We start from the raw sequence: 144,179 nt of genomic DNA, 5'->3' as shown, positions 1-144,179 counted from the left end.
GCCAACTACACCACCCAGCCCATACAGGCAAGGAAGTAATTGCAGCACGAATTAGGGAAGACTGGTTTTGCCCCGAGTTAAATTCTCATGTGTCAAATTTTATAAGTAACTGTCTCACATGTCAACAGTTTACGGCCGGTCACACTCTGAAGATGATAAAAGGTACTATACCCCGGCCAGAGTGACCCTTCCGACATCTCCATATTGACTATGTTGATGTGATCAACGTATGTCAAGGAAATAGGTATATGATTGTAGTAGTATGCCCATTTTCGAGGTGGATTGAAGCAGGGCCATGTTCACACCCAGATGCATTCAGAGCAGCTAAATTCCTAGTGAGGGAGGTCTTCCCCAGGTGGGGGGTGTGCGAGGTACTGCGGTCAGATAATGGCCCACATTTCGCAAACGAAATGTTCCAGCACATCACGTCCTTATTGAGCATCAAGCATAAATTTGCATGTGCATACCACCCACAGGCCAACGGTGTATGCGAACGCCTGAACGGCCTACTAAAAGAGGCAATTGCAAAAATACAGCAAACAACAAAAAAGAGTTGGTTGTATTGCCTTCTGCTAGCCCTATTTGAGCTAAGGAATAGACCAGGTTCCGACCACCACCTCACCCCTCACGAGGTGGTTACCGGACGTCAAATGCACCTTCCTCTGACACCAACATCAAGAGCATTCACAGACCACGATAGTACTGCCACTGTTTTTGGTGATGAAATGTACCAATATGTGTCTTCTTTGATTACTAGTGTAGTGTTTGTGTCTCAATAGCTCGAGCGCACACGGGGCGGGTCTAACAGTGATCAACAAGAAGACGCCGATAAAGAATTGGAAAAGGAAAGACTGTGTAAAATTGCTAAAGGTGACCACGTGCTACTCCGCAATTTCAACAGTAAGTGGAACAGCACACGCTTCACTGGCCCCCATCTGGTAGAGGAGATATCAACGAGAGCAGTAAAGCTACAGGACAAACGTGCCTGGAATCACGTACATGACGTAAAGATCTACAAACTCCAGACCCGCCCCAGCGCCACCGACAGGGCCATCGGAAGAACAACAACAGCGTCACCAACGGAGGAAGAGACTTCTGCCATTGCTGACGGCTTAAGTGTCCCCATACCCTGTCAACCCCCACCCCCAGATCCCACAGAGAGAACTATTGGACCCACCCACCCCGTGGTCACACGATCAAAGAGTAAACAGACTTCCGCCAGCTAAGCCCCAAACCCTCTGCCCATTGACCCCCTACCCACTGCAGTAACGACCGAACTGAAGGACATTATTTTGCACATATACACACGTAAACACTTGAATGTTCTCTTTTTCTTTTCTCTCGCACATGCAGGTACTGCGTATTATTGTACTGTTAAGAAAGTAGCTAACTAACAATTTCACTGCCTAGGAGTAGATGGTTCCCTCAGATGATAACTACCCAGAAGAATTGTCACACCAATTTGTATATGAAGTAAGAAGGCCAACGTACCTGAACAAAAGGAGGGTACGTGTCTACTACACAGCATTCCTCTTGGCCATAGAATATTCAATGCCCCACCTCCACCCATACTTGCCTGCCCAAAGAGATGGATCACTTAGAGTGGCGTGGGAACAGCTCTTCGCCTGGGCACTGAATGACTATCTGATAGGGAGGGCTTAAAAAACAACCACTAACCTTAATAACAAGCATATTGAGAATTTTCAGGCGGGCAACTTTAACATCGCAAGAATAAGCTGCCGGACTGCAGCAAGGTAAGAGCAAAATGCCGGTGAAATTAGCCTTTGTAATAAAATTTATAGGGATTTTGATGATCACCGGGTTCTTGGCTGCCTCTGTATGGCAGTACAGCTATGCTATGAATATTGTTGCTGTACCCAAACCTAATATACCCCCACCCCCAGCTGCAACAGGTGTTACGTCAGGTGGTATTAGTATAATCCCACACAAAGAAAATAGAGTTAAACGCAGCACATACTCAGATAATAAAGGTATTGACAACTACATACAAGATTCAGCACACATCTCAAACAACATGTGGTATCAACACATGACCCACATAGGTAAGCAGACAACAGAAGACAGCCGCTACGTTTGCTCATTAATTCCATATGCCATGAGCGCTTCTCGAACATTCGTTGCTACAGAAATAGATGAAAAGACAGCACGATGCATAATATACCTGGCACTGTTCCAAACGAAAGGAAGATTTCAAGGGACAGTGGTGCAATTGGTATGGAAAACACGAGACACATATCCATATGAAAACAACTTCCTCAAGACTTATTTAAGTTACCACAAGAAAAGTTTACATACTGAAGCCTTCAGATACATGACAAGTGGTCCTGAAAAAGGAGAAACAAAGAAGGTAACACTACAGTACCTACCATGTGATTGGTATGCCACTGAAGTTCCTGGTAAAACAGGATGTTGGGAGAGGCCACTGGTGACGATAACAGGGAAGGTGTACTTGGACAACAAATGGGAGATAGGAGTGGTTGGCAGCAACATGATAACAAAAGAAACTATTTCAACTATCGATGGACACAACCACAGATGTTGGACGACTTGGATCAAGTACGTACCCATGCTCACGTGGATAGAGAAGGATGAAGACCCAATAATAATACTGCCGCTAACTGCGCCTAAGGTATGCTACCAACATAAAGGAGAGGTGGACGTAGGATATAACACCAACTGTGCAAGCGTGATGGAGCTACCTGAGGGGAGAGCAGGAACAGCAGTAATAATGGACCATTACTGGGCCTGCGGAGAAAAGGCATACCACACGCTGCCCCCCCTGTGGAATGGTATATGCACAATAGTGCACGTTAATGTACCATCACTAGTGGTACCTCAGAAACACGTGAATATGGCCAACTTCCCCAAAATGGATGAATGGAACGAGAGGAAGAAGAGATCTGTACAACCTCAGAAGGGGCCAGAGAACAAAACCAACAGCAATAATACTGTCCTGAATAGAAAGAAAAGACAAGGAGAACCTCGGACAGGAAATTACCTATGGGGTAGATCAGAAACAGCACTCACCTCAATTCCGCCAGAACACAGACTATTTAGCAGAGCAGCAATGTTCTTCTCCTCAATAATACATCCGGGATTACAGGCTTACGCAAATGCAAAATGGCTCCAGATAACTAGATGGGAACTAATGATGACCATCAATTCTACAGTGAATGGATTCAACGCAATAAAAGAGGAACTGCGCGCAGTGAGGATGGTGGCACTTCAGAACAGATATGTACTGGACCTCCTCACAGCAATGGAAGGAGGAGTTTGCGCAAATATAGGACAATCATGCTGTACATTCATCCCTGCCAATGATGCTGACAACTGTACACTGACAGAAGCAGTTTCACAATTGGCCCAGATGCACTCTAAAATGATGGATGAAAGTAAAGGTGTAACAAAGGATGGAAGCTGGTTTTCAATATTATGGTCATGGATGCCATCATGGCTGTCAGATGGACTGAAGGTTGTAGTTGGATGTACTATTTTGGCTGGAGCTACACTGATCATAATAAGATTTTGGAAAGCCCGGAAGGCACGCACCACAGACGAAATGATTGAAATGGCTGGTATGCACCCCTTGATGCCAGCAGATGACGGCCAACACACAGGCATGATAATACAAGAGAGAGAGAAGTTGCGCAATCAGATCACCACCAACCACCTGGACCCACCATCTGTGAAGCTCGAAAACCCAAGAAACCCAAGGAGCTACATAGGGAAATGGGTATACTGCACTCCTGGAGGAACCTGTGAATACATGTATTGGTCATTTGAGGACCATGTTAACCACTATGGACATTTGGGAGGAATAACTAAAATATGGAGAGTGAGAGGAGATAAAGAAAAGGATATGTTTGTGGTCGACAAGTCGACCAGAGGGGGGACTGAAGTGGGAGAATGGAACAACAGGCTACCACCAATCCCCTCTCGCGCTTGGCCTAGAGGATCACGGCCTAGGCACCCGCCACGAGATGAGTTTGCCCATCTACCAGATGACCAAATACCTTGGTACAGGAAACTACGGATGTGCCCACCTACCTGCCCTACCTGCCCAGCAGCTCGCCCTACCCAGGCCGACACCTGCAACATGGATCAACTCGACTAAACCAACACATCGTTAGAGATGCCATGACGACCTAGCCAACGGTCACACCTGTACGACCATGCACACTGGACACTCCTACACCAACCTACACGAAGAATATACTCAACGCTATGACGTAGGTGACGAACACATCCACGGACGTGCATCTTTATTATTTTTCACATAGGCTTTTAAGATACAGAAACGCAAGACGCATGATGAACTTATCTAAATGGCTTGCTTACGCTTCACATAAACCCTATAACCTAAAGTGCCTGTGCACTCAACGGCTCCATTTATGCACCTGATTCAAGTAGGCCGCAAGCAAGAGCTTCCATGAACATTAAAAGGAACCAGAGTCCGGTTGCTGATCCTGCAGAATGAGCTCGGCGAAAAGCAGACGGCCAAGCCACAATGTTGCAATCTCGCACGCCGCACACCAACGTCAAGGTCGCACCTGCAAATTAAACAAGGCACACAGTGGGAAAAACAATATTAATTGTGCAGAATTCGGCCTCAAACACGGTCCCGCCTCACGTGACCAAGCCAAACCTGAAAGGATGCCAAGGCTAGGAGAACGGAGGCGCCTGGATCCCTCGTTACAAGACACAGGCAGATACAAATAAAAGACTCAATGGACATCTGCGACAGTGGGAGTAGTCGGCCTTCCAGCCTATGAATAAATCCTCGCATTGTCTACACGTACCCATAGTGAAACATTGGGAACGGCGATGGTCCCAGGCTGGGAGGCTCGCGAGCGTACCAATCAGAACATGGGGCTCTTATCACTGACGCCATTAACATTGACCAATCCTCAGGGGTCTTCATGTAACAATTCTCATGTATCTAATTGCAGGGACAACCCAGGTATACCACCTGACTGACCCTCAGCCACTAATACCCTTCTCTATATGTATGCTATACTAACCCTACCACTCAAGTAACCAATCCAGAGTGGAGATAGGTTTTTTGCTAACTTTTCGAGGTGACGCAAGTAGCGCGTCATACCAAGGTAAAAAGGGCCTGCGAGCCCCACGATTGTGTGTGTGTCAGGACGGACGCGTACGATCCTTGACCCATCCCTGCCGTTTGTATAATAAACAGCAGAACCACCTTGCTTCTTGCGTGTGCCTCATACTCATTTTTGTGATACGCGGGAGGAGTTGGGGCCTCCCTGCCCGGAGGTCCGCGGACGGCCCAGCCGACCCCAGCAGAATTTCCCCCCCGACACTCTGCTGCCTTCCAGCCTCCGCACTTGCCCTGCCGGGCTCTCCACATTGCAGCCGATCACGCTCTGCTGCCTTCCAGCCTCCGCCCTTGCCCTGCCGGGCTCTCCACATTGCAGCCGATCACGCTCTGCTGCCTTCCAGCCTCCGCTCTTGCCCTGCCGGGCTCTCTACATTGCAGCTGATCACGCTCTGCTGCTTTCCAGCCTTGGCCCTTGTCCTCTGGGCTCCCTGCTCTTCAGCCTGCCTCACTCAGGCTGCCTTCAGCCCTTGTCCTCTGGGCTCCCTGCTCTGCAGCCTGCCTCACTCAGGCTGCCTTCAGCCCTTGTCCTCTGGGCTCCCTGCTCTGCAGCCTGCCTTTCTCCGGCTGCCTACAGCCCTTGTCCTCTGGGCTTCCTACTTTGCAGCTTATCACGCTCCGCTGCCTACTACCTACCTTTTTCCGCTGGGTTCTCGGCCTAGCAGCCCTCTACAGTCCTCTGCAACCTTCTACTGTCAGCGGCCCTGCCCCTCAGGGCCCACTCTTTGCTGCCCGGTCCTTCTGGGTTCCTGGCCGTGCAGCCTGATTTACTCTGCTGCACTAAGCCCTTTTCCTCTGGGCTCTCTACCTTACAGCCCTGCTCCTGTGGGCTTGCTCATTGATTTCCTGCTCCTCTGAGCTCTCAACCTTGTTCCTTAGTGTCCTCTGCTATCCTATCCTGTTACATGACTTTCCCTTAATTTCCTTCTGCTAGTTTGCTATCAACCTCCTTTCCTGGTTTTGTCTGTAAGTATCTTCTCTTGTCCTGTTTGTAGACCCTTTTGTACAGAGCTTGTCTGTTGGTTCCCATCAGTCAACCTCTGCCTCTTCCCTTGTCTCGTTTCTACATTACAGACACCCATAGCTGCTGTTCCAAGTCATGAGCAAACAGCGTGGGCCTCTGTTATAGCAAACTGTGCAGAAGGCTTGAGTATTTCCTAAGGTTCGTGGAATACTCTTTTCCTATATCTGCATACACCCCAAGAGGGAATTCATTCTGTACCTTTTCCTTGCTACTCTTGCCTACTCTTCGTTCTCTTTCCTTTCAGCTGTTTGTGTGCTTCTCTGTCCACTTTATTTAGGCACAACCACCCAAACCCTTTTTGGGTGTCCTGTGCCACTCTTAATAGAGTGCCATCCCTGACAGATTTCTTGATGTTTACTTTCAGTTTGCATTTGGAGCCTTTTGAACTCTAACTCAAGTCTCATTTTTTCAAGAGAGGCACAATCTGGACTCATTACTGGGCCTGGTAGGGCCCCTGTGGCTATAGGTTGAGGGCCTAGAGCAGGTAGAGGTGCAGTGGGGCTCACACCCTGAGACTCCTCGGACTCTTCTAGCTCCTCAATAACATTAGAGTTGGACTCTGTATCATTATCATCCTCATCAACACTATCCACATTTGCTGAGGGGGTAGGGGTTATAGCTCTACCTCTCAGACTTTGATGATTCAACAATGTTTCAATCAATTCATTTTTTTTGCCTTTAACAGAGAGAGACCTGACCGTACACATATCTTTCAGTTGATCTACTGTTAGACTGATCAGGGCTTCCTGACAGAAGTTATCCATATCTGGCATTATAATACAATTGCTTTTCAAGTGGTGCTTAGCCTTGTGAAGGTTATTTGAACAAATGTACGAGCAGCACTCTCAATGTAACAACTATACTTTATCCCACCGCTGCCACCAGTGTTAGGCAGAATTGCATGCAGTACCCTCTGGGACCACCACACACAATTAGGACTACAGGTGTAAGCAAAACCAACCTTTGGTATAAGTCTGGACTACACAGTTTTGTGGTAGCGAGCTGAGCAGCCAGGCTTATCTCAAGAGGGAATTTGAACAGTACAAGGATGTTACACAGAGGTCTTACAATCACGGTGGTTCAAGTAGACACTTACACTCAAGGTTTCTTGGTAAAACTCTTATTAATTTATTACACAGTCATTTAGAAAACATTCACTAGAAGGAGGCAACTTAATATTATACACAAATAAACTTCAACACCAAACCAATACATCTCTGAGTAAATTAGGCTCCCCTGAAATAGGAGCTAAATAGCATTTCAGTCACTTTAAATAAGAGGGAAAATGCACAAGTTAACAGAATAGATCACATATACTTTCTTAGGCAGTGCAAATAGTTTTGGTTTACTAGAGGACTCAAATCAGTTCAATAGACCTAGGCCAAAGTCAATAGACTAGTGTCTTGGATAGGAAAGAGCAGTTCTTGAAGTAAACGGTAAAGTCTTTGCCAAAGTTCTTAGAAGTAGTTTGTACGAGAAAGAATCATATGTTGGGTCACAAGCTGATTAGGCCTGCAAGTTGGGAAAGTTCTGTGAACTTTCACCACGAGAGAGGCGTTCTCTCAATCGGGTTGGCACAGTACCTTAACATGAAGCAATAAGATGCAGCTGAAGGCATTGGTTCCTGGCAGTTCCTGCAGATCTCACTGTTCCTGCGCCTCAGTCGTGGGGAAAGAGGGAGGATGTCGGCTGACCCCTGCACTGCACGGGATCATCGGAAAACACTGACAAAATGGAGTCACTTCAGTTTTGAGTAGCTGTCTTCAAGTACACAAGCTGGTGTCCTTTCCCCTGATTAATCCTAACTAGCTCAGAGAATGGTATCCAGGTGGCTTACGAGTTGATTGGTCCCACCAACTCAAAGGAAGAAGTCGACCTTGAATGGGCTTCTCTGTCAAAAGGAGCTTTCGCGATTCGGACCTGCAGCAGGGCTTCACCGGGCAAACCAACGGTCCAGGAGTTTGCAGCAGCCGTCCTCTTCCAGCTCATCTTTCGTTCCAGTGGTCAACTCTGCTTTCAAGTCCCAGAGACTCACCTTTCAAACATTTTTCTCCCATTCATACCAGCCTAGCTGCCACTCACTGAGCAGGGTGGCTGTCCTTCCTGGACAGTCAGCCAGCCAATCATGCCAGAGTGCATTTGGGTCTCCTAAGAGACTAAGCACAGGGAGTTTCAGGCACCTCCCACACTTCCTGCCCACCACAGAGACTCAGATGCCAGAGGCGGTCTTCAATCCTGAAGCCCACCAAAGGCATGGAAACAAAGGGACCAAACCTAGTTTGGCGTGCAGAGACAAACTCTAAAAGGACCTTTCCAAAAAGAAATAGGGAAAAAAGAAGACTGGGACTGGTTTAAACAAAGGGGTTTAAGGTGCCATCTTGAAAACATGGCTCCTGCGATTTTTAGCTACCGGTGTTCGCGGTCGGGAAAGATCATGGTAGTTTGTTGTAAAACCACTGCCACCAGCCATTTTGTTAGAAAAAGGTAGCTTTTGACTGCTACATGAGTTTCTCGACACAGGGAGTGCTAGGTAACACCTCCAGCACTCTACAGGAAGATAGTGTGTACTGGGTCTAGGAATTTTAAAAGACTAGTAAAGTCAATTTAACCTTACATTCTCTGAGAAATTGTAATTTTTCCCATAGAAGGTATTTAAACCTTTGGGAAGTCTGAAAAGACATCCCTGTGTTACTGCACGCAGGGAGCTGTGTAACACACATGAAAAGATGTCTATGGAGTTATCTTAAAAACTCCATAATCAAAGAACACAAGAGTAAAACACAAATCAAAATATATCAAAGAGTGGGGGAAAGAAATCTCACACTCTTTCCAGGTAAAAAATAAATCAAGTCCTCAAAATCCAGCAAAGTTGCTGGGGGTCTCTAAGGTGAAGGGAATTAGCACATGTATGAGAATTCTCCCTAACAGACCTTTATTAAAGCGTCCCGAACAACCTAAAAATTGCCTGGGTCCTCCCACTCTTAAAAAAAACTGACCCTTGACCCAAATATCCCTACAAACTATAGACCCATTACTACGGTGCCATTTCTATTGAAAATCTTGGATAGAGCAGCCTCCCTGCCGCTTCAAGAACACTTACAAGCAAATAACCTCCTGGAACTCAGGCATTGCGGGTTCCGACCCAAACACGGCACTGAAACTTCCCTGATTGACCTCAAGACACAATTGGAAAATCTAAAGGACAAAGGCAAACTTGCCCTCCTCCTGCTATTAGACTTGTCAGCTGCATTATGAGTAAATCATGAAGTCCTTTGTAACCATCTCTCCTCAGCAGCTTACTTCTCAGACAGGGCTAACGCATGGATCCAATCCTTCCTTAACAACAGATCAATGAATTTGCACCTTCCCCCAGCGCTGAACCAGCGCCAATCTCATGTACCGTCGCACAAGGATCCTGCGTCACCCGTACCTTATACAATGTGTTCACAAAACCATTGTTTGACGATCTTGACTATTTGGGCGTCACCTATACTAATTATGCTGATGACACCCAAATACTCATCCCACTGACTGGAGACTATACTATTGACACTAATGCATTGAATTACATATATACTATTATCCAGGCCTGGATGGCTAAGCACGGTCTTTGCCTAAACGACGATAAGATGGAACTACTCCTCGTAGGCTCCCAATCCAAACTCAACAATCTTGATGAACAATTTAACTACTTTAACATTGATGGTAACAACATCAAGGTCTCTAAAGAAGTGAAATCTTTAGGCATTTATATTGACTCGACATTGAACCTAGCTAGACAAACCAATGCATTAGCTTCATACACAGCCTACACCTGCAAATTAATCACAGCTTGCAGGCCATTCCTCACGACACCCAACTGTATAACCTTAGCCAGAGCTTTAGTGTTATCTAAACTTGATTACTGCAATGCTCTTTATCTGGGAACCAACCGACATAATTTTAAAAAGATGCAAGTAATACAAAACAATGCCATTAGATCGGCACTAAACATCCCCAGAACACAACACATATCCCAACATAGACGCAACCAGAACTGGCAATCGGTCAATCAAATAATTGATTTCAAAACTATATCCCTCACCCACAAGTGCCGGCGAACCAAGCCCCGAGTTACCTGACGAATAACTTCACTCGTAACTTATCAGACCGCCCCTCCAGATCTACTCAATCACACTGTCTTAAGATACCAAGATTTAAACTCCAGAAGGCCGGAGGCAGCAGCTTCCCCATTCTAGCAGCCATGAAATTGAACTCCCTTCCCTTAACATTAAGATCTGAACCACCCTTTCATATCTTCAGAAAAAAGGCTAAAGCATGGCTCTGCGCTCAAAAGAATTAGCTATGCACCCCCTTTAACGATTGACTGTAAATTCACACTGTTATATCTTTTTAACTGTATATAACCATGTCTTGTATCACACTCTTATGTACATATGTAATTTATTGTAACCATATACTCTAAACATTTTATTGTATCCTCCTGCAAGAAAAGCGCCCATATGCCTCAGGGCTTGACGCGCTCTACAAATAAATAAAATGTAAATACAAATACAAATGTAAAGGGCTCCCAATATTGGCAGGTGCCCATGGAGGTCAAGTGTTTTCTCCAAGATTGCACATTAGTACCCAAGCGAGGGGGGAGTGGTGGCCTCCCAGCCAATGAGGAGGCTCGGAAAGGGGTCTTTACCACACCGGGAAAGGCCTCGCTCCAAACCTCCTAAGAGCAGAAGGACGCCATCTTCCCTTCTCCAAAGCCTGCTTGGATGCCATGGAAATGGAGAAGGGACTACAGATAGTCCTTTCTCCTAGATCCGTGGCAGCCATCTTTTTTTTAATAAAGTTGTGAAGCACAACTTACAAATTATTAGTATCCTTGTACAACATTCTGGAATACTAATAGCAATAAGCCCTTTGCTGGGAGGGCATTACTGTTTCAGGTAATACCCTGTGTCGTGTGGTAACTATGAGCCCGGGGGCATTACATGAAGTGCTAATGCCCCACCAGCTTGGGGCTTATTGCTTTAATGTGGCCAGATAGAGGAATCAGCAGTAGAAGAAATATTCCCCAGAACCATAGTGAACAACTACATAACTAAACTCCAAGAATGAGCGTTTTACTGGTCTGTATGGAAAAAGTGCAATCCTCAAAAAGCAATTTCCCCTGAAAGTCCAGGGGTGGTGCAAGTCAGATGCCAGTACTGCTTGAGGGGCTGTCAGTAAGGCAAGGCATCAAACGAAATGCATTCCCCTGTTCTATTACCAGTATGGTAACCCTTCCCTGCCTGTTCCGATGGTCCAGCTGCCTTTGCGATGAGATGTTCGGGGGAAGTGTGCATTACTCGCGGCCTGTCGTCAGAATGCCCAATATATGATGGGAGTACCTGGAGATTAATTAAATACCGGACATGTGAGGTGAGAACTTGGTGTTGATTGACAATACCTGTCATCTATACAAATACCCAGAATGTGTTAAGAGCACCTTGTCATCTGATAGTACTGACTGCAAACCTTTGGCTTATGCTCAGAGAAGGTGGCGTTTGCTGGCAGACGAAGTCTGACATGTTATGGTGCAGCTGGTATTTGAGATGAACACCAGCATTGCACTTAGACCAGTGCAAAGTTGCTCTAATTCTTCCCCTGGTGTGCACGTGTTTCTTCCTCGCTCTTGCCTGAGATGCTGTGACGCAGGTTGCATCATAGTGTTATCATCACACTGAAACAGTCCTGGGAATGATCCTATTCACAGTGAAGTATCATCATGTGCAGTGATCATGAGGAACGTTTCTCCTATCCCACATTCGATGCCTGCCCGCCTCAGTGTCCTTTGATAAGGTATGCACTAATATACACGCTCACGTTAACATGCACTACGAGCCCAATGGCGTTCCTCCACAAACACTTCCCCTGCCACAACAGTTGCTGGATATTTAAGTTGGGCACCTTATACTCTTAGAGACCATCCATATTGGTATTTATTATCATATTTACCAGTATCCCCTTAGTCAGCACATTGTATATGCTGAGCCATACTCTGTGCATTTCACTGATGCCTTCTGCAACCAGAAAACAACAGCATTTGCTGGCACTGTGCTGTATGTTTGAGAACGCTGCATGTTTTATAGCTGCACGTCAATTCATCTTCAGCTCGGTGCACTATTTAATTCGCTTTGCCATTTATAGTTCTTTTTTTTGTACATCTGGCTGACTTTATGAGGATCTTTAATTTGATTTTAAAAAAACGATGACTTGCATTCGGCTCCAGTAAATAACAAAGTACTCAAGGAAAATTGACTCTAGATGAAATCAAATGCATTTTCCTGATCGATAGTTAGAGAAGTAAGGTTTTGAGAGCAGGGAAAGTAAAAATAAGCCCTAAATGGAGATAGGGTTTCAACTCCTGCGTGCATACTGTTGCTGCATGCACTGCTCAACTGAATGATTGCAAAAACTATGTTTCTGTTTTTCAGTAACTTGAGAATCGGCAATCTGCTGGCAGAGATCCCCTGCCACGCTCTACCTTCATGAAAATGTACAACAGAACATGAACTCATTTCCCCTTTCTCTTCTAAGCTGGTGTCCACGTTGTTGTGCAATAATGCAAAGTTATATCTCTAGGGCATCCTATTAACCAGACAACCATTTATTTGCCATAGTCATCAACACAGCCCATGAAACAGCCACAAGAATGTATTGTCAACGGTTTTTATTAGCATTGTGCCAGGTGCCTGCACTTTTGTACACTTTATGAAGATTACTGAAAAATGTCGCAAATTTCAAGCAGATGCAACGTTTTTTGGAGGTGAATTAAATGCCCGCATTTCGTTTTTTACCCTCTGCAGATAACTAACCAAAAAACAGATTCCATTGAAATATATGTCACCGAATATAGGAAGTAAGTTAGATATATATATATAATGCAAAACAATGTTTTCTGAAATTATTTCTCACATGCTAATAACTTAGAGGTCAAGAGGTTGACAGAGACGAGCATGACATGCACTGCAGGCATTGTGTAGTATGGCAAGAATCCAACTTCCATGTCCTCTGTTCTCTCGAGGCTGCCCTATGACTGAGGTGGACTAAATTCAAGTGGCTGGAAGACTATGGATCCAACTTTTGGTCTGTTGTGTGTTCATCAGACTTTTTTCTAACTGAAACTAATTACAAGTATTTGAACTAATAATTAATTATATTACATAAGTATCTTAGATACGATCAGAATGTACGACTTGCTAATTGAAACCCTAACAGTCTCTAGAGTTCGTCCCATTCCTTACTTTTAATCCTCTATGTGTATTCAAAATTGGTAGCAATTGAGTTCAATGTTTTAAAAATATGTGATTAGTATTGTATTAGCGTAATTGTTTATGAATTTATCATGGATTGCCAATTTTATCATTTCTTGTGATTTGTTTGTATTATTGTTGTATATCCACAGCCTGCTGGCTATGGGTATATTAATAAAACATTAAACATAATTCATTATGTTTGATCTTGATTTTAGTACTGTTGTGTTTTTCATGAATTACTTCTATTTATTAGTAAACCAATGTTACCTTTTCTTACTATTTTAAGTTTAATCAATTACTATTATTTTATTAACCTTGATTATTATTTTTGATCATCTGTAATGTTCTGTGATTACTATTTTTTTCATGGAATACTACTGTTTTATTAGAATTCTGGTGAATGTTGCATTTACTGTGTATTCCTATTGCATTTGTCATTAATTAATACATAATATAATAATAGTTAATATTAATATGTGTGATAAATATTATTTTGTATTACTATTGCCGGTTTCACAAATTCGTATAATTTGTTTGATTAATCTTGATATTTACAATCAATATTAATTTGATTTGTTACTAGTAAAATGTGTTTATGCCACTTTTTTCAATTAATTGATACATGTGTTGGCCGAAGCAGGCATAGTGAAAGAAGTATCAATAGAGGATTGCGTAGGCAGATGACAAACCGTATGCAATGTTTGTTCAATCTAAATTGAGAAAGAAGAAAACAATCCTGAGACTGCCAGTTTTATAAACTTTGAATTAGTGCCTACTTTCACAAAACCGGTACAATCATTAATTTGTCAATTTCGTCGTTCACGCATCTTTTGCTCCAGTCAGGTCCTGCAGGTCAGCAGCTCGGTCAGTCAGATTCAGCAGCACAAGTTCTATATATACAAACACATTCACAGTGGGAATCATTTCCTGATCATTTGTATTAATCCTAGCAAACCATAGTGCACACATAGTTATTTTTCTGTTCCATCGGGGTGGACCAATCAATCATGATTGAATTTACTGAGAGACCAAACCAAGGAATGGTTCTGAATAAGCCAGCTGACACAAGGAGTAAAGTGCCCACCTCCCCAAAAAATGGCATTGCAGCTCCATCAGGGATTATACCATCTCACTTTTTCAGAAGATATCTATCACAGCAGTCACTGTCTGGTGTACATCCTGCAGCCACCAATGCCAGACCCGGTAGTGAGCATATGATGTTCATCATGGAGGGAAAGATGACGGGCGATCTAATGCAGAAGACGCTGTTTAATTGTGACATATGGTGACAGGAGGAAAGGCAAGCATTTGAAAAAAGCAAGGCCATTTTGACGTGGTTGCATTCAAGGACATTTAATCAGGAGAATGTTAGTGAAAGGGAGGAAATAGTCAATAATGCCATTGAGCCTGTATGGACCCTTGCAAACCCTTGGTTAAAGAAACATGAAATTATCAATCAAGCACTCTAGTAAGATGATGATGGTGATTGTGATGCTGGTAGCCCTGGCTGGAAATGTGAGTATAAGCAAAACTGAGGAGCAACAGAAATATAGGAAAATCAAACAGAGTCTGTGGTACCTAATAGGGCCATTTTGTACCCAAGGAAAATAATTTAAGCCAGAGTAGCGCAAGTAGTCTCAGTATGACTGGAAGCACTATGACAGCACCATACAGCAGTCTAATATCCCTGGAGGACTAGAGCTTCTTCTATGTCTAGTGTTGAGCCTGCTAGCACCACCTGTAAAAAAGGAACCTGAGTCACCCAGTTTGACAATGTGAAAAAGGCCACATCTTTGGCACAGGAGTTTATTGCCTTGATAAGAACAAAGCACAATTCAAATTGCACTCTCTCTATAAAATATGTCCATTGAGAGGAGCTTGGAACACATTACATATAAGAAGTATAATTATGTCATTCAGTGCCAGTGTAGTCACTTGTAAATGCATTATTGAGATAAATGTCATGCTCATCCCGAAATGAGTATAAGTAGGAGGGCTGCTAGTAATTCTTCTGAAGGGACAATGCTTATGTTATGGGAATGGACTATCCTCTAAACTGGCGAAATGTGGTCACAAACATTCTTATTGATGTCGATATTACAATTGATACCTTAGTCACCAACCCTACTCGAACCCTACTCGTGCTAAAAGAAAACTCTACCAAAGAGATTGGATTTACACTAGAGAACTGTGTTTAAGCTATAACGATTGGAACCCTGCCCAATATGGATATAAAAAGTATAGAATTCCTGAATCCTATTTAATTAAATATCCCTCACACAAATTTAGAGGTGATTATATGAGGTTCCTTCTCAATCTTTGGCCGACTAAGGATATTCAATGTAGACGAAAGATCTTGGCACCTAATGAGAATGTTTGTAGATTCTGTAAATGTACCACCTACCCAGAAACCCTGAAACATATCGTTGCATACTGCCCTGAATTACATGTTAAACGCTGTAAATATTTTCTGTGACATTTTGCACAATTGGGATCGATCGACAATGAAACAGTTTGGCTGTTAGTATTTGGTACTAAACAAATGTCTATCAAATTAGCTACTATTGGCTACTTGAAGGAATTGGATTTGTAGATTTTAAATTCCAAATATTAACTGGGTGCGGAAAGGTCTAAATTTAATGAGAAACCTGACTGTATTAATTATGAACTATGTTTTATTTTTTGTATAATTGATTCTGTTTTTATACAGTCACTTATAAATGTATTGATGGAACTATTTTTATAAATTGAAAGATTGAAAGGTTGTTTATTCAGCCAAAACAATAATAAAATAAAAAAAATGGGAATAGAAGATTATGCAATATTTCAAAGCCTCTTAAAAGAAACATGAATCAACATTTTCCCAAAAGTCTCAAAGGTGCCACATAAACCATTTCTTGTTGATTTTTTACATCATTAATTTTGTCAAAATGTTTCCAGTCCAACCCTTGTCATATTCTTTGGTTGAACTAAGGGATTCAGGGAATGTGCTAAAGCGACTTGTCCAAAATATCAGGTACCCAGCTGCACACATTTTTTTCATAATTGCATTGCTGGAGCTCTACAACATACTTTTAGCGACAATCAGGGACACAATGATGGAGTCTCCCATGCACACCTTTCTTGTGACAGTGGTCATGAGCACCAGTGATAGGCAACATTTGAATGTGCAAGCAGACTGGTTAATCTAAATCATCAAAATTGGTGACTCCCTTTGTAGCGATTGCTACTGCATTTTTTATTCAATCAGAACATGTGCTTTTTAATACAAAATATCTCCTTAAAAACAGAAGATATATTGTCAAATGTATTGCTTTGTTAATTGTCTTTTATTGGTATTCCATCTGCCTTCTTTGAAAAATTCACGGAGGCAGAACCCAAAAGCTGATGCATTTCGGACTCGAACAGTCCATCCTCAAGGCTATGTCTGCTAATGAATACACTTTACATCACCACGAACGCTGTGCTGGTAACTGGAGTACTTGATAAAATACTGTGCCCAGAGACAATCAGAAAAGCAATGATGATCACATTGTTCATGTGACAATGGCCATGTTCACCAGTAGATAAGCAACAGCTAAATGTGCATCATTGCACATCGGCCTCTTTTAAATAAGTGCAAACCCGCTTCTCAGTTGCCATACCACAAAAACTTTGCCAGCAAGCAACTCTTTCAACCTTTGCCATGGAAAAAGAGAATAGGATCAATGGAAGATAGCAAATACTTCTATGTGCCCTGTTGTGGTACTGCTCGATCCTAATAGTAGAATACTTCCTGAAAAAAAGACATGGACAGTGGAAATGAAATGGCCGTATGTCACAAAAATGCATGGCCATTTCAGCCATTTGGCCAAACTTCAGAAGATGCTGAGCGCATTGCAAATCACAGATGTCCTTCTCTAACTTGGAATCCTACAGGAGGTTTCCACCCAATGAAATTTGACCCTATCCATGCTTCAAGACCCCATCAAACAGCACACTGCTATTAATGAGCATGTTATCTAAAACAAAGATGAAGCAGGGTCATCTATGTCTTTGAGTCCTTGCAATGTGGTCCTGTGAAACATATATTCTAGATTTCTAGCATTTATTGAGGCAGGTCCTAGAAATATAGGATATGATATGATAGGTTATTTATAACACGCTTAATACCCAGAGGTTTCTAAGCGTGGACCCGGGGATCAATCCTGTGTTGCTCCGTGTCATCTTTCTTCCAAGGTGAGCATGTTGCTGCTGAGCTATCCTCCCAAGAGGACATGCTCCCTCTCATTCATGTGCTCAAGGACCAGATTGCAACCATCGGATATAACATTTGGGAAGAACAGGAATTTGAAGCTCTGTGTCTGGCCAGAGGCATTCGGCAGTGCTTAGACTGGATCCACACAGTAATAGGTGGCTCCAAGGAGTTGCTTTTCCACAAATTAATATTGGTGCTTCAAGGAAGAGAGCTACCGATCGTCTATTTGATGAGATAGTCCATGAGCGGAAAATAGCACTGAGGATAGATCTTAGAAGATTAAGACAACACACAGATCCTGCTGATTACTGGGTTAATGCTAAAAAACGAATGCAAACATTTAAGAATTGGGTGAAATCCCAGAAAGGATAAGGACACCACAGTACTTTGAAGAGTAATGAATGACAATCCGGGCAGACAGGAATTAATTCAAGCAAATGGTATAGCAGAGGAGACGTGGGTAGAATGTATCGCGTGAACTTATGCCTGGGAAGAAGGGGATGTTTGTGTCGATATGCAGTTTGAGTCGTGTGACTGGATTCTCGAATTAGATAAGGCATATTGATAAGTAGTACTTGATAACTGCTTCTAAAACTTCACAGGTGGCGAGACCGGACAGAAACTCTAACTTCATAATGAAGTCCGATCCGACCTTATGGGCAGAGATTTTAAACAAAAGGATTCCTGACTCTTGGAGGATCTAGAGTTTAGTGACCATTTTCAAGCAGGGCAACAGGTCGTTCTGGGAAATTATAGGCCTATCGCCCTCCTTGATTCCTCTATTAAGATTGTTTTGTCCTTGGTGCTTTAGGCACGGTGGGGGTGGGCAAGAAGTGCCAGATGTATTGACCACAATCGGTCAGGTTTCAGGACTGATGTTGGGACACAGGTGAATGGGTTTATATTATCCATGCTGGTGAGTGTAAAGAAATCGGAGATGAAGCGTGTTACCTGGTTTTCGTGGCTCTGTGCTATGCTTTTGATGGGGTGGTTAGGAGACCCTATAGCAGAAATTAAGAGCTTTGAGTATTCCTCTGTATCTGTTGGAGATTGTTGCTTCCCTGCATAAAAATACAACTGTCCGGGTCCATTAAGATAGTGAAGGAAGATTGTTGAGGCCGGTGGCGACACACCAGGGTGTTCAACAGGGTTGTGTGTTGGCCCGGCCTTGTTCAATTTGTATCTTGTGGACCCGGGCTCCTGGTTGGATGGGGTTAAGGCCCCTCCCCCCGCTGAGTATTGGTCCTGTGAAATTTCATTATATGCTTCATGCAGATGGCATTGTCATCATGGACCAAACCCCAATTGGCCTCCAACGATCAAGACATGCATTAGCTTGCTTTAAGGATGCACATGGTCTTGTGGTCAATTGTCAGAAAATGAAGGTACTGGTCTGTGGGAATAGGAAGAGGAAAATGCAGTCTGCTTGGAAATTTAAGAACCTGTATATTGGGTGCATAGAACGTTGCCTCTACCTGATATTTACCATACATGGCTGTCCTAATAAAAATATTAGATTGGAGGTCATGAGGAAAAAGATGTAATAAGTTTAGTGCGCACTTGAAAATAATTATCTGGAAAGTGGTGACATTTTCTTTAAAGCCTGTAATAACATACTACAGGTCCAAGATGTTACCTTCTTTAATGTATTGTCGATATGTTTGGAGGAGGGAGCTGAATTGGTCTCTGTTGGAAGGAGCATGTATTATATTACCTAGCGTAGGAACAATAGTGTGATTGGTGTTAATGGATGCTTCATGTCTACTGTGGCACAATATTCAAAACTGGTGTAATATGTGCAAGCATTTTCCTTGAAGGTTAATGGTACACTGTATGATGAGCCACTTGTCTGATGTGTCAAAGTTATTTGTCTATAGCGCATAACGTTTTTATTTTGGATCAAGACTTTTCTGGCCAAAACATTTTCCAAAGTTCAAAACATAGCCATGCTCAAAACCCTGATACAAAACTTGCCAGAGCTGTGTTTGACAAATTGTGCCACCAGATACAAGTACTTCATACAAAATGTGAACCCACGCACGTGACAACCCATGATGGACAATTTTTCTAGGTATGGTTGTTTCCGATATGAACATCTAAAAAATTAATGAAAATGCCTGCGAGAGAGCCTATGAGAAGTTATTATTGCAAACAGGACTGGCCTTAGCACTGCCAGAGCCCGGGACGAGTCAACAAAATCTGATGTGCCATCCCCCACTCCCCTCCCCCTGCACCTCTCAGGGTGGGGTTGCCAAATTAAAAAGAGTGCTGCTGCAAAACTAGAAGCAGTGCTGTTTTTAATTAAGTGATTAACTCCCTGCTTGATCGCTTCAATAGAGCTGCGGCTATCAAGCCAGCACGGGGCTGCCTTTCAAAGGCTGCCCCATGCTGGTTTGACAGCCGCACCCTATTGTGAAAAAAAGGGCGTCCCGGCCTTAGGGCAGGGTCTCCCGGGCGGCCGTGCCCTAAGGCCGGCCCTGACTGCAAACATGGAGCGCATGCACAGTTGGAAGATTGCAATAGTTTCACCAGGCACAACACATACTGTTGAGGCAACACCAGGCTCTGTCAACCGTTGCCGCAAAGCAGGTTCTTTAATGGATAATCACAAAATCCCTTTGCCATAAAAATGTTTTAAAAAAAAGAATACGCTTAGCACTACCACTGCATCACAAGCAGTTCATAATTTAGTGAATCAGTATTACATGGGCCTTTTCGGTTTAAAAAAGGGTAGTGTCTCACCGATCCATCGTGTTCCCTACAGTACCAAAAGCGATAGTGGCTCCATTCTCTTAAAATTTTGATTTTGGGTGGATCTTTTTTTCTTGTATTCTATGCTGTTAGCAAGTAAAGAAGCATAGAACTGAGTAATATGCTAAATCTACATTTTAATCAAATCTAGGAAGGACCTAGAGCTTCAAGACCCTCCTCTTCAAGGAATGGATACACACACCCTGAACTCTCCACCATACGTGGGACTGGGTGATCTGTGGCCCTCACTGTTCCCTCCCATGGTTCTTTGCAGATCCCTTGCTGCCAAATTGCCTGCCCCCCACCCCCCGTCCCTGTTAACTTCCCGCTCCCTGTTTCTCTGCTTCATTTACAGTGCCTCTGTGTTCTTCTGCTTATGATTGTAAAGCACTCCATTGCTTCTCTAATCTAGGCTCACGCTCAATAAAGACAATAATAATATTATTAATAAAATAATAATAATAATAATAATAACAATAAGAACTAAATATTCCATGAGCACAGTTTGGAAGATCGGCTTTAGCAACAGATACTATGTGCATCTTCGTGTCTATATGCCATCATTACCTGTGAAACCTGGAGGCCAGTTTCTGAAAATAGAAACTCTAGAGCAGGGAAGCTGTCAGTCAACAGAGAACATATAGCACAGATGGCTTCCCCACAACTTGCGTTAATTAAACACAGTTATGCATTTCTCTTTCTTGCATTAAACACTGTGTGCATAAATACGAGGTAAAAAGGCGTAAAACAAATTAGAATATTTGAATATAATCAACTAATTGGAAAAAGGATAACCCAAACGCCTTAATCTATTTCGAGTTATGTGTTTTCCTTCATAGCAGGGTTGATGAGATACCGTGCCCTCACTAATGTGGGTGGAATCCTTGTGGACATATTACGCATAGCATTAGAAGCAGCGTAACGTGTGTCAGTTGTAACTTCATATGTTTCGGTGTCCCTGATATGAAAATGTGACCTCAACTGAGGCTTTAACCCCGTAGCATCTGTTTTCCTGCACCTAGAAGAAAAGTTGGCCATTGTGCATATTGACAACCGTGCCGATGGCATGACCACAATAAACACCGCAATAAATGCTTTGATGGCACTTCTTGTGTTATTGAAGTTAGATCTCGCATTAAGACATGGATTGGAATTTGAAATCAAAGATAATGTTGTGACTTTTCGCATGGTCTCACACGGTCACATGACGCAATCACCTTGGAAGGAATTTAATCTAAAAAATGATGTTGTATCGTTATCTAACACTCCTATGCCAGAACCTTCCCACGTGTTAACACTGTACTAGTAGGTGTTTGTATTACCCAGAGTTGTGGTTAGAGGTATGTGATTGGTCACATGATGTGGTGTCCATGAACGTAGGTCTGTACTAGGACCTATGATTTCGGTACTCGCACATACACATCTGTACCTTGGCACCTCATGGTTACACCTGGGCATGTCATGGCCATACTTTGGGACATAAGGCTGGGCATAGGAAACAGTACTTTGGGAACAGAGTATGCGCTTAACCGTAGGAGGGCCTAGCTACTCTCATATAGTGATGTCTCTTGGCATATGATGGCTGAACCTGCTCATATGAGATTGTGTTTGGGGATGTCGTGGTTGCACCGGTGCACATGTACCTCTGCCGTTGCTAGGGTATATGAGGCAGTGCCTAATTATGATAGTCTGTGGCACATGAGTCTACACCCGGCATATTAAGCTGGGCACAGGCACATGACTGGTTTTCCTTCGCATGGGGATGTTGCTATTTCAGTCATTGTGCCTTTGTCTTTCATGGTTGTGCCTGTCCATACTATGGTTGTAGCTGAACATATGAAGCAGAATCAGTACATGTGATGGATCTTATGTTGCATGTGAGCCTGGGTCCTGGGTATGTAAAGCTGTTGTTGGCATGCGGTGGCTGGGTCCTTGGGAAATCTGCTTTAGTCACATTTGTTATTTTATAAATCTACCGGCTGCTGCAGTTCTTTACATGACCTTTGTTCTCGCAACAAGTTCATCAGGGCCCTACTTCATGTGACATCAGTTCATATGATGTGATCAGGAGGGGAGCCGGTTTACAGGTGATGTCGCACCCACAGGATCTGGGGCTTTGATGGATTGTATTTTATGTCTGTCGGGTCTAACCTCTCAAGTACCAATTGGCAAGGCTGAACATTTTTTACTGGTAATGGATTGGCCCGCCCCTTTAAATTTACGCCAACGCACATTGAAGCTAGAAAAGAAACTCGTTGCCTAGGTTAACTCACATGCTGTGCCCCAGATAGCAACCATTAAAGTCAAAATAATTCGCTTAAAAAAAGTGAATCAGGTAGATTTATAGAGAATGGGCCTCATTATAAGTTTGGTGGTAGAATTGCCAGTAACACCGGCAGACTGCTGCCAAACTTCCGAAAATGTCCAGCGCCCGCAAATGGGCAATTACCAGGGCATTTCGGACCCGCCGGACCCGGTATTTGCCCATTCGCAGGCTCCAGAAAAAAGATACTGCCCATTCCCATTCGGCCCCATAGGGCTCAATGGGAATGGGGAGGTCGGATGTACCGGCACCATTTATAATGGTGCCGGTGCATCCGACATGCTCTGGTCACGGGTGGCTTTCTGCCCGCCAGGTCCGACCTTGCGGGCAGAAAGGCACCCGCGAGCACAACTCTTAGTTTGCCGTTCCTGGACCGGCAAACTTATAATGAGGCCCAATGTGTGTTAAACATGTAAAAATAATGTGCCTTTTCTAACGCTTTAGGATTGCAGTGTTGAATGCAAACTTGCTCATCTTGGAACAAAGTGAGTTTTCATGAATAAAACAAGACCGCTCAAAAGGCAATGTTTGCGCTTTCACTCAATGAAGCAATTGAGTTGGTGCGTGAGAGGATAGAGTGAGGAATGTTCTCGGCAAGCAGCTGCAAACCATCACCTGATTGATTGTAATCAAGCCAGAAAGTCAGGCAGACCTCCCATGACACACAACACGTCATATAGTAAATCTGCACTCCGAGGAAAGGAGGACAATATTCGTGCCCACGTGAAAAGGTCCTTGATCTCAAGCAAGAGTAACCCTCTGGCAATAAACTAATGTCAATGTGAATATCCCACAGGCAGGCCACCACAAAATGAATGGCCTAAAACACGGATCTGCAACCTTTGAATCTCCAGATGTTTTGGACTACAAATCCCATCATCCCAACCAGCATAGTCAATAGCCAGATATCATTGCAATTGTAGTCCAAAATATCTGAAGAGACAAAGGGTGCAGACCCCTGCCCTAATGAATCATTGGACAGACTTTAAAAAGTACACAAACCCCACCCCTTGGCAGGAGCATTTGATGGCAAATCACACTTGCCAAATGCTGCATGTTGGCCCCATAAGAGGTGTTCCATAGTGAGGATGTTGAACGCTGCAGAAAGGTTGAGAAGCATCAGTACCATGTTTGTATTGGAATCTGCGTTGGTCTTTAGGTCATACCAAATAGAGGGAAGAGCCTTCTCTGTCCCTCTCATGGGTTGGAGGTCGACTTGTGCATGTTCTGGTAGTTGGTGGTTTTCTATGTGTTCCAGTGTTTGTAGATATAAGGCTCTATTAGTTTTGCCAGATAGGGAATGTTTGATATCGGTCTGCAGTTAGAGAGGTCTTCAACATCACCTGTTGAATCCTTAAGGGGTGATTTTATGTATGTAGAATTTAACCCCTGTGGTACTCTCCCCATTGAGAGTGATTGGTGGAAGAGGTTTCTGTGGCATTCTAGTGGTGTGCCCTGTGCAAGAATTGATTTATAAATGTTAGGCGGGCAAGGGTCAATTGGGGAGCCTGCTTTGTTGCTTTGTTTCACCAGCTTGAGGAATTTCTATCCTAATATTTGGGTGAAGCTATGCAGCTTGTTCTCTAGTGTCAGGGTAGGTAGGGTATTGATTGGTCTGCTTTGTATGATACGATGTATGTCAGTGATTTTGATTTTAAAGTGATCTGCGAGATCGCTGCATAGTTTATGTGAAGGTACCAGTGCGTTATTGTATCCAGGTGGATTTCTCATGTCATTTACAATGTTGAATAGTTTTTTCTGGGTGTTGGTGGCTTTTGTGATTCAGTTGTCGTAATATTTCTTTTTAGCTTTGAGTGTCTCCTTTTTCTATGCTCAAATTTGTTTTTGATAGTTTATTCTTTTTGACTGGTCATACTTTTTCCTCCATTCTAGTTAGTTTCTTTGATTGTACTGAGGCGGGGTTTAAACCATCTTGCCACTGCTTTCTTTTGCGAGGGGATGAGGAGCTTTTCAGTGAGATGCTGTCTATTGTTTAGGCAATCCATTTCTGGATTAGGTCTGCTTTTCCGTCTAGGTAAGTTCCGTCCACGGTTGTGGTTGATGGTTTTGAGGATTCCAGTTGTTCTTTTAAGTTCCTGCTTTTGATGGTATTCCAGTTTCTTCTCCATATTGGGGGGGAGCTTTGGGGGCTGTTTGGGTGCTTTAGCTGCTAGTTGGATAACAAACGCTATGATGAGGGGTCACTCCATAGTATTTGTAGTGGTGGAGCAGTTGAGATCAGTTTTTTAGATTAGTTTAGTTTATTTATTTGTATAACGCACCAAGCCCTGGGGCAACTGGGTGCTTAACTTACATAGTTACACACTATGCACACAGTTTAGATACACAAGTACAGATAGTGCAGTTAAAAACATAGGCAGTGAAGTGACAATGCCAAAGTGTCATCAATACACTTAATAAAAGTTATATACAGAATATTCACAAGCAGATCTAGAAAATACAAAGATTACACTGGCTATACAGGCATGTTTACAGTAACAAGGAGAGGTTGACGTACAAAGTAGTTAGGGCCATGTTGCATGGTGGTCAATGTGCTAGTAGTTGGAGATGCTATGCAAGGAGCCAGTCGGCGAAGATTACGTCAAGAGTGTATCCTGCTGTGTGCATCGCTCCTTTAACCATCTTCCATAGTTTAATTGTCTCAAGCTGCTTGATTAGTGGTTTTTGTGAATTTGCATTCTCTTCTTCATTCCATATATTGAAGTCCCTGAGGATTATCAGGTGATCGTGCTTGAGGGCCAGGATCGTGATTGCTTCAATGACAGTGTCAACGAAGGTTGCATCGTAGGTCGGTGGTCTATAGATGAGTATGAACGTTGGTTTGTTTTTGAGTTCACTTTCAGGTGAAGGACAAGGAATTCACAGTATCTGATGTTCAGCGGGTCATCTGTTTTTATTTTCAGGTCTTCCTTGTAGGCTATTATAAGTCCCCCTTTTTTTCTTTTCTGGTTACCTGTGTCCATTTGAGGTTGTCGGGTAGACAGCTGTGTAGTGTGACTTTGTAGTTGTCTTCTAACTAGGATTCTGTGATGAATAGGCTATCTATTCCACCATAGTAAAGTAGATCATAGATCTCTGTAGCATGTATGGACATTGATCTTGAGCTGATCATATTGCAGTGTATTTTTTTTTAACAGTGCTTTGTTTTGTTCTTGCTTTTGTCTTATGGTGGTATTGTTGGCGAGTTTCCCTGTTACTCTCAGGATGTGAGGTGTGTTCATTAGGGTATGTTTTGTCATTGTGTATGTCAGCTAGGTTTCGTTTTGGGTTCCAGGATTCTTCTGGTTCCTCTTCTCTATCTCGCTGCCGTTGCTGCCCTAGACTTAGGTGATATGTGGAGCAAGGGTGCCATTTTCCATCTTGTTCCTTACTGTTGTTTCTGCTCTTTTCCTGTGCGGTCCTGGTATCTTTCTGGTGTGTCTCTCATCGTTGGTGGTCATAAGTTGTTCTGGTGGGTGGACTGTCATGAGGTATGGTGTGTGGTATAAAGATTTGTGCCTTCTTTCAGAGTGTGTTATATTTTATGCCATGCTTATGGGTGTGTGTTCCATTGCCGTGTCTGTGTTTGTTAGAGTGGTGTCATGGTACGATTGGATTTATTATTTCTCCTAGTTTTTTCTCGCATCGTCTCTTTCTGAGTCGTTGGCATAATATAGTCCTTTGAAGTCTTCTAATTTAATGAGTTTACACTATTGTGTTTGGGTGCCCGGGACTTTTCCTGAATTTTGTTGGCATTGTATTTGTCCTTCCGCTTCTTTATGATTCTAGCGGTTTGTGGTTATGGAAGTGGTGGCAGAGTTGGGGGGGTCTTATGGTTTTATTGTCTAATAGCTAGCGGAATGGGTTGGGTGGGGATTTAAAGGCAGGGGTGTGTGGTGCTTCCTGGGTGTGTGACTTACGTGGCCTTATCTATTGGGCTGTCTATGTGAAGTCTGCATTCCTTGGATTATTAAACCGCTGGCAATTTATGACTGCCTTTCTCCTTCATGCTAGCTATCCCTAGCTACCCCTAGAATCTTAGTATTTTCGAGGTGGTGTAGCATCTAAGGGTGCAGTCCCTTACCATGTGGAGACTTAGTTCTGCAGTTGTTTCACTCAGCGAACAGCTGTAATGCTAGAGAGAGGCTCAAGCTGGACCCTGCCCAGGCGGTGAAGCAGCAAGCGGTGACTTGCAGAGTGTTGCAGCTAGAGTATAAAACTCTACCATGGAGGTATCTAGGGAAAGAAATCTGGATGTAGAGAGGTCCCAGGCTCCAGACGCCCTAGTGGATGATGCAAAGGATCTTGAACTTGATCCTTGCAATCACCGGGAGCCAGTAAAGAGATTTTAGGGCTGGACAGATGTGGTCCCTAGGTTTGAGCCCAAGGATAAGTCTTGTAACCCTATTCTGGATTAGTTGAAGAGGGTGAAGAGAATAAAGAGGCAGTTGGAGGAAGAGCTGTTGCGGTAGTCCAGCCTAGAGAAAACCAGAGCTTGGGAGACATTGAACTTCTGGGGGAAGGTAAGGAAAGGGAGAATGCCTCTGAGGGGGTTAAGCTGTAAGTTGGACTTCCTGGCAGGGTCCATGATGAGCAGGGAAAAGGAGAGAAAGGAGTCAAAGATGACCCCAAGGTTTTTTGATTCACAGGAAGGTGAGGGGATAGGACCCAAGGAGGGTGGCCGAGGGTGGAGAGGAAACAGGGAGCAGGAGTTCCAATGGGAAGGATCTCTATCTTACTGGAATTAAGGCAGAGATCATTGGCAGAGCACCATGCCTGAATAGCAGTCAGGCAGTCAGGTATGAGAAAGGAGGGAGAGGAGGCAGATGGGAGCTTAAAGAAAAGCTGTGTGTCATCAGCATAGCATTGGACGTAAGGAGAGAAGATGGCAATCAAGTGGGCCAGAGCAGCAAGGTAGATGTTGAAGAGCCATGGCGATAGAATAGAGCCCTGTGGGAAGCCACGGGTGGATATGGTGGTGGAGGATAGGGATATGGCTAACTAACACATTTGGCTTAAATGCCATATATGGCTAACTAACATGACTGGACTAAATGGCAGACATGGCTAACATACAACCATGGGCAATCTGCATCAGACTACAAGCTATTAGGTATTCAGAGTGTTGGGACAGTTTAATGGGGAGCAGCAATGCTGTACCCCCTGCCCGAACCTTGCTTACCTTCTTAGCTGTTGCTGGTTGATGGCTGATGGCTGAGCTGCTGTCTCTGCTTGCGAACACTGGCAAACATGATCTGGAGCGGTTTCTGCAGGAGCTACCCTCTGCCTTGGGGCCCTTCACCACACGGGCTGCACGGGCAGAGGGACTGTCCTGGGTGGAGTACTGAAATGGGTTGATAGGCCCAATCAGGTCACCCTGGAGGCGGGCTCAGAGGTGTGGGATGGAGAAACACCAGGAACAGGAGAATGTGGGCAGTGCTCAGCTAGTACGCATTAGTCGGACGTGATAACATTGTGTTGTCAGTAGTGTGCTGTAGATGAAGTGAAGTTTATGATAAGTTATGATAAAGTAGTTTAGGCATTGTAAGATATGCAATCAGAGTGAAACATGTCGAGGTTAGCAAGTCACATTTGAAAGCTTATACAGAATCTATGTTTTTTGTTTTAGGAACATGGTCATCGGATACTATGATTGTATGGCGTGAACATTTGATTTCAGAAATTGAAAAGGAATCTCCAGATCATTTATTCGAGAGGGTACTGTCTTGCACTCATATCTCATTAAGCTGTTTGACTGCAGCATTAGAAAGTCACAAAAATACGGTGTAATTCGACTGGCTGCCAAATTGTGGTTCAAAATCATGAATTGCAAACAATTGTGATTTATCAAAATTAATTGACAGAAGTATGTGAAAAAGTGAAACAACTAAAAAAAACAATACAGGCAATGAGGGTCAACAGCTGTTACAGGTGCAAACCAGATGGAAAGTGTTAATGGAGGAGTTGTCAAACTTAAAAATTAGTTCTCAGCAATGTGGTACAGTACAAATTGAATTGGAGATAAAAAAAAAAGAAATGCAGGAATATTCAGAACGTATAGTCCAGTTGAAAGGGGAAATAGGTCAGATTCAAGTTGATAGGGATGAGGCCATGATAGAAATGCAATCATTATGTCAAAAGAATAAACAGTCACATGGTGTTTGATGCTTAGAAGACAACATTACTAAATTGATGGCAGAGAGCGAAACAAGTCTAAAATTAGCCTCCAATTATAAGGAGCGAGTCACATAAATGAATACATTAATCATAAGATTGAAACGAGAGCAAAGTAGAATGGATACAATTAAGGACGTAACAGAAACATTTAAATTACACATAAGGGAATTAAAGTTGGAGAACAGAGAATTAAAAGGACAAATGTTATGTCCAAGTAACAATGAGCTGCAAAATATGGCAATAAGTGAGTCTGTGTTATACCAAGACATGGCAGCTGAGCCAACAGTACACCAGTCAGTAAATGGCTGGAAGCCAGGATTTTCAGGGAATGAATGTACAGCAATGCAGACTCGCAGAGACTCTCCAGCTCAGAAGGAGGGCATGATTTACCCTGCAGGGGAGTTGCACGTTGGAAGGGATATTATCTAATTGTGGAGTGCTTAGAAAAAGGAGGCTGTGGAAAAAAAGCCGGGTAGCATCGCAAGAACCCCACTGCTATAGACAAAGAAGTACATTGCATGTTGTTCCAGTAAAAGTTATAAAACCACTGAAAGAGATTATAAAGCCATTTACAAAGAATTATGATGGTCCATTAATTAACATTTTGACCAGGTCATACAGATTTATTAAACCCTGTATGTTCCATTGGACAGTCGACACAAAACATGCTGTTTTTATGCATAGTCTAACTCAACAATTTCTCAACTGGGAGAAATACCAAGAGGAAGTTAGAAAGTATTTCTTGCCATACATGTCAATACAAGAAGCAAAGCTGTCAGCTCTTTGTTATCAGCAGGCCCAGATGAGTCCTGCAGGCAATTTCAACAGACACTAGGATGGGCATTTTTAAGATCTGACACAGAGTATAATATTAACTCGAATGACTTAAAGACAAACATTTTTACAGCTTACATTTGTCTATTGTAGCACAGTTAGCACCCACATTTTCAAATGAGAAAACTATTCATTGGGTGCTGGACCAAACCATGCAGATATGGGAAGTGTGATGAAGTGTGATGAATCACCGAAATTCGCTCCTTCTCCCAAAGGGGGAGACCTACCTATGAGGTTAGGGAAGTTATCTCACTCTGCAATACCCACACTATGGGTAGAGGTGACCTCACCGGGAGAGACTCCCCCTTTGGGGACAAGGACTCCCATTCCCAGGAGGAACTCGTTAGTGCGCCTTCCAGAATAACATCTTTTAACCTTTCCTTTTTGCCAAGACGAAATAGAAAACCTCCTTCTAAGCTCCCATTCCACTGGTGGAGTGGAAGAGAACCTACAAGAAACAGAGGAAAAGGACCAAAGATGGTTGCTTGGGAAGCCCCATGGATACTTCAGTCCAAGAAGGGGAAGAGCCTAGGGAAGTAAAGGAAGAGCCCTCGTGTTTCAAACAGACATAGACACTGACTTCAGGGAGAAGCAGAGGCAAGACATGCAGTGCCCCCTGCAGTCGTGAGGGACTGAGAGCTGATGGCATGCTACAGTCGGTATCAAGGAAGCCGGGGAAGTGAAAGTGGAAGCATTGCATCCCGAAGTCGAGATAGAGAAAGAACCCGAGACTGGTGGCATAACCATGAACGGTTTGTGGTGGGCCAAGGGTCCTTGAAACAATGCTGAAACCATTCTGCCATGGCAGACTCGGGATAACCTGGTACACAAGCTACCCGATAGCCATGCAAAATGAACCAAGCAAGGTGAAGCTTGCGAAAAGACATGAGACACTAGGTTAGAATGTAAGGAGGCCGATCCTCAACTAACAAAAACCCTCCAAAAAAACAAAAACCCTAAAAAAGAATGGTAATATGGATAATGGGAGACCTGGGGGAGTGAATGAGAACCACTATTGGAACACTGATACTTGTCACTGTTACAAGAAAGATAATATCACAAGACCAGAAAGAGGAGTGAATAATAAGTATTATTGGAACACTCATCCTTGTCACAGTTATGAGAACGATAATATCACAAGACCAGAAAGAGGAGTGAACGAGAAGTATTATTGGAACAATCATGCTCATCAATGTCACTAGAAAGACAATATTGCAAGACCAGAAAGAGGAGTGAATGATAAGTATTATTGTAACTCTCATACTCATATCAGACATGAAAAAGAGAGTATAATGAGAGGGAATGAGAATCATTATTGGAATATTCATACTCGTCGCAGTCAAGAGAAAGAAACAAGAGTGAATGAGAATAATTATGGGAATGCTCATACTCATCACAGTCAAGAAAAAGAACAAGAGTGAATGAGAATCATTATTGGAATGCTCATTCTCGTCAATGTCAAGAGAAAGAATCAAGAGTCAATGAGTATCAGTATTGGAATGTTCATACTCGTCAAAGTCAAGAAAATATAACAAGAGTAAATGAGAATCATTATTGGAATGATGATACTCATCACAGCCAAGAGTGAGAGAGCATAAAGAGAGTGAATGATAATCATTATTGTAATGCCCATACTCATCTCAGTCAAGGGAAAGATAATATAACAATATGAGAAAGTAGAGTGAATTAGAATCATTATTTGAATGCTCATATTGGTCTCAGTCAAGAGGGACATTTTGTGAAGTCAGTACAAAGAGAGGTGAATGAGAAATATTTTGGGAGTGAGCCAATTTGTAGCAACTCATACCAAGAAGGACCAAGTCAAATAGAAGGTCAAATTATAAAAGAGAAATCTGAGAACAAGCCAGACATTGTAGATATTTATTCAGACACAAAGCAAAGAGAAATTAAAGAATATGAACTATTCATGAAACTAAGAAATAGTACAGAAGGAAAAGATACTTGTTAGATAAGTTTGCCCTGGGAGGAGAAAATGTCCATTACTTATAGAAGAAAGAAAGGGAAAGAAAGGGAAGAATCAAACGTGCAAGACAATAATGAATGAACTGTACGCACTGATAAAACGGTTCATTAGACTAAAGATCATCTATTGAAAAGTGGTTGAAAGATAAGCCAACAATCCTCAGGAGAAGAGAAACATTCTCTTGGCTTAGAGTTGTTAAGATAATGGTACGGTCAGATACATTAGAGTCGAACAGTGGATGGTTTAATTTATTGACAGTCACTGACAACTGACGAGCACCTTAGCTAGTTTCGTTAGGTAGGGATGCCTTGTAGTGTATGGAAAGATAGGCTTCATTCATATACTTTAATTACAATACCAGTGAAATGTCTGACCAGAGTTTGTGTCCTTCTTCTCACCTACCACAAAGGTCACAGAGACTAAAAGTAAGGAACAGAAACATAAAGAGGCATTCAATGGCTCTAAAGTCACAGAAATGAAGTCAAGAAAGAGTATGGAATTAGACACAGGAAATTCAAAATAAATGGCATGTCTCAGAATCAGAAGGAATTTCCAATGCAAGGAAGGGCACAGGCGATGGGTGCAGCACCTTTGCTGCGAGTGTTTCAGTCTACCAACCCAAGAGATAACTCAACGTACGTAAGTCCAACATTCTTAGGGAAAAATCTCTGAATAGGCTTCCAGCACAGTCTAACAGAACCAAATAGCACCATGGGTCAATCACCTCATGGACTGTACCATGCACAGGGAAATCAAAGTAGGTTTAATCCTATGACAGATGGGCACAGTAATGAAATGGAACCAAGATATGGAAACAGATTAATTGAAATGGGGACTGAACAAAGAGAACTGCATCAGCCTAATGAAAGACCTAATTTGCTATTGAGCCCACACTCCAATGCCCAAGTCACAGTTAAAAGGGTTTAAGGACAAGGAACAAGACTCCACTCTCCCTCTCCCTTATCACAGGGGTTTAGGGGTAATACTAGACAAATCAAGTTGTCAGAAGGCAACTACGTTAACCAGGACAGGCTTGGGCAATTTGAATCAAATCAATATAGGCCTAAAGAACAGAGAAATGAATTTAGGGATCAAGAAAGATTTCAGAGTCTGGAGACAAAAGTGAGGATTCTTGCTGAACATACATGGATGTAACTTAGATTTTAAGAATATGGTGCATAACGATATCAGAAATAGGAACACACACACAAGAAAGGAGTGTCTAAATCAAGCTCTCAATGCTATTCAGGAGTGTAAGGACAGTGAAAGACAAAAGAAAAATACACATGATTACACTAGCATGAGTGTTGAGCCCAAAGAACAGCAGGAAATAAAACAAATTAAAGGGTAATATCCTGCATTTGGAAATAATGAGGATACAGATAAACAAATACACTACAGTGGTAAAGATGCTGTATGGGATACTCACAGCACAGGTGGTGAAGGAGAGAGTGTTCAAATAGATGATGAGGCCAAGGGCTATAGAGTGCATAGTGCCTTGGGTGATCCAGCTCAAAAGATAAAATTAGAAGACAGATCACATCAGAAATACATGAAACAGAAATAAATTAAATGACCAGCGAGGAGAGAGTGAATGGAAAGAAAATTGTTGGGGCTCTATTACCCAAGGAATCTAATGTTAATATATCCATAGATGTAGAAACCCATCAATGTGCTCATACAGGTGAGTTACTGGAGGGATATTTTGTGCCAAAGGTGTTCAATGAGATGCAGTTAATGGGTAAAGTATGAGTGCAAACACAAAATGATCCTGCTTCACAGAATAGAGAAGGAATGTCTGAATGTATAGGGAAATCATGTAAAATAGGGAAGATAAATGACGATACTGAAAACAATGATAGGAAAACAACTCACATTTTGTATGTATACTAGAAGAATGTAAGAATCAATGTTATGCCCCTATCACAGCAGAAGAACAATGCAATGTGTTTGCAATGGTGGACACAGGGGCACAGGCTTCTGTGATGGCATGGAACTGCTAGATAGCATACATTATGGAAACCACCAACACAGCACTTTAAAGCTAAAACAGATAGAGAGCCCTGTGCATAATTTCAATGGTGAGGCTATACCTGTGGAAGGGGCTGCCGAGGTTAACATTAAGGTAGGGAAACATAAGTTAAGACAATAAGTAGTGGTAACCATGATTGAGAAGATGCCATTCCTGTTAGGTACACATTGTCTGACGCATCTTTAGACACTAATTGATGCAGTGTTCTATAAGCCACTGAAGCCTCAAAATGTGGCAAGCCAGCCTAGTAATGCAAAACAATGCCAGACTATTGACAAATCAGAAAGATCAATTGAGGTATATCTACAGAATGGGTGTGTCCCTAGTGCTACTGTCATTCTCATGTTCGAGGATGAAATGCAGGATAAAAAGATAAAATAATCACTGGAGATTTATTTAGAATCAAGGAAAAACTGGCAAACACAAGTGGATGAAAACACATTAAGACTATTTAAATGGGGAAGATACAAAACCCTGAGACGCATCTTTATCAGATCAGGAAAAATATGTCCCAGCCATTGCTGAGATCCACATGAATGAAGGTCATGCATATAGCGTGGATGGGTATCTTGAGAAGCTTGAGGCAATACTGGCCCTAGAACAACAAAGGAGTTTTATCAATGAGAAAGTGTTTAAACAAATGCTTGACAGAAAAGAAATATCAAATGTTACTATGAAAAATCAACACATATTCGGATTAGAAAACCCTGAACTGGGACACAGAATTGTAGGAAGATGCATAATGAAAATAGTGATAGCATCCAAAAGCATCAATCACAATGTGTGGATAGTAAGTGGAACTAAAGGCCAAATTCTATCTGGGAAATTATATCATGCACAGGATAAGCTTGGTTCTGGATTTATTGAACCAAAAAAATTGGTCCTGACTGGGTGGAGCACCACAGCAATTTGTGGATAAAAGGCAAGCAGATTGTTTTTTGTTAACTCTTTATTGTATTTTGATAACATTCCACAACAAACAACAAATAACATAACATACAGAATAGCAATTCTTGTGGGGAGTCTCTCACGTTAAGGTCATTCTGGCCCGTTCCCCTATCCATATGCACAGTTCTTTGGTTACCTCTTCACGGCTACGTGTCTTTTCTCCCATCTCAATGAACTGGTGTCCAAATAATACCCATGGCTGATTAGATGCTTTCGTAAGGGCATTCTTCTTGGTCTGTTACATTTCTGTCCACACTTTCCGTCTCGCTAGGGTCGTCTATATCTTTTCATCCCTGGATCCCAACATATCCTGTAACAGTGCCTTCCAGACAATTATCTTGTCACTGCTCTCCCTTGTCCCTCTTTGTACCGCACTGGTCCATACTATTGTCTCTGTTAGTGCCCATCGGTTCAGGTCGGCCCACCGTGCCTCTATGCTGGGCCTTGCATCAGTCTTCCATGCCATTGAAATCCGGCACTTTGCCAGGATGCACATTAAGGTCTTCATTTTAGCTATATGTGTCCTTCTCTTGCCTCCCCTTGGGAACAATCCTAGCAGGTAGGATTCCGGCATCCACTCCTGCATTTGCATTCTGCCCGCCGGCGCTCTTGTCTTAATGCCTTCCCAAAACATCATTATTACTGGGCATGCCCAGAACATGTGGAGCATGTCTGCATTTTCCACTGCACATCTGGGGCAGCTTCAGGTGTCTTTATTCCCCATTCTGGATATTCTTTTTGGGGTGAGATACGCCATGCACATGACATAGAGCCTGAAACTTACATTTGTGAGACCTTTTTTGTATATCTTAGGACCTTTATCCATTCCTGGTCAGTGAAGGACCTCTGGAGTTCCGCCTCCCATTTTTCTCATACTTGCATTTCCTTGGTGTTATTGCTTTTCATGAGCTGTTCGTAAAGCCTGTATGTTGTGTGTCCACCTTCAGAGACATCGTACCATGTGTCTAGATCTTCCTTTATTTTGCCTTCCTCAGTGAGGTCCGGCTATCTATTTCCTATTGTTTGGACCATGCTGTTGTACAGCATGTACTGGCCTTTGTGTATTTCATATTCCTCTCCCATGGTGTTAAATTCCACCCATTTCCCTCCTTCCACAGGTCTCCACCCTGTGACACTCCTTTGGCTTCCCAGTGTTTCCGATATATAGCCAGGGCTTCCGGCGAGGAGCATGTCCGTAGGCCAGGGGAATTTGCAAGGAGCAAAGATCTTGCATTCCCTCGAAAGTTCCATGCCTTCTTCCATAGCGTCAACCCCAACCTGACCAGGGTGGGAAGACTCTCGGCCATGGGCTTCTCCATCCAGATGAGTTCTCGTAAATAGCAGTGCTGTAGTGCTTGCTGAAATAGTAATGAGTCTATGGATGTTTCATCCCCCAACCATCGGACTACATATTGCAGCTGCACAGCTAGATATTTTCTCTCATAATCTGGCACTTTGATTCCCCCCGACTGGTAGTCCCTTTGTACGGTGTGTACGGTTAACCTGTTCCTCCCTCCTCCCCACAGGAATTCTCGCACTAACGTGTTCAATTTCTTAAAGAATGTCCCGGGTATGTTGTGAGGTATATTCGTGAAGTAGTATAACAGACGAGGCAGGACTGTCATTTTCAACAGGGCTGCCCTACCTATCATCCCAAGTGGTAATGTCCTCCAGAACTCCTTGGTCTTCACCGTTTTCTCCAGGGCAACTTGTGTGTTGGCGTTGTGCGTGTCTATGGAGTCATGGTATATGCATGTACCCAAATAGCGGAAGGTGCGTGGTGCCCATGTGAGGCTCAAGTTCGGAAATTGTTCTATGGGAACCTGTCTATGTTCTGCTAGGGGATACAAGATGGATTATTCTTTATTTACGGAAATGCCCGATAGTTTGGCATATGCATCTATTGCTTCCAGCAGATCAGGGAGGTTCTCTCGAGGGTTAGTGACAAATAAAAGCATATCGTCAGCATATAGTGAAACTAGGTGTATGGTGTTATCTATTTGTATCCCTATGTCTTTATATGCTGCTCACAGGAAGGCCGCTAATGGCTCCAAGGCCAATAAATAAAGCACTGGGGACAGCGGACGTCCTTGTTTCGTGCCCCTATATATCCTCCAGGCTTCCAAAATATGCCTCTGTGTCTTAACTCTTGCTCTTGGGTCTTTATACAGTAGCTTCATCCATCTGAGGAAGCCCTCTCCTATACCAAAGTAGGCTAGTGCGCTCAGTAACCAATTCCAGTTTACGGAATCAAAGGACTTGACCGCGTCTAAGGATGCTATTGCACATTCTCCCTGTCTACTATTGGTTTAATCCACCAAATGGTGCAGCCTCTGCAAGTTCCACATAGTGTTGTGCCCCGGAATGTAGCCCATTTTATCCGGTTGCACCAACGTGGGTATAACCCTTTTAAGCCTCTTAGCGAGGGCCGCTGTAAGGATTTAGCAGTCCTGATTAATCAAGGAAATCGGCCTGTAAGAGCCACAGTCCAGGGGCGACTTCCCTGGTTTAAGAATGGGTATTATTAAAGTTTCTAGCATGCTGTCTGGTAATTGCCCCCTTTCAAATGCCTCCTCATACACATTTAACAGTTTGGCTGCTAAGGTGGTTTTGTATTTTTTGTAGAACTCTGCGGGTAACCCGTCGGGTCCCGGGGTCTCGGCTGTCGGGAGGCTTTCTATTACCATTTCCAATTCCTCTGCCGTTAAGGGGGCCTCAAGTATCTGAGCCTGCTCTTCATCTAATTTTGGAAGTGCAATCTGGTCTATGGCATCGTCAATGTCCGAGCTATCTGCCTCTTGAGTGCTTGAGTATAAGGTCTCATAAAATTGTGAAAATACTTGGTTAATTCCCTCCTGGGTCCTCACCTCCTCCAGGCAAGCATATTGTTATGCACAAATAATGCCATTTGCAATGGAGTTCCAAATAAGAGGGATTTTACCATTCCTGCATTCACAAGACAGTTTACAGTAGCATTGAGACCCAGGAAGAGGCAAAAGATTGTGGAGTTTGATGCATTCGAGTGCATCAATGAAATCATGAGACAAAAAGGAATACTATGTGAATACAAACCACTGGTAGAATTTGGGGATAGTCTCATACAGATTCTAGTAGATAACAAAGGATGTCAGGAGATTCACTTGGAAGAAGCTACTCCTTTAGGGGTGGCAATTCAGAAATCATACCACACTGCAGATTTGAACAATACAATCATTGGAAATATACCAGAAAGTTGTGTCGCTTCAGGAGCTGAACTGCCTATGTGTTTTGACTCCAAACCCAAAGGGGTCGTTAGAATACAGTCCGTATATCCTTATGAACCAAAAGATTTGATTTGTCATCCCGGGGATGATTGCATTCTATTTGCGTTGGATGACAACGAGCCATAAGAAAAACAGAGAATTGAAATGGAGGCTGAGAGGTGCGTCTGTCGAAAAAGATACAGCCACACAAATAGAGGAAAGCATAGACATTTCTCTTTTGGAGGATTTGACAGAATTTTCTACAATGATAGAGGAGCAAATTCAGGCTGTAAATGCATGTACAAATGACTTGGAGAGAGACAAATTAAGGAAAATATTTTTTAGAATTCAAGCATGTATTTGCCAGAGATGCATATGATTGTTGGCATACCGAGCTGCATTGCGCTACATTCCCAGAAGGTAATGGTAGAAAACCTATTTAGGCTGTGAAGTCCATAGTGTGAGTCTGGTCTAACATTCAGCTCCTGAATGGGGAATTCTATCCCCTTCACATTTGTAAACAGCCATTTCCTCCTGTTCCAGGCCAAATCTTCAGATCCAGGTCCATTGTGGTACTTGTACATTTTTGGATGGTGTTCCTTCTGAGACCCATTACCTACCCCAGAGGTCTGAAGAGTCTGGGGTCTGGTGAAAGAGACCTGGCCAGGAAAGATGCTGATAGGCATGTGGCAGGAAAAAGGGTGCTAATATGCATACATGGGTCTGTGCTGATTCGGCAGCCACTAATGGGTGTATTTCAGCTGTGCAGCACCATCTCTGGGGTCCTTGGCTCTCCTTGTCAGGATCAAACCCAAGACCGTGCAACACATTACTTTGTGTATTAACGTCCTACTCTTCAATTCCATCTTAGAAACACAGCTATCATGAAATTAAAGACGTACCATTCTTTCTCCAGTTTAGAAGTATCGTCAAACTGACAGGACTGACATGCACCCATGCTATCACAAACCATCAATCCCAAACTGCATACATGCCTCCTTTTTTCACAGCATATTTTCCCTCTCTCCCATTCTCTTAACATCCCCTTGCGTATTTATCTTCTGCTGACTACATTTTGGATACCCCAAGTAGGGGAAACAACATACCAACCTACGGGCTAGCATAGGCACTGTTAAACTACTCATGTTTTGATATGGCACAATATAAAAGCATATTAACATAACTTAATGCAACATTCCTAGAGTCTGAATAAGATGGAGATGATCAGATTACTTCATTTTTTATGTATATTGGTGAATACGGAATAATATTTGGCTTGAAGGGTAAATATAGATACAACTTTGTTTGTAATCTTTCTGAGGTCTTCTAAAATTATGCACGTTTTTGATTTTTGATTTAGTTTCAAATGTATTAATCTCTTTGCTTGTTGCATATTTGTCATTTGCAAGAAATGACATCCACTTTAGCAACTTCTTTCTTTAAATTATTGCTTTCTTTGATGATGAGTTTTCATGAGCTCTGTCAGCCTGGCATAGTAGATTGGCAATTATATCCTTAGATCAATGTGTTAGTGTGTTTTGCAAGCTGTTAAAATGTCAGTATCTTTTACAAGCGCAGAAGATAATACACCAATTTGGAGCCCATTCAATGTTCAATTATGCTCTAAGTATTTTGGTCAAAGAAATGCTTTTCCACTATTTTGCAAGTCCACATTTTGGAAGGCTTCCAGTCTAACAAATTTGTCCCTGAGCTTTTCTTTGTGGTGGATTTTTCCTGTGTTAGTTGAAATCCCTTTATCGAAAATGTCTTTGGCACTTACCAATCATGAATTCATTTCACCCAACTTGTATAATTAGAAATTGTTAAATCTGTGCATCAAGAAGTGTATATTTGGAAGAGAATGCCTTCAACAATGTTTGCAATGCATGATAACAATTGATGCACTGTGTTCATTGAGAGATCATGTTGAGGGAATAATTCTGTATGTTGAATATTAGACGCTGAACATGTTAAAATTCAGCTTTAACAATGAAAGTATATGCAACTTCTGTCAAAATCAAACTAAACACAGAAAGTGTTCATCAAGCATAATCCAATAGGTTCCAAATGAAAAATCCTTTTTTCTTGTATCAGTGATGTTTGTATTACCCCCCACACCAACATTACAGTAGAAAGCAATCATCAGGGCTGACAAAAAAAGAAGTGAAAATATGATTTTAAAAGAACAAGTGCATGAAATATATTTCAACATAATCATTATCATTTGCTGAATAGCAAAATAAAAAATGAGACATTAGCTGACACTTATAAAAGTACAGATGCATGCTGGGTAACAAAAGAAACATGTAAAATAATATACCTGTTAAGATATAAGTGAAACAGAATGTGTGATTATAAAAAGTAGGTCTGTGTCAAAATGTTTGATGCAAAAAAAGATTAACAAAAAAATAGTGTGGTGCTAAAAGTACCCACTGAATTATTAAACCTAGCAACAAAAAAAAAATCAAGCAACATTTAAACGTTCTTACCTAAATGTGTGGAGCGTGGGCTCAGGTTTGTGAGCATGATTGTGAAAAACAGGACATTTCCTGCAAGTCGCATTGCTGTGTGCAAGGTGTTGCTGCCATTTTGAAAAAGCAGCGTTTTTAAATGTTGAGTAGAAGGTCATAGCTCTTTGGTGAATGGCTGGAGATTTTCGATATGTGGAGACAAGCCATATTGAGAAGAAAATGTGCAGTTCTTAAGAAGACGGTCATAGGAAACAAATATATCACAAAAAGTGTATACAGCTATAAATGTCAGATCAGATGAAAACTGGTGTTTGCATAATTCATTCCTGAATATCAAAATAAGTTGGCCAGTAAACATGACTATACTAATGTACTACTTTGTGACTGATAAACCTATGTCACTCTAGAGCTCCAAGTCAGATATAGATGACATGTGGTGGTGAGAAGTAAACTTTCACTGACAGAAGAAGGACGACAAGCCATGTTGAAATTAAAATGGTGGTTCTTTGATACCGATTGCGAGTTCACAAAAGGGTGGAGTCAATTAGTGATACAACTGGAGTTCAAACATGGAACAACTTTAAATAAAGCCAGGAGGGAGATATAATCTAGATGTGAAGGGTGAAACATGGCAATCTGTGTAGTCAAAAAGGGGTGATAAGGGCATGTCATACTGTTTGGAAAAAGAAATGTGTAGGTTGGTACTGAACTTGTATCCTTGGAAGATAACCTTTAATACCAATGATACCTTTGTGGGAACGTATGAAGTAGAAAATAGAAAACAAACGACAAAGAGCATGAAGAATAAAAAAGAAAAGATACCAAAATGGAAAAGGGATGCCGAGGGTTATTGTGATCAGAATGAGGAACAACTGATTCAATGTTACAGAACAATAAATGAATATACAAAATTAATTATCCTCATATCATTCAGTCTCCGTGTATTGGAGCATCTAAATGAGTCAATCTTCCCGTTGTCACATTGTGAGTGTGTGTGTGTCACCTCTCTGGCTTTGTTATATAGCCTACATCCATAAATGCCTGCGTTCTGTGTTACAGCCTGTGTTGGCATTGTTTCAATGTTGTGGCAATCTCCAATCACTCTCCAATTTGTATAGCCTGCACAAGGTCCTGTATTCACGTTTTTAAAGTAATCCAATACTTGCACATTCAATGATATAAACGGTTGGTGATGAAGTATTTGATTTTTGATGGTTTAAGTTTAAGTTTCCCATAGCAGAAGACTTTAATGTTATTGTTTGTGTATTTGCACGGACTACAGTGGGCACATTGGAAAAATCCAATAACATCTGTGGCGAGTCATGTCCTTTCTATTTATGAATCTTTTAAGATGCTTGGGCACAAAAGAATATGAAGATTGTGAGCTTTTCTAAAGCTAACTTGCGTTTTGTCTCAATTGAGATTGCAACATCCTTATCCATTGGGCCTCATTACGACCCAGGCGGAGGACCATGGTGCTATTAGCACCATGGTCCATGCCGGTGTCTGCCATGGAGGAATGGGGAATTACCACCCCATTCCAAGGTTGGCGGGGCGGTAATTCCCCATGCTGCCATGGCCCTTCCCCATTCCCATTTTTGCCCCATAGGGCTCAATGGGAATGGGGAAGGCGCTAAGTACAGTGCCGCAAAAATCCGGCACCGTACTTAGCACCAAGGTCCCTTTGCGGGTCCCTACTTTAACGGCTGGTAAAACCAGCCGTTAAGGTCGGGTCCCGCAAAGGGACCTCGTAATTAGGCGCTAATAGGTTAACGGCGCCGCAGCCTTTTACTGCGCCGTTAACCCATTAGCGCCTGGGTCGTAATGAGGCCTATTGTCTACATGTGCCAATATTTCTATAATATGTGATAAATATAATGGCTGCATTCATCAAATAATTTGAAAAATATTGTGGATTTAGAGCCACCAGTACCTTTTTTTTCTTCTTTTTTTATAGTAAATGTCTCTTTGAAAGAATCCATGTCAGTATTAAGAATATTTTCTTTGTAAACTCTTCTTTTGAATATGATAAGAGTTTCAGTGCCCTGCCCCATGACCACTCTTTCTTCTTAACTAAATGTTCTTCTGTTTTGCACGTGTTTGCTGAGTGGGATGTTAAGTTTGAGCCATTTGGGATCTGGACAGCAAGCATATGTTACCAAGTTACTGGCTGTGGATTTTCTGGGAAGTCAAAAAAAGGTTGATTCTTTCCTTTGGCAATCTTTATCAATAATATATAGCAAATAAACATACACCAGATGATTATTGGGTTAATGGCACTGTTCAAACTGTGTTATTGCATGGCACACTTGTCAAAAGGTGTCATGAATAAATGCTGGTAAAGTGGCACAATGTTTGCTCCCATCACACTCCCTTGATATTGTCTGTACGGGGTGCAATCAAAGATGAAAACATTGTTTCACAAAGCAAAATTGTGCTAATGTAAGAGCATTGGATTGTGAGACGGATAGCTAACTGATCATGTCTGTAGGTACTCTTGAGCGATTTAAATCATGTGGCATGTTGCATACTCGTGTATAAGGAAACTACATCAAAGTGTATTAGCTTTTGACCTATAGACGTCTTCATCAGATCGTGCAGAGTGAAATGATTGGAAAAGGATCACCCACCGGTCACTTCATTCTTACAGCAAAACAAAAACAAGATCCTTTTCAGTTTAAACTCTTTGGGATAAGGAATAGTATGCCTGGAACATCTGCTTTATCTAAAAGACCATACAACTCTGGAATGAGGGAACACACCACAGGTTTCCCGGAAAGCAGTCCACATTTTTAGCAGATAATTGGAGTTTAAGAAGAAAAAAACATGTCCACAGGTAAATGCTGAATATAATGGACCTCTTCATGAGTAAGCTGGTGCGGTAGGAAAGTGGTGGTAATTCGATTACGGCCACTTTTCAAGGCAACATCGGAATTACTACTACTTTTATCGCACTGCCAAACGTAGAGTTTGGAGCTAAAGTGAAGGTTTCACATCCAGAAAAATGCTAGAGGTAAATCCTGCCACCATTTCCCTTCAATAATTGTCAAATTTACTGCATGGAATCAATCACAAGGCTTTATTAGACATAGTCATTAGCCACATACATATATAGTGCATTATTACATGTAATGATAAGTCATAAATAACCATACAGATATAATCTGTACATATAAAATATCATAGTGGGCTGACCATTTTAAAAGATACAATTAAAAAGCACCTATCAGCAAAAACATATTAAAAGCAGTGCATCCGTATCACAGTGGTCATGTATCTCCGTTTGGTGCTGTCAAAGAAGACATGTTCAACGACCCTTTGAATCAACCAACCACAAGTACTATTTTGATCGTAGCTTCTGTGCAAATAATTATAAGAGTGCAAACTCATTATAAAGTGCAAGCGTGCCTCAGATATCTTATGTTCTTAGAACATAGTGGTACCCCTAAAAATTGATTTTTTTTTACATGGTCAATAGCTGGATAGTTGAAACCTTCACCGTGGGCCACAGTCAAGCGCTAGGCACAGCCACTATTCAGGGCACTTAATCGTATGCGCCATGCCTGAAACAATTAGGAATGCCAGAAAATATACCATGTTGATGTTTTGAAAGTGGCGGAATAGTAGCAAGGCATCCCTTGTACGTCAAATACCATAGTTGTTACAAAGTGATTTCAGGTGCCTATTGCTTGCGCCAGCGTATCTCTCACAGAAAAACAGAAAGTGGCTCATGGTCTCCCTTGCCTGGCCGCAAATCTGGCAGGTATAATTTCTTACTGTGTCCCATCCGGAAGTGCGCATTTCCAGAATTAACTGGCCCATCCTGAATCTCGTGTATAGGTGCCTGGCATAGGGGGGGTGTGACCACATCCAAGTAAGTTGCAAACCCCTGAATCATGTTGCATTCCAGGTAGAAGCCCCCCATGGCCAAGCTTCCACATGCATTCAGCATGTCTGCTACCGCTGTCTCCCGCACCATACTCTTTAATCTGCCACTGGAGCCTCTCGGTATACTTGATGGATTAGACCAGTAAGCTTCTAGGTGGTAACTGGTTAGATACCCTTTTACATGGGCAAACCAAGGCAGGGAGCGAGCACCCACTTGGTCCATCAGGTGCAATAAGGCAGGAACACACTGAGCTCAGGTGTAGTCCAAACCCTAATCCAATAGAGTATGGGCCTGGCAGTGATATTGATACCTATGGGATTACACAGGAGCTCTTGGTAAATTGGTATTCCCGGGCACGTGGATGACAAGCCAAGTAAGTGCTTGAGAAAGCTTCTTTCTGCCACACCCAGTTGATTGTTGAAAGCATGACCCCAGATCTCAGCACCCTAGAGCGCCGCTGACTTTGCTTGGGCAGAATATATGGTGATGGCTGGGGAATCACCACTCAACATAAATTGGCCACAAATCCCCATGGAGTCCTATGGACTCTGGAAATTGGGATTCCCACTGCCAAATAGTGGTTATAGTAAACTATTTTTCCAGTAAATCAGCAGATGTACCGCAAATTTACTTCCAAACGCACACTGAGGCCCAATATTTTCTTACAGTGGACCCTAGAAATGTTCTGAAATTACTGATGTCCTTTAAAAAACATACTGAAGTGAATGGTTTAAAAGCTACAACTAGAAAGCAGGACATGTCTTGCATTTTCCACACATAATGGGCCTCATCACGAGTCTGGTGGTAACTCTTAAATGCGGCGGTAGCGCTATTACCGCCACATTTAAGGGTCTGCCAGATCATGGCTTTGACTGATTTTCCCCCTGTTCTGAGCTGGGGGGAAATCTGCGCCAAAATTGCAGATTTTCAGCGCGATTACCGCCGGCAGGAAATCCGCCGGCAGCAATAGCGCAAATTTTCCCCATTAAGCCAAGTGGGGAATGAGGAATTCCAAATGGGCCCAATGGGGAATGGGCAAAAACCCTTCCGCCAAACCCGTGATCCGGTGCTAATATCGCCGGGGGATTGGCGGTAGGGCTATTAGCGCCGGCGTTACCGCCCAACTCGTAATGATGCCCATAGAGTATAAAACTGTGTTTTACAGCCAATATGTAGTTTCAGAACCATTTACAATTTTAATATAGATGCTAGAGTTTATTGTCTGGGATACCTTGTGACACTGCAAAATATTTCGTCCATGTTACACTGGTGCAGTCTTACAGTATGCCCCAAGCTTCACAATGGCTTCCTGGCTTGCATACATGGTTTCCTAGCTTGCATAAATGATGGCAAATATTTTACCCATTTTTGAATGGCGTGAGTTCTGCTGTTATCCTAGTGTGTCTCATGATCGATAAAGGCTGCCAACCATTTGAGGTTGATGATCTGGGTCCTCACCAAATAGAGTTTCTGAATAGTAAAGTCCATCAGCTATTGGTTGGCGGTGGTAATGGAGGGCTGTCTTCTGGCTTTGCTGATGTGATTCCTGTACTGGTCCTGGACTCAAAGTTGGTAATACTGTTTCATCAAACCTATAACTATGTTAGGACCTCTGTCTTTTAGGTTAATCACTTTAAAGTAGTGGAGCTCCCACCTTCTGCTGTGTTTGGTATTTGAGAGGTTACTGTTTAAAGCCATCACTGATAGATCCTGCAATGTGTGCCCATCTGGTGGGTAGTGGAGACCCACTGGAGCTTCTTTTTTGCGGTTTGAGATGGTGTAACTATGTAGGTTCATCCTTTTATGCAGCTCCTGGCAGGTTTCACCTGACTACCTTTCTTGCAGACATGTGCTGCATTGGTTGAGGCACAAATGTTGGACAATCCCCAGTTGCATGTCCTTGTAGTTGTATGGTTCAGTTCTGTGGCGTTGTTATGCCAGATCAGGTTTAGATGTTTTGGCACATTTTGTATCTCCTGACATTTAATGGGTGTATTCTAGGTTTCTTTGATCTTGGTCTAGTAGAAATGTTCTCTTGGTCAGAGACCGTGCTAAATTTTCTCAGTTACTTGTTAAGTGAGCTCCTTTCAAAATATTTCTCAGCTCTTCACTCCTGCTAAATATTGATTGTAGGTCCTTTGCAATTGTATTCAATTACAATAGTGCTGAATTATTTCACCTTTCATTCACTTTCCCCCCATCTAATCATCTTATCTCTGCCCATGCTCGCAATCTAGGCATTCACTTTGACTCTTCCCTCTCCTTTTCCCGCCATATTTCTCTTACCTCTGGCACCTGTCGCTACCACCTCTTCAATATTCGCAAAGTCTGTTCCTCCCTTATCCTCCATGCAACAAAACTCTTAATCTCCTCCCTTATCTTCTATCGCCTCTTCTATTGCTCCTCCCTATTCTTTGGACAACTTGCTTCTCATCTTGCGTCTCTCAAATCTATCTACCACTCAGCCGTCCGTACCCTCTGTCTCCTTGCCCCGCATGACTCCATTTCATCTTTGCTGTCCTCCCTTGGCTGGCTTCCCTTGCACTCCCAACTTAAATTTCATTTCCTCTGTCTATTCTTTAAGTCTCTCCATGACCTGGCTCCCCCTTATCTCTCCTCTCTCCTCTCTTACTATAATCCATCCCGCTCCCTCCGTTAAGCTGACCACTTCCTTCTCACTGTCCCCCCTTCCCCATGTGCTTCCTCCCGTTTCTGCTCCTTTCAGCTCCTAGCCCCCCTGCACTGGAACGCCTTACCTCTCTCAATCTGCTCCATACCTACCTTTTCCTCCTTTCACTCTTCCCTGAAATCTCTCCTTCTCCATTCCCCGCCATGAAACCTTCCCCACCTCTCATTCTCTCCCCTTTTCCTTGAATCTTCCCTATGATCCTCTCGTCCTTCCCCCTTCCCCTTATCCTCCCTCATTTTCACCCTATCCCCCTCCTGTTTTTCCCTCCCCCTTCCTTCCTCACCCCTTCCCCCTTCCCCTACAGAGTAATTGCTGTACTTACTGTTTTGATTGGTTTGATTCATCATTGTAAATTGCTTCTACTGTTATATTGTTCTATGTATTCTGTTGTTTTAATGTAAAGCGCTTTGGATGAAAGCGCTATATAAACAAAATAAATACAAATAAAAATTATATGTGCCAACCATGGGTATTCATTCTGTATTTCCTCTGTTTCTCTATTGAAACATGCTGTCTCTTGGTGTTATCAATGCACACTTAATTTCCCTTTCAATTGTTCCGGCTCAGGGACCATTTTTGAAGTAGCATGTATGGATATACCAGTATAGGATAAATATAGTTAGAAGTTTTTACTGTCAGTGTTTTAATGCCAGAAATGTTGGACTTTCTGAACATGGGGTGAGTGAAGCCCTGCTGTAGCCAGACTTCCCTGAAGTTCCTGCTCTATTTGGAAGCACTCACACAATAGTTGCAGCCTCTTCCACCTTTAAACTTCCTGCACCTCAGCTTCATCTTTCAGCTTGTGGGAAAGTTGTTCTGCCACCCCTCCCCCCATTCTCCCACTTGATAGAGTAATTTAGTTAATCGGTCTGCAATGCTTCCTCCAAAGATTTTCCCATAAGATCAAGCACTCCTGTAGGCACCTAAGATTGTGTCACTAAAGAAAAAATCCAGCATGTTAAAGTCAGCTGTATAGTATTGGCACTGTCACTGTATCCCAAGTAAGAGAAGAGTGGTCATACAAATGGGTTTGGATTGGGGTCCCCTTGTAGTCAAATGGAGATGATCATTTATTTAGAAGTAAATGAGGGTTTGCTTGAAAGTTGATTCAACTGAAAAGACAAGGGACCTTTGAAGGGCAGCAATGAGTCAAAAGCATTTACATAAAATATGGGATGCCTTATGAAATATTGTCCTTATTGGATAAGCAAAAAACAAACTGGGCACATAAAACATCAAATATGTCATTTTGAATGGCACCAGAAAATGTCAAGAGGCTCAGGTGCAAATGTGACACCCTCTCATGTGGTAGGAATACTGTTGAGTTGTCCGGGAGTTGACAATTAAGACATGTTTGTTTGAGTGGAAGAGGGAAAAGGGGGTTTGTTGCTGGAAGTTCGAGGGTGGGTTTGTGGGGGTGAAAGAAGGAGGGGGGTTGTTGGGGTGGAATATGGAGGGTGGCTTTTTTGCGGCAAACAGATTTTTTGGGGCAGAGGGAAGGGGGCATCTTGGGGTGAAGAGACAGGTTGTGTTAGGAGGTTCATACTTGGGTGATGTTATCTTGTTGATAACCCTTTGAACCGTTGTCAACGAGTGGGTCTTTATTCCAATCCAATGTTTGGGAACCTTGTGGTCTGACATAATTCTGAGACTGCCAATGCCGAAGAATACATATCTATACATGTTAGTGACATTACAGCTTTACTGCACTACTATCACATGTGTGAAATATCATACACTTCATTCTTCATAGAAGGTGTGCATGGCCCAACACTTCCTGTCAGAAGAATGCGGCCACTAGAAGCTGCCTCATAATCAGTCCTTCTCGTTCATCCCTTCCTGGCCATGTGACTGGTTGTCCATCTCCTTCATCATTGTCACCACTGTTAGGTTCTATGACAACATTATGCACAGGTTTTGAAGTATGCAAGAGATATTGATGACATGACCAACCTTCTGAGGGGTATACACAAGAGCCCCTCTAGCCCTCTATAGGTATCGGAACCTAGCTTTCAAAATTCTAAAGGCTCACTCAATAACAACCTGTTTGTGTAGGTTGGCAGTATAAATTTCTCTCTCCCCAGGAATCTGGTGGTTATGTTATGGATTCATCAGCAATGACAGGGGTAGCTAGCCTGAACACAGTTATGCATGGGTTGACATGTCAAGCTAAAATGCAGTTTCTAAATGGTATGGTTTGCAGCTCTTGTTATTTCAGTGTATATGATATATAAGTTAAATCCCACATCAGCCCTAGTCAGACTGGCTGGTTATGCCTCTGTTAAACACTACCCCATTGATCACACCTTGCATCCAGTACTCAATTGTGCTTGTTTACGTAACAGCCCTGTCACGTGTCCCCTGTGCATGGCCATGTAAGATTGTATGGTACTGTCACACAGTACCATAAAGTCAGGTATCAGTTCTGAGAAGCATGCAGAAAAGTGTGTGATGCTCATGTCTACATCCCAGGTCATTTCTGCGTTCAGTGCTGCTGATTCCTGTTACGGTTCAATTGCTCAGTGGCATTGGGTGGCACCAATGGCGCTTGCATGCAGTCCAATGCACTAATGATATTGGCGAAATTGGGCAACGTTGCAAACACATCCTTTGATGACATTGATTGTTAAGGGCTTTATTTGGCAGGCACATGTGTGCTGTGGTATGGCATACTAGGGCTATCAGAAACTGTTTGTGGACTTTAAAAGATGTGGGTTGTGCCATTCTGGTATGTGTCAAACCAACTGTGTTTTGAAAACTGCTGGTGGCTGCTGGTGGCTAGAAACTGAAGCACTGCTGCCAGCCTGGGATATGGGATGGGTGTGCATATGTTGATGTTGCTCTGAATATCATCTGAATGTGTTACAGGGTGTACATAATGTCAGTCCTTCCCAGACAATAGGTTTGCATGTTCTGAGAATGTACACCGACCCCTTGGGACAGACTGGACAGAGTATTAAGAACATGTGGGTTCTTCCCCCAGCCTGTAGTGCACTCTGTACCATGATGCCTGATGTCCTATATATCTCAATCTGTATATGCAGCTCATCCAGGTACAGCTCCAGCGCACCCAGGTACAGTGGTAGTGCCCATCCTGTCTGTATAGTGTTGCATGTATTGGGACTGGTTGTGGAAAGGGCCCTGTATCCTTGGCAATGTGGCTGGCACCTGAGAGTGAATTTTAGTCATGGGTGTTCATTTAGCCTTATGTTTGCAGACAGTAATTACCAGGCCTTTCATGTATGTTATGTTATGCTGTATCCGTAGTCACAATCATATGGTGTTATTCGCATCCTTTAATAGTATATTTCTACATCCAGTATTGAATGCAAGTAGAAATGGTCTGCTACTGCATGCATTAACTCGCGACTCTGTCCATCCACTAGGTCTGCATGCAGTATTTGGCTCATAATGCCAAAGGGCGGTAAGACATGTTTTACTGTTACTACCAACCTATATATCAGGCCCACAATGTGCACTTTTGTACAATGCAATGCACTGTATCTTGTCAAGTCACCTTACACATATTTATTTTTACCCCATCAACAATATCATCATAATTTAAAACAAATCATGTTTTCCCCCACTCCTGGGGAAGTGGGTGAATACCATGAAGTATTTGTGCAGGTAATGAGAGTATGGTCATCTTTTGGGGAAGGGTGTTCTGACATGAGTTTACTGTATTGTCATATATATTGAGACATTCTTGTACTCATGTTTAGCAAAACAAATGGGGTGATGGCTGGAAAGCTTGCAATTAATCTTATCCTCTTGTACTGCTATGGGCAACACTCCAACCATCGTACTTCAGCCTGCTCCTAGACAAAAGGGGCAGTATAGTCAGACGTCTTCTTTCTGCAGGAGACCCCAAGTAACCCCAGACCTGTTTTGGCCTCATTGGGAGTCATTGGTGAGGTGTAGCTTCGGTCTCTGTGCCAGAAGGCTTGGGACTTGTGTCTGGGAATATCTGTCCCACTGGAGGAGGTGTGGGGGCTATAGCAAAATAAAATAGGTGATGGCTGGAAGGTTTGAAATTAATCTTAACCTCTTGTACTGCTATGGGCAACACTCCAACCATCGTACTTCAGCCTGCTCCTAGACAAAAGGGGCAGTATAGTCAGACGTCTTCTTTCTGCAGGAGACCACAAGTAACCCCAGACCTGTTTTGGCCTCATTGGGAGTCATTGGTGAGGTGTAGCTTCGGTCTCTGTGCCAGAAGGCTTGGGACCTGTGTCTGGGAATATCTGTCCCACTGGAGGGCGCGTGGGGGTTATAGCAAAATAAAATAGGTGATGGCTGGAAGGTTTGAAATTAATCTTCACCTGTGGCACTGCTAAGGGCAACCCTTAGATCATTGTTCCTCAGTCTGCAAAGCCATTAAAAAAAGTATAAAGAATAATATGCAAATCAGGTTTGTCATGCCCCAAAGAGGCAGTGCAGCCGAAACTTCTTGGTCACATCCCTTCGACACAACACCACAAGCAACCCCCAACATGTTTCGGCCTTATTGCACGTCACCAGCGAGGTGCAGCTTAGGTCTCTAGGCCCAGCAGGCTTGGGGCCCATATATCCCACTCGGGTTAGTGATAGCATAACAAAAGAGGTGTAATAATAAACATCCATTTGCCCATAAACTGTCATTCTGAAAACTAGCACCCTGTTTCTGCCTCTGTGATCATAGAGTACTTAGACAGTTGGGGTATAGTGTTTTCCTATAAATTGTTTTAGCAGTGCAACAGTGGTGGAGGGTCCTCAATGCCACTTCCGTCAGGCACAGAGGATACTGCAGCCGTGCACTGTTTGACTATATACAGTAAAAATGATACAGGGGCTGGATTCTGGTCAAGCCTGCCCTACAGTATGGCATGCTCAGTGATTTTGAAGATCCTGGTTACAGAGAGAGGAAACACAATTTTATCTGTTATGTTTACATTTATTCACTTTACATACATTTTGCAATACACAAACTAATCGATTGAAATACATTGGAATGTTTGGCCAATAGTTTTCAATCGATGATGTGTTCATTTGGGGGAATGACGTTTGTACTGTACAGTGATATCAGCAAGAGGCGTAGAAGGGTCTAGAAATGTGTGTCAGCAACAAGTAGATGAGTCAGAGCTTTGCTGGGCTAAGGGATCGGGTGAGTGCTGAGAATGTGGACTGTTACAGGGTGGACCAAAGAGTGTTTCTTTTTATCCTGAAGAAGTCATTCATCTTATTCTTTCAGTTCTGGGTTTGAGCCCCTACAAAGCTTGTGTCGACCCCAGACAAAATTAGTGCCCTCAGATTAAGAGTCGGGGGTACCTGGCCTGACTCAATAAAGTTAAGATGTGTGCAAAGTCAAAGTGGCTCTCCAGTATCAAAAACAACAGCCCAATTGCCACTGCACAATCCACCCATTACATTCCCGAGAGGTCATGAGCGATGCTTTTCAAGTATCGTAAATGCATCAGGCAAACAGTGTTTGATGAGTGTGTCGGAGAAGATTGTAGAGACGTGTTGGCTTCTCCTTATTTCCGCCACATGCAAAGGGTGATGATACAATGGGATACCCTAGCAGATAAGTGCATCAGAGTACCGTTCACTAAGAATATGCTCTGAAGATCCCAGTTTCTGCCAAAAATGGGAGTTCATTTTCTTCTGTTGTTTTCTAGTAAACTAGCAACCTTATTGTTGAATATCAAAGTAGCAGGTAGAGATGACTCATGGAGGTAGCTTCACTGTAGGGCTGTTTATTCATGCAGGTGCAGGTAGCACAGACACAGCATAACTAGTAATAGTGAATGGAAGATAGCACAGGGGCTAAGTGCTGGTCTTGGAAGCAAGAGCAGCAGAGGTTCAAATCCTGGAACCATGCTTAGAAACCGAATTCAGGTATGGTATTAGGTGTGTCATAAAAAACAATTAAATAAATAAGTAGTTGTACAGACGACACCAGTAATGTATCTGGTTACATCTCATTTTCAGGTCTAACCCATCTAACTGTTGCTCATAGAATTTGGCCAAAGGTGACATAGCACGGATTCCATAGCAGCCCTGCTTACCTGAGCCTGGCTGGAAGATGCAGGATACAGCACATCCTCCCCACTCACACTACCAACCCACAAACATGTTGGTATTAAGAGATCAGGTGCAAGCAAGGGGGCTGTGGTCACTGGAATAGGCTACACAGGCAGGCCCATTGATCTATACTCACTGGGAATATCATGTTGAAAGGCTCTGAAAATTGGAATTCACTTTAGGATTATTTCAGCTTGTGAGTTACTCAAACAGATCAAAGATGAAGTGTTGAAGTCGAGCATTAATATAATGTTGATAAATATGCATGGCACAAAGAATTACTGGTTCTGGTGTCACACTGATGTTCACTGCATGCTATGGAACCTTGAACCTCCAATTTGTTTGTTCACTCTTAGTATAGAGATGTATGCATTGGGTTATTTTCATGAGTTGTTCTTGTCTTCAAACTTAACCAAAGGTGGAATTGATGTAAACAGTACTGGAGGACTTGCCTCGATAGATCCAGTGAACACTTGTCATTAATTTCACCACTTCTTAATTGCTGTGTTGCATTTTATCTTTAACAAAGGTTGCCTTCCACTTGGAGAAGATAAATATTTATTTTGTTCAATAAGATACTAATACTAATTCACAGGAGATACACATACACACATGCTACTGTGGATGAAGAACACTAAATGGGCCATGATACTGATGATACTGTTTTAAAATTCAAAGAAAAGCACATCAAATGTGTCATACCGTCAAAAGACAACAATAACCGAATGAGAACCAAGGTTATGTGTGGCATATATTGCAGATCCTATCCAGGAAATAAAGTCAAGCACCACGTACGATACACCTTATACGTGCAATGGTGTGGTATAAATGGTGTTTAAGTTGCAGCAACTCCATACTGCCACTTTATGGACAATTTACGGTCTCATTACTGCACTGCTGTAGCACAGGTTGGGAGGTAAATAGGATGGTGTACCTCCAGCAATTTTCCTCAATGGAAATCCTTTACTTTAGATCCAAAACTCAGTAGATTTACGGGATGGTAACACCGCTCACTGTAAATCTGACAAAAATCCCCACGGGGTTCCGTGCACTCCAAAAATGGGGATGTGCTCATGCTTACAACCACTCATGCTCCCGGGGTAATGCTACGGGCCAGTTGGTGATAACAATAACTGCGTTTGGAAGTACTTCCCGAGTTTTACTGCCAGATTACGACCAAGCTTGTGATGAAGACCAACAAGTTGTTTCAGTTTCCCTAGACCTATGAGCTCCAAAAGTCAAGTCAATTATTTCATATCTGCTGCCAAATCTTCAAAAATACAAACAAAAAATAAGGGTCAATGTAAGGCAGAATTATATGCAGTACCTTTTGGGAACGCCACAATCAATTAAGACTACAAGTGACAGTACAAATTCACCTTTGGTACAAGCCTGTACTACACAGTAAAGTGGTAGCGATGGCTGAGCAGCCAGACTTATCTCAAGAACAAGTGAGCAGCATCAATAGTTACACAAAGAACAGCAATTACTATGATTCACACAAACACTGACTCAAGGTGTCTGAGTAAAAGAATATACATTTATTTACACATCAGTTAGATAACATCACACTTAGGTAAAGCAGTTGGAAAATCACACTCATAATACACTACACCACTCCCAATAGATTCTGGACAAGTTAAACTCAAAATGAAGTGTGAGAAAAATGGCACTCCAGTAATTTAAAAAAAGGGAGGGGAAGACAAAGGTAGGTAAACATTGAGCAGCATCAACAGGTAAGTAAGCAGGGCAATCTATAAAGAGGAACTAGAGTGATGGAATGAAATTAAAAAGGCTTAGGGCCAAAGTCAATAGGACAAAAGTTTTTTGCTCAAGATCACACAGTTCAGGGTAGTTTGCGGTTAAGTCTTTGCCAAGAGTTCGGACGAAGTTGGTCGGCAGAAAAGTTAGTTTAAACAGTAGAGAAGGACAAGCCCTTGGATTTGCGAAAGGTTTCACACACCTTCACCGTGGCTGGACAAAACGAACAACCGAATTTGCACAGTACCTTTAAATGGAGAAGCTATGCTGAGGCGGCCATTCCTGGTAGTTCCTGCAGGCTCACGGTTCCTGAAGCGACTGTCGGACTGACATGAAGTAGAAAGACTGGAGGGTCCTGCACTGCCCAGGGAAGAAACCAGCAGCAGAGCAAAGTAACAAATAAAAGGTGCGCTCCTTAAAACCCAAGCAGGGTCTGACCTTCCTGGCTATCCGGTTCACTGTAACTCTGTACAGCAAATTCGACCAGAGGAGAGAGTCCTGGCTTGCAGTTTGGGTGAACTGGTTGGTCCCACCAGCTCAAGGGAAGAAGATTCCTGGTAGATCTTCTCTGTCGTTGGAGTCTGAAGATTCGGACCTGCAGCAGGGCTTCACCGGGATGTTCAGTTGTTGTAGGGGTCCTCTTCTGTCAGCTCCTCGTTGGTTCTTTCGTTCCAGTGGTGACTCTGCCTTTCCAAACCCAGAGAACTGCTTTTTATGCAGTTTTCCCCCATTCACACAGCCTGGCGGTCAATCACACAGCAGGGTGGCTGTCCCGCTGAGACAGTCACCTAGCCAATCAGACAGGAGTGTGACTTGGGTTACCAAGGGAACCCATGGCAGGGGTCCTAAAACCCCTCCCTCACATCCCTGCTACCCAGACTTTCAGGTGCCTAAGAACGGCTTCTGTGGAGAACCCCGCAAAAAGATGGTGAACAAAGGAAGCAAACCTAAAACACCAGAAAGACATTTTCAAAAAGAAATGGCAAATGAACCCAGCCGGAACTGTATAAAAATGTATATGGTCCAGCGGAGATTAAGTGTGAGGCTACCAAGATAGCCTAAAACAATACGAAGGTTATTTAAGATAACCGCGTTAAGAAAAATAGGGTAGTTTCCACTGCCACCAGCCAAGCCTTGATGAAAAGGGAGCAAAACAATGCTCCAAGAGAAACAGACAAAAGGGATAAGTATTAGCCCTTTCCGGTACTCTATGTAAGATAGGATGTACTGGGTCTGTGGATTTTAAAAGACTAATAAAGTTAAAGGCAACTTTACATGTTCTGGGATACAGTAGTCAGTCCCAGAAAATGGAGTCTGAGTTCGGAAGCCTAAAAGACAACCCTGTGTCACTGCACTGAAGGTGCTGTGTAACACACAATAAAAAGATGATGCCTATGGAGTAGGTGAGGCTCCACAGTCTATGAACACAAGAAACTGTTAAACACACACAGCAAAACACATATAAGAGTGGGAAGAAAAAGGCTCACACTCTTATCAGGTGAAAAAAATACATCCTAGAAATCCAGCAAAGCTGCTGAGGGCCTCAGTAGGTAAGGGAAATTAGCCATTCTTGAGAATTCTCCCCAACACTCCCTCCCACCCCAGACTAAGGGACAGAAAGATTTAATCCACTCCTGGATGCATCTCTACCTCTAGTCGGTTAAACACATTCTAGAGAGACCATCAACATTTTGGTGGTGACATCCTGCTCTGTGCTCAATGGTGAAATCAACCCCTTGCAGGCAGATTGACCACATTAGAAGTTGTGGGTTTCCCCCTTTCATTTGCATTAACCATCTCAAGGGTTGGTGGTCTGTTTGAATCACAAAAGTAGATCCATACAAGTATGGTCTAAACTTCTTCAGAGACCACACAATGGCAAACATTCATGCTCTATGGTTGCCCCCCTTGTTTCTGGTTCCTTCAGTTTCCTACTGATGAAGCAAATGGGGTGTTCCCTACCTTTCTCATACAGTTGACTAAGGACTGCACCTATACCTGTATTGGAGGCTTCTGTCTGCACTGTGAAGGGTTGGTGATAATCAGGAGCTCTTAGGACTGGAGCTTGACAAAGGGCTTTCTTCAGGTTTTCAAAGGCTTGAGTGTGCTCCTCATTTCATCTAACCTTTTTAGGGAATTTTGGAGGGGAGATCACATTCAAGGGAGAAGCTATGGTCCCATAGTTCCTATGAAATGATTGTAATACCCTGTGAGACCAAGGAAGGCTCGCACTTGGGTTTGAGTAGTAGGGTTGGCCCAGTTTTGCACAGCTTGTACTTTGCTGGGCAATGGCCTTATTTCACCCCCTCCTACCTCATGACCAAGGTAGACCACTTTGCTCTGACCAATTTGACATTTGCTTGCCTTTATGGTCAGATGGGCCTGCTCAAGAGCCTGCAAAACATAACCTAAGCGATCAATATGTTCTTTCCATGTAGGGTTCAACACTGCAATGTCATCCAAGTATGCCATGCAGAAGTCCTCCATCCCATTCAGAACTTGATTTACCATCCTTTGGAATGTAGCAGGTGCATTCTTTAATCCAAAAGGTATAACCCAGAGGCCTGCTGGGGTTGAGAATGCAGTTTTCTCCTTGGCATGGTCTGTCAGGGCTATTTGCCAATAGCCTGGCGTCAAATTAAATGTACTGAGATACTTAGCTGAACCAAGTGTATCCACCAGTTCATCTGTCCTTGGCAAGGGATGAGCATCTTTCTAAGTAACTTCATTTTGGGCTCTATAATCCACACAGAATCTCAATTCCTTGGATCCTGCCTCTGATACAAGAACAACTGGACTAGACCATGGACTTCTAGAGGGCTCTATAACGCCGAGATCAAGCATCTTGTTGACCTCTCCTTTGATGTGGGATCTCACATGTTCTGACATTCTGTAACGTCTGCTTTTCACAGGTAAACAGTCACCAGTCAGAATATCATGCTGGCCCTAAGGGGTCAAGCTTGGTGATAATGAAAACAGGGAGGCAAACTGATTTAACAGAACTTTGCACTTCTTCTGTTGTTCAGAAGTCAGCTGAGAAGCGAGATTGACTCCTTCTATTTTCTCATCCAAAGGTTGGCCTCTGAGGAGGTCAGGTGGAGGTTCACTCTCCTCCTCCTCTTGAGCAGAAGCTAGAAGCAAAGCTCCCACTTCTGGGCTCGAGACATATGCCTTCAAACGGTTGGTGTGAAAGACTCTGGGAGCCTCCTTAGATCTGCCTAAATCTACCAAATAGTTCACCTCTCCAAGTTTGCCACAACCTTGAAGGGTCCTATCCATTTGTCCTGCAAGGCCCTCGGCCTTGTTGGCACCATAACTAATACAATCTGGTCTTGAGTAAATTCAACCATGCAGGCCTTCCGGTCATGCCAATGTTTCACCAGAGCCTGACCTGCTTTTAAGTTATCACTAGCTTCTGCCATCATGTGTGACATTCTCCTCCGGAGACCCAACACATAGTCACTCTGACTGGCTTGGGGGAAGGAGCACTCTCCAACCCCTCCTTGATCAGGGCTAATGAACCTCTAACTGGATAGCCATAGAGAAGTTGAAAGGGACCGTAACCAACTCCAGCCTGAGGGACTTCCCTATAAGCAAAGAGAAGGCATGGCAGTAGAAGGTCCCACTTTATTTTAAGGAGTTCCACTAAAGCACCTATCATGCGCTTCATAGTATGATTAAACCTCTCTACCAGTCCATTTGTCTGTGGATGGTAGGCTGTAGAGAAACTGTAAGTGACACCACAGTGTTTCCGCATGGCTTCGATGTAGTGGGACATAAAATTGGATACCCTGTTGGATATCACTTCCTTAGGAAACCCTATTTGGGTAAAAATACCAAGTAGAGCCTTAGCCACAGTCTGGGCCGTAACAGTTCTCATAGGTATGGCTTCTGGGTATCTTGGAGCATGGTCTACTACAACCAGGATAAACCTGTTCCCTGAAGATGTGGGAGAGTCAAGAGGACAAACAATGTCGATGCCCAACCTTTCAAAAGGAACTACCACCACTGGGAGAGGCACCCGGGGTGCCACATTCTTGGCTCCACTCTTGCCAGAGGTTTGGCAAGTGTGACAGCTCCTACAGAATTTGTCAACTTCTGAACCCATCTTAGGCCAGTAGAAGTATAAGGAGAGCCTTTCCTTGTTCGTTTTGAAACTCAAATGACCAGCCAAAGGTATCGCATGGGCCAACTATAGGAAATGGAGTCTGTTGGCAAGGGGTACTACAATTCTTTTGCAGTCCCCAGGGATAGACTCTGTTGGTTCACTGTAGAAGAGGCCATCTTCCCAGCTTAGCATGTGCTTTCCAACTTCTTGCTCATCGAGTTGGTTAGCAGCCTGTTGTCAAAGACCTTCGAGAGTAGGACACTCTCTTTGTCCTCTGCTGAAGTCTGCTATTGGGTACACCTTCTGCCAGTACAGACTGCAGCTGAGGATGGTCAACAGGGTCAAGATCTCCAACCAAAACAGTGTCCAGGTCTGATTCTTCAGAAACTGGCTCAACCACACAAGGTTGTACCTCACTTTCTGCCTCAGCAGGTGGAGGGATCACAGGTGTGATCTTGGACAATCTTGGGAGTGTCCTTGTTGGTAGCACAGGGGTGCTGTCTCACTTTTTCTTTGAGGTCTTGGTTTCTTTCCAGAAATAGCAGTGAGCAACTCCGGTGGAATGGGAGTGATAGCTTCCTCTGTCAACTCCACTGGAGAGCCTTTCAAGGTCCTCTCCATGGCGGGCCTAGTGAGCTCCTGTTTCCTTTTACTGGGAAGCCTGGGGTTGCTATACACAACTCTAAGGGTTTTCAGGTCATTACCCAACAGGACTCTCCCAGGCACTTCACTCTGCACACTAACAGGTATTTTGACAATCATATAATTACACTGAATGAGAGCTAATAACTGGGGAAGCTTTTGCACAGGGCCTCCAGCTAACTTGGTGAGGCATTTGGGTACCTTAGCAACATCCTCCACCTTGAAAAATGATTCATCCACCACAGTTATGCTGACTCTAGTGTCTCTGATGGCAGGGGTCTCATGTCCAATCACAACAACACTATCTTTGTAATACTCTTTAGTGTTATCTGAGATGGAATTATAGACATCTAAATTCGGTTGTTCCCCCAAGCCCAGGGACACTAAAGAAACACTAGCTGAGACTCTCATGGGTTCATCAGCCAGTAGGTGAAAGTTTCAACTTGCCATAGGTACTTCTTCCTCTGGGGAGAAGGCTAAGGAGACAGTGTGGACCTCTGAAGGTTTACCCCTTACATCTTCAATCCCCTTTCACATGGTTAGTTGACCCACAAACATAACATTTCCCAAATGTCTTGATGAATGGGGGCTTGTTCTGACCTCCATCTGGTTTGTTTCCAGATGGTGCACTAGCCTCATTTGGTTTCCCTTGTGGTTTACCCTTATGTTGCTGCGTGTGGCCCTCTTTTAGATTGGAGGTATTAGAATTATCCTTGTTATCTTTCTTTGGCTGCTTTCCCTCATCCTTTTTCTGAGTTGTCCCAGAATCCTTGTGAGTAGCCCTGTTGGCAACCCACAAGTCAGCAGCCTTCGCTAACTTCTTTGGATCTATCTCCTTAGAATCAGCCAAGTGCGGTATGAGCTCAGGAGAGCAAGCATCATAAATTGACTCCAACATAACAAGATTTCTCATACCTTCATAAGTGTTTACTCTGTAACCCTTAACCCAACCATCTCAGTTTTTCAAACATTCACATACCCGGGTAGCCCAAGGGGTACCATCATGCGTTTTGAGGGTCCTAAACCTCTTAAGGTGCTGGGAAGGGGACTTCCCAAATCTAGCAATTAAAGCTAGCTTCACACACTCATAGTCCATCCTATCCACCTCCCCCAACTCCATTACAACATCAGTTGCAACAGAGTGTAGCCTGGAGAAGAGCCAGGGAAGCAACCGGTTCCCTGTAAGACCTTGAATCTCATGGTTATACTCAAATATTGCCAACCAATCCAAAATATCAAGCTTAACCTCATACATAACCACAATATCTTAAGGCATATGGGGTCTCTTAGGACTGGAAGACCTAGAAGACTCTGGGAGAGAAGCATTTACAAGAGATAACCTTTTCATTTCTAGTTCATGATTCAACTCCATTTCTCTGTGTCATCCGTCAGCCTCTAGGGGCGCTGCACCAGCAGCCTGCAACATTCATTTTTAATAATGTTATGATAAGAATTGCGAAACGAAACAAACGTGTATTCTAGCAGTGTATTCCGCAGCCTCGGCCCTCAGGCAGGACAGGGCAATGGCACTTAGAAACATTTGTTGCTCTATTACTCTCCCTGCCCCAGGTGGCACTGGCGCACTGAGTAGGAACTATTGTGGGCTGGCGTTGTCGTATCGGCCCGACATTAAGGAAAGTGAGTGGGTGTGCAGCAGCAGGTAAGTGTCTCACCTCCTGTCCTGGGTGCAGAGTGCTCCCTAACGTCTCCTGCCCTCTGTGCAGGGTGCTGTTCCCTCATGTCTCCTGCCACCTGTGCCACCTGTGCCCTGCTCTGCCCCTTCCCAGTCTTAGCAGGGCGCCCGTGCACTTATATTTGAGAGGCCGTGTACATCTTAAAATCGTAGGCTGAAACAATGCAGTATTGCACATGCTTTTCTGCTACAGCCAACGAAAAACCCTCCCTTTATTTGGTTGTGACAGCTAGGCCTGGAATCGGACCTCACCATGCTCGCTTGGGTGGTGCAGGGCAGCCCATCAGCATTGGCATAATGGGGGGCCCTACAGCCCCCACAGGCACTGCTAGGGGCCCCCAACTCCTGTGTGCTATCAGAGGGGGAGCATGCCTTTAGCTGCAGCAGGGGGCACTCAACTGTGCTGGACTTTGACGGATCCATGCTACCCTTGGTTGGCAGCCTGGGGCTCATTTGTTATATCCCCGACAACACCTGTGACATACCTCCGACAGCCTAGCGTCCCTTGCACAATATTCAAACCCCTTCCACAACACACACCCCATGCATAACAACTGAATTACTTCCAAATGTCCTGCACTTCTTGTTCTTTCCCTGAAAACACGTGCACACAGCCCCTCCCCCTCAGCCACCACTGGAATTATCTAATTGTAATGCAAAATGCTCATTGGGTTAAAGTCCACTCTATTCCCCCCTCCCTCATCTTTGCCAAGACACTGCCTCTCCCACACTGTCCAGGCAGGGAGTGCTGTAGAGGAGTGAGCGCATGAGCCCACTGAGTTTGCTTTCACCACACTCTGTGCATCTGCCTTATGGAGAGTTTTGCTCTTAGACCTCCTGCTGACAGTAAACCCCAGAGCTAAGACCTAATGAGACGGTTAACTGTCAGTCATAGATAACAAGCCCGAGTTATGCCACTAGTTCAACGTTTCCAGATATTGCTTAAGTGCAAGCCGTTGATTGCAAGTGGTGCTCACTCTAGCTTTGATCCCGGCCTTCAGGACAGACCTTCACCCAGAAAATGCAGGGGATCGGGCTGGTTGTGTAGCCATGTGGAAATGTCCAGTGGTGTTTCCTAGGAATCCGGTGCAGTGTACTAAACATCAACAAATCACAGATTTAGTTTCTGAACCAATAGCATATCTATTATAAACAATATCTGAGTTTATTATACAAGTTCTTTTATTACAGGTCTTAAATCACTGAATGTACAGTGGGTTAACTAGATTGTTCAGGTTGGCATTAACTTGCATTCTGGGACTTACAGTTTACCATTTAGGAAGTGAAAATTAAAGACACTATCTTCCCAGGTATGCAACTTCATATCAGTATTTTAAAGGTTTGGTAATTGAAAGGGTATGTTATTATTTGTCTAGCAATGCCTTGACAAGTACAAAAATCACATGATAAATTATCCCGACAATATATACACATTAAAGAAACGGGTCAAGCAAAAGAATGTGAATAAACATTTATTTTCCCCATCCTGGACTCCAGGTTTTTCTGTGCAAACCAAGATAATTTTGTGGTGTGCAAAATATGAATGGACACTATTATTAATATCTAATAATTGTAGTCTCAGGAGGGGAGCTAAGGGGCAACGTGCTCGGCTTGGAAGCAAGACGACGCAGAGCAACACAGGTTCGATCCCAGGTCTGCGCTTAGAAACCTCTCGGTATTAAGCGCATTATAAATAACCAATTATAACACCTCGATAGTTTGGGCATACTCCTTTAATTGCATCTGTGATGTTTAATGATATTTCAAGTGTGTGGGTTAAGTACATCGGCGACATGCACAAAATGGATCTGCATGCTATAGGAATTATCCCATGATATTACCTCCTGTAATGTCCTGTCCCATTGCCCTGAACCCTATCATTTCCAAATTTAGCTTCAGGCTTGATCATTCAATATTACTACCATTGACAGCTAAATCTGGCGAGGATGCCCAGCTGTCCCTAGCTAGAGTCAGACCCCCAAACACAGAAAACTGTAAAAAAAAAACTTTAAAAAAATGAATCATCATCTGTCCCCAAAGTTAAACATTGTGCAACTCTGCCCACTAGGCTCTGCCTCCATGCCCTGCCCACTTGGGCCCTCTGTCATTTTTGCCCATAGGGCCCTTTGCCTTAAATCTGCCACTGGTGCAGGGTGCCATTCCCTCACGTCTCAGTCTGCCCCAGCCCTGTCGAATTTGCAGAGGCACTGAATGACACCTGACCAGAAGAGTCATGGCTTATGTGGTAGGATGGATAGCTCAGCTCAGTAAATCGCTTGCAACCTGCAGTTACAGGCACCCGCCTGACATGCTTCTGGCTTTACACTAGCATTTCAGGTTCCAGAGTTGTGACTGACTCTGAACCAGCTCAGCTGGCCTTTGAGGTCCCAGCCTGAGTCCTGTCTTGGGTGCAGGGTGCTCCCTCTTGTTTCCTGTCTTGGGTGCAGGGTGCCCCCTCGTGTCTCCTTTCTTGGTTGCAGGGTGTTCTGGGACTCCTGTCTTGGGTGTAGGGTGCTCTCTCCCTCGTCCTGTCCCCATGGGCAGGGTTCTTGCACACTGTACCCTAAGAGGGGCGGACTGGCCTGATTTCCCACGGACAGTGGGTGGGGGTGGTCTGTGAACCATGGGCCGTTTTTCTAAGGGCATGCAGAATGTGCTGCATTGCTCTGTGCAGCACAATCAAGATGAAATTTTGCTTTCAAAAAAAGGAATTCAGGGCCTCTTTTGTTTCTTATACTGTGACTGCTATCAAAGGTGACTTAGAAATGAATAGTGAAAAGTGCCCCATAACTACAAAAGTGAAAGGGCCTCATTCCAAGTTACCGGTACAGTAACAACGGCACCGATAAGCTTGCCGGTACCGTTGTTACCGTACCGGCAAACTACGAGGTCTCCTCGCGGGTGCCTATTCACCCACCAGGTCTGAGCTGGCAGGCGGACCGGAACCCGCGAGCAGACCATGCTGGATGAACCGGCACCTTTCTGAATGGTGCCGGTGCATCCGGCCTCCCCCTGTGGGGCTCAATGTGAATGGGGAGCATTTTTTTCCGGCGCCCAGGAATGGGCAATTACCGGGTCCTGCCAGCCGTAATGACCCAGTAATTGCCCATTCCTGAGTGCCAGAAAAGAAATGACACCGGCGGCAGCCGTGCCTGTTATACCGGCATGGCTACCAACAGTATTGTAATGAGGCCCAATGTATGTCTAGTAATTTATTACACACTTTAAAATTCAAAGATATTCTAAGCAACCATTTTGCATCACCTCATACAATGCCCACTATCAGCTTTGCTCCTATTACACATCCTGGTGTGGCACATCTACAAACGAGATGCTTGGTCAGTGGCTAATTTCAAGGTGGACACTTTAACAACCTCACTCCATTACGAGACCATAGGCCATTGGCCACTTCCATTTTATCATGGGTTGTGACCAAACCCCAGGCACCACCATGTCTCCCAAAATGGTAGGTCATGCCTACCTACAAGCCCTGTGGCCATTTTACCTTCATTAATGGTCCAAGGAATGTGACTGCTTGTCTGCACCACATCCTTTGGTCGTATCATGCCTCCCCAAGAGCCACTATGGACTTTGCCTGTGGCATGGATTTCCAGCATACCACAGGCTTCACCAAGCCACACGAAATGGCCACTGGGCCTGGCCCACATGGCCAATGGCCACTTTTCACAAGCCATGACCTTTGGCCCTTCTGCAGGCTTTGCAAAGTGACCAAAGGAGCAGTCCATTCTTGCTCATGACCGAAGAGCATGCACCACGCACATCACCATGCCACCTAAATTGCCACCTGCCTCTGGCCCTGACCTGCAGCTAAACATCAGCACAGACACATAGCCAGTGTGCACTTCTACGGGTCAAGCCTTTCATCCCTGCCCCAAATCACACCGAGGCACATTCATTGTAAGTCTGCAGGGCCGCAGTCATGGCCTGTGACCATGACCAGTAATTACGTTGTCTATGTCATGGCTGTTGGTTACTCCCCAGGCACTGTTAGCCCACACAAAATGGACACTACACACATTTGCCTAGGGAATGACCTTTGCCCATGTCCCAGGCATCAAGTGACACAAAGTAGCCCCTGGGCATAGTCGGTAGCCAGGCCTTCTGACCACCTTACCCTTATTACAGGTATGTGGGTCACCGACCATGGACCACATCCAAGGCCAATGTTCACCTTGCCCAGAACATAGCGTTTCGCCATGCTGCAGGCCCGGCCAACGCACCATAATTAGAACTGCCACTTTGCTAATGACATGATAACAAATCATGACCCACCGAACCCCTCAATCTGCCCATAGTGGTCGCTGGCCAAAGTGTGCAGCTTTACCCAGTGCCCACTTTGCCCCCATGGAAGGTCGATGGGCCACTGGCGACTCAGACATTGCTTGTGTCCCCAAACAGGCTTTGAACGTACAGACCCAGCTCAGTCCTCTCTTGGTGCCCACTCTCCTCGACATTGATTCACAGGCCAGAGTCAGTCCATAAGAAAACATGAACCCAGCTCAGACCCGACTCAAGACCCAAAGCAAGCACCCACCTCACTCACCGAACTGTGTTTGCCAGAAAGGAATGTCCTGTCACCATTTCTTCAGGCCCAGCGTGGCCTCAATCCCAACCTATTATCCTGTGACCCTGTCAATATTCGGGGATGCCGAAGAGATTTGCTATTCGTCTCTTTTCATAACTCTGCAAAGCCCAATGCTTGTTGTTTGGAAAGGTGCTGGCCTACCCACGCTATTTGGAAGCGCTTTTTCTATGCTAACCTTGCAGGTTGCCTTTTAGTACAGACTGCGGACCAAGATGGGTCACTGGACCAAAACCGACCAATCAGGACCCTCCGAACGATTATGCGGTTCTATGAAAACAGTGGGCCTTTGAGCTCAACATACGCTGACCCAATTGTTGATAACTTTGACAACTTTTTAGTGCATATACAAAAGTTTGCACAGAATTTCTCCAAAGCAAGTGAAGATCGTGAAAGAGGCCACATGATAGCTTTCTGCACCTGATTTGTGAAAGTAATCGAACAGTTTTTGTCGTACGTTATAGCATAAATTAGACTTATGAATTCGCTTTGGAAACTCGAGTTTTCGGATCAACTATACAGTTATCATTATTTACATTGCCAAGCATACCTAAAAATCGTCCAATTCAGAGGACTCGTCATTGCCGCAGCCTATTTTTCTAACACCTCTCCCTTTGCTGTATTACTTTCCTTCTCACTTAGCGTTCAAAGGGGTAAACATCGGTGTGTTCCGTCGACCCAGGAGGTCAGAAGCAGAGATAAAAATGTTTGCTTCTATTAACCCCTTAACCCAATACCACTTCACCTCATTTCGCCTGCCTCGAAGCAATTCTGAACCTGCTTTATGGAGAGGTCCCTGTGGGGATAATCTTGTGACCTCTCAGCACAATCCTTGAACAAAATACCACAGTAAGATTTAGGGTGAGGCATTCAGGGAAGGATATACGGCATGCCATGGGGGGTCAACGTGCTGCCGTGGTCTTCAGCATTTTATTTACTGGGCTATTGATCTGCGAAGCAATGTAATTTAGACGGGACTTTTAAAGGTGCTTTATCTCAAACTGAACGATTGGCATTTGGAAAATGTGTGTGGGAAATAAAGACCTCGTGAAAAGATCATTTTTTCAATTGATGTTGTAAACAGTCAATTTCCTTTGATCTAAGCCAAAATATTTTTTGAAATGATATAATGATTCATACAACACGATTGCGATTATCTGTTGTCCTACTTAACGCACGTTACAATTGCAATTATATGAGAAAGAGCCATAGGGCCTCATTATAACCCTGGCGGTAGCCGTGCCTGTAAAACAGACACGGTTGCCGCCGGAGGTGCATTTTTTCCGGCACCCGCGAATGGGCTATTATCAAATCATGCCGAGTTTGGCAGACCCGGTAATTGCCGATTTGCGGGTGCCGGTAATAAGGGACTCCCCATTCCCATTCGGCCCCATAGGGCTCAATGGGAATGGGGGGCGGTAGCACCGGTACCGTTAATAACGGTGCCACCATCATGTTCTGCTCGCGGGTGCTGGACCGGTCGCCAGGTCAGATGGGCACCTGCGAGCAGGACTTGTAGTATGGCAGTGCGGTGACAACGGTGACGGTAGCTTACCGGCACCGTTGATACCGTACCACCAGGGATATAATGAGGCCCATAGTCTCTATAGAGCCTCAAGCCCCCATAACGTGAATTGCTACAGATATTCAGTGTGCAGCCTGAATACTTCCAGAGTTGACCATCACAGGCTTCACCAGGTTGTATTATGTTATATAGCATCTTTTTTAATATCATGGGAATGTTTGGTCTCCATGCGTCAATTCTCATTTCCAAATTTGACAGCTACTTACAGAAAAATCTGAAACCATAGTCTAGAGTGTATGAAGGGGTGACATTTTAAGCATAATGACTTCTATTTAACACCTCTAGGGCAGTAAATCATGCAACTAACATGCACAAGTGTGGTTCCACTAGTCATCATTCGTGGAACTTTGCCCACCAAGCCACATTCTGCACCGTATTATCTGAAATCAGCATGACCACCCACAGCATCCCACACACTTTGGCTCTGTTGCTGGTCCTCTGCAAAACCCACGATTCACATTTATTTAGATATGACCCCATGCACCCATGCCATAGACTCACATTGCATCGGATATGACATGTATGTTGGGTAAAAGGGCAAAGTCCCAAGTGCTGACAGATTGGTGTCCCATTGTGGCAAGTTTGATAAATTAGTGATCTGTGAAAGGTTGTATTGACCAATTCTGCTGGTTCTATTTGTCTCTGCCACTTAAATGCCAGAGCTGGCAGAGCCTACAATGATTCCTTATGGGAATTAATTTCCTAAAAAAAATAAACCACTGGGCACTGGTCCAAAACTTTGTAAAAAGGAGTCATGCATTGATAGTCACAAATGTTTGCACATCGGATCCTGTGTGTTCACACCCACTTTGAACTAGGAAACAGCGACATACATGTACATAGTGGGTGCAAAGAAGCTGTGAGAGAGATCCTGTTATTTGAATCTGCGTCCCCTTGCCCACATCTTTTGCTTCACTCAATGAGCCTTGTCACCCTTGTATTTAAAATATGCGACTTAGGAATTGTATTTAACAGTCCTTTCACATTCACACTTGCAGTAAACTATCACCTTCTGCCATCTATAACTTCAACGTGGACACCATCAATCCTTGGGACTGATTCACACATATTGGCTCTGTAGTAAACCAGACGTTGCCCTGGCCATTTCAGAGTTGCTCCTACACCTCATACCTGATACACAGAGCCTACAACTAGAGCCACTGTGTCTCCTCCAGGATCATTCCTGAGATGTGAGAGAGGAGAGAGTCAAAACTTGTGACAGAGCTGGCAGTGAACCATGTCTCGGTGAGAGTTAGGACGTCGAGGATGAGGTCTTCCAGGAGGTGGCAGATGTCAGAGGAGTGATTGACGGCAAAGTGAGAGCTAGGGTAGCTAAGTGGAGCAGGTTTCCAATTTTCAATGTCTTCCCTGGAGAGGTACAGGAGTGTGGTACACCCGTCTGAGGTGGCAGAGGGGTGGCAAAAGGAGGAGTGACAGGAGAAGGGAGGAAGTTGATAAGAGATGGAAGACACCTGTTAAGAAGAAGGAGGTTGGGCTCAGAGCCTTGGACTATGATAGTGCTTTAAGGTATACATTAATGATGGCCTTAGAGGACAGGAAGGATGCCAAAAATACTTCCCAATGGATGCCACCATTAATGGAAGAGGAGGAGAAAGGGCATAGTACTGAGAACATATGGGTTTTCCAATGGTCCGGAGCTGGAATGGCAAGGATGATGTCGGTGACAGTCTGCTTGGAATTAGCCTTGACATAGGTGTCAGCGATGGTCAAGCCTCGATTGGAGACCAAGAGATCCTGCTTGAACTTTTTTTCTTTCAGACTTCGAAAGAGGGATATGATAGGTTATAGAACAGCAGTTAGAGAAGATAGGGGAGATTCAGAGCACCACTGAGAGAGAGTGCAGAGAGAATGGAGGTGGGGAGACACTGAGACACTCCAGTGCATGACACCGAACTACAACATACAGCAATGCAACAATCTAGAATCAAGTGTCCAGGAAAACGGAAAAAAGCCTACGTTACATCATACAGAAATCTAGAATCAAGTGTCCAGGAAAAAGAGAAAAAAGCCTAGGTTAGATCAGCAGAAAAGCAAGACACCTAGTGGCGAGTTATCTGGATAGGGAAAACATTCTAGATAGTCGGATAGAGGGTAAAGCCTTTTTTTGTTATAAAAAACAACTGCAAAAACACAAAGATTCAACATTCCTGGTTAGATGGACAAAGACTAATTTAAAAACACAGCAGCAATGCAAAACACACAGATTCGACATTCCTAGATAGAGGGAAAAAGTATAATTTATAAACACATCAGCAAATGCAAAAGCCCACAGATTCGACATTCCTAGATAGAGGGAAAAAGTATAATTCATAAACACAGCAGCAAATGCAGAAACACACAGATTTGACTTTCCTAGATATAGGGAAAAAGCTTAAGTCATAAACACAGCAGCAAATTCAAAAGCACACAGATTTGACTGTCCATTATAGAGACAATTCACCTAATGCCAGATATGGATAACATACAAATGCGGCGTGCAGCAGACTGCAAGCTTAGCTAATAGGAGTAACAAGAGAGGAGGGGAAGTTAAATAGGGAGCGGTAATGGCTGTTCCCCCTGCCCGCACCTCTCTTACCATGACAGTCACTGCTGGTTGATGGCTCTGGTGCATGCTCCCACAGCAAACACCGGCAAACACAATCTGGATCTGCTACTGTAGGAACTGCCCTTTGTCTCTGTGCCCTTAGCCAGAGGGGGCTGCCATGGCAGAGGCTGCCCAGTGTTGCTGTCTAATAAAGGCCTGCTGGTAAACGGGAGCGTAGTGGGCATGAGGTAGGAGGAGATGCCACAAACCAGGAAGCTCGGACAAAGGGAGCGGGGAGCAAGTGAGCAACCCGCTACAGTGCCAAGAATGGAAAAATTCAAATTCATTTAAAGTATGCCGCAGGGAACAAAGACACACTCACCCCAGCACCGGAGAGAAGGAAATGGTGCGCAGGGCCCTCAGCAGGCTGTAAGACCCTGACTCCAAGTTGGGCCTGCTGGCCAAAGGATGCGCAGTGGGCAGGAAGGAGGAGGGGATGCCATAAACCTGGAAGTGGGGACAAAGGGAGAGTAAAATGGGTGAGCAATGCACCACAGCGCCAAGAATGGAAACATTCAGTTTAATTTAAAGCATGCCTCAGGGACACAAAGGCACACTCACCCCAGCACTGGAGCGAAGGAAATGGAGCACAGGGACTTCAGCAGGGTTTAAGACCCTGACTACAAGTTGGGCCTGCTGGCCAATGGGAGCGCAGTGGGCGGGAGGGAGGAGGGGATGCCACAAAACAGGAAGCAGGGACAAAAGGAGAGGCGAGTGGGTGAGCAATACACTATGGCAACAAGAATGGCAAAATTCTAATTAATTTGAAGCGTGACGCAGGAATATGAAGGCACACTCACCCAGCCCTGGAGAGAAGGAAATGGTGTACGTGGCCTTCAGCAGGGTGTAAGACCTTGACTCTAGGTTGGGCCTGCAGCCAATGGTATTGCGGTGGGCATGAGGGAGGAGGAGACACCAAGAATGGAAAAATTGAAATGAATTTAAAGCGTGTCTCAGGGACACTAAGGCACACTCACCCCAACAATGGAGAGGAGAAAACAAATGGAGTGGAGTGATCTGCGATTGTCAAGCTTTTACTTTAAGAATAGAGTTTTCAGGTCCTTTCTAAATGTAGCATGGGGGGGCAATCTGACAGGAAAATGCCTGTTTTATGATTTCATTCCTCTTGCAGTTTTTAGCCTTGTGATGTTGTAGCTTCTTTTGGTGTGTGGGGCTCCAGGGATGGTGGATGTGTTTTTCTGCCAAGGAGTGTTATGTTTTGGTTGTGCCTGCTTTGTAGGTGATACAGTCCATCTTGTATGTGAATCATGCTCGAAGAGTTAGCCAGCGCAGCTGCTTGAGGATGGGGGTTCATGTGGTTGAATTTCTATAGATCTGTAATGAGGCAAGTGTTAGTGTACTGGGCAACTTTTAGAGGCGTCTAGGGGGCATCTCAGACTACTGTGAATAGGGGGTTGTAACCATTAGGTGAGAGATGACAGAGGATTCAACAACTGTTACGTAACTCAGGGAAATCGGTTACCGTATCGGGTTAATTTTCCCAAAATGGTTCCTCTCAGGACCGGGATCAGGAGTTTGCGATGTCCGCGTGAAAAAGCACAGTCCTTTTAAAAAATGTCTCTCTCGCAACGCTCACGGGTCATTGCATGCAGGCGAAATGCTCCAGGCCCTTCACATAATGACTCAGCACCTCCATTACTCACAGTGTAGTGTCAATTTACAATGAAAAACAAAATTATTGCATGCAGGCGAAGTGCTGCAGGGCCCTTCACAGAATGACTCAGCACAGTGATGTGGAATTGTCGAGATATTGGCAATCACCACACACTACCTGAGAGGTTGACATTGACAGGGGCAATGGCCGCAGGAGTATGAAGGGAGGATAAGGGGAGCCATGAGAGAGCATGGTAGAGGTGAGGGCCAAAGGAGTAAGGAACCTATATCCCAGTCGGACCCAGATCAGAACAGAGCCGCATCAGGGGAGACCACGCAAGCTGAGCGCCTCAACTTAGGATAGAGACGCAAACTAACCAACCCTACTAACAATTTCCCTTTCTGCATACACCTCTCAAACTCCAAACCAAACACAACCAAAACCTACAGCACAACAAACCGCACAAACTTCACTACATCACAACAACAAAACAATAACACACATAGTCTTGCACAACAGTACACAACGACTACCGGCCGCAAACACCCCAGGCCCAGCCAACGGACCCACCGGGCTGAGGCCGCCAACAGCACATCACTGCTCTCTTGCACTTTTCCTGCTTCCTCCCACTAACTCAACTTCCCCTCCTCTTTCAGAGCCGCCAGAGTGCCAGGGGACCACTCCGGTGGTGATAGTGTGCGGTACAAATGTCCTTTAACATTAACATTGTCCAGGATGCATAGAGCATCATCAATAACTTGTATGGTGAAGATCTTTGCACTTCACCCTGATTTAAAATGGTAAGAGATTGTGCTGAGTTACTTTTTCATGCAAGAAGATGGTGACTGTCATCTCAATAACGTTGACATAAACAAGAGGGGGGTGGTATTTGGCAAGGATATACGTGTTGAGTGTGGGTTAGCACACAGAGGATATATCCAATTTTCAGTGCGTCTGAGAAAGATCCTTTTATGAGGGAACTGTTGACGATGTTCAGAAGTGGTGTGAGTGTTTCACTTTTGATGATTTTAAAAGTGGAGGAGGGGGCAATGCCTTCTTTGTACTTTGATGGCTGGGGGATAGGTGGTCAGGTCTTCTTGAGCAATTTTCATGAATTTGATCTAACTTGATATGTTGTAGGGTGGTATGGGTAAGATAAGTGTGGCATGTTTGAAGTTGTCAATGTGTTGCTTTATCTTGTCTGTGAAGAAGCTGTTATTGGTCTTGCATTTCAGAGTGGATTCTGGTTTTGCAGGGACTGGCAGTGGGTTGATGCAGTGCTTCATAAATGATAGATCATCGGCTCTTGTTGGATGGTTTTGTAATGGTTGTTATGAAGTCTTTTTCTTTGGATGTTGTGGTAAGTGTCAAATGTTCTGGTTGGAAGGTTTGCAAGGAGATGAAGTGGTGTAGTTGGTGGTCTATTCTGAGGATATTGTGCTTGCTGTTGATGAGTGCCTGTTAGTACCAGGGTATAGAGGTCTTATGTTTTTTTTAATCAAAGTTCTAGTGATGCGTGGGTGTTGGTGGTCTTAATTGGTGTGTTTTCAAGGGTGCAGCATTGGTTGTTGACATTCTGTAAGGGGTCATACATGAAGGTTAAAGTGTTTCAGTTTTTTTCCAGTTCATTTATGGGGATGTTCTTGAAAGAGCAGGGATTTGTCTTTGTTGGTGTGAGATGGCCCTGATGGGAGAGAAGTGTATGTTGGAGAGGATAGGTGTGGCTGTATGGTCTCGCCAATCCAAATGTGGGAAGACATATGTTGGCTGGAGTGGTGGTGATTGTCAAATCGAGTGTGTTGCTTTTGTTGTGGTTTGGATCTTCGAAGAGTGCTTTATGTCCAATTTGTTGAGCAGTTCAAGTAGGGTCTCTCTGGTATTCTAGGTGGCATGGGCGTTTATCAGGCTGAGGACTCCAAAGAAGATGTTAGTTCTGTTGTTGAGAGAGACTGTTGTGATGAGATCTGTGATTTTGTTGAGAAATGGCTTTGTCGGTTTAAAGTGGACGGTTGATCAGGTGGAAATTGGCTGTCTGAGCATGATTGAGAACGACGTGGCAAATGAGGATTTCCAGTAATTCAATTGTGATCTGCTCAAGAAGGTTCGAAGTCTATAAAGTTGTTTGGCTAACAATAAGCCCACAATTATTATTCTCTTTGCGGACCTTGATTGGATTCATTAACCTGTGGGATTAGTACATCCAGGATGTCTGCGAAGGTGGGTGTCTCTTTGATAAAGAGTGTGTTTAGGCTTTGGATGGTGGTGAGATAAGCACTGTCTGCTGCATGTAGTACTGTGAAATGAGCATTGATTAGCATGATGTTGCATTTGTGTTTTGGAGTGAGGTGCGGAGGGTGATGAGAGGGATGTGGATGATGGTCTGTGGGTTGTAAAATCATGGGGCAGGAATTGCCCTTCACTTCGACCACCTTTTGCTACAGACACCCGGGGGAGACCTGGGCTGTGATCTAAGAATTAAAACAGGAAAGAAAGGGGTGGGGATAAGAAAAGAGTGTCAAATAAATCACCAAAACGTTATCAGTGATTAGCACATGGTGGAGCAGGGGTCATGTGGCCTAGGGACACTTGCACCAGCTGTCCAACTGTTCCTGGTTTTGGAGTGTATGTCCCAGTTTTACAGCTGCCTTTACGTTTCTGAGTTAATTTGTATGATGTTCTTCAGGTTTAAATTGAAATATTTAGTTTTAACTGATGATATATTTATTTTAGTAGTCCACTTTTCCTTATTCACACATTTCAAATATGTTCTTTTTGTAAAATCAAGAAAATATATAAGCACAAATTAGTCATATGTGTCAACATACCTTCTGTATTATGTTACCTTGTCACCAGCATTATTTGCTGCCTAGAATGTACCTCTTACGCATTAAGTTTAGTGATTGTCTTACTCGAAGAGTGTGCATTTTATAAATGCTATTCTTGCCTAAAACCGAGCCAAGACACAGCTTTTCTGAGATTGCTTCATTTATACTCCTTGGATCCTGCATAATTTTAAAAGTCATCCAAATAGTGATATGCTATATCAATCACGTGTAATGTTGTTGTACCATTTAATATGCTTTCTTTTACGTGCATCAATCTCTGAGACTACAAAATACAATTTTAACATAATTTTTGAGAAATCAAACATCATTCATTTTAATAATGTTATTTCTTATCGAACTTAAAATGCTATTTCCTTAAATAATCATCCTGAACTTTGGTTGATAACGAAATGATTAATGCACTGCATTGCAGAAATATATGCCAGTTAATGGAATTACTGCAGCAAGTTCTAACCGAACATTTTTAACAAGATCATGTGTATAATCAATTTATAGCACACCAATCCTGAAGACGGCATTCAGTACAAATTCTCCCTGCATGAGCCTTTCTACAACAGGACAATCCATGTGACAAATTGGATTCCGTTTTGCAGGAATGCAAAAATGAGTAGGGGTAAAATGGCCCTCTCAGCCCTCACACTTCTACAAAAGAAAACAAAACAAAATCATAAAGGTAAAACAGGGACAATCAAGAGATATACCTTGATCATTGTTTGTGCTAATGCAGACTGGGGTAAAGGCTATACTCTTATGAGGGGTGTGAAGGTTAACCAGTAGTGACCCAACAAACACAGTATCACAGTCCAAAATAAAGGGAATGACCAATCAAGGTTCTATAAAGATATACACACTTGAATAAGATGAACCATCTGCATGTAGAACAAAAAGAGATGACTATATAAACAACCCATCCCATAGGAAAGAACAGAGAAGATGTAATAGACTGGAGAATGAGCACTCTCAGTTTATCTCCAAGGGTGGTAGATATGGTAGCACCATAACAAGTAAATTGGGTTGAAAACAGGAGTCATCATGACCTAACCAGTCTCTAGGGTCCCAGTGGACTGTGGGAGCAGTTCAGTGTCAACAGCACCTGGATTCAGTTCTCGTGGGTTGACGCACCAGACCTGATGTCGACCGATGATGCAAGCTGATCAGCCTCTGTTTGGGCATGTAGGATTGTGGAGACCTTTGCAGCAAGCAGGCGCCAAGTAGGGTCGGATGTGGGTGCTCTTTGCAGTCAAGCTGATTTAGATGCAGTGAAATTGTTTGCCTTGTTGGAGGAACACAGACACCAGCACCAGTGCTTTCCCTATTGTTCAGGATGTGGAGAACACAGAGCAACTGGTTCGGTATGACAGAACTGGGGGCTTCCGCTGGTCTGGCCCTGTGGTTGCTGCAAGGTCTTGTCAAAGGACTCGAGAACAGGATGCATCAATTTAGGGTTTTCACTGCTACATTTAAGAAATCCGTTGAACAAAGGTTGGTCCTGCTCCACAGGACTAATCACTTCTAATGATCCCTGGGAGTGGTTAGGAGGCGGATCTTCCGTCTGTCTTGAACAGCTCCTTCTTCACCTCAGGCTGAGGGCTTTGGATAGTGCAACCGTCCCAAAGGAAGTCCAATGAGAATATTCAGAAGGTCTCGTCAGCCTTAAAGGATCCTTTATGAACTGAGTGAATTCTGCCGAAGGGGTGAGAGACCCCTTCTTTTAAAGGTGCAAGTCCTCAGTTGATGGGACAAAAGCTAGCCTGCTTTAGGTTACCAATCCCCACTCCTGGGTGGAGTGGAATTCGCCCTGTTGATGTCACACCCAAAGTGCTTTGCTTCAGAAGAAGTGGATGAGACAGGAAATGGAGAGAGAGACAGCAAGAAACAAGATGGTGGAAGGCTTCTTCCAATGTCCAGAGCACTCCTGCCTATACTACTCCCACCCCCTTTGCTCCAACTGACAACAAAGACCTTTAGACATGCAGCTACTCTTCCTGAAAGGGTGTGCTCCTTTAATACTTGTGCCCAGGCCAGCTAACTGCCGTACGGCTGTCTCTGAGGGATGGGGTTACTGGCTCTCACAAAGAGAATCAAAGATAGGCTGGGCTCTCGGTTTTTGTTGTCCTGTTGTGTGGCAGTATCAGCCCATCTGAACCCAATAAACATATTTCTTTCTATAGCAGAGCTGACTCACAGCAGCTGACACATGAGCAATATCAATTGGGATGTGGCAGCCATGATCATAAGTAACATCATGCACTATGCCTGTACTCAGGCATAGCTTATTCTTAGAGAGTACTCTGCCCTCAGCATGGGCTACTCATGATCATCATAGTTTAGGTACAGGGGGCAAATCTTAAATACCGACCCTCTACTGCAGTGTCTTTGCTGTCACTGCAGCCTTCGAGCGGGCATTTTGTGACCTTTGAACCTGTTCTGCACCATGAGCAGAGCAGGTGCTGTGGATCATGGCACTACTTGAATACCGTTCTAAAAATCAAGACAAGAATAACATTGTGTTTGTGAGCACTTATAATGAAAGAACAAATGAAGTTATCAAAATCATTAAAAAGAACTGGCACATACTGGCAGGGGGCGAGAGCCCGTTAGAAAGTCCATTATGTGCTTACAAAAGAGCACCAAATTTGAAAGAACTACTGACGAAAAATGATATTGCTCTGAAGTCGAAAGAACAAATCAGCATCACACAATCATGGGGTTTGCCCTCAGCAGTAGGACATGCCCCGTGCGGTAAATGTGTTAACTGTAAATATACTAGCTGAACAAGACAGGTGGATTTGGGACTTTCAAAGGTGTGGCAACAAACCGGGTTTATGAATTGTAATTCAACACATGTTGTAATTGCAGTGTGGTGTCCATGCCATAAGATCTATATTGGCATGACGGAACGGAAAGTGACTACACGAATAGGCAAAGACAGGAGTTGCATTCGCAACCAGAACAAGCTGGCCCCTATGGTAAGTCACTTCTTGATGGTGGGTCACGATGTAGACAAATTGAAATGGACAGTCTTGTGGCGATTAGATAGAACGAGTAACACTGAGGCAGCTCTAAGAAAATTGCAGTACAAGAAACAGTGGCTGATTTTTTTAACTGAGTCAGCAACCAAAGGACTCAATGAAGAGGATAATTGGAAACACTAACAGTGTTCTCTCCAGTTACAGAACACAGGGATATACTATTGTTATCACACCAAGTAGTGAGATCCCGCGTGAGCAGGGTGGGTAAATCATAACCCACAGGTCGCATTGAATTGAAGTTTGAGTAGCCTATTGAATAGACAACTGGTGTAACTATTTTTTCGATACGGCTAGTCCATAATTTATGATTACATTAAGCAGAGAGTCGCACCATAGTGAATGCCATGTGCTGACCGCAATGCAGTGTGTTTGGAAACCTGTGTTACAATTCGGACGGCTGGCGAGCGTCACGTGTTGGAGAGGCATGAAGAATACAAACATTCCATGTAATACGTTGAACACGTGATGTGGGACACGTGATACCAGAAGTAGTCGCGTGACGTTTTTGAGCCCACGTGATACTATTGGCGTTCACGGGATGTAGTAGCACGGTGATATAGAACACTCTGTTTTAAGCACTGCAGAGAGCCACAGTGCAGTAGAAGAGTGACGGGATCGTGCTGGCCGCGGAATCGGTATGTTCATCTTTTCTCCGTATTGCGAGGTGCCGACTAATAAGAGACTGTATATGAAAATTGTGACGCTGGCTCATTGGGAACAGCGAGTGTGACTGTCGTTTTTTTAACCATAGGATTCCTTGGTGTTAGTAATTATTGGCCGTGGAGTTGAAAAACGCCATTACTGCAATAGAAAACGGCATCACGCGAATACAACGGCAAGAGAGTCGGGTCCTGGGACACAAGAGTCTGAATACAAATGAAATGGACTCCCTACGATAGTAAGTAATTAATATGTTCGTGAGTTTAAGCTTGTGAATGAACTGACTACAATTAAGGGTACCTAGTATAGAGTGTCGGATGAGACACTGTGACTCACCTAGAGAGTATATATATGGAACACAACTATAAGTGACAGCAATCAATATACCTGCATAGTTAGTCCCAACACGTGTGGATCCATCGGTTGTTTAGAGATGGAATGAGTGTCTTTAGCTAACAGAATGAGACCCTGGCGCAAATAGAACAATTCATACGGTAGAATTGAGAAGGTATGGAGATGAGACTCATTTTGAGATAAACACTGTTTAAGTCGTTTTTGTTTTATTTTGTGTTTTTCAGGAATTGAGCGGTCCGACATTTTCATTGGGACTCTCCCCTACAGTAACCGTTGTCAAGTGACTGTTTAAAAGAATGACAGGGTAAGCCTTAGTCCAGTAAAATTAGGTGCTGACTGAGTAGAACAACAGCAAAGTGCAATGTACTGACTGTTGTCTCTTGTTATTTTTCCTTTATTCTGTTTCCCCAGGTCAAGAATTGTGTGGCGCAGTGTTAATTGTAATTCGTAATTATCACTTAGAGTGAGGAGTTTAAAAGTGTTGAACCTACCATAGGTGAAGAGAGATGGTTTAAGGGTACAAATGGTCCCCCTGATGAAGTTCTTAAACATTCTGTCGAATAAAATTGTGTTGAATGTAACATGTTGGGCAAGTAAGGTTATTGTGATTTAGTGACAATATATGAATAATTCTGAAATATCGGCTGGAATCCACCCCAGGGTAGCACTGAATGGGGTAGGAATTCACTGAATAGATGATATACGTTAGAAGTGGTATCCTTTATTAAAAGGGAACCAGTTAGCTACTGACCATTGTGTCTCTTGAGGCAGAGTGTTCTCCTTCAAAGTACTGTACATTACTTAGCTTTGTATAGGCAGGATGTCACAGGGTTGAGCACAACACAGGTTGTTTTATGTATGGGTATTGTTTCATGAGAAATTTTGTAAAAGGTTTTTAGGAATTTTTGCAATTTTAAAATAATTTTTTATGAAGTGGAATAATGTTTTGTGGTTTATATGAAATTGAAATTGTGATACATAAAGTGTGAGTTGACTTAGTACCTATCGGTTAAAAGTACAAGGTTGTTTTTGGCCTGGGGAATACTAGAAGGGATAACAGGTCGACGTGGTTTGATCCTAGGTTGTAGGATTGTCCTGAATTTGTGCTTAGGAGCCTGTTCACCACGTCGTTAAAATGGCTCCACGTCTCTATTTGGTGGTTGTGCTGTGGATCAGGGTACTGATGCAGAAGTGCACACGTACATTAGGCTTTTGGCATGGAGTTGCAACAAAGGGGGAATCTGGTTAGCGGATTACCCCTTTGGAAAAGGAATCACCTGCATAATTTTATGTACTAATAAAAATCAAAAACACCACAGATTTGTACCCTTGCCAGATGATAATTCCACACAATTTGGACAAACTTCATCAATAAACAGCCATATTTAGCCAGAAACTAAATACTGGTACTGCCAGGAGTCAATACCCACCCAATACCTTTTTTTATCCTTACACATTTTCAGCCCCTCTTTTGAATTCAACTCCCTTCCATTATGTCTAGGAACGTCTGAAAATATGTCAACTCCATGGTGAGCTGGCTGAATTTTGACTCACCAAATAGGCCCCTTTCAGTCCACGCAGATCCACCTCTTCCATATTTGCCCATGTGCCCACCCATGTGTCAAGTAGGAAATGCATCAATCATACAAGTGGTCTCAATGCGCCAGGGTTACACTGTTTGTGAAGCTTGGGATTGGATATGTGTATGTATATCTGTCACAGCAAAGTCTAAGGTAGAACTGGGACTGAGGGCCCGATTCATGGACTTTTTTTGCACAGTTCAAAGTGACTTTACACTCCTGAAAATTGACTTTGCTCTTTGCACTGCCGACACAAACCCTGATTATGGAAATGTGCAAAGTGTATTTTTGCAGTGCAGTGCAAAGTCAGTGTAAAGTCATTACAACGTCATTTTTGCAGTACAAAATGACTTTGCACTCCAAAAGTACACTTTGCACAGTTCCTTGAATCAAGGTTCAAGGCTGTGCAGTTTTCAAAACAGCGGATCATAGACCTGTGTTGCTTCATTGGCAGGACTGATTGATTATATTGACAGTTACCCCTATGTAGGCATTGAGATTAGGAAAACAACTGACTATACTGAGCTGGTGGATAGAAAGAATAAGAGAGGAGCCCACCTCAGTGTGCTGTTTGATAATTTTTGCAAGCAGACTGCTGGTTAAAGCCTAGCGGGTATTCTTTCTCTTTATAAGCAGAGCTTTTGTCCAGCCATATTGTGTGATATTGAAGTCTCACCAACAAGGGATTTTAAATTAATAAAATAAGAGAGAGGACATATTGGCATAAAATCCTGAATCTCCCCCCGACTCTCCCTATGGAATATTTTAGAGTGGAATTAGGCCTGATTTCCCTTCGAGCAATGGCATTAAAAGGGTGAGGGGAATTTTATATCAAGGCCTCTAATTCTCCTAAATGCCCGCTGCTGTCTGGGAGCGGTGCAGACCTTAATTGTGAGACCATTGTAAAATGCCAAACGTATGAGGACCTGAATAAAGTGTTATTTGAACAAGCAGAGTGGGTGCAGACAGGTGACTGTGGGCACAATTATTTCCAACAAACCAAGATTTTGATAAAAAAAGTGGATCTCTGGAATTGGAATTTGAATTACAGTTGCCTATGCAAATTGAAGTGTTATAAAGAAGTTAAGCTGGTGCTTCACAAATATAACACCACACAACAATATATTTTAAGATGTCCCAACCCTGCTGTTCGGAAATTAATAATAATTTTAAGTACAAATGAATTACCTGTTTTAATGGTGGGTGGCACCAAGATGAATCTTCCCCCTGTTAAGAGATACTGTCGCATGTGCACATTACACCATGCTCTTGAAACAGCGAAGCATGCAATGACTGAATGCCGCACTGTGGGAAGAGCCTATATGTGAAATCAAGAAACACGTGTTGGTGATTATAACACGATCAAAAGTCAGGACGTTTGGAAATTGAGCCTTAATTCGGCCAGTACCTCTTTGCGCATTGCACTTTATCGGATTGGGCTGTATATTGCAAAGCTATTGAAAATATAAACTGTGAAATAATAAGTTTAGGATGATGCATACTTTTACATTGTTTTAAGGATTGAGTTGTAAGCATTTTAGTAAACAGTGAATCTGAGTTTGTATTTCATATCAATTATATTGTATTATTTATTTGGGAAATGTTTTTTGAACTAGACACAATGCAATATAAACAAATAAATAAATAAATAAATAAATAAATGCCCCTCTCCCCCCCTTACAAGCTATTCCAAGGTGGTACTAACTTTCCACCTTGGAAAACCGTCGAAGGAGAACATTGATGAAAGATGCGGATTCACCTTGATTTGAAGCAGGCATAAGAGGCCAAGCATGGTGTATTTTACCCCTTCACAAACATTAACTCCAGTGAATTTTGGCAGATGAGGATACAGAATTAGCCACAAAATCTAGAACAATATTCAGATGCACTGTTTTGAAATACTTAGTGCATGCCACCTGTGGACTTCCAAAACGCAGCAATGGTCAAACAAATGGTTGAAGGTGAAGGAAATATAGGGGAGCAAGATGAAAAGGGGAGAGGGGAAACGCTACAGTGGCCTCAAATCTGCCACAGTGGCCCTCATTAGGACCCAGGCGTTAAGGGTTTACGGCGCCGTAAACGGCGCCGACTCTTAACGCCTGATTCCAAGGTCCCTTTGCGGGATGGTGATTTTAACGCCTGCTTTTTGCAGGCGTTAAAACCCATGCCGCAAAGGGACCTTGGTGCTAATTACGCCACCGTAATTTACGGTGGCGTAATTAGCGCCTTTCCCCATTCCCATTATTCCCTATGGGGCAAAAATGGGAATGGGGAAGGGTAAAATGGGAAATGGGGATTTACCGCCCCACTCACCTTGGAATGGGGCAGTAAATCCGCCATCCACCATGGTGTAAACGTAGTTTACACCATGGTGGTAAGGGTACGACCCAGGCGGTAACTTACCGCCTGGTCGTAATGAGGGCCAGTGACAGCAAGTGTAATTGTGCTTCACTTCTCAAAATGGCCATGAACAGATGGGCCTAGGACCTTAAAATGATGTTATATTCTCCAATGTTGTAAAGCTAACCCTTTTCTATATATAGATTTTCTCCATGCACATATATCTAGCATGTTAGCTGAAAACGGGACACAAATAGTGTGGGGAGTAGTTCCATTTCTATGCTGATACTCTGCCAAGAGATCATACATGTGAAGGCAGGGTGATTCATGCAATCATGCAGTTTCAATCTGTGAACTTGCTAGAAATGGCGCAACAAATGCAATTAAATTGTTGCACTACATCATTCTAGGGTATGAATATAATGCCCAGGATATAGTGCATTTCCATTTAATATCGTTCAATGACAAAGGCTCTCAATGCATTCATTCCCCACATATCTAATATTATCTGAGAGCTCAACCATCACATCATACGAAAGTTGTAGGCAAGTGGATGATTTCTACACTAATGATGAACTCGTTATAGCATTGCACCAAACAAGTATATCCTGGCACTTTTTTAAACATGAGACCTTCAGTGTGGTTCCACAGCATGCAGAGATGTGACACTTAGGGCCCGATTCATGGAATATTTTCTTGGTTCAAAGTGACTTCGAGCTAAGTCAGCGCATAGTCATGTTTGCAGTACAAAATGACTTTGCCCGTACTTTGCACAGCAAAATTACACTTTGCACAGTTCCATAAATCAGGGTTTGTGTCGGCAGTGCAAAGTCACTTTTCAGCCGTGCAAATTCACTTTGAATCGGGTAAATATTCCATGAATGTGGGAGATGGAGCCTGATTCATGGAATTTTTTGCACAGTGCAAAGTGAGGGTTCACTGAATCCGGTTGTTTGTTGGCAGTGCAAAGTCACTTTGCACCAGTGAAAAGTCACTTTGCACTGTGCAAATAATTCCATGAATGAGGCCCAGAATCGTTACTTTTATAGGGAGAGCTATTTGCTCATGTATCAACTTAGCACAGCACACTTTACCATGTATAGTACAATCAACAAATGATGTTTCCCGGTCAATGTGGATTAAGCTATTTCTTTGTGACGTCATTATTTGTGTATTGTTATTATTATTATTGTTATGGTATCATATATTATTATTTATTGAGCGCGGACCTAGCTTCGAGAAGCAACAGGGAACTTTACAGAGGTAACATCAGTCACACCCTGACATTCCTTGTATACAGCGTATTTGTTCGGAGAATTACAAGCTTCAGTATTCATGCTTGGAATAGGAGGGCCTGAGGGGGCAATTGCGCCTCATTGAGTGTCCTGGAACTGAGGAAGATTTGGGCACCCCTATTTCCCAGTTTGCAATTTTTTTGGAACAGTGATCTGATGTATTGCTTCCTGAACACAAATCCACTTCCATTACCTTGGGGGCAAGGAGCACCACACCCTCAACTCCCACACCTTCCCCTGGGTCATCCATGTTGTCTTGCACCAATTGCTGACAATTTACCCCATACTCATAAACACTACACATCCTTGTCCCTGCTTCTGCAAGTTCTGAAAATTAAGTTATCATCTTACTTAAATGATTATCTTTACACTGTTGTGTAATGTAGGCGGCCGCGAAATGAACGGTGCCGGTAAGGGACTGGCACCGTTCATTCCGGGCCGCCGTATTACAAGGTCTGCAGCGGGTACCGCTCTGGAACGCATGGTTGGAACAGGCATCCTTAGCGGGACCCGCTAGCAGAACAGGATGCTAACAAAGGGCCCGTCATTAATTAGCTCTATGGGGGCTCAAATGGGAATGGGGATGTACTGGGTCCGGGTCCCGCGAAAGGGATTTACCGGGCCCTCCAAGGTCGGAATGGCCCGGTAAGTCCCCTTTGCGGGACCCAGACCTGGTACCCAGTATGGGGGTAGCCATGCCGCTAAAAGCGGCATGGCTACCACCAAACTCGTAATGAGGCCCAATGTGTTGCCACTGCAATATGCTTTGAGAGGGACTTAATCTACCATCCATTGCAAATTGTTTTAAGTTGTGATTGAATCCTTGGCAACAAACCTGCCACAACTTCAGATGCTACAGATGTGTGTGCTGTTTGCCATGTTTATTTATACCCCAATGCTGAGATAACTACATTTTGAAATGATCAAGAGTCAGCAGGGATTTCATCTTTCTACTGTCCACAATTGGTTATCTTGCTCCAGATTGTCTTTCTAGAACACACAACATCAGTCTTATGAATCAAAGCAATTATGCCCTGAACCAGTTCAACGACGTATACCATATTCTCTGTAGGCTAAGCCCTCCTCCCTGGACTTAACAACTTAGCAATTGGAGTACTTCAGTGGGCATACTCACACTGAGGTGCTGATTGAAGGATTGCAGCAGTTGATCATAATGTATATTTCCTCAGTGACATCTCAGGTTATTTTATTATATTAGGAAACTCTTTACTTAAATTCCATAATTCCCCAGGTGTTCATGGGACATGAGCTCTTACCACAATACCATTACCATAATCACCCATTCCTGGTACCTGTTTTAGTGGAGCTTGCAATCGTGACCTTTCAGTTCCATACATTGCACCTGCACAGGTGCGGAAAGGTCTTGTGGGGGAAGTGCTTTCAGTTTGCCCAGCTTGGGTTTGAGCTTGTGGTCTGTCACGTGTGCTTCTAGTTGCTGCACATTGGGTTTTCTCTTGGAAAATGCTCTGGTCTTATGCCTGGCTCACTTGTGCTGCTTGTGGTTGTGCTGCACATTCACAGCATTCTCCCGCACTCCCTAGAATATCAATAATGTCTTTTTTTTTCTTATTGAAAACTTCATTTTAACAAAGTCAAAAGAAATGATTAAACTTTTGTTACATTCTGTCTTTCCTTTAGGTCACATTAAAACAATACTACACAGAAGATCGTCATTACAAAAAAAAAGCACTATCCTTCTAGCTGCCGACATGGGTTCGTATTAAGTTGGATTTTGTGAATCGAATTTCTTTCGTTTACAAGAATCATATCCATAAAGTCAACAACTGCACAATCAAGCTTTGTGCTGTTGCCTGTAATTACATATGTCCACCAGGATTCCATATCATCATTTGCTGGAGCAAATCGTCCAAGATGTAGAGTGCGTTGATTACTGATTTTTGGCCACGCGATTACAAGGTGCTTCAGCGATTCAGTGGCTAACCCACAGAATCGACATTGATTGTCTTTTTCATCTTTGTCGCGTCTTGGCCACAGCATTTCTTTAGTTTTCAAAGCATTCATTCTGAATCTTAGGAATTGGTCACAATGATATCGTGATGGGCAGTGTTGCAAGTATCTGGGTTGAACGTTTAACTTATTGTGTCCAACACCTAGGTGCGAAGCTGAATAGAGTTTTGTGCATTTTTCAAGGTTTACTATCCAACTCCAAGTCTCAAATTTTTTCTTGGCTATTTGTGGACGTTTGAGCAACTCAGATTTATTTATGTCGGCTGCTGGCAACATTTCTCCCAGCTGGTTTTTCCAAGATTTTAGTAGTGATCCAGTTGTCGCGCCTTCGAGGCTGGATGTAAATAGACAATAAGACGGGATTGATGGACTCAGATACATTTTTCGAAGCGCAACCAAAGATTTCCACATTACTCTGATATGTAGAGAATTGAAGGCTAATGCATGCCTCAGTACTGTCATTGAGATGTATTGGGGAAGGTTTAGCACACGACACCAGAAGCAACCTTCTGTCGTATGCCAGTTGCTCTCTCGGGTGTTCTATCCTGCTTCTGCACCAAATGCAATGGCTGGAACAACCTTTTGCAGGTACAAATTCATTACTGGGGCTATAGTAAATTTCCCATAATCCTTATATATTTTTGCTCCTTGCAGACCAAATTTCGTCATCCGGTTTGTTAATTCTTGGATCCAAAAATGTTCACATATTGGGCCTCATTACGACCCTGGCGCTAAGGGATTACCGGTACCGGTAAGGGTACCCGTACCGGTAATCCCTTAGCGCCTGATTACGAGGTCCCTTTGCGGGTTCCCACCTTAATGGCTGGTTTTACCAGCCGTTAAGGAATGGACCAGCAAAGGGACCTTGGTGCTAATTACGGTACCGCAATTTGCGGTACCGTAATTACCGCCTTCCCCATTCCCATTGAGCCCTATGGGGCAAAAATGGGAATGGGGAAGGGCCATGAAGGAAGGGGGAATAACCGCCCCGCCAACCTTGTAATGGGGTGGTAATTCCCCCTTTCTCCATGGCGGAGTCGGTAAGTTACCGGCATGGACCATGGTGCTATTAGCACCATGGTTTTCCGCCTGGGTCGTAATGAGGCCCATTGAGTTGTTAAATGTGATAACCAGATACCTTATTGAGGAGAGACTAAATAGGGCTTCAATAAACTGCGCCCACTGCATTTTGTGTTTTTCAGCATCACGTTCGAGATCAGGTCGGGGCCAGCAGAACGTGAGTTTTTCAGGCCTTGGATCGCCATTTCAATACCTGACAGCGGAATTTTCACTTCCCAACAAGTGGCTAAATTATTGGTCATCACTGGGGGTTCAAATGAAGGCTTCTTGTACACGGCTGTAAAATATTTTTCCCAAACCACACCAGCGAGATTTCGTTTGCAATGCTTGGGGCATTTTGTGTGACCGGCATTCAAAATGGCCCAAATGTCTCTTGTGTTCTTTTTCACTAACAGTTCCATCATTATTTCCCCTCGGTCTTGGTCAATGATTACGGCATGAGATTTAAGCCAATTTCGGTACTGTTGTCTCCTACATTTGATAGTGTCCACTGCGTCTTCTTTAGGCAGCATTTTTAGTAGTCTTAGGTCTCTTCACAAATATTGTTTTGCACTGTCGATTGCATTACTACATGAATGCTTGTAGGCCTGTCCCATGGACCTTGATTCCACTTGAGTTACCGTGAAATCAGACAACAACGGTGCATAGTCTACGGGCCGGGAACTGGCACTGTTAAAATGTTTGTTGCTCAAATTTTGTATTTGTAGCCCATTGATTCGTAGTCTATTGCCCCCTGCATTTGTAGTGACAGTGGCATTGTGTCTTTGAGGGAACAACTAGCATTCTATTTGACAGCAAAGATGTAGGAGATTGTGGTCACTATTTTTCATCGGAAGCACTTGCATATCAACGACTTTTTCGACTACATTTTTCTGTTCTTCTTTATATTTTTAATTTATGTTTTTGCTGAAAATTAGATTGTTCAAAATGGCTTAGCCTACATTCTCCTCTTCTGTTAGATCCTTCGGCAAAGTGCTTTAGGAAAATGTACGTCTCTTGTCGTTTTATACTGCAGCCTATTAAAGCACATCTCAGGTTTGTCAAATCTACCATCCTATGGGAATAGTCCTCTTTGTCATGTTAATCTCTTTTCCAGAATAGGTACATATTTCTTTTTGATCATTCATAAACAAAATATGCTGCAGTTTCCCAGGCTAGAGGTTCTGATGATTTACTGACTTTTAGCCATGGCTGTTTATTCCGTTATTCCCTGTTTAATAATTCATGCTTTGAAAATATTAATTTCTTTTTATTCACATCATGATGCCCCCGATTCTCCGATTACTGTGGGCCTCATTAGGACCCAGGCGGTAAGGGGTTTACGGCGGCGTAAACAGCGCCGACCCTTACCGCCTGATTCCGAGGCCCCTTAGCGCCATGGCGGATTTAACACCTGCTTTTAGCAGGTGTTAAAATCCATGGCGCTAAGGGACCATGTTGTTAATTACGCCACCGTAATTTACAGTGGCGTAATTAACGCCTTCCCAACTCCCATTATGCCCTATGGGGCAAAAATGGGAATGGGGAAGGGTAAATGGGGATTGGGGACTTACCGCCCCGCCGACCTCGGAATGGGGCGGTAAGTCCGCCAACCACCATGGCGTAAACGTAGTTTACGCCATGGTGGTAAAGGTACGACCCAGGCGGTAACTTACCGCCTGGGTCGTAATGAGGCCCAGTGTGTTTAGTCTGCCATCTCACATAAGACTGTATTTATTTGTGGGGATTTCTTGCATCCATGCTCAGATTCTTTTCCCCAAAGGTCTCCACCCTCAATACCCAACTGCCAACGGGAGGATAGCTCAGGGGCAACGTGCTCCCCTTGGAAGCAAGACGACATGGAGCAACACAGGTTCGATCCCCGGCTCCGCGCTTAGAAACTTCTGGGTATTAAGTGCGATATTATTAACCTATCATACCTATCACCAAGTTTAGTAACCCCTTTATATTTCTGCATTTTGTTAAGTTTTTCATTTTTTTCTCTTGTTTAGTTTATTATTACATTTTTCTAAAACTCCCAGTTTTCCTTTAGCACATTTTATTATACCCATATCTACCAGTGCTGACCTTAATTAAATAATATTGGGCTTTTGAGCAGCCTAAGAAGAAATGCCAACCTTCACGGATAGCTCGCCTCAGACACCCGATTTTAGAGGTTTCAATTAGGCCTCTTAAGTTTCCTTTGTGTTTTCATGTGTTTGAAGGGAGATGGTCCGCTACTCCCACTACAATCTGAGCTCAGCATTGATGAATTTGGTTCACAGCACCCAATCATGGAAGTCACAGCATGTCATCCCATAATCTAAATAGGAGGCAAGCCAGCAAATCTAGAGGAAGGTTTATTGCTATACAGCTGTGCAGAAATGGTGTAAAGACTGGAGGGGGGTGGCTGCATACCTTCTCTCTATATGGCAGAGGACAGGCACAGAGGACCCCAGCCAAGATTCTCTATAGAGTAGCGCTGGTCGAGCAATCAAGGCCTAGCTTCTCAGGAGGTGATGCAGGCTGGTTCTTAAGTACAGTGTAGTCCCCAAACCCCCACAAAGGAATGTCCACACACTGTATTAGTTAAAACACAGTATTTATATAATTAATATTCAAGGTTATGTACACTATCACAATAACTCACTTTGTGCTTAGAAAATCCACAATGGAAAATACATACAGTTCTAAAGCGGTACCACAATTATTATCAGATCTCATTAAAGTGCATCAACTATACTCTCGTCAAATGTCACACAGATAAAGGAATACAAGTAACCAACAAAAGATAAAGGAGGAAAGCAGTTGGTTAGAACAATGGGCAGAATATTGATCCCTACCAACTAGGCACCATGTTGTGTGGAGATCCCCCCCACCTGGGAAACCTGTAAGTTTGTAAATTAAAGATAGATCACAAGCCCAGTCCATATATTGTTCTATAAGTCTTATTTCCTTCTATAAGGTTTCTACCCCCCAATGTGCATGGTAGAGCAGAGTCCTTCGATGAGGAATCGATGGATCCTTCTTGAGTGACTCCCTTTAAAGCAGGAGCCACGGATCGTCAAGAGGCATTGAAGAAGGTGAACTTGTAGTCGACGGGGTCAATGAAAAGTTTGATGGTGCCGAGACCACGGCGTCGATGCAGGTTGTGCTCGTCGGTGACGTCCTGTGAGGATGAGGTGTGTGGGGCACCACAGTGTTTGATAGTTCAGGACCGTAAAGAGTTTCTGAAGAACTGTGGCCCGACAAGGGCGTCGAGTAGTCAAAGTCTTTGTGGTCTTCTCGTGGCGGGAAACCCACCGGCGGATGCTCCTCGGTGCGTCGACGGCCTGGCCTTCTCCGGCAGGATAAGGCAGGCAGCGGTGCTGACGAGCGCATCCGTGAATCAAAAGTCTTTGGCAAAGAAGCGTGCAGCTACAGTCATCGGCGGCACAGTGTCAAGCGGTCCCTTCTTCTGGGCAACCCGGCTTCAACGGGCCTCAAGCGGTTACAGCGATACTCCGAACCCTGGTCGACGGCAATGGACTTCGACGGCATCGATGTCCCAGTGCTTTAAATCATTCTCCTCGGCAGTCCCTGTCTCCGGTCGGCAGCCATTCGATGGTCTTATTTACAGGGAGCTTCGGCGAAGGTTAGCGGTGCTCGATGGTCCCTCGGAGCATGGGAAAAGGGTGCCTAACCAGGTCCTCTCTCGGATCAGTCCTTGATGAACTCGACAGCTTTCGGATCGGGTCGAAACAAATCCAGCAGCAGTTCTTGTTCTTCCAGCTGGGCATCAAGGATAAGCAGTTCCAGTTACTCTTCAAGAGTCAACTCAGCTTCTGAACAATTTCCAGTGGTGAGAGGTCCCCAGATATACTATTCTGTCTCTCATCCACACTTCTGGGTGCCAGTCAGCAGCCAATCATACAGAAGGGCATTCATGCAGTCAGTCAGCCATTCAGGCATACAGTGCATTCAGGCCATACTCCCCTCTCTCAGACACTCACAACAAGGAATGTATATTGGAACAAGTACCCAGCCATTCAACACTACACATTGCATTCATACCTGTTTCGGGCAGGGCTGTCTCAGTCATTGTTTCAAACACCAGAACCCAAATATCCACAACAAGTAGTGAATATTGGTCACACACTCCATTCACCCAGGTCCCACCCACAGGGTGTACCCACAACATACAGTCACTGGGAAGGCTCCAGCCATTCTGGACTTCCAACAACACCATATATGGAACTTCCACCGAACAGCCAGTCAGGGGGAAGGGACAAAGTCAGGGCTTCCCAGGACTTTGGGAAAACAAGGTAACAGGCAATATAAAGCAAGAGGCCACAGGGGCAATCTTGTTTCCTATCAGGGATCAACTGATTCCAATGGCAGGGCCTGGGTATCCCAAAATGGAGGATACTCAGAGCATCTGTCAAATTCAGCATGGAGCTGCCACCAGCCCATACCCTGCTCTGTGGGCCGTACACAGGTGCCCAAAAACATACACTAGGGGCACAAGGTTGTACCCCCACCCATGGGTGCCATAAGGGTATGCCATGGGTCTGTACACCCAACCAAAAACAGGAAGAGCTGCACTGCCAGGAGCCCCACATGGACTCCGGGGCAGAAAACAATACAGAACACAAATGAAAAAGGACTACAGGACAAGGACAGGGAGGCCCCGTCCCTCCAATGCATTTCCAGCATCTCAAATGGCTCCCAAGACTGGTATAGTAACCTGTTCCAAAAATGCCACCTCTGATCATAGAAACCTCAGGATTCATATAGGGTTTTACACACTGAGGTTCGCACAAAAAGTAAATTATGATGCATTTAGTCATTTACACCAACAATGAACTTCCTAACAGTACACCCTACTCCCTTGGATGTCATGGCTTTACAGCACTCTTCAAGACCTTTACAATTCCACTTGCCTTCACACATGGCTCCATCCCTCTCACATGGCACCATCTCTCTAGCAAGTCTTTCCACGTGATGTAAGAGTAGCTGATTCAGCAGCTATCTGCCCATGTACTTCTCCGTTCAGGTTCCCAGGCCATTTACTCTACATTCATTTGGGATGCATACACTGGTAATGGGGCAGTTTGGGGGCCAACCAATCAGCACTCATTCCGTGCCACCTCTTTGATCATGGCAGAGGCTCTTCACTGCATCTACATACATGGCTGTAGCTTAGCTTGGTCCCTGGCTGTACCTTCAGGGCCTTATACATAAGAACATACGCTTGGCTTAAACCCCCACAAAGTGTACTGCACTGCAACCTGCTGATCCATTGATTACATTTACAGAAGATGAAGTATTAGTTTATAAACATCCCTGTGTAGACATTGTTGTCCTCAACATTAGAATCTGTTTTGCTCTATTTTGGAATCAACCTGCTCTCCTCATCAGAATTGTCGTTCACTGGTGAGTCATAGCTACCCAGAGGTGAGCCAGGGAGAGTAATACAACCATGTTGAATGGTATACTACCCTGTATGTTAGGACATGTTCCTAACATACAGGGTAGTATTATGCAACCGTTGTGTATGCACAAAAAACGGTTGCACATTAGTTCTACTGTAACTATAGTGCAAGTTTCTTTTCACTGGTGCGAATGTGATTGCACAATTAGTGAGTGTGCACGTGAGAAGGTGCCATCAGAGGCGTTGCTAGGGTGGTGGTGAGGTGGCTATAACCCCAGGTCTTTTGGTTGTAGCCCCGGATAAAAGCTCAGGGTCTGCAACAAAAAAGATAAATAGCCCTGAGGTGTAGGCCCAGAACGTTTCCAGACTTAGCAACTCCCCTGGGAGCCATAATGACACCCTAAAATATTTTCGGCAGGCTCAATAGGAATCAAGGGCATACATAGAAAACCTATATATTCTATCATTATCAATATCAACCTTTATCTTCAGCTTAAAGATGAATGGCTACAGAGGTAGTTTATTTAGCGTGTTTCAGCTGTTCTTAGCAGAGTAGGTTTATATTCACACTAACAATGGTAAAGGGTGACCATCGTACAGTCTACCAGAAAGAAACAATTATTTTAAATTCAAACACATGTTGTTACAAAAGAAAAATACATGTAAGGAAGGAGGAAGTCTCCTTGTAGCTTGAACATAGACAGCTATCGGCAGCATCGCATTGCAAATGCAAAATCCTGTGCCGTCTTAACATTTACATAAGCCCCGAATGTGCCTGGAGCTAAAATGCTTTGAATCGGCGCAGGGACTCGTGTAGTTTAAAATATTCTCAAATAATGTGTCCTGGAGGATTGACGAGAACAAAATAGCTCTTGTGATTACATTCGTAATGTGAGCCTCGAAGGTGCTTCATTTAACATATGCTTTAGTCGACAAGAGGAATTGATATCACCATTGCAAAAAATAGAAGCTTAAAGGTATCCTCTCCGAGTGGTGGAATGACTTTTGTGATTACCACTGTTTTGTAGTTATATATATCTTATAGATATAAAAAAAAATCTGCATATCTGTTTGCGCAGTTTGAATTATTGTGATCGCATTTTTAGACACCACATGCCATTGTTATTCATTAATTAGGATTTTGACATCGCATCTTCGCCCAAAAGATTAGCTCAAAAGCACTGACGGTTTAAAGCCGGTTAATTCAATCTATTTCCCATGCATTTTTGACGGCTGGGGCAGAATTAGCCTTCTCCACAGGCCGAGCTCTTTAGAAAGAGCTGAAACATTTCTTGAAAGGAAAAGTTGTGTTTGCCTCTGTAAACTAAAATATGTTTACAATGTGTTGTGTTAGTGCAGTATGAAAAATGCGTCTTTGCTTAATTGCTGGCTGTTTCCCACAGTTCTACGTTGAAATAACAAAGGCTGAAAACACAGATTATTTTCGGTCGAATTTCCAAACATTTTTCTTGAAAATGTTTTTGCATTTTAATGTGGGGGAGACCACACTGCAGCCACTCAACGCCCCACGCACCCCCATTCGTGTATTCCCTGAACTAACCCCCCATCTATTTATGTCTAAAAAAATCAAACAAATCGAAAAATTAGATCTACCAAATTTGCTGTTTTCTGTCCCGGTTTTTTCATACTAGTTTTGTGGGCGTATTATCGTTTACAGTTTTTATGTTGAAATATCGAAGGCTGAAAACACTGTCTTTTAAGGGTCGAATTTCCAAACCTTTTCTTGCACTTCGTTTGAATTTCAATGGGGGGGGGGAAACCATGCTGTAGCCACGCCCCAACACCCTCCTCATTAATGTATTCCCTAAATTATCCCCCATCTATTCATGGGACAAGAGTTTTGACCTGTTTATTTGTCCGAGTTCACTGCATTTGAAACAAGAGGAAAAACTACATTTTGTTTTGAAGCTTTGTTTTGTGCCACAGAGAACGTGGTGTGTGTAATCATTTAAGGCAATTATTAATTGAACCTATACTTTAAATAATTATATATTCTCTCTATACCACGGCCTGATACTCGGATCATTGTTTGCACAAGGTGAGGGATCTTTGTGGCTCTATATGAGTCATAGACAGGGCTAGCTGAAACCCAAATAATCAGTGTGCTGTGGGTCAGTTTGGTCTCTCAATATATTGTAACAGCGGCGAGCGTGTGACCTGTTGATTCATAAAAATGCATTCATTCCTCACCTAACAAGGCCGCCATGGAACTGAAAGTGGGGCTTTGGTGTGGAGCTCCTCTTCCATTTCCATGGCTGCCATCAGTGGAGTCAAGTGAGGTGCGATGGGCGTGGCGGCACTACAACAGGTATGTGGGGGATGTTGGGTGGGGTGGGTGTTGCAAGGTGGCAGGGAAAAGAGATGGGGAGAGCGGGGAGGTGGAGGGAAGATGGCCGATGGGTGCCTCCACTGCTCGGGTTACTCAGAACCCCGGCTTGGATTGTTGAATTCAGCCTAGGTTTTGAGCAACCTGATCAGTTGACACACCTACCAAAGGTGCTAATTCTTAAGATAAGGCATTGCAACCTCAGGCAGCTGTATCCCCTCCAACCCACAATTTGCTTCCTCTCATCCAACCACCTCTCAACAGAATGCTGAGACCTCTAAGCTCTGTTGCCAATGAGCTCAAGGGAATACATTAGGGCTCTGTTCCAGATGAGTCTGCACCAGACAAAGAACACCTCAGGTTCCAGTACTGTGCAAACCTTCCAAAGAACTGCTGAGGTTGTATGTACCCTGGACAGTGCTCCTTCCACACCTTTCTGCATCCCTACGACCTGCCAGAGCATTCTCCTCAAAGACTTCACCTGATACGGCTTGCTACCACAGTTAAAAAAGCTCTTTAGATAACTAAACCGGGCCAGAAAATATGAGTAAAACATCACAAGAATGTTGCTTAATGGTTGCTGGTTCTAAGAGTCAACTGCATGGGAAGGCACATTCCATTATCACCCACACCCAATCCTCCCCTATGATAACTGCTGCAAAAGTAACAATATCTATTAGCATTATATTGAACTGCTAAATACAGCCATTACTTTAGGGATAGCACAAACCGCTTCTGGCAAGAGTGATCTTATTCTTGGGTAGTAGTCCCTCCGTTTTGTAGAAATAATATTATGTCTCATTTTTCTTCAGATTTCTTCTCAGGAACGCGTCACACTAGAATGCGGACTTCAGGAATGCAATAATGGTTTCCCTAAGGATATCATGCAGTACACATACTTCAGGTCATTTAAAAAATAGGTCATTTAGGAAAACCACATGGGCATCAAGCAATTGCATCAACACAGCTCCCTAATCACCTTCACTAGCACTGGAATACAGTACAGAGGGATAACTGCACCAAACAGCTTGCCACAGGTGCTTTGACAATGTATCCCTTCCCTGTGTCAAATTCCAGATCAAAAGTTAATTTAAGGATTACATGTTTTCTCATCAATACTATGAGGTCCTTCATCTTTCGACCAACATGAGCACACACGTAATGTAAAATTCTAAAAAGGCTAATAACAATTACACTACTGTCTTAACAAATGTGGCCCTTTGCCTCACACTCATGCAACAATAGCTCACCTTTTGTTTATGGAACTTGCATTATCCAGGTTTAATGTGAGTTTTGCATCTTCATGTTCTCCAGTACCTACCAGTACCTGGAGTCATGCTTCTCTAAAACGTTTCCTGACACCAACACTTCATCCGGATAGCACTTCACCCCATATGCGTTTCTGAATAGACCGTGCATTACCCTTTGGAAAACGCTGCTTGTTCAGACTGTACTGAGTGGCTTGCATCTGCTGCAAAGAGTCCCACGTGATGGACGAACATGGTGAGATTCGTTCGCCGCTGGTGTAGCTTTACTTCATGATTGGCTGGCCTTAGGTCAATGCAGGAGAACAGTATTGCAATGCATACTGCAGAGATCAGCTCAGTGATATTTGGTAGGGAACACTGTTGAGAGAGACCATTCTTATTGAGCCAAAGAGGGTCAATGCATAATATAACTTCATCATTTCCTTGTTGTGCAACCACGCATGGGCTTACACACTGTTAGGCATTTGTAGACTCTATTATGTCAGCCTTTACCAGTCTTACTAGTTCGGAGGTTACTTCTTTCATTAGTGCAATAGGAAGGGTGCTTATTTCAAGACTACTGGCCTTCAGTTGAGTCATATGCGGGAAATCATGTAAGCATCTTGCTTCTTTAAAAAAATGCCTCCAGGAATCAATCTTTGATCACCCCAGAATTTGCCTCTGGATGCTGTTCTTCCACAAGTGGGACTTAACACTGAGAACTTAAGCAATCCAAGCTTCCCTTCATCTTTCCATTTAAGCAGGTGGTCACCTTGTTTCATGACATGCGCTAATTCGGTATTAGCATAATTGACCTAAAATCGTTTGACCTAAAACATTTGATCTAATTCTTTTGACCTTTTTTCCGGTCAAATTTAATTAATTATATATGTGGCGGTGGGTAAGGGTATATATTAAGTTGAGGGGAAAAGGGAGGGTGGGTGCAGAGGACTCCTCCTGCATTTTAGACTAAAAAAGGTCCAATAAATTCTATCAAATGTGATTAGGTCAAATGTTTTAGGTCAAATAGACTCAAACCGCTAATTCACCTGCTTCACGGTCATTGAATTCAATATCTACTTGGAATTCTCCTAGGAGATCTACTTTTGCTTCCCCATGAGCAATAATCTGCATATCGGTATCTGCAATCATGCAAAACAAATTCTTGCAGCAGTCTTGATTAATGAGAATGTAATCTGCACTGCTGCCCACCAGCATTGCAGCTATATGTCTATCAATAGTGATTTTTCAAATGGCTTCATCTTTCTTTTCTCATAATAGACGTTGATGATGGACATGATTTGAGCCCCACCTTTAGGAATGTCAGCCGGTAGCACTCCAGATTTCATGAATGTCTCTCCTCCTAAAGGTTTTTCAGCTCTTGCTGGAATGTCCTCATTTACCATACTCTGCACACTGTTCTGTGTGCATAGCAGTTCGCTTCAACTTCTACATTCTTGGGACTCCTACTGTGAAAACAGCAAAGTTTAGCAAACATCCACACCTCTTATCTTACCCCTTGGTACCTGGGTATACTTGCTGGCAAGTCCGAGGGGGCTTAGGAGTGTCTGCTTTAGTGCTTATGGTTTTGACATACATGCTGATAGAGCTAATTGCTGCCATGGCTTTATTTACATCCTCGAAATGCAAATAGTTAAGCATTTATACTACCTCCTATGTAAAGGCCTATAAGAGAATTGTGGATTTCTACTTTCGTCCCTCAAGTCATCATTTCCAGTTAACACTATTCAATGCTGTATTTTAGTTTTTATGTTTTTTTGCAATGGTCATCTATGGGTGTGGGTTGAATGCTGGTGCATGTGCGAGGAAGGTACTCAGGAGAATATTGGTGCATGCACCGATTGAATGATCTGTCAGTAACCATTTGAGGCTTGCGTGTATCTATCTTAAGACTAACTGGGATTTGCAAATATGTAAAACAAAGTAACCTGGACTTTTAATAAAGGCATGGCTTATTCTGTATTTGGACAACTATCACTCAACGTTTAGTTACAATGCACTGTTTATCTCATATTGAACCAAAGACTGCTCCCTTATGTCTTTTTTATATTCTATAATGCATACTTACCTGAAACTTCAAATTCCTTCTCCGTAATTACTTTTACAAACATAAAGCATACTTCATAAAACACATTGGGCCTCATTCCGAAGTCGGCGGTAACCCGCTCGTGTCATCGGCAGGTTGCCGCTGACCAAGAACACAGAAACCGCTGCCTGACTTCCCAGTGCCACCATGACATTACAAGTCCCAGCGGCGGATTTGGTAACTCCCCATTCCGGTGGAGTCCCATAGGAATGGGCGCCGGCGTGTCCGTGAAAAGACTGCCTGGCGGGATCGTTGCGCACAGCAGGTCTGACCCTGCTGGGCGCAATGCTCCCTGCAGGCAGACTTGTAGTGTGGTTGTCTGGAAACGAGTGCGGCGGTAAGCTTACGGGCACCCTCGTTTCTGGAGCAACACAATTGGAACGTGGCCCATTGAAGTGTTACACCTTTGCCTGACACACCACAAAACCTCAAGCGTTGTCCCTTGGATGCTTATCCATAGCTACCCTATTTTATGGTTGGCAAATGCCTGCTTAGTGTTCATTTCCCAAAGGCACTGAACACAGACTCATGGGTTCTTCCTTCTAACACGTGTCGCATCAGGTGATTACATTCACAGTGGCATTTACTATATATAACTTGTTTTTGGAAAGCAGATGGATTTTCTATTTGGAAACATACCACACATTTTAAATTTTAAATCGATATGCTAGGAAAACCTTTGTAAGCCTATTGCTATCTTTGCAGGCAGTTGGGATACTTTTCGTTAGCTTTTGGCTTTAGCATACTCCAAGGTCTTGATATTAAAGGGTGGTGATGCTGGATTGTTCTCGGGCTGGTGGCAAATTAAAGAGTATGCAATCTTTACTTTGTGTTACATACTGTAAACGTTATGTTTCAATTCTCACATTGTTCACAGATCTAAATTAGAAACGTGCAATCCTCCAATGATACCATTGCTAGGTCACATGATGCAGAGGTTTTGCAGAGATGAAACTGCAGAACTAAATCTTAGCTTTGGCATTGTGTCGGCCCACACTTTCCGAAAGAAAGACAAAATGGAGGCACTTGAAAAGGTGAGAAGTGAATAAAAATGGGAAATGGGGAGTAATGGAGAGAGAGAGAAAAGGAGATTGTAACAAAGGGAGAAAAAAACAGCAACGATGACAAAGAATGTAGGATAAATCAGCATGGAAAGGAAAAAAAAGGCTGGCACTGCATGGGTCGTGTGCGGGGGTGCATGCTCTGTGTACACATTCGATTTCAGCCACCCTCTTTGAACAATGACACGCCTGTCCCAACACTAAACTGCAAATTGAGCACTTCCTAACATTTTGCAAGGAAAGGGAACACTTATCACCTGGAGTGTAGCAAACCGTTTTTGAGAGCCATCCAGGATCCATGCCTTCCCGGAACTATTCAACCGTATAACCATACTGGTCTTGAAGCCTCTCATGATCACATACACCAGTCCCAAAAACTGCTATCAGAAAGACCCAACCCTGCACACTCAAAACTTCCATACTTCCCCATGTTTCACCTGCACTGCAGTTCACAGGTCCACCAGCCATAGCTAAGCCATGCAGCTTAATAGAGAGGAGACCATCTGTACCAGGCTTCCATGCATCGTTTGCTTGTAAGCCATATTTAAAGCCTTAAAGTGCTTTACTCGAATGCCGGTTCGAATATGCAAAACATTGTTTGCTTCAGCTCGAGCCATTTGAGTCTCCATAGAGATGGCTCATAAGTGGAACCGAGCTCAGTCTCTAAAGAACTCCTATTTGGCTCATGTTGTTTCCCTTTGTTTTTACCCCATAAATTATATTGCAGTATCATTGGAAAACCCTTGTGAATACCACTAAACATGTAGTGAGTCCCAATGAACAAGGCCTCAATTTTTGTTTTCTTCATATTAAAATACAAATGGCCCTCATTACAAGTCAGGCGGTGGACCATGGTGCTATTAGCACCATGGTCCATGCCGGATTCCGCCATGGTGGATGGTGGAATTACCGCCCCATTCCAAGGTAAGTGGGGCGGTAATTCCCCATTCACCATTTGCACTTCCCCATTCCCATTTTTGCCCCATAGGGCATAATGGGGATGGGGAAGGCGTTAATTACGGCACCGTAAATTACGGTGCCGTAATTAGCACCAAGGTCGCTTAGCACCTTGGACTTTAACGCAGGACTTAAAAGCAGGCGTTAAAGTGTGAATCAGGCGTTAACACAGTTTTCCTTAAATAAAAAGGTCTAACTGCAAATACGAGGTGCAGTTTGTAAAGTAGACTGCATTATGAGAATTGATGGCCTTAGTTGAACTACACAACACCTAATGGTGCATCTCTGCTACCACACACACAATAAAACAGTGTATGTAGCTATGCTCGTTATGGCTTGCTCTGTTGTACTCGACTGGGCTTTGATGCTGTTATTGAAGACACTGATGCCTGCCTTTGGAACCTTCCCCCCTAATGATGCTGTGCTCGTCATTGTGGGTCTGCAAGCAGCGCTTGGCAATAGTCTGAGCTGATGCAGATATCATAGTGCTCTCGGGCGATCAACGCTAACACCATTTCCACCTCTGAGAACACATGCAGTGATCATATTAAGGTCGAGAGGGTTGCCAGTGATTGGGAGATTGTAGCGGTGGAAAGTGTAGCAGTGATAGCAGCCTACACTCTTGCACGTATAGGGGGGGGGGGAGGTGCAAGATATTTGGTGCTTTCTGCACATTGTTTTTTGTCTATGCAGTTTTTGAAGCGTTGTTGGTCTGTTTACTGCTAGGGCAGGTCGAGCCCGAATGCCTCAATAGCAAATGACATAACATTGACCTATGTCCCGAGAGTAGGTTAAAACGGTGTCTAAAAAGTAATACAAAAATGTAATTGAAATGGAAATCTATACTCTGCTTTAAACAACTGGAAGGTATCCAATCACTGAAAAGCTGAAACAAGTTCAACTGTTTTTATAAAATAGAAGGAAAAGAAAATGTAGTAAAATATACAAATTAAAAGATGGACATTACTAATCTGCTCGAGACAACTGCAAGGTATTTAGTCACAAAACAATGGCCAACACAAAAAGAACATGTATTAGCAGAAAACAGTTAAATAGCTCAAAGACGGAAATTAAACTAAACACAACTTCATATTAAATTGGTTGAAAAATAAATTAACTGAGGGCAGAAAAAAACTACTTTGAATAGTGTTCTGAATGTAAGTGTACTAAGTCTAAAAAAAAAGGAATTAAGTCAGCAGCTTGCTGACTGAGCACTTTTATGAAGAGTGCCATACATATACATGTGGTCCCACTCATTCGCTCAATCACTCACAGGCCCAATGAACAAGGCCCTGAATTCTTTTCTTTTATATTAAAATAATGTATACCAAAAGCAAACCAAAATAAAATGCTTTTTTTAAAATAAAAGGATTGATCCACAAACCTGAAGTTAATTGTTCCAACTAGAAGAGGATTTTAAGATGTATTACCCAGACGAAGGGCAGGGGCATGGCAGCCTCCCAGACAATGAGGGGGTTCAGAATGGGGGAATTACCAGACTGTAATCCCGCCCTCCCTGACCCTCCTCACGGCTGGAGGAGGATGCCATCTTCACGACTGGAGAACAAGGTAAGTGGTCCCCTCTCGCCTCCCCTCAATTACATATTCACTCCCTGTCCCCCACCGCCACTTACCGTCTTTATTATCCATTTTGGGAGCTCGCATGCTGGTAACATTTTTGTCTCCAGCGTGTACACACCCGAATTGCAACTGGACATCATGGAAAGGCATTAGGGACCATTTTGTTTGTTTACTTTAAAAAAAATAATTTCAATGGCTGCCATGGAAAGGGAGAAAGGACTTTACTTTCCCTTCCACAGCGAACATTTTTTTTTCTTCCTTTGGAAACGCTGCAGCTTTTCGCAAAGAAAGAAAGATGCTTTTAGTACTAATTGCAATAATCCCATAAAATGGGCCTGTATCTATGTGCCCGGGGAATTACCTGACTCGGTAATGCCCTCCCAGCCCCGGCTTGGGGATTATTGCTTTAATAATGGTTTTGAAATGAAGCACGCAGGTCTTAGAGGTGTGTCTTAATACTCTTTGTTCAACAAAATGTCTCCAAGCAAGAAATTATCACACTATTGTGTAATTTTGTTAGCCACTAGTATCCCAGAATTCACTGTTATCATACAGTTTTGTTTGAACCGAGTCAAACCATCAAATGCTTGCATCTATATGAGTCTGTCAAAGTCCAGTACAAAGGTTTCAAACAATTTCAAGCTTCAGATCCAAATAGTTCAAATTGTTTGAGCCTCTTCAAAACCCCAATGTTTAGGTGAGCTCGAATCTCATTCGAGCCAGTTAACCCATCCCTATTTCTAACCCTGATTTTGGTCTTAATGTGTGAACAAGTAGCACTCTACTTGCACAGTCATGTGATAATTGTGTTATATTCCCACCATCTGGGCAGTACAGGCAGCTATTTGCCTTAAATTCCCCCTCTTGTGACATCACTTTGCACAGGTGAATAAGTCAGGCTTGTAGATATGTAAGAGCATGTACTGCTGGAGAAGTGCTAAAATGCTAAAATGACACTTTGAACAGTGAAGTGTTAGTGACCCTGTTATGTTATATTTATTTATTAAGCACCAAAGCCTGTCGGCATCAGGGCGCTTACACAAACACCCAAAGACACAGGGATTCCATGAAACAAGGGAAGGAGGGTCTGACTAGTACTAGGAAAATAAAATGTTTTTTAAGCCTTTTCTAAAGGCAAGATGGTCACTTTTCTTTCGCAATTTAATAGGTAGCTTATCCCATGCCTGTGCGACCAGCACAGGAAAAGAACAACCGTTTCCGTGGACACTCTTAAATCGTGGAATAATGAGAGAGTGCGAATCACAAGACTGTACGTTACAACCAGGTTTATCAATTTACAATCTTTCCTTCAAATAGGTAGGGGCATTTCCAAACAAACACTTATGGCCCAAAATAAGAATGTTAAATTGCACTCTTGCTGCAACTGGAAGCCAGTGGAGCTCTTTCCAAGCCCTGGATACTGTCTCTCTCTTAGCGATATTATAGACCACGTGAACAGCATCATTCTGAATCCTCTGCAACCTTCCCAAGCACTCTTTGCTTGCCCCACCAAAAAGGGAGTTCGAATAATCAAGTCTCGGTAAAATAATCACTCAAACTTGTTTCTCGCAGTTCTTTTGGGTTACCAAAGAGCAGATCTGCCTCAAAACCTTCAAGTAATAATGAGAGTTCTTTACTACATAATTTACATGGGTGTCAGCATTTAACAACGCTTCCATGTATGTACCAAGCGTTTTTACCTTATCCATGACTGGGATGCAGCATCCTTCCGTAGCAAAACCTTTGTAAGCATAATTCAACCTTGCCCTTGCTTGTTTGGACCCATAGACCATCAGCTCAGTTTTGGAAGAGTTTTAACGCAACAATATGTGGTCATCCAATCTTTGATAGTCATATATGCTTGATTCAACTTTTCCTGGTCTGTTTCATGGTTACCGCTGAGTTCCATGATCAACAGGAAATCATCAGCATAATTAGTGAACTGTAAGCTAGTTTTTTTCATTTAAATATATAATGATGACATGTAAATGTTGAACAATGACAGGGAAAGGCAAGCAACTTGTGGGACCCCATAAAAGATCTGAATTGAGTATGATGAGGCATCTCCCCAGCAATCTCTGGATTTCCATCCACTAAGGAAGGAATCTATCTACTTGATCACTTTCTCAGAGCAGTTTCCTCTGACTGCTAATAAATTTAGTAACCGTTTGTGATCAAGCAGATCAAAGGATGCTGATAGGTCGAGAAGAATCATCAGTCCTGTACTACTTCATTCCGGAACTGACAACATCTGTGAGCGTAGATCCAAGAGAGCACTCTCAGTTCCATAATTACTACAAAACCCAGACTGTTTTTCATGTAGGAGTCCGGAGACCTCCATTTGATGATGTAGCTGGATTGTAGCCATTTTATCTAATATTTTTCAGAAGAAATTTGGTATTTAGAATGGGCTTAAGATTCATTGGTTCCTTAGGATCCAGTCTGTTTTTTTTACTAAAGGGGTTACCTATCAATTTGGGTGGATCTCACATGGGACTCTGAATCGCTTTCAATGGTCGAGACACCCGATTCCGAGACTTCCGCGATGGTTTCTCTGGTGTTCCCTTTTTATTTTTTAAGAGGTAGGGTCTGTTTTGGGAACTCGCCACTGTCGTCGGATGTAGCACCAACACGATGAAAGTGATCTTCCCGCTGTGCAGCCCAGGTTCAGGGGAAAAAGCCAATAGCAGAAAAATCCCCATTAGGTTACGATGGCCAAATGGATGTTTTCTTGAATTGTATGTGTATTCTCTCTGGATGAATCCAATAGGAAATTAGGTAGAGATAAGGAAGCTGCACCAGAGAAGTGCTTTCTCACCGGATATAGGAAGGTACTGCAGGGGAATGACTGAGGACCCCAAGTCCTGAATTTCCCCAGAGAACTAGAATGCAATAGCATGTTCCGGGTTAAGGATGTATTGATGGTAGGTAAGAGCCCCAACAATAGCCCCAGAGTGCACATGCCCTAATAACCGAAAAGCAATAATGCAGCAAAGGAAACAGAAAAGTGGATCTGGCAGCAACCAGTAATAAAAGAAAGTAGACCCTAGCAAAGTCAGAATATAGAAAACAGATCAGCAAGAAAGAGGTAATGAGGTAGAAAAGGCGAGGGCAAAAGAGTATGGGAGGGACGGAGAGAGAGAGAGAGTGGGAGCGAGAGAGAAAGTTGCACTGTATGTGAGGAAGGAAGAGCACCGAGCGGAAAGCAGCCGGAGGGTTAAGCACCGCCGTGGTGCAGATAAAAAAATAAATGAAAGGAAAAGGCAAAGGCAGAACAAGGTTCGGGAAGGACCTGTAAGACAAAAGAGCCCAAAAAGTAAATACTGGGTGATGGCAAGGGCGCGGGGAAAGTCAGCCGATAAACGAAAGCGGAGAAAAATGTCAAAAGGAAAAAAACAGGGCAAGGAAAAAAACAGGGCAAGGGGAAAAAAAAGATGCAGAGGCAGTGGGAAATGAAAAAAAATACCATATAGGAGAGGGCAACAATGAAACAAGGAATACAAAGGAAAAGGCTATGGATGAGAGCTGGGAACACAAGCAAACCTGGCAGAGCATTAAGCAAGAAGGAAACAGTTGCAAAGCACCTAGGGGGCGTGGCTAAAAGGCAGATAAGGCTGATGGAAGAAAAAGACTAGACTGCTGCAGAAGAAACGTGGCGGAACAATCAATGATGGCTCCTCCATTGGATCCATAATTTCCATGCGGGGACCCTTATGACAGTTACCATCACTTCTTTAATTACAGCTGGAATCAATCCTTGTGCAAAAGATGCATTTGGGAATCTTCTGAGGAAGGGCACAAACATTTTCCTATTTTCGAAAATGATTTTAGAAGGTAGGAGATCTCCGGGACAGCTAGTTGGATGCATGTCCCTGAGAAGGCTTTCCATGGCGAGATCTGACACAGGGCTGAAGTTGAATAATTCTTGGGGGTCCTGCCAATCCTCAGTCGCTCCAGTGTTTTGTAGCCCTGAGGAATCTTTTAAACTAAGATCCTGGCAAATTTGATTACGTGCTGAGGGGATTTTTTTGGTAAAGGCTATCTGACCTTTGTAACAATCATCACTGTCTTTCACAAACGATATAGACAAAGCATTGGGTTTCTCCTGACTTTTGAATATTTGAAACAGTTTCTTAGTTTTATTTTCTGCCCTACTTATTGGCTCGCTGTAATAATTCTTCTTAGTCTCTGTAATTTTAAATGTATATTATTTCTCAACTGATTTCCAAGCATCTTTATTTTTCTCTATTTTCTCTTTGGCCCAGATACGCTCAGTCTGTCTCTTAGGTAGTTTGAGCATAATAAGATCCAGAGACGCCCTTTCACCAAAATGCCCGGGGAGGCAGAAGTGACGTAATTCGACCCGGCCTCAAGTGACATCACAGGAAGTGATGGCACATGACCTTTCACCCCTTGAAAAAACAGGAAGTGGCCTCACATAGCATTGTTCCTCAGCACACTAAGAAAAATATGGTTATGATATCACTGTAATATGATATACATGTGATACAAGAATGGATCACCATATGCAGCTTTAATATCAGTGGCCATATTACCAAATTACTGTAAATGCAAGCAGATATCCAACACAACAACCTGGACTATTGTACATCACTCGGGTTAAATTGAAACAGAGCACCTCGAAGAGACCTAAACCCCAAAGCGCAGACATCCAGTGCCTGCCAAGTGTCTGGCCACAGATTGGAAACAGCAACTGACCAACACAAGTCCAACCAGAAAAAGGATGTCCTAGAGGGTTGGCCAGAGCTGTGCTCATGGTGGTGAATGATTTCAAACCTTTTAGCCATCACCTTTCTGTTTTGTTTATTTGGTAAGTAACCCTCAGTTTGTGTTTGGTAAATGGGAGGTAGAGTGGAAGGATGTGTTGCAGCTCACAGTAATTGCATGTTTTTTTTTTTATTTTAAAATGTAAACAGCAGCAGCAGCAGCTCCATGACATCACCCTTAGAAAAGCCTGCTGGGCCTACAGACATTCAGGCCGATTCATGGAATCAATGTGCGCCGAAAATTCCGGCGCAAGCGTGCGAAAACGTGCGATTCACAGTGAAAGAGCGAAAATAGCAGTGCAAGTGCGAATATCGCAGGGAAACCATCGCACATCAATTCATGGAAGTCTGTGCGCAAGTAAAATCAGGGATGTGCGCTGAAAAAGTGTGCGGCGCACAGGTCATCTAACGGCGTGCGCCAACCCCACAGCGAAAGCGCACATAGCGCGGCGCACATAACAAAAGTAGGCAGAACACGGGGCGGAACACTCAGAATGGGGAACAACTCGTGAAAATGTGGGCGTCACGGGGGAAGTACAGGAGGCAAGTGCGCGGAATGCCCACATGCTCGCCTACAACACGTATTCATGGAATCGAATAGGGCAAACCAGCGCACGGGCATAGACGCGCACTGACCCCAACCCGTCCGCCACAGGAAGGCAGGCGTTAGCGTCCCTGCGCAGGAACAAAATGTGCGCCAAAATGTGCGCTACCAAAAAGCACGAATATACAGCTCTGATGAATGTCCCATATTGTGGCCCGCTAGGACAAATGCATGCAAAGGTGTACGCGACAAACAGTGACACCCGCTGTGTGAAAAATCAGCTTGTGTGTGTATTTCGTGTGTGCGCGTGAAGTTTCACACACGATGGGGATGGGGGAGCGGGGTACGTGTATTTCAGGGGTGCGCGTGAAGTTCCACACGCGACCGTGCCTGTGCGAGTGGGGTGCGTGTATTCCTGGGGTTCGCATGAAGTTTCACACGCGATTGGGCTGGGTACGTGTAAATCTGGGGTGCGCGGGAAGTTTCACACGCAATTGGCCTTGGTCGAGCAGGGAACGTGTAATTCGGGGGTGCACGGGAATAATCACACATGACAGGCCCTGTGCGAGTGGGGTATGTGTATATCTGGGGTGCAGGGGAGTCCTACACGTGAATTTGCAGTGTGGGTCCTCCCAGGTGTTCCCTCTACACCCTTCACGGTCCCTGCAGGCAGCCCACACCACAGGGGACTTCATGTTCCGCAGGCAGCCCATCCACCATGGGCATGCCCCCCAGGCAAGCCACATGTCAGCTTGCACAACTACTACTACTGATCACCAACGCATGACCCCCTGCACCCCCACCCCCCAGCAGTGCGGGGCACCTGCCAGTAGGCCCCCACTCATGTCCCACACATGTCCCCCTGCACCCCGACCCCCCACCAGTGCGGTGCACCTGCAAGCAGGCCCCCACTCATGTCCCCCTGCACCCGAACCCCCCAACAGGGTGGGGCACCTGCCAGCAGGCCCCCACTCATGTCCCCTTGCACCCCCACCAGTGCGGGGCACCTGCCAGCAGGCCCCCGCTCATGTCCCACTCATGTCCCCCTGCACCCCCACCCCCCACCAGTGCGGGGCACTTGCCAGCAGGCCCCCACTCATGTCCCCTTGCACCCCCACCCCCCACCAGTGCGGGGCACCTGCCAGCAGGCCCCCACTCATGTCCCACTCATGTCCCCCTGCACCCCCACCCCCTAGCAGTGCGGGGCACATGTCAGCAGGCCCCCACTCATGTCCCCTTGGACCCCCACCAGTGCGGGGCACCTGCCAGCAGGCCCCCACTCATGTCCCACTCATGTCCCCCTGCACCCCCACCCCCCACCAGTGCGGGGCACCTGCCAGCCGGCCCCCACTCATGTCCCATTCATGTCCCCCTGCACCCCCACCAGTGCGGTGCACCTGCCAGCAGGCCCCCACTCATGTCCTACTCATGTCCCCCTGCACCCCCACCCCCCAGCAGTGCGGGGCACCTGCCAGCAAGCCCCCACTCATGTCCCCTTGCACCCCCACCAGTGCGGGGCACCTGCCAGCAGGCCCCCACTCATGTCCCCCTGCACCCCCACCCCCCAGAAGTACGGGGCACCTGCCATCAGGCCCCCACCCATGTCCCCTTGCACCCCCACCAGCGCGGGGCACCTTCCAGCAGGCCCCCACTCATGTCCCACACATTCCCCCCTGCACCCCCACCCCCCACCAATGCGGTGCACCTGCCAGCAGGCCCCCACTCATGTCCCACTCATGTCCCCCTGCACCCCCACCCCCCAGCAGTGCGGGGCACCAGCCAGCAGGCCCCCACTCATGTCCCACTCATGTCCCCCTGCATCCCACCCCCCACCAGTGCGGGGCACCTGCCAGCCGGCCCCCACTCATGTCCCCTTGCACCCCCACCCCCCACCAGTGCGGGGCACCTGCCAGCAGGCCCCCACTCATGTCCCACTCATGTCCCCCTGCACCCCTACCCCCCACCAGTGCGGTGCACCTGCCAGCAGGCCCCCACTCATGTCCCACTCATGTCCCCCGGTACCCCCACCCCCCAGCAGTGCGGGGCACCTGCCAGCAGGCCCCCACTCATGTCCCACTCATGTCCCCCTGCACCCCCACCCCCCAGCAGTGCAGGGCACCTGCCAGCAGGCCCCCACTCATGTCCCCCTGCACCCCCACCCCCACCAGTGCGGGGCACCTGCCAGCAAGCCCTCACTCATGTCCCCCTGCACCCCCACCCCCCACCAGTGCGGTGCACCTGCCAGCAGGCCCCCACTCATGTCCCACTCATGTCCCCCTGCACCCCCACCCCCCAGCAGTGCAGGGCACCTTCCAGCAGGCCCCCCACTCATGTCCCCCTGCACCCCCACCCCCCACCAGTGCGGGGCACCTGCCAGCAAGCCCTCACTCATGTCCCCCTGCACCCCCAACCCCCACCAGTGCGGGGCACCTGCCAGCAGGCCCCCACTCATGTCCCACTCATGTCCCCCTGCGCCCCCACCCCCCAGCAGTGCAGGGCACCTGCCAGCAGGCCCCCACTCATGTCCCCCTGCACCCCCACCCCCCACCAGTGCGGGCACCTGCCAGCAAGCCCTCACTCATGTCCCCCTGTACCCCCAACCCCCACCAGTGCGGGGCACCTGCCAGCAGGCCCCCACTCATGTCCCACTCATGTCCCCTTGCACACCCACCCCCCAGCAGTGAAATGGCGATCCCACGACACAAACCAAAAGTCAACTATGTACATCAACACATGTCCGCCACATGAAGGCAGGCGGTAGCGTCCCTGCGCATCAAACGAATGTGCGCTAATGAAAAGTTGTATATACAGCTCGATGAATGTGCCATACTGTGGCCCTCTAGGACAAATGACGTGCAAAGGGGTACGCAACAAACACAGACACCCGATGTGTCAAAAATAGCGTGTATTCCGGATGCTCGCGGGAAGTCTCATACGCGATTGGTCCTAGGCGAGCGGGGTACGTGTACTTCAGGGGCTCACGTGAAGTTTCACATGCGATTTTGCCTGGCCGCGCAGGGTACGTGTATCACTGTGGTGGGCGTGGAAGTACAGGAGGCAAATGCGCGGAACGCCCACACGCACACGCAAAAAAAGTCGCGCTAATCCGGAAACACGTACGCAAGCAGGAAGCAGGCGTACGTCGACCCGCGCAGCATAAAAGTGCGCGCAAACAACAAACAAGGTCAGACGCCAGAATGAATATACCGTTCCTAGCAGCAGTGGCCGTGGGATACCGCAAGAGGAGGAGGAAGAGGATAGCCAGGGCCAGAATTTTTACACCCAGAACCAGCCTTTTTGGGATGCCTGATGACCATGTGTATGGGAGGTATAGGTTTCCACCTCACATAATACTCGACCTGGTCAGTGAGTGGGAGGATGACCTCACATCACCCACCCTCTGCTCCCAAGCACTGAGCCCCCTGGTGAAGGTCCTTAATGTACTGCACTTCTTGGGCACTGGATCATTTCAGCGGACAAGTGCCATAATTGGGGGCGTCTCACAGGCCACGCAGTCACGCTGCTTACACCAGGTCTTGGCCATCATGGCTGCACGCCCATCAGTCCGCACGCACATATACCTGCCCAGAACACCTGCACCTGTCGTCCAGGATTTCTACGGGGTGGCACACTTCCCCAAAGTGCTAGGTGCCATTGACTGCACCCATGTGGCACTACGTCCCCCCAGGGCAACTGAGCACATCTATAGAAACCGCAAGCACTGGCATTCCATCAACGTCCAGGTAGTATGTGATGCCAAGGGAATCATCACCTCAGTATATGCCAACTATCCAGGGTCCACCCACGACAGTTTCATTTACAGAATATCAACCCTAAACCGGGACCAAGAAGCTGGTCGGCATGGCGATACATGGCTGGTTGATGAGTATAAATGCCACTGCACATGCATGCATGTCAGATACTGAGTAATGTCACAACCCGACTAATGATACCCATCACCACCTCCCCAGGGGACAGTGCCTACCCTCTGAGCACCCACATGATGACGCCATTTCGGAACCCCACCACGCCACCCCAGGTAAAATACAACACTGCCCATATTGCAACCCGGGGCATATTGGAGCGCACATTCGGAGTGCTCAAGTCACGCTTTCGCTCCCTTGACCGCTCTGGTGGGCAGCTGCTATACGCTCCCCCAGTAGTGTGCAGGATCATAGTGGCAGCATGTGTCATGCACAACGTTGCAATACGCAGGGGCCTGCCGGTGGACATGGTGGTGCCCCCACATCCCCAACCACATGCACGCCCGCTGCGCATGGGAGGGGAAAGGGTACGGAGTGAGGCAGCCCGTATGCAGCTGGTGGCAAATTACTTCACCTAAAATCACACCCCTGTGGAGTGCACACAGCCCTGGCACATACCAGCTGACTATCAATGATGATGATTCAACTAACAGTCAACTGTCACAACCATACCAGCCTGAGATTGTTCACCTGGTAGTGTTCCATTATGTGTATCCCTACCTACACAAACACCACCAATGCTGTGTCATCAAAATACACACTTCTATGCTGCTAATATCATTACCCCCTTGCAAGATACAACATGGCAACAGTGCCATGTCACCCAACACCTCCCCAGCACCGCCCCCCAACACACCATGGCATGTCATGCTATGTGAGAGCAAACAAAGGAATCCCCAAAACATGACACAAGTGTCACAAAGTACAGTGTCCCGATGGGAAAATGGCCACACACAATGTGCTCCCATTACTGTAGAACTGACAACACACATGACCAAAGACTTACCACAATACAATGCAGCTAGCCACCCCAAACATAGCATTCACATGACAGTACTAAGTTAAAGGATACGTAAACTTACAACCTGGTGAAACTAGCACATCGACCACCCCAACTGTACAATGTTGGTGCCACGCAAATCTGGAAGTGCACTGCTTACAACATGAACTCTATCTCCAAAGTAGATGGCCTTGTGAAGACATGTGGAATGAACCTGCAAATTAGGAGGGAGACATGGATGCACAAGCACACATCAAAACACCATGCAGTGTACAATACTACAACAATAAGCACTATGAATGTATAGACAGTATTGACTACAGACTGCCCACACATGTCATGGGAGTCCAAAGTCACTGTGTAAGTTACTGTCACTTGGGCACACCCTTTGCAAGCCCATGGTAACGGGAAGCAGGGGGTTTGTGTGTCTCACGAACCCAAGCATCTAACCCAAACTCAGGACAAGCCTGCATGTGCCCAGCCGCAATACAGTGGATGCCCACGGGAGCCGCACAAGGCAACACACTAACAAAAAAGCAAAAATCAAAAATCAAAAACCAAAATCCAAAAATCAAAAATCAAAAAAGGCCATGTGGGGGCCAGGGGCGTGGGGGAGGCCACCCAGAAGGTCCGAGGACAAGGTGCACACCAACAGCCACCTGTGTGGATGTTGCGGGAAAAAAAACACCTCCATGGGCTCATGGCCTGCACGGCTACGCTAATGTAAGAGATTCTGAATCGCTGTGCTCGCTCTCATCACCCTGTGCTGCTGCCGCCACAGGAGGTGGTGGTGCTATGGGAGGCAGCCCACGCAAAGCCCTAGTCTGGTCCTCCATGGCAGCAAGCATGCGGGTGTGGAAGGTCTCGTTCTGGAGGATTATGGTGCGGAGATCCCCATGCACCACGTGACGTGATGCCCGGACCTCCTCCTGAGTTGCCTGCATCTCTGCTGAGAGCGTACGTGTGACACGCTCCAGCAGCTGTTCTGTCCTCGTGACAGTGGAAGCCTCAAGCTCCACAAGAGTCTGCCTGAGGTGACGGACTTCTACCCTCAGGGCTTCCCTCTGGCCCTGGGACACTAAAGAAATGGCTTCCCGCTGAGTGTCCAGGGCCGCCCGCCTGTCCCTGTTGGACGCCAACATGTCGTCCCTGAGTGATTGGCAAATGGAGTCTGTTGCCGGCTGTAGTTGATCCATCTGCCTCTCTGGGGGGACAATGGAAGTGGCCACCCTCTCCATAGCTTGATCCATCATCTCAGATGCTGCTGCCTGTTGGTTTGCCATACCGTATATGGATCTCTGCCATGCGGTATTGCCTGGTGGCATACGGCCACCGCGTTGGCGGGCACCACACCTGTCTGGGGCAAGGCGAACTGTGCCTTGCTGTGTCGGCACTCCCTGAGGCTGCAGGACTGCATTCCCCCTCTGATCTGCTGGCCCAGGAACAGCATCAGATGTTGCGGAGTGTGGCCCTGCATCAGTAACCACCAAAGGCGGACCTACCAACACTGACATCCCCATAGTGGGCTGTACCCCTGGTGCAGGTGGGTCGGACAGAACAGAATTCCTCCCAGAAACACCTACCTGCGAAGCCACATAGGTCTCATCATCCGAATCAACACCCGAAAAGAGGTCTGGTGAGGTGCACCCAGAGACACCCCTGGAGAGAACGGTCTGCAGCAAGAGTGGGTTCTCACCCACCACCACACCCCGTCCCCCACTGGTGCCCGGTCGTGCCTGAGATCCCTCCTGGGTATGCACCATCTCCTCACCCTCAACAGCATCAAGTGCGTTATCCCCTCCAGAAACATGAAAGACAAAAAATGGAAACAGGCATTAGCACCATGGCACACAATTAGGCCTCACGAGGTACAGAACCAGTACTTGATTGGCACATGTCCCACATGACTATAACCCTCCCATGCATGCACTGTCACTGAGTTTGAAGGGGAGGAAAATGTCAGACACTGATGACACCAAGATGGAAGAGCAACACATTAGCTGCATGCTGGCTAGCAGAGCCATCACACATTGGCCTGTGAGTGTCATGTCCAATCCACATACATGACCATGCTATCACACAGATGGCATGTACCATAGGCATGTCACATATCATTTGACAATAGGGCTCAGATATGCGTAGTGAAAGTGGGGGGATTGAAACAATCAGCCTGAATGAACAATGAGAAATACGGACAATGTTGTAGCAAGATGCCACTTCAAGGGCAACTGGCGTGATGTTGCATAAAAAGTCTACTGTGGGCAGAAGGGATACTGTAATACCCAAATCCAGGGGTGCAGAATGTTTCGGATGAAGCACATGGGTGACCCAAACCACTCAGGCACACACACCCTCACCTGGCAATCAATCAGAACCCCTCACACACACAACATACACATGGATCACACACACATGCATGTGCACTCACCGGACAATGCCTCGTAATCTGGCAGATCTCCCACACCTTGGATCTGTTCCTCTGTGACGTAGGTCCCAGCAACAGACTCATGTACAGTGAGTTCAATGTCCTCTTGTGGAGACCCACCTCCAGTCACCAGAGTAGCGGCATGACTTGAGGCCAGCTTTTTCTTTGCCCTGCGCTTAAGGTCATTCCAGCGCTTGTAGCACTCACCAGCTGTGCGCCTCACTGATCCAAGGGCACTTATGATGTCCGCGACGGTCTGCCAGTGTGCCTGACGTTGGGCAGGTGTGGTCTTGCACCCTGAAGTGATCAACATTTTGCTGTTGTGTGCGGACACATACTGCACAAGTGCATCACGTTCGGCATCATTGAAGCTAGGCTTCCTTTGCATGCCGGACTGCGTAGCCGTGTCTGGGGTATCAGCCTGTAGTGGACGAGCACTCTTCCTCTTTTTTTTGGAAGGTGGTGGGGATCCTGAGTGGCCTACGCCGCTCTGGCCACTAGGGGCAGGAACACCGGTGGACTGAGTAGTTGGAGTGTGGGAATGCACACTGAGCATGGGACTTGGTGCAGGAATTGGCTGAAGTGTTACGTAGTCAGGGGGAACGTTAGCAAGATGGACTGGGACCAACACTGCCCTGGCTGGGAGAGTCAGAGCTGGGGTGGATGGAGCTGCAGATGCCCCTGCAGCCTCCCCACCCTGCCTACTCGGGGCAGCAGATGACATAGCTGCCCCTGATCCACGTGGCCTGGTGACACCAACTTGCACTGCCACACGTGGCCTAGACTTGGCGACCTGGAAGTCAGCCTGGGAGTCACCCTCTGCCAGTTCAGGTGCCACAGTGGGCTGGTCCAACAAGGGCTGATCAGAGATGGTGTCAGCCACGTTTCCCTCAACTATGGGGGGGCATGGGTGTCCCTGACTGGTCCTCCACACATGGGAGCCTAGGGGTACCCTGCAAATCCCGGCCACGTCCCCTACCGCACCCACCACGGCCACCTCTTGAGGCTCGGTCACCTTTGCCACCCTTACCGTTTGGTCGCCTCCCAACCATGGCACTGATGTTGTTGTGCGTATGGGAGTTGCAGTAAACTATTGTCCTGGGCAATTGGGTGTCAAAGGGGTAGGGTACTAGATGGAATTCGTACCCTAGTGCTCTAGCAAGGCTGTATGTGACCCCTGGGGAAAGATGACGGGTCACGCAACGCACAGGCACCCCAAAAACATAATATAACGTGCACGCAACCCCTCATAGACCACGTCCGTGGAAAAATGAACCCGCACTACGCTGTGGCACCCAAAAACACAAAAATGAACGTAGGCGTGTTACACGCAGCCCACAATGACCTCTGACGGGGTACGCGACACACGGGGCAAGCACAGTTGGTAAATACGTGTGCGACTCACCGTCTGCCTGGAAATGAGCGTGAAAAATACGCACGTGTGCGCGTTGGCAACACCCCCGCCAAAAGAAGAATTGTACACCGTCTGAGGAGACAGGACAAAAGAAGAAGTGAACACTGTTTCAGGAAATAAGGCCCAACAGAAAATCAGAAAAAAGCTGTCAGAGGTAACAGGGAGTACGAACTAGAAACGCTGTGAAGTAAATCGCATGTGAACCGACAAGAAGTACAGAATTCACCCACTCGCTCTCCACGAAAAGTACATAAAAGGAAATGACGTCCTACACGTGCCTTTTGAACCGGCCCACACGTCCCACGTCACTTCCGCGTATACGCGCTAAGGACCTATCCTCCAATTACATGAGCTGACACTCGGACGTGCAGTTCTTGGATGTGTAACATGCACCCGTGTACAGGGAAACGCCTGCGCATGCACGTCACAGACGCGCTTACCCGCTCAGGGCCTTTGGTCCAATGAAATCGCATACGCGTGCTGACGCGCTTACGCGCTAAGGGCCTTTCCTCGGATTACACGCTGACGTGCAAGATTTTCACGTGCCAAATCACTCCGTATCAAGCTGGCCATGCGTAAGCACACGGAAGACTGAATTACTGCCCCCCAGAGCCCCGAGCACGCTCCCACCTGCCATCTGCTGCTGCCTGCCTGCCTGCTGCCCACGTGCCCTGCTATTTGCTGCCTGCACATCAGCCAGGGGTGCAGCTGCTGTGATCACCCCTGCTGGAACCGAAGACTCCCGACTGGAGTACCATCTCGCTCCACAGCCCAGCCCCAGGACCCAGTTGCCCACCCACTCCTGCCTCTGGGGTTGCCATGTCGGGCACTACACCATCTGGCACCACTGGCAACTCCCAGCCAAACAGGCAGAGGGCCACCAGCTTCACTGCCACCGAGGTTGGTGTCCTGGTGGAGCAAGTCCTGGGGCAGTATGAGGCCCTCTACGGAAGTTCTCGCCCCGACAAGGAAGGACGGACCCGGATCTGGACGGACATCGTAACTGCCATCAATGCAGAGGGGGTGGCAGTCCGCCTATTCCATCATGTCAAGAAGCGCTGGGAGGACTTCAGGTACAGGACCCTCAGCAAGGCCCGGTGCCTCTTGAAGGCAGCGGAAGCTAAGGGGTGCCGGGGCCACCTGTCGGAAGATCAGATGAGGGTCCTGGAACGCATATCCCCAGCGCTCCACGTCCAGATCCTTGGGAGGCAGACCCGTCTGGAGTCGAGCGGTAAGTGTACATGCATACTGATTGTATGCTGTGCGTGTGGTGGTGTGCCAGTAGTGTGCAGGTTGCACATGTGTTTTTGTCAGGCCATGTATGTACAGGGCCGTGATGCTGATGCATGCAAGGCCTCTCATGTGTGACACATGGATGGTGCATGTGTGTGTGAACTTGCATGCAAAATGCTGATGTGTGGGCACACATGTATGGATGACTGTGTATGTAAGTTGGGATGGTTGTGGTGTCACACATGGATGTCGGTTGCAGCTGCATGTGTCTGCACCGTGTTCATGTGCATGTGTGTGTATTTGACAAGGGTGCAACAGTGATGCAACATGGATGCCTGGGACACTGATGTGTAGAAGACTGATTGCCAAATGTCACATGGGTGCAAATCTCATTACTGCGACAGTCGTAGGAGGTGTACACATGCATGTGAGTGTGGTGGCATGTGTGCGTGTCTAGTGCAATCCTTGTGTTTAATGTGATGTCAGGCTCACCTTTGGCTGTTCATGTGTTGTATGTGGTTGGATGGTGCTGGCTGCTGCAATATGGCTGTGGAATAGCTCATGTGTGTGAGTTTAAATGACATGTGTGTCGGGGATTGTGATGCCATGTCTGAAGTTTGACAAGGACACTCATGTGCATGTGTGTATGAGTCCATTGTACAGTGCCCTGATGCCTGTCTCCTATCTCTCCCTGTCTGCAGCGTCAACTGATGAAGAGGGCGGAGAGGGTGCTGTGGGGCACAGCGGCAGGGATCGCACCGCCAGCCGGAGACGCAAGGCCCGGCTCACCTCCCAGGTTGTCATCTCGTCAGGGAGTGAGGAGTCCGGTGCCGCGTCCCAGGTCGCAGCTGCCGAGGGGAGGTCCAAGAGGCGGAGGTCAGAGTTGGACTCCTCGGCAGCAGAAGGGGCAGCTTAGACCCCACGGAGGAAGATGGCACGGAGTCATCCAGGTTGGTGGGGGGTTTGTTGGAGGAGGAGGCCGTGCAAGGGACAGAGCCGGGGTCTGGAGGTGGGGATTCCACTGATGCTAGTGGTGCAGTGCAGGGGCAGGGACAGGTGGCAGCACAGGCCGCCGCGGAGGTGCCTGTGTGCAATCCTGTCCCTGATCCTGTCACTGCATCATCTTGCACCAGCAGGGATGCCTACGTCCAGACACGTTCCCAGGGAGGGGATTGGCTTACACCAACTGGCCTTCCTCTCCCTGCAGATGTGGCTATCCGGCACCGGGTTGAGCCTGTCCTGGGTGGGGTGGCGTTGCGTCAACGTGCCATGCGAGCTGACCTGCAGTCTTTTCATGAGGAGACTGCACGTCTTCTCGCATGGCTCGTTGACCGCGTTGACCCACTGGGCCAGCTCACCAGGGCCGGATTCCTCCTTTTTCTGGACCTTGTTCCGACCCCCCCCTCAACTGAACCCCCTATGCCCCAGTGGTCCTCCATGCCATCTTTCCACCCATGTATCACCTGGGTACCCTGTGGAGCTGCCTCTGACCCTGCGGCCAGGCTGGTGGAGGACACATCCCTGCCACAGTCGGGAGTCGTACGTCCAGCAGGGGTGGCCACATCAACAACTGCACCCCAGCCGGAGGAGGATGTGCAGCCAGCAAGAGCCAGGGCACAGGAAGTGGCACAGCAGCAGCAGCAACAACAAGGTGGGAGCCATGATGGCTCGGGGCCTTCATCATCGTAGGGGCAGGCATCGGCCGGAGGGCAGGAGGACCCTGGACGGGAAGTGTCTTCCGTGTGGCAGCGGTTGGGCTATGCCATAGATGCGGAGCGGCAGCGGGCGGAAGAGGCACGGCTCACGATGGTCAGGGCGGAGAACTCCATGCGGAGGGCCCTGAGGCGGGCCGAGTGCCTCGAGGCCATTTGCAGGGACCTGGAGATCCGGATGTCATCGTCCCTGCGAACCCTCGGGGCCATGGAAGAGGACCGCCTCCAGGACATTAAGCAGGAGTTCGATGATGCCCTGGCCCGGGACATCAACCAGTGAGCCGTTGGACTTGCCCGCAGCCCTTGTAAATAGTTAGTTAGTTAGTGTTAGGTTTCCTTTCGTTTTTTCTTTATTTTGGACCGCTTGAACACTGAACCACATTTTTGTATATAGTTATTTTTATTAGGTAGTAGTATTTTGTAGGTTTCATTTATTGAGTTGGGATCATGGACCCTGGATTCTTCGATCGTACATAGTTCTACACTGGATTCATCTTTTTAAATATTTTTTTTGTATTCACCATGGAGCAATGGTTTTTACTTTGTTTTAAACCTTGCATTTTATTATTTGGACTGTGACTTTGGACAGCATTCCTATTTGGATTTCTTTGGCTTATTATTTCTTGTTTTTCATTATTTACCGGACATGGACCATTTCTTTTGTTATTCCCATTGTTGTGTGTTTGATTTGATTTACGTTCATGTTATCTTCAATATATGTTTTTTAATATTTCCATTTGTGGTATTATCTCATTGGTTTCATGCATGTCATGATTTGTGTTTTGAGATTCACTTGCACTCATTGTGTGTGTGTGACGGACAGGTGTTCATTTACATACTTGCCATTGGGGTTGTATCATGTAATTGCCTTTTCGATGTGGGTGGATGCAATACTTGGTTGGGTCTTTGTGCTGGGTAGGCTGGCCATGAGGGCCATGATTTCGGATCGTCATGACCTGGGGGCAAGGGGACATGAGCGGGGGCCTGCTGGCAGGTGCCCCGCACTGCTGGGGGGTGTGGGTGCAGGGGGACATGAGTGGGACATGAGTGGGGGCCTGCTGGCAGGTGCCCCGCACTGCTGGGGGGTGGGGGTGCAGGGGGACATGAGTGGGACATGAGTGGGGGCCTGCTGGCAGGTGCCCCGCACTGCTGGGGGGTGGTGGTGCAGGGGGACATGAGTGGGGGCCTGCTGGCAGGTGCCCTGCACTGCTGGGCGGTGGGGGTGCAGGGGGACATGAGTGGGACATGAGTGGGGGCCTGCTGGCAGGTGCCCCGCATTGCTGGGGGGTGGGGGTGCAGGGGGACATGAGTTGGTGACCAGTAGTGCAAGGTGACATGTGGCTTTGCTGGGGGGCATTCCCATGGTGGATGGGCTGCCTGCGGGACATGACCAGGGGTGCAGGGTAGTCCCCTGTGGTGTGGGCTGCCTGCAGGGGCTGTGGTCGTGTAGAGGGAACACCTGGGAGGACCCACACTGCCAATTCACGTGTAGGACTCCCCGGCACCCCCGTAATACACGTACCCAGGCCAATCGCGTGTGAAACTTCCCGCGCACCCCTGAAATACACTTACCCAGGCCAATCGCGTGTGAAACTTCCCGCGCGCCCCTGAAATACACGTACCCAGCCCATTCGCGTGTGAGACTTCCCGCGCACCCCTGAAATACACATACCCAGCCCATTTGCGTGTGAAACTCACTGCGCACCCCTGAAATACACGTACCCAGCCCATTCGCGTGTAAAACTTCCCGCGCACCCCTGAAATACACGTACCCAGGCCAATCGCGTGTGAAACTTCCCGTGCACCCCTGACATACACGTACTCGGCCCATTCGCGTGTGAAACTTCCCGCGCACCCCTGAAATACACGTACTCAGCCCATTCGCGTGTGAAACTTCCCGCGCACCCCTGAAATACACGTACCCAGGCCAATCGCTTGTGAAACTTCCCGCGCACCCCTGAAATACACATACCCAGCCCATTCGTGTGTGAAACTTCCCACGCACCCCTGAAATACACGTAACCAGGCCAATCGCGTGTGAAACTTCCCACGCAACCCTGAAATACACGTACCCAGCCCATTGGCGTGTGAAACTTCCCGCGCACCCCTGAAATACACGTACCCAGCCCATTCGCGTGTGAAACTTCCCGCGCACCCCTGAAAAACACGTACCCAGCCCATTCACGTGTGAAACTTCCCGCGCACCCCTGAAATACACGTACCCAGGCCAATCGCGTGTGAAACTTCCCACGCACCCCTGAAATACACGTAACCAGGCCAATCGCGTGTGAAACTTCCCACGCAACCCTGAAATACACGTACCCAGCCCATTCGCGTGTGAGACTTCCCGCGCACCCCTGAAATACATGTACCCAGCCCATTGGCGTGTGAAACTTCCCGCGCACCCCTGAAATACACGTACCCAGCCCATTCGCGTGTGAAACTTCCCGCGCACCCCTGAAAAACACGTACCCAGCCCATTCACGTGTGAAACTTCCCGCGCACCCCTGAAATACACGTACCCAGGCCAATCGCGTGTGAAACTTCCCACGCACCCCTGAAATACACGTAACCAGGCCAATCGCGTGTGAAACTTCCCACGCAACCCTGAAATACACGTACCCAGCCCATTCGCGTGTGAGACTTCCCGCACACCCCTGTAATACACATACCCAGCCCATTCGCATGTGAAACTTCCCGTGCACCCCTGAAATACACGTACCCAGCCCATTTGCGTGTGAAACTTCCCGCGCACCCCTGGAATACACGTACCCAGCCCATTCGCGTGTGAAACTTCACGCGAACCACAGGAATACACGTACCCCGCTCCAACAGGGCCCTTTCGCGTGTGAAACTTCATGCGCACCCCAGGAATACACGTACCCCGCTCCAACAGGGCCCTTTCGCGTGTGAAACTTCACGCGCACCCCAGGAATACACGTACCCTGCTCCAACAGGGCCCTTTCGCGTATGAAACTTCACGTGAACCCCAGGAATATTGTGCCTGTGCGAACGAGCGGGGTACATGTATTACTGGGGTTCGCGGGAAGTTTCACCCGCGATTTCTGCAGGGTACGTGTATTACGGGGTTCGCGGGAAGTTCTACACGCGAAAGGGCAACGTCCGTGAACAATACGTCACAGACGCGCTTACGCGCTAAGGACCTTTGGTCCAATGAAATCGCGTACGCGTGCTGACACGCTTATGCGCTAAGGGCCTTTCCTCGAATCACACGCTGACGTGCAATTTTTTCACGTGCCAAATCACTCCGTATCAAGCTGGCCACGCGAAAACACACGGAATACCACGCTCCTGCCCAAAGGGCCGAATCACTGCCCCCCAGAGCCCCGAGCAGCCTCCCACCTGCTGCTGCCTGACTGCCTGCTGGCCACATGCCCTACTATTTGGTGCCTGCACATCAGCCATCTGCAGGGGTCCAGTTGTTGTGTCCACCCCTGCTGGAACTGAAGACTCCCGACTGGGATACCATCGCTCCACAGCCCAGCCCCAGGACCCAGTTGCCCACCCACGCCTGCCTCTGGGGTTGCCATGTCGGGCACACCACCATCTGGCAGCACTGGCAACCCCCAGCCAGAGAGGCAGAGGGGCACCAGCTTCACTGCCACCGAAGTTGGTGTCCTGGTGGAGCTTGTCCAGGGGCATTATGATGCCCTCTTCGGATCATCACGCGCCAACAAGGAAGGACGGGAAAGGATCTGGGATGACTTTGTGGTTGCCATCAACGCGGAGGGGTGGCAACCCGCAACATCAATCAAGTGAGGAAGCGCTGGGAGGACTTGAGGTCCAGGACCCTCATGAAGGCCCAGCGCCTCGTGGAGGCGGGCCGGGGCACCATGAGTACCATCCAGCTGAGGGTACCTGGAACGTGTATGCCCAGCGATCCACGGCCAGATCCTTGAGAGGCAGACCCGTCTGGAGTTGAGCGGTAAGTGGCCAAGCATTGCCGTGTGAGACAGGGCATGTTGCAGTGTGCTGGTTGTCTGATACTTGCCTGTATGTGTGAAATAGGCCATGTACGTATGTGTGTGTGCAGGGACATCATGGTCATGCATGTGGGACCAGTAATATGTGAACCACATGGTTGGTGCATGTGTTGAAATGCAACATGGGGCGCTCTATGCGGTATGGACACATGAAAGCATGCCAGTCTCTGTTCCTAGACATGGGTGGGTGTGAGGGATGGGTGCTGATGCCATGTACATGTATGGTGTCCATGTCTGTGTGTCTGATCTGCATGTCTGTGACTTGTAAATGCCATGGATGCATGAAACATGTATGTGACAATGTTTGGATTCACTGATGCAGCCTAGTCATCCTTGTATCCACTGTTTCTGGGGTGTACGAGTCCAGATGGATGAAACTACGGTAAGGTGTGTGCATGTGATAGGCATGACCCATGATGCATGTGAGTTTCAAACAAACATTGTATGTTTCAAGAGTCCCTTGGACATGTATGCTAATGTCCATGGCATGCGCCATGCCTGTTACTGCATGTGTTTTGCCTGCACTGACCCATGTGTTGTGGAGGGACATGATGGAAGTGATGTTTGACAGTGCCACTCATCTGCTATTGCTTCCTGTCTAGGGGACCATTGTACAGTACCCTGACGCTTGTGCTCTATGTCTCCCTCTACAGAGCGCCAAGTGAAGAAGAGGACGGAGACGGCGCTGTGGAGCAAAGCGGCGGGGATGCCCCCACGGCTGCAGCGGAAGGGGTGGGTGAGCCCCCACAGGGGCTTGCAACGGCAGAAGACGGTGTGGAGCCATCCAGGTTGGTGGTTTCCACAGAGGAGGAGGAGGCCGCTACTGAACCGCACATGGGGCAAGGTGGGGGCATCCCTGCTGGTGCAAGTGGTGCAGGGGCAGGGGCAGAAGGCAGCACAGGTCGCCGTGGAGGGGCCTGTGCATGTCACTGTCCCTGACACTGTGACTGCACCACCATGCACCAGCAGGGAAGCACCATTCCAGGCCCGTCCACAGGTAGGGGGGATGTCCATGTCATCTGACACTCCTCTACCTGCGGACGAAGGGACCCCTGGTCGTATGGAGAAGGTCCTGATTGGTGTCTCGTGGCGCACGGGTGTCATTCGTGATGTTGTGCGTGCTTTCCGGGGGGAACACGCACGTTATCATGAAGAGCACCATGCCAACATGGCCCAGTTGGGAGCGACCATGGTCGGGGGTTTCCTACATGTGTCGGGCACTCTGGCGACCCTCTTCTCCTCTGTGGAGGCTATGCGCCAGTCGTTCTCCATGCCGTCTTCCGGCCCAGATGCCACCAGGGCCCCCTGTGGACCTGCCCCGACCAACGCAGCCAGCTCGGTGGGGATCCCATCCCTGCCACAGTCGGGAGTCGGAGGTCCAGCAGGGGTGGACACACCAGCAACTAGACCCCAGCAGATGGAGGATGTGACGGCATGATTGGGCAGGGCACGTGCACAACGGCGTCGGTGGATTCCATCAACCTGGATGCCGTCATGCTGGCAGAGGCAGTTGCGTCGGAGGCAGCGGCAGGCTCGACGTGGGAGGCATCATGGCTCAGGGCCATCAACATCAGAGGGGCAGGCATCGGCCGGAGGGCAGGAGAACCCTGGAATGGGAGTGTCTTCCGTGTGGGAGCGGTTGGGCCAGCAGATAGGTGCGGAGCGGCGGCGGGCGGAGGAGGAACGGCTCACAATGGTCAGGGCGGAGAACTCCATGCGGAGGACGCTGAGGCGGGCTGAGTGCCTCGAGGGTATTCGCAGGGAGTTGGAGCTGGACACTGCATTATCCCTGCAAGATCTCGGGGTCAGTGAACATGCCCGCCTCCAAGCCATTCAACAGGAGTTCGATGATGCCCTGGCCCATGACATCAACCAGTGAGCCGTCAGACTAGCCCGCCGCCTTTGTATATGGTTATTTAGGTTTAGGTTTCATTTCTTTATTATTATGATTTGGAGTCCACAGACTTTGCTCCACTTTTTGTATATAGTTGTATTTTAGATAGGGTTTTTGTTAGGTTTCATTTGCTTTTGCGATAATGGACCCTTCAGACTTTCTTTTTCAATTTTCAGGACATGTATATACTTTCTTTTAGTCATATTCACATGGAGTAATGTTTTTTTATGCTTTTCATCTTTGGATTTCGTTCTATGGACTTTGGGGATGCAACACTTATATTTTTTAATTTTTTGGATTTCTTTTCTTGCTTGGATTTGACTTTCTTTTTCTTATTTCAAAAATGATTTCTTCTTTTGCATGTGTGCTTTTCATTTTGACATTTGTTGTACTTTTTAATACATTTATTTATTCTACATTATTGGTGTGGTGTACAGTGATAGTTTGGTGCATGTCTCCATGAGCATTGGCACAGTCATGTGTTGCAACTGTGTGGCTCTGTAGAACATTTGCTAATGGGCATGCTGGTTCTTTTCAGATTATCATGGAATGATAGTCTGAAAAGAACCAGTACACCACTCGCACAGGGCCTATCGCGTGTGAAAACTTCCCGTGCACCCCTGAAATACACATACCCAGGCCAATCGCGTGTGAAACTTCCTGCACACCCCTGGAATACACGTACCCAGGCCAATCGTGTGTGAATCTTCCCCCGAACCCCTGTTATACACGTACCCCCCTCGCACAGGCCCTTTCGCGTGTGGAAGTTACTGCGAAACCCTTAATACACGTTCCCCGCTTGGCGTTTGCTGTTTGGCAGTCCGGTAAAATGGTTTTGGGTTGGCGCAGACCTTTGCGCTGGATTGGGGATTTTGATGCCTTTTCCTTGCGCGAGGGAGTTCTTGGGGGCGTAACTGGCGCTGCTGCAGGGTCGCTGCGCCACTCTGCGCCACGGCTGGTTTTGGAGGCTAAAATCCATGAATACGCTGTGCGCTGAAATGGATTTTATCGCACGCGCCTGCGCAGTCTATCACACGGGGACACTGTGCGCCAGCCGCCTGCACCACTTTTGTGCGAATTTCCATGAATGACCCTGATTGGCTACTCCTCACTGACAATGCCAAATGAGGCTGAAACATGTCTGGGGATGCTTGTGGTCTCGTTCAAAAGGGATGCGACCTAGCTGTTCAGGCTGGACCGCCCCTTTTGGGGTGGGACCAAGCAGGATTTGAATATGGCCTTCCCCATTCTGTAGTGGCTTGGCAGGCTGAAAAACAAAGGTCTGGAGAGTTGCCCATAGCCATGCCAGTGGTAATGAATGATTTGAAACCTTTCTGCCATCACCTTTCTGTTTTGCTTATTTGGTAAGTACCCACAGTTTGTTTTGTTACATGGGAGACAGAGGGGAAGGGTCTGTTACAGGTCACAATAAATGCAGTGTTTTCAATTTTAAAGTGTAAACAGCAGCATCAGCAGCTCCATGGCATCACCCCTAGAAAAGGCCAATTTTATTATTTTCTTTGGTCCTTTATATCTTGCTTAATGTCAGCCTCCTCCAGCTTCTAAGAACTGGAACAAGAACTGAACCCCTGTTGCACTGCATCCTCTTGTTCTCAAAGCAAGTGCATTGCCCCTGAGCTATCCTTTCAAATATATATATTTCTTTGCTTTAGAAAGCAACAAATGGTATATTTCAAAGGTGGATGGCAACTTTATGTAAATTCATTATCTCACCTTGCGTCTATCTACAGTGTGCCTGTGATGCAGGTCTGGCAGATCTGTGTCAGGTCACACAGTGCCCATGCAGGATTGGTGGCAGAAGCCACTGGGGCAAACCACTCTCATCACAGGCCCAGTTGTTCACTGGATGTGCAAAGCAGACAATGAGAAACACAGATGCTGTCACTGAGTACTTCAGGCTGCTCTTACCTATTCCCAGCTAGCTAGACCTAGCCCCCATAACCTTCCTATTGCTACAGTACTGGGTATGAGCTGCACAGACAGCCCCGCCTCTAAATCCAACCATTCAGGCATTCTTCACTAATGGACTTCCAACCTGTTAGTGATGGCGGCTTCATGGTTTTTCCTGCATCCCTGTTATTTCTCCAGCTAACGTGATCGAGATTCCAGGTGAAAAGATCTGTGGCACATTTAGCTCCATTTACATCTGCCTTTTTCAGGTGCAACATAGATATCTGCTCTTGGCACTGCCTCTTTGTCTAGTGTCCCGGGGGTTGCAATGACAGGTCTAGGGGTAGCAAAGGGGGAGCCAAGGGTAGCAACTGCTATCCCTGGCATCCCCTAAATGATGTCCCTGATTCTAGAACTGGTTGTGTCGTAAACATCTGAACTGAGGCTTGTTTATGCACGGAAAGCAGTAGAGTTGTTTTGGGACTCAATTTTTTGGGTAAACTCTACTTTATTCCTACAAATTTAACATGTGTGCAGCTTTGGGCTTAACTTTTTTCAAGGGCTAGTTTTATGGTGCGCTTTGGCTGCATCGGGGTTTGAAACTGCATGTTGCAATCACAGTATGTCTCCCACACTCTTCTTTTAAACTATGCTACCCTATTCAATCATTTCTTATCTGAAATATTATGGCATAACTTGGGAAAGCCACGTCAAGCAGGGAAACGATCATTTAGAGCCAGTCAAAGGAAAGAAGGGATGTGACATAGCAGTTCGGGCTGGACTGACCCTTTTGGAGTGGGACCAAGCCGGATTTGCATATGGTCTTTCCCCTTCTGTAATGGCTTGGCAGGTGACGAACAATGGTCTAGAGGGTTGCCCAGAGCAATGCCAGTGGTTTAGATTGATTTTAAACCTTCCAGCCATCACCTCTTGTGTTTTGCTCTTTTTAGTGAAAGCCTGGGTTCTGCGATATGCCCAAGACACGTTAGCATCACCATCAAATGCCATACCTAGGAGGAGGGCAACAGGAAGAGGAAGACGAACAAGCACATCAAGAATTATGTTGGCAATAGAATTCCCTGTCATATCCTTGGGCTCATAGAAGCCAATAAACCCTTCATGCGGATTCATGTCAGAGTTCACATAAGGAAGACAGACCCATTATGGTTCCTTTCCTGAGCAGTCCTGAGTTCCATCAACAATAATGGAATAATACATTGAGCTGCAACTAATGTCGGCTATGATGGAACAAATTATTTCATGACTCATTGAACATATAATTTCATTCTGTATTGCTGGACTGGTGTAGCCTTGCTTTCGCTGTAGCCACCTTTTTCGAAAGTTTCATTCCCTTCAGAGCCGGTGACATTTTTTTGTAACTCATTGTAATTTCCAACATCCAGTTGATGACCACGTAGTGGCAGTCCTTGTCTGACCAGACAGCGCAAAGTGATGACAAGCTTATATAAGCACTTAAAATTTCTTGTGACTTCCTTGACTGATCTTGCAGAGTAGCATCAATGCTTTGTCCATGTAGGGCATGTACCATTTTCAAGATGCATGCTGTTGAGTTTCAGATGACTGGTGAGCTGCAAACTTTTCACATACCTTCTTCCAGTTGGAAAATCGCACTGAAGAAAATGCTGGCTCATGTTTCTTTGACAAGGCAATCAAATACATGTTTTCACTTTTTGTGAAGTGAAACACAGCACTGCCTTCAGATCGGGGCTGAAATGCAGCCATTCAAATTCATCGTACCAGGCACTTTAAAATTGCAGGGTATCTCCTCAATAGGTGGCTGAAAGGGCTCTTGCAAAGTAAGCATTGACATCTGTGTTACATGGTCATCAGAGACTGACACAGTGTGCTATTTGGTGTGAAATAACTTTGTAAGTGATTTCCATCCGGCACACACCCAAGTCAACACCTAACATGTAGTGCACAACTGAAATCCTTATTTATTTTTGTCTAAAAGTTCTTTATTCTGAACGATATACCACTCATATCATGACCTTTTCCTGAAACCCCCGGTCACACTGAACCAGGAATCAGGCTTGTTTGCAAAGGTTAAGATTTATTTATGTATTTAAAATGTTATCACCATACGTTTTAATAGGTACACCACACTCACCAATGGGGTGAGGTAACACTGAATGATTTCTTTAATACACAAGGGGTAACTGTGAGCAAACGATTCAGCACAGAAAATAATACTTGTGTGTGGTTTCAGATCAGATAGCACTGTAGTTAAAGGTTGCCTCTGCACAACCCTCAACCCCCCAATAGGCAATGTAAAGAGATAGGAGGAGAAAGCAGGTATTCAGGAATGGCAGAATTCAACAGAATATCAATCCCACTTTCCTCTTTTCAAACACAATACAAAACGGAATTGACTGTCATGCTGTCAGAATGGCTTTTAATATTATCCTTAGAATGGACTGGGTAAAAACACTTAATATGGTCTAAATTACTGAAATCTTTATAAATTCTTATGGGAGCCGCTTTGGATAGTTGTACACAAACACAAGCAATGATTTAATACCAAGAAACAATTTGAAATCTTAAAATTCAAGTCGGAGGCAATTAAAAGCTGTTTTACACATGTAAGAATTTCCCAAAATGAATATTTGCGGCAAACTTTTCACTGCACGATATTCGCGATAACGGGAGAACCGTATTGATTTGGAATGTGGTTTTAGATGCGAAGATGTAATTTAAAGCTGTGGATGTTAGCTACAAGCAGAAGTTGAAATTTTGTCTCTAGCACAAAAATGGAGAGGGTTATGGACGTTTTAGTGGAGGTTGTTTTTCGAGATAGGCGCAAGGATGGAAAAGAGGAATGCACTTTTAAAATGACAAAAAGATTTCCTACACTAAAGGATGACTATGAACAAAATGAATACCACACAGGAACACAGCCACTTGATCAGAATGACTGCCTGCGGAGGAAACTCGCCTTCTTCAGATGAGAAAAGATCAGCGCAAAGATAGTTTTAACAATACTAGTTGAGGAGGAAAGATAGGTGGTTTGGATAGAGGGTTCAGACAATTCAAAAATATTCCTAACAATAGAGGTTCTGAATACAAGTTAGGATGGGTTTAAGATATGGATTGACTCTGCAAAATACATAAGCCAGTGACACACTTCTTCCTATAGATACTCACTGGATATGTTTTTAAATGGAACCATCAATTCTGATCAGGGGATTGGATCTGGTTAGGACAGACGGCTGGGCTCATCGACTGGGCAGGATTGGCAAGGCACTCGGGTCACTGCACGGCACAGGACTGGATTGGATCTGCAAGGCCCTCTGCTCACAGCACAGGACTGTATTGGATATGCCCTTTTTGGTTCTGATGATAATTATTGTTTTCAGCAGGCAAGCAGTGACAGCGCAGCCCGGCTGTATTTTGATGCTTCCCCTTAGGTTTGTGGGGTTCTGGAATTTTGAGGCCTAGCTGAAAATGGTTCAGCTATACAATGGGTTTCTGCTTTGCCAAGTTTCTGGAGTCTGGAGCAAGGAAGATGTAGAGTTCAGCAGCAGGGTGCTCTGCCAGCATCAGGATAGTGAGTGAATCTGTTTGTCATTCTGAGTGGTGAGCTGTCTCTATTTATGCTATGATAAAAGGGGTGTGTGAGCCGGTTTAGCCTAAGCTTGCCCCTTTTGACAGGTGATTGGGTCTGAGTCTACTCTCTGCCTTGATAGGAGGAGAGAAACAGAGTGTCACCTTTAGGGTGTGATTTTATGAGACTGAGAATCCACCCCTAGCCCCTGGAACGCAAAATCTACTTTTGGCACAATCCATATTTACACATGTGCAACCTCTATAACAATCACATATACAGATAATAGATTTTAAATGGCAGCTACTCCTCAAAACCTCGTAGCTGTGGGATCTTGTCTCCGTTTTTCACAGAATTTTGCCCTTTTCATCAGGAACAAAATGTCCAATTTATAAGCACATTTCTACAAATGTGCACATTTAACATGGGCATAAGTGTATAAAGTGTCATACTTCTAGCAGAAATACATTTTGCATAAAATCACATTTCTTGCCGTTTCCTTCCAGAACACGTCACATGAGTTTGCCGCCTCTTGCCAAAATTTAGATTCACAAATCTGTTACTTTTATATTTTTCACAATTTTGACTGACAAGTTATAAGTCTTTAAAAAAATGTTCTTTGTTAATGTTCAGCCAGAGATGGTTGTTTGGGTCCGCCTCTTTATGTCTCCCTGCCGTCCAGAAGCAGTCTCCTCCCTGTTTGCTCTTGGTAGAGGCCATTTAGGGCTGTCTTCGCACCTCGCATTTCCTTAGTTGCAGCTGGTCATTGTTCCTCATGCCTCTGCAGACCAGGTTCTTTCCTACCCCATAATTAGAGCTTTGTGTGATTTCCTGCTGGGGGCAAAGACCTTCCTTCTGTGAGAAAATCTGTTATTCCAGTTTGGTAGCTTCAGCCAGGTTTATTTTAATTGTTAACTCTGTTGACTTTTTCCTTAGCTTAAAACAAACTTGTATCAAATCACAGCTAAAATTCTCATTTAAGATTTTAAACCATGGGATCAAAACAATTACAATATGGGTTACTATCAGTAACAGGCCTCTTAGATTGCCAACATTTGATTTCAGTTTATACATGTTAAAGTTTCATCAGGCAGGCTCCTGACAGCTGTCATTCAGGCGGCTCAGGGTACTGCACCCAGAGATTTTTGACAGATCCACAGACAGGCCACTTTTGCTGTGGAAGTCTCTTTATGCTCTCAGCTTTTCAGGACCTTGTAAATTCCCAATTATTTCTTAAAATAAGTGAATTGTAGCACCCCGCAAGAATTTGGGATATTGGAGGGTGTTCTGTACTGGCATTCTGCAGTTTCACTTAGCAAAGCACTGCTTTTTCCTCCCGTACTCCATTTTCACTTGTTGTGGAGACCAGTGACATATTTCAGGAGTGAAATCTCTGTTCCACCACTGAAAACATGCGTAGCAGATTGGGCAGCCATCTTTTTGTGCATTGCAAAGTGCGATTTTCAGAGGTTTTGATGCACACAAGGATTTTATGGACATTTTGCTATTTCTGGCACAATCTTAACACAGTGATGCAGCATAGCAGAGCAAAAGTGGGTCAATACATCCTACAGAGCCCCCCCTCCCGACTTGAGTTTGATCGCCCTTCAAGGGGAAGTCAGGAGATTGGGATATTCTTTCTTTCTTTGGTCCAGGTGGAGAAATTCAGCTGCTTCTCCCATCAGTGCTAAATTGACATGCTCTCCTCGCCGGTTCTGGATGTGAGTATGGAACGACACTCTGGGCTCCTTGGGTCTTTCCTCCCAGTCCCCAAGTGGTCCTGCTTGGTAGTTTGAACTTCTTGGTTCCAATGCTATGAGACAGAACAGAGCATGGTTATGGACATTTCCCCACTGCTACTCATGTAGTGGGGAAGATGAATACATTGAATACAATTTACAATATTCCCACCTGTATTTGCTAATGGTTTTAACAGTTGGATTCTTCTAGGTTGCCAGAATGTCCCCCTCTGGGTTTCCGGTTTGCTCCTCTATTTGCTGCAAAGTATGCCTTGAATGGCAACTCTTCAGCTGGTTTATGTGGACCCACTTATCTTCCCCTTCTGCCAAACTGCCCTTTGGGATGCAGATTTTGTAGCCAACTGGAGAGATTCTGTCTACAATTTCAAAAGGACCCCGACAAGTTGGGAGGAATTTGCGCTGGTTGGCTTGATTCCTTTGGAAATTGTACAAGTAGACCCGGTCTCCTACTTGGTATTCTTTTATAGTTGTTCTAAGATCATAGTGGGTCTTCATACTGTCTGTAGATCTTTCTAGATTCTGCTGAGCATAGGCAAAAGCATGTTGAAAGTGTTTTCTCAGATTCTCAACATAATCATGAGTTGTGGAGGCATTTATCAAGGTCTGCTCTTGGGTTCTGTAGAGCAGATGCTGGGGTAGCACCATCCTTCGTCCAGTCATCAGTTCAAATGGAGACATTTTTGTTGCAGAAGAAGGGGTAGATCTGATGGCCATCAGGACAAGGATCGAATGTCCCTACTTGGCTCAGAATCTGCACAAACTTTTTTAATATCCTCACAATAGTTTTGTTGTATCTCTCATCTTCACCACTAAAGGATAGCCCGTAGGCAATGTGTAGTTTCCTTTTGACCCCAACTATCTCCCACATCTTTGTCATCACTTTGCTAGTGAAGTGACTACCTCGGTTTGACTCAATCCTTTGGGGTAGTCCAAAATGCGAGAAGATGTGGTTGATCATCAGGGCAGATGCCGTTTCTGCCTTGCAATTTGGGGCCGGGAGACATTCCAATTTAGTGAACAAGCATGTTACGGTCAACATGTACTTATTCCCCCTAGAGGAGCGAATCACGGGCCCAATAAAATCGACTTGTACATCTGACCAAGGCAGTGTCATCCCCCTCTTTTGGAGGGGAGCATGGTGTGTGAGTGATGTTGGCTGAAATTGTGCACACACAAGACACCCCTTTAAGTATTGGTCGAGGTCCTGCCCCATGTGTGGCCATTGTGAAACCTCTCACAAGATTTCTAATGTCATATGAAACCCCTGATGACCGGGTGTGGATGCATCATGGACGTGACTTATCATCAGACTTCGGAATGAGGTAGGGACCACCGACTGGTGATGGCCAGCTATGGATCTCCTCACCAACAAACCGTCTTGGATTCAGAACATTTTTGGACATTTCATCAACACTCTGAAGTCCTCTTTCCCAATGTAACCGGTATCCGTCAGGGGAAAGTTCTCAGGGTCCTCAATGTGTTGATAAAACTTACCAATGATTGGATCCCCTTTTTGAGCCGTAATCAAATCAGCATCCGAGGTCTCCTTACTCCATTGTGCAGTTGAGAGTTCATTGTGAGAATTTGTCTGGGACCCAGTGATAGCAGTGACCTGGATTTCCTCCCAATAGGGGCTCGATCTCAAGTAGACCCCTTGGATGGCTCTGGTTTTGGCCAGCTGATCAGCTAGGTCATTTCCAGTTTTGTCTGGTCCCTCTACTTTAGAATGACCCTTGATCTTTTTCCAGTAGATGGTCATCCCATTCGAGGTGACCAGATCATCAATATTTTGTATTAATTTTCCATGTTTTAAAGGTTTTTTATTAGCGCATAGCATGCCTCTGGTTTTCCAATTAACCAGGTGCTCCACGAACCCGTTCCGTACATAATCTGAGTCTGTGATTCTGACCAGTTTGTGGCGTTGCTGTTGGACAGCATTGAGGATGGCTTGATGCACAGCCATCAGCTCTGCCACTTGACTACTTTGGGGACCGATTTTGTACCCAGCGGAGGGTTCTAGGGCATCATTCACCCATGCATTCCCTACACCGGCCACAAGTTCCTTTTCCCTGTTGTTGTCAACATGGTAGGAGCACCCATCCACATAGACAGTGGGCATTCCCCCACATTTGTCTTCTTCATAGACTTTGTGTGGAGAATGAAGGTAGACCTCCATGTTGTCCTTGATTTTAAGACTTTCGTCCTAGAGACAGTTTACTCTGGCACAATCATGCAAGTCAGCCAGACCTTCCGTGAGGGAATCTTCTTGTTTTGGCCATATCTGACCTCCACAGGAAAGCCTTGCATTGACAGAATCCAGGAAGTAATTTGGGAATTACTCACATTTCTGGCCCGGATTCTGTCACTTTGAAGATATTGCAAAGGTTGGTGTGAAGTCTCCACTATGATGTGTTCCCCCTGGATAAACGGCCGGTAATTCTTCAATGCCCACACCATTGCCAGGAGTGCCTTCTCACAATTGTTGAATTTTTCCTCCACTGAGGATAAAGTCTTACTCGCATAGGAGATTACTTTATTGACCTTGTCATGCTTTTGATATAATACTGCAGTCAACCATGTATTTGAGAACCCGGTCTCCAAGAAGAACTCCTTGTTTTTGACAGGGTAAGCTACGCAAGGCGCTTGTGAGAGGCTTCTTTTGAGTTGTCTTACTGCCTCGACTTGTTCTGGACCCCACTCCCACTTGACCCCCCCTTCAAAAGATAGATCAGGGGTCTTGTGATCTCTGTGTAGTCCTCAATGAACATTCTGCTGTAATTAGTTAGTCCAAAGAGGCTCCTTAGTTCCCACAGAGTTGTGGGGTCTTTTATTTTCTGGAGTGCTTCTACTTTCTTTTCCTGGGGTAGAGACCCTGAGGTGTTATCCCATGCCCCAAGAAATTGACACAGGTTCTACACCACTGTGCCTTTTGGAAAGAGAGTTTTGCTCCGGCAGCCCTCAACTGTGTCAGAACATAACAGATCTCCACTATGTGTTCCTCCACAGTTGAGCTTTTGACTAGGACATCATCCACATAGGCCAGGTTACCCCTTTCACCCAGGTCGGGCATGGCCTTATGTAGAAAGATGTTAAACTCATTGCGTGTACTGCACCTCCCCAAAGGTAAAGGCCAGCTTTTATTGGTCCTCCCTTCTGACTGTTAGAGTCCAGTACCCATTGGTCAGGTCAATGGCAGTGAATACCTTTGACCCTTGGATCTGGGCCAGCCCTTGGTCAATGTAGGGAAGAGGCCATCTGGAAGTATGGACCCCGTTTGTTGAGCTCCCTTAGGTCAGCACAGAGTCTCCATTGGCCATTTGGTTTCAAAATCCCCAGCACCAGATTATTGAAGGTGCTGTGGACTGGGCGACTTATCCCACAGGACTCAAGGTTCTTAATTATTTCCGTAAGGGAATCCATTGATGCGAGAGGCAAGCGATATTGCTTCACAAACACTAGAGTCATGCCAGGGTCTGTGGGAATGGTTGTTGTGTGGATGTTGGTGGGATGACAGTCATATGAGTCCACCGCAAAGAGATCTTTAAAATCCAAGAAAACTTGTCTCAATTTTTTCTTCTTCTCCAGAGTCTCACAGGCATCAGCTAGGTTGACTCTCTCTTCAACCATCTGCCTGAGCCTGGAAAGACTTCTGGTTTGGCTATCTCAGCGGCCTCCTCCAGCTGGGTGGAGAAGTCCCTGGTCAGAGTACTGACTTGGACTGATGGCTTCAGGTGGGGAAGGCAGTCCTTGTGGACTTGAAAGATAACCTCATGCCTCCTGAAATCACAAGTTACATCTTCCTTACCATAAGGGCAGGAAGAGTACACCAGGAAATTCCCCCCATGCCAGGTGAAGATCCTGTCTGGAGTTGTGTCATTGTTGCTATCACTGTCAAAACAGTCCTTGGGGATTGGTCCTAACAGTTTGTTACCGAAATCTATGGAAAAATATTGGTCATCAACCGCCATTCCAATAATGGTGCCTACGCCCAGAGTGATACTCTTTAGGTCGCTGTTATCCACCTCTATTGGAATGGTGTTGTGTTCTATGTTGACTAGTGGTGTTGGGTTTACCCCCAACTCTTGCTGTTGGAAATGAGCATTAAGATGAACATAGGCGTCAGGATTTTTCAGTTTCTGTCCTCTTTTAATTTTGGCTTCCAGTGAGAATTTTCGGGTACGTTCTGGATGGTGACTTCCTCTCCAATCTGAATTTCTACTGCATATGGCAGCAGTTGAGCTGACCTAAATGCTTTCTCTGGGTCATCAAAGTCCATTGGATTACCCACTAATTGGGACCAAGCTTTGAAGTTTATTAGGTCCAAACTAATGGCAAACCGATTGAGAATGTTACTGCCTAAATAAAATGCGGCAGGGACATCTCGCACGACCCAACAATTATGGACTATGCTCTTCTTGCCTATGGAAACTTTGAGCATACACCTGCTAGGCAGGAGATGTTTGGAATTGGGCGTTTCCAGGTCCATTTCCGATTTGTCTATCAGTTTAAATGTGGGAATGGCTGGACCTTTTGGGAGTTTGCAGAATATGGCCTCGCTGATGAAGCTCTTACCGTTGTTCACACATACTCGCGCGAGAACAGAGTCCTTCCCCTCATTTAACTGAATAGGGGTGAACAACTGCTTTCCAATTTTCTGAATATCAGCCAAGATTTGAGCTGATGTCTTATCTTTTTGGACTATAGTAGTAGGATTTTCTGATTGTGAATTTGTATAGAATTTCAGAGTTTTTCCTTCCAGTGCAGAATGCCACCTTAGACTGGAATGAAAGTTGATTTTCAAAAATAGAGAGGCCTCCCCATCACCAGATTGTTGTCCTACTGCAATTACTCTCACATCTGGGATTTGGTTATTCTGGAAGTGGAATTCAATTTGGTCAGGTTTTTGTTCAACCATGTGGCAGGTGCCATTTAAACTAACATGGTTGACACTCTGTTTCAATTTTATTGTTCGGTTAATCTGGGTCCAGAGGACCTTGTCTACACAATCTATGAGGGGAGACAATCTACGCAGGATGTCATTCCCTAGTAAACATGGTGTGCCCTCTGGAGTCACAACTATGACTGGGTGCTTCACCTTGGGTCGCCCAATTTTAATGTCTAAATCCGCAGTCCCCTCGACAGGAATTTCCTTCCCATCGAAGTTCTGAAGTTGTCCAGGAAGAGGGGTGAGAGGAATTTGGTATTTTTCCCCCATTCCCAAATTCAACTGATCAAAGGCCCTTTTTGACAGAAGGGTAGCTTGGGATCCAGTGTCCACCAGTGGCAGAATTGTAGATAGCCCCTGTATTTGGACCAGGGCATAACATTTTCCCTCCTTTTCCTCAAGGAGGAAAAAGATAATGCACATTTTCGGCCAACTGATGGGTTAATTTCCTTGCTTTGGATACCGACAGAGAGGTGATTTGGGCAGGATTCTGTTTGGGATCATGGGAACCTGCAAGAAAAAGGTGCCAGCTAGATATGGGGAAGTTCTGGACTCCCCTGGTTCTGATTCTGGGATGCTCCCCCCCCTTTTTGGAGGCAGTCCCAAGATTTGTTTTGCCCAAGGGGATTTTTGTGCTGGTCATTCTGGGGTTAGATGATGGGCAGTTTTAACTCGGTCCCCACATCTACCAAGTCTGGATTTGAATCCTTTGGGACCCATTTTTCTTTGGGAGGAGTTCCCCCATCTCTGAAGGAGAAGATCTTTTTCCCAGACTCCTCTGAGGACCCCTCTCCTTCAAACTGGAAGATTTGCACCTACTCCACAAAATGGGCCTTTTCAGTCTCTTTATTTCTCCTACTCCCCCTCTGTTCCTTAGGTTGCAGATTTCCGGGGACAGGAGATTTGGGTTCTGGTTCCTGGGTTTCCAGGGGCTTTGCACAAGCGGGGAAGGAAGCTTCCTCTAAGGCTTTTCAACCCCCTTCCCCTTGTGCCCCCTCCCTGTGGCGCTCAGAAGAGTGTTCTAACTCTTCCTTGCTCCCAGGATTGGTTGAGTACCCCCCCACTGGCCTAGTTGGGAAGAGGTTTTTAGTATGCTCTTAGTGGGCCTAGTCTCATGGAATTCCCCACCAAATGTTACCGCCTGATCTCTTGGTAGGTTATATTTCTGAGGATACAGTTCTCTGATTCTCCCCTCACTGGAGTCTCCCTGATCAGAGAAGATGGCCCTAGCACTTGAGAACCTGTACATAGATGCTCGCCCATCCATTTCTGGGAGGCACTGACCTATTAGCCCCATATTTCCCATTGGGTTGAAGTCTACCATCCCGAGGCCCTTGGCTCATGTGAGCCAGTGCACATGGTGGTGGCAGAGTCCATGGAATTGAGGGGATTGAAGTCTCTGGTGACAGGGTTCCTGAGGTTGTACTCAGGGGTTTCCCTCTCCCATCTGACCTCATCTCTTCCAGCCCCTACTCCCTGATGGCATGCAAGAATCTGACCCTTTTGTTCATCTATTAAGGCCTTACTGGTCTCTATAAGTTGTTCCTGCATGGCTATCTGTCTATGGAGCCTGTCATTTCTTTTCACAGAAAGCCTCATTGTCTCTCTGTGCTTCCTGCCTGCATTAGGAGTATTGTGCCAACTTTTTCTGAAGGAAACTCACCTGCTGAGTTGGGTCCTTACTGTCCTGATTATTCTTTGCCAGTGCACCTTCCACCCTCCTGGTATGCTCTAACAGCTTTTCATAGTCCATTCTGAGTTCACACAGTCCCTGAAGGGCCAGGTGATTTTCTTCTAGCTCGGTTTTTAAATGGTTTACCTCCTGGCCTAAGGCATCCCTTTCCTGAGTTAGAGTGCCACTCTGTGCAGCCAGGTCGTCCCTTTGTTTTCTAATGGCACATAATTTATGGTGCTCCTCATCAAAATCTGTTTGAGTGTGGAGATCTGTCACTATTCATGTATTATTTTCCTCCTTTAGTTTATCAATCTGATTTTCTAGGGCAACTATCTGCCCTATACAGATTCTATTATAATTGAATTGCTGCTCTAGCTTTTGTTGGCTCTGTTGCAGAGATTCCAACCTTTCTTGGCATTCTTTTTGCAGTGTCAGTAATTTGGTATCCCACTCTACCTTCTCTTGCTGCAGGAGATCCAGATCTTCCTTTACTTTTGTCAGGTACTATCTGGTTTCTCTCTCTGATTCTTGGCTCTTTTGTAGCTTTTGCTCTGCAGAGTCCAAATCAGTTTGGGTTTTCTCTAGGGATTGTACTTGCCTCTTTTCCAGATCTAGGTTTTTGACATATTTTTCCTGTATTACTCCAATGTGGAGGTATAGGTAAGCTGCTATTTTGGCAATTGTACATTGCTCTTCTTCAATTTTTGGGGCCATATACAATTCACTAAGTGCCTGGTGTAATGGACCCTGGTCCTGCCATGTATCTAATTGGCAGTGAATTGTTGTTTGATTTCCTGCAGTCAGACATTCTCATCCTGCTCTACCCATTCACCCCTGACAAACAATTTGTGCAGTCAGTGTTCTTTCGCAATATTGATTTCCACTGGGGTCTCCATTCCGCAAATATAAATTTCCTTCTGACTTATCTCAGGGTTACTTTAATTTTGCAAAACAGGCCCAATTCCTTTGAGTATTTCTATTGAAGGGTGTTTTTACAGTGTAGCACAGTATGGTAGCCCAACAGGGTGTATGTACCCCGTCAGTTAGCATGCTGTGTTAGACTGTCACAAGTGGTATGTCTAATTCAGGATCTTGTGACGAGCCCCCAAGCTGTAAGTCATTTCAATCCGGCACACACCCAAGTCAACGCCTAACATGTAGTGCACAACTGACATTTTTGTCTAAAAGTTCTTTATTCTGAACGATATACCACTCATATCATAGCCTTCTCCTGGAACCCCCCTGGTCACACTGAACCAGGAATCAGGCTGGTTTGCAAAGGTAGAGATTTATTTATGTATTTAAAATGTTATCACAATAGGTTTTAATAGGTACACGACACTCACCAATGGGGTGAGATAACACTGAATGATCTCTTTAATACACAAGGGGTAACAGTGAGCCAGCGATTCAGCACAGAAAATAATACTTGTGTGTGGTTTCAGATCGGATAGCAATGTAGTTAAAGGTTCCCCCTGCACACCCCTAAACCCCCCAATAGGCAATGTAAAGAGATAGAAGGAGAGAGCAGGTATTCAGGAATGGCAGACTTCAACAGAATATCAATCCCACTTTCCCCCTTTCAAACACAAGAGAAAACAGAATTGACTGTCAAGCTGTCAGAATGGCTTTTAAAGTTATCCTTAGAATGGACTGGGTAAAAACAATAAATATGGTCTAAATTACTTAAATTGGTATAAATTCTTATGGGAGCCACTTTGTATAGTTGCACACAAACGAAAGCAATGATTTAGTACCAAGTAACAATTTGAAATCTCAAAATTCAAGTCGGAGGCAATTAAAAGCTGTTTTACACGTGTAAGAATTTCCCAAAACGAATATTTGCGGCAAACTTTTCACTGCACGATATTCGCGATAACCGGAGAACCGTATTGAATTGGAATGGGGTTTTAGATGTGATTTAAAGCTGTGGGTGTTAGCTACAAGCAGTTGAAATTTTGTTATGGATGTTTTAGTGGCGGTTGCTTTTTCGAGATAGGCGCAAGAATGGAAAACAGGAATGCACTTTTAAAATGTCAAAAGGATTTCTTACACCTGAGGATGACTATGAACAAAACAAATACCACACAGGAACACAGCCACTTGATCAGAATGACTGCCTGCGGAGGAAACTCGCCTTCTTCAGATGAGAAAAGATCAGCGCAAAGATAGTTTTAACAATACTAGTTGTGGAGGAAAGATAGGTGGTTTGGATAGAGGGTTCAGACAATTCAAAAATACTCCTAACAATACAGGTTCTGAATACAAGATAGGATGGGTTTAAGATAGGGATTGACTATGCAAAATACATATGCCAGTGACACACTTCTTTCTATAGATACTCACTGGATATGTTTTTAAATGGAACCGTCAATTCTGGTCAGGGGATTGAATCTGGTTAGGACAGACTGCTGGGCTCTTCGGACTGGGCAGGATTGGCAAGGTGCTCGGGTCACCGCACGGCACAGGACTGGATTGGATCTGCAAGGCCTTCTGGTCACAGCACGGCACAGGACTGTATTGGATCTGCCCTTCTTTGTTCTGATGATAATTGTTTTCAGCAGGCAAGCAGTAACATCGCAGCCCGGCTGTATTTTGATGCTTCCCCTTAGGTTTGTGGGGTTCTGGTTCTGTAATTTTGAGGCCTAGCTGAAAATGGTTCAGCTATGCAATGGGTTTCTGCTTTGCCAAGTTTCTGGAGTGTGGAGCAAGGAAGATGTAGACTTCAGCAGCAAGGTGCTCCGCCAGCATCAGGATAGTGAGGGAATCTGTTTGTCTTTCTGAGTGGTGAGCTGTCTCTATTTATGCTATGATAAAAGTGGTGTGTGGGCCGGTTTAGCCTAAGCTTGCCCCTTTTGACAGGTGATTGGGTCTGAGTCTACTCTCTGCCTTGATAGGCAGCACCTTGTCACCTTTATGGTGTGATTTTATGAGGCTGAGAATCCACCCCTAACCCCTGGAACACAAATCTACTTTTGGCACAATCCATATTTACACATGTGCTACCTCTATAACAATCACATATACAGATCATATATTTTAAATGGCAGCTGCTCCTCAAAACCCCGTAGCTGTGGCATCTTGTCTCCGCCTTTCACAGAATTTTGCCCTTTTCATCAGGAACACAATGTCCAATTTATAAGCAAATGTCTACAAGTGTGCACATTTAACATGGGCATAAGTGTATAAAGTTTCATACTTCTAGCAGAAATACATTTCCTTCCAGAACATGTCACATGATTTTGCTGCCTCTTGCCAAAATTTAGATTCACAAATCTGTTACTTTTATATTTTTCACAATTTTGACTGACAAGTTATAAGTCTTTAAAAAAAAGTCTTTGTTAATGTTCAGCCACAGATGCTTGTTTGGTTCCGCCTCTTTTTGTCTCCCTGCAGTCCAGAAGCAGTCTCCTCTCTCTTTGCTCTTGGCAGAGGCCATTTACGACTGTCTTTGCATCTCGTATTTCCTTAGTTGCAGCTGGTCATTGTTCTTCATGCCTCTGTAGACCAGGTTCTTTCCTACCCCATAATTAGAGCTTTTGTGTGATTTCCTGCTGGGGGGAAAAGACCTTCCTTCTGTGAGAAAACCTGTTATTCCAGTTTGGTAGCTTCAGCCAGGTTTATTGTAATTGTGTACTCTGTTGATTTTTTCCTTAGCTTAAAACAAACTTGTTGTATCAAATCACAGCTAAAATTCTCATTCAAGATTTTAAACCATGGGATCAAAACAATTACAATATGGGTTACTATCAGTAACAGGCCTTTTAGATTGCCAACATTTGATTTCAGTTTATACATGTTAAAGTTTAATCAGGCAGGCTCCTGACAGCTGTCATTCAGGTGCCCCAGGGTACTGCACCCAGAGATTTTTGACAGATCCACAGATAGGCCACTTTTGCTGTGGAAGTCTCTTTATGCTCTCAGCTTTTCAGGACCTTGTAAGTTCCCAATGATTTCTTAAACTAAGTGAATTGTAGCACCCAGCAAGAATTGTTGATATTTGAGGGTGTTCTGTACTGGCATTCTGCAGTTTCAGTAACAAAGAAAAAGGGATTTAAAGCAAGATTCTGGGTTTCACTTAGCAAAGCACTGCTTTTTCCCTCTGTACTCCATTTTCACTTGTTGTGGAGCCCAGTGACATATTTCAGGAGTGAGATCTCTGTTCCACCACTGACAATATGCGTACCAGACTGGGCAGCCATCTTTTTGTGCATTGCAAAGTGCGATTTTCAGAGGTTTTGGCACACACAAGGGTTTTAAGGCCATTTTGCTATTTCTGGCACCATCTTAACACAGTGATGCACCACAGAAGAGCAAAAGTGGGTCAATACATACCACAACTTGCTGTAGCAATGTCATCACCAGTACAGTTTGTTGGTTGTGACTGTGATTCAACTTGGGCTTCTGATTCATCCTCATCCTTACAATCAGTGTGCATTTCCTATTCATGCTGAGCACTAATTGATGAAGTTTTAGTAAGATCTGCAGGGTTAACACACAGTCTTTTGTGAAAGGCTTCCATCGTAGGCTGGCCTTCCCTTTGTGGCTTCATCTGCACTCTTTCTGGTTTGGATGGATGTAGTGAATTCCTCTGAAATGTAGTTATGTAACATAATTTGTATTGCTAACTAGTCAAATACACTGTTCTATCAAAATCAGACCCAATCAGCAGGTACATTTTAGGATTATAAATCAGTACAATGTGAGTAGAGGTATTGGCAGCCACAAGCCAAGAATACACTAAAGAATCGTCAGAGCAGGTTATGGCTCACAGCTGTCCTTATCTCACTTAGTTTAGCTTCTGTCTTGCCTGTGTCTGCTCTCTCTGCCCTGATCTCTTTCTTGTTCAATAAGGCAGTCCTTGAATATGCACAAAGTGGTGCCGGAAGGACTGCTGCAACCACTTGTTCTGTCCTCCTCACCTAAAGATTATTAAAAAAATAAATAGATGTATGAGCTACTTTAGTGCATGTGATCCAACTGTAGTTCAATACAAAGCTTCATTCTGGAGTTGCAAATAGCAGGGTGTGGGAGTTGTACTCAGTTGCTTAGTCTCTGCCTTTGATTCAAAGCACACGATCCAAGCATAGGTTATGTAAGAAAGGCAACATAGCATTATAAGAAACATAAAATAGCTGTGCTTTAAACACCTACTTACAAAGAAGAAAAGGACATAGATCCATGCAGTGTGAGGAAATTGGACGTCATGTGAGAAAGCACAGCACCTCACTGTGAGCGAGAAGGGGTCCACTGAAACAAGGTGGCTACTGTGCGAGGGTGGTGATTATTGTGAGAGAATGGAGCATTGTGTGAGTATTGTGTGAGTAAAGTGGACAATGTGTGACACAAATAGAGACTGAGTAGTGCAAGCATTGTTCAAAAAAGTAAAAAAAGACTACATGCAATCTTGCAGAGTGTACTCTTAATATGCTAAATCAATTTGTTGGCTATAAGCACCAAAGTCCTTCTGTTCTTTCTTTGGGCAGTCCTATTGCAATTGATACCGCCTTTATGGGATGCATCAGGATATTTACAAACATGACCTCCTTGCATGCCCCCAGCAAAGGGGACACTAAATCCCCTTTTTAACCTGTGATAGCTGATCCCAGGGGCTGATCCCCTGATCTCACTATGCTGCAAGGACCTGGGCTGTGTGTGATCAAGTGGGCGCGGGATGGCCTATAGGGCAATAGGCTGATGGCTGAAACAAAAAATGCAAAAGGCTGGTGCGGGCCTGTTTCCTGTGATCATGTTGTACTGTATCTCTCACAACAAGTACAACTCCCAAATAAAGACAAGCATTGGCAATGACCACAGTTTTTGTGGAGACATGGGGAAAGGGCAGGCAGTTGCGAGTCACTGCCGTTATGGTATTAACTGGCCATCAATGGTAGCCACTGCAAAATCGTGCAAGCACCTGGGCATATAATAGCAGTCCCAGGCAAATGGATAATACTTATTTACACGCTG

The sequence above is a fragment of the Ambystoma mexicanum genome, chromosome 7q, assembly GCF_040938575.1.
Source record: "Ambystoma mexicanum isolate Mex_15411 chromosome 7q, UKY_AmexF1_1, whole genome shotgun sequence".
In the NCBI taxonomy this organism is placed as follows: domain Eukaryota; kingdom Metazoa; phylum Chordata; class Amphibia; order Caudata; family Ambystomatidae; genus Ambystoma; species Ambystoma mexicanum.
The sequence above is the reverse complement of the archived record's forward strand: the minus strand, read 5'-3'. Positions refer to the sequence as shown.